Here is a 144,179-nt window from a genome sequence, read left to right as displayed (position 1 = left end):
GGGGGCCCCTTCATAGACCAGGAGGGGTCCACCACGGTATCGTGGCAGACGTCAGCAGGCTGACGTTGAAAACCCTCCCGACGGCGTGATTTTGTACTTGGTTGTTGTGGGGGGCCTCCACAGGGTCGTGAGGGACTGTCCATAGTGCCGTGGTCAGTGAGGTTCTTCCTTTTTCTACTTTTTGGGCCAAAATGGGCTTTTTTGATGTTTGGGGCATGTTAGGGCCCATGGGCCCTGTCTTTTTGGGCCCTGGGGAAGGGAGAGGGGTGCAACATCCATCGTCTGTATCCCGTCATCATCATTGCCAGAGGTGGTGACAAAATTTTAGTGTCTACAGTTTGCCCCTCTTTAGCCGAGGCTTGTGCTTACATTCGAAGGGTAAAGACAAAAGACTAACTGGTTTTGTCACCAAGAGCATGTACTGCTGACGCTTTGCTCAAAGGCGGCAGAGTTGCCAACATAGATGATTAATCACGATGAAATCCTTCGATAAACCTCAAAAGAAAAACTTAGGAAAAGCCAAATCTTGATAACAGAGATTTATTGTGGTTCGGTCTAAGCTTGCCCACGTCCACTCCTCTCACCTTATAGAGAATTTTGCTAAAAACAATCTTGAGAATGAGCAAGAGAACTCATACAAATCTTGATTGAGAGCAAGATGACTCAACTGTTCTTGGTTGGGAGCAAGAGCACTCGACTGATCTTGATTGAGAGCAAGAGGACTCAATTGATCTTGGTGCTAACATCTTGTATGAGGACTTTTCCTCAATATTTTAGGGTTTTTCCCTTTTTCAAGGCCTTTTTTAAAAATATTTTCCTTTTAGGGTTTTTCTTGAAAATATTTTTCCTTGAAAACATTTTTCTTTTTAGGGCCTTTCTTGAAAATATTTTCCTTTCAGGGTCCTTTTTTTTTTTTGGGTGTGTCCACGGCACTGTGGCCATCACCACGGTTCTGTGGGAATCCCCCACGGTGCCGTGGTGGGCCCTCCACAGTGCTGTGGTCACTATCCTGTTTTCTATAAATAGAGGGGGCCTCCCCCTCATTTCTATCCCTTGTTTTTGCTACCAGACTCTATCAGTTTTTCGATTTTTCTTACTTTTTACACCTTTCAAGCAATATGTCTTTGCACAGACAGCCCTGATAGTCTTCTCACAGTCCGTTGCTGGGTACGGGGGGCGAGGACGACCGAGCAGATTGGTACCCGCTTGGGGCGACATTGTGAGACACGTCCCGTCATGCCTGCTGCGCTATCTGGGGAGGACTGCCAGAGGTGAGTGCACTCATTTTATTTATTACCTCATGCTTTAATTGTAGGTTTTAATTATTAACTGCCGTTATGGGCCCTTAAGGTCCGCAAACAAAGGCAAAACCCTGAAACCCTTACTGAGGTGCTTCTAGGCACATATACCGAGACCACTCCCTAAAACACCAAATTAGGCATTTCCAGACACGCAAACCGTGGTAAGGCCATCAGATACCGAATCAGGTGTCCTTTGGCACACAAATCGAGGTGAGGCCCTAAAATATCAACTTAGGTATTTTAGGCATACAAATCGAGATAAGTCCATCGAATATCGAATCAGGTGTCCTTTGGCACACGAATCGAGGTGAAACCTTAAAATACCAACTCAAGCACTTTTTTAGGTACGCAGACCAAGATAAGGCCATTGGATACCGAATTAAGTGTCCTTTGGCACGCAAATTGAGGCGAAACCTTAAAATACCGACTCAGGCATTTTTAGGCACGTAGACTAAGGTAAGGCCTTCAAATACCGAATCAGGTGTCCTTTGGCATGCACATCGAGGCAAAACCTTAAAGTACCGACTCAAGCATTTTTAGGCACGTAGACCGAGGTAAGGCCTTCGAATACCGAATCAGGTGTCCTTTGGCATGCAGATCGAGGTAAAACCTTAAAATACCGACTCAGGCATTTTTAGGCACACAAATCGAGGTAAGACCTTCAGATTCCAAATTAATTATCCTTTGGCACGTAAATTGAGGTAAACCTTAAAATACTGACTGAGACATTTTAGGCACGTAGACCGAGGTAAGGCCTTCGGATATCGAATTAGGTGTTCTTTGGCACATAAATCGACGTGAAACTTTAAAATATTGACTCGAGCATTTTTAGGCACGCAAACCGAGCTAAGGCCTTTGGATACCGAATCAGGTGTCCTTTGGCACGTAAATTTAGGTAAAACCTTAAAAAATTGACTCGTGCATTTCTAGGCACGCGAACCAAGGTAAGGCCTTCGGACACCAAATCAGGTGTCCTTTCCTCTCTCTCTCTCTCTCTCTCTCTCTCTCTCTCTCTCTCTTTTTCTTTATCATGGTTTTCTTTTAATGGAATCTAATCACTATTTTTTTTTGGTTTTTTGCAAAAGAAAGCTCTTCCGATGCCGAAGAAGTATTGCGGCATGGTGAGAGTACAAGAGTGGTACAGTGAGCTCCGCCTGGAGATACAGTCCCAGGTGAGACAGACCGGATTGGGGCATATTGGTACTTGCCCTGTCTGTGAGCTCGACAGCCTGACCGTTCGGGCTTTAGTGGAGAGATGGTCGAGCACCCACACCTTTCATCTCCCATTAAGAGAGGTGACCATCACACCTCTCGACTTTTATATAATTACGGGGCTTCCATTCAGAGGGGCGCCTGTGACACTAGCCCCGGAAGATCGGGTGGATCACTTCACCTACTGGGGGCGTTTGACGGGGCTCACTGTCACCCAGAGAGGGTTTCCTGCTGCTGTTATGAGGTGGCATTGGTCAGAGAAGGGGGTGACAGACCAATCGCCCTCTATGGAGCACGATCAGATGACCAGGTGATTTCTTCTATACCTGTTGGCCGAGGTCGTGTTTAGCGACATGATCGGGACTGTGACCGTCGACCTTGCTTTTTGCCAGTTTCTCAAGGACTTTGACGCGGGGCGGAGCTCGATTGGGGAGGTTCGGCTAATGCTCACCTCCTTTATATGATGGACTTCCTAGTCCTAGGTTCCCAGAGCCTCATCGGGTGCTCTTATGTCATTTGGGTGAACCCCCCTTGCTCTTTCTCTTTTGTTTTTATTATTAAAAACCCTATTACTTCTTAGATCTACTAACTTCATTTGTTCCCTTGGAGACATGGCTATGAGGTCCTGTCCTTTCGAGCTCCCATCTTCAAGGGAGGAGAGGACCCGGGTGCTACGTTCCCTCGAGCCCAGCGATGGTCCAAGGGGACTCTTCTGAAGAGCGGTCATCACAAGGACCTTCCTTCTGTTCAGGGTCTCCTGAACGAGCTGCGGCTCGCGGATGTAAGTCCAAAACCAATCCCTTTTAATATTATTATTATTTTTTTGGTTATCTTGACTTATTGCCTATTATTTTTTTATTATTAACACCTTTTATTTTATTTTTTTTGTTTGGCAGGTCTCCCTTTGCCCATCCTTTTTGGAGTATCTTCCTGAACAGGGCCTGTTTGCTCGGGCAGTCACTCTCTACTCTCGATGTTTGAGGGCCCATGGGGATTCTCCTTTTATTTCGGAGAGTGGGTGTCTTTGTAGTGGTCTGAGGAGAGACTCGTCCCCCATCTCCCTCCAGCTCAGATGCATGCTCCTCGCCTCTTGGAGTCGGAGGAGATCTAGCGTCTGAGGGGAGGTGAGCCTGCGTCGCAGCTGGGCGCCGCTAGAGATTACCCAGCGTTTCTCTACAGAGAGACTGTCTGCATCCCCCTTACCCCAGAGGGTCCTCGGGTAAGTCTTAACTATTTCCATTTGACTTAGGCTAACCGACAGTACCCAGCCCGACCACTCGTCCTTGAGAGCTTTGGTCGTGGGCGGTCCTCACATGCCTCTCGGACTGTAGGGGCCGACTTTGAGGCGGGGACTTCTGGCTGAGTCCCTTTTATGCGGTTGGCAGGTCTAGATGATCACATCCCCTGCTACCGCCCATGGTTCATCAGACCCGACGATCTGAGTATGCCAGATGTCGAGTTGGCACCCCCTAGGGCAGCAGACCGTGTCCTTGGTCTTCCTCTGCCATATGACGGGATAAGTTTGATTATTTATTGTATTTTTATTTGTATATTTATTTTTTAGGCGAAGAAACCTTCAACCCCTTTTGGTTTCTGTAGGTGACTGCAGATCGATACGCTAATATGCGGTGTATGATGTCCAGCCTTGTTGAGGTCATCATCTCTCGAGGGGAGATGATACGCCAACTAGTGAGTTCCCTTGTGCCCACTTCTTCTTCTTTTTTTTTGCTTGCTTTTCATTTATTGTTTGTTTCTTTCCCCTTTTCAGAGAGAGCAGGATGCGCTTCTTTGGGCTGAGTCAGAGAAGCAGCGACTCGAGTTTGAGAGATGTAGAGCTGAGCTGACTCAGGCCAGAGTCGAGATAGAGGCCCTCCGCTTGGACCGAGATATGGCCAGGGATGCGGGGGCGAGCCTCTCGGTGGATGATTATCATCACGAGTGACATGCCGCCCTCCCTCCTTTTTTTTTTGTTATATACATTTTGTTTTTGTTTTTTGTTATGGATGATTGTGACTACTTGTATTATTTGTACATTTCCTTCCTTTTTGTGAATGCACATTTGTATCATAATATCAAAGTAGTCTCTCTTTTCTTTAGAAGCACAAATTCCATTGATAGGTGATTCAAGTATATTGAGAAAGGACAAACTAAACATTGACTTGATATCACTTTTTTACAACATTTTTCCTCCATATCTTTGATAACAGAATCACCACTTCTTGAGTCAAAACCTCTGGAGCTCTGAAGTTCTCCAACTCAAATTGTTTCTGCTTTGGAGACACCAAGGAGGGAACATAAAAACTGGTGTGAGTCAGGCCCATGAATCTCATGTAATTGCATCCAGGCGTCACTGGTACTTCCATCTTGATCTTCATCCAAGGGCAGTCCTATTGGACTCCTTGAACATCCTTTTTATCCAAGTATTCTTTTCAATCTTAGACCTCGTGGAATTCTGATTTTTTTCTTTTCACTTGATAATGCATAGGTCGGAGGCGAGAACATAGAATTGGCTCCACTAATCTTAATTTTTCCATCAGCCACATTTGGAAAATTGCCGGAGATCCATGGAAGAAGTCCGTTCCATATTTTTGGGACCGACACATGATATCAAACCCTTTGAAAGTCTCTGCCAAAACTGTGGGGACAATGTCACATCCTTCTTCCACTTCTTTAACAACTCCTGCAATCATCGGAGACATGGCCTTTCCTGGAGCTGTCAGTAGGTACTTTCCAATCATACAAAAAAGGTACGCTCGCTTTCTGTATTGGATCTGATCTTCTTTTTCAGCCCTGTTGTTACAACCTTTAACGCATCCACCCTATCATAATTGAGAATCTCCTTTATCTCTTTCTTATCCATGATGAAGAATTCTTCCAGAGTTTTGAAAAGTAGTTCTTTCTGTAGGGTTGGGAGGAACAACTTTCCTCGAGGAGGTGCTAACATGCAAGCCCGAAATTCTTCAATAGTTGGGGTCAGCTTGACTTTTCCGAAATGGAAGACATGCAATTAAGGATCCCAACATCTGGAGGCTTCTCTGAGTAAGTCATGGTGGAGCTTGAAACATCGAATTCTCCCAAGTATCGACAAATTGAGGTCGTCCAGCAACGTGGGGCCCTCCATATGCATACGGAGAGTCCATTGACGTAACTGCTCATGTAGCCCTTCTTTCTTTGGTTCTCGCATGATACCTGCATTAAGGATCTCATTAGTTCCCTGGACATTAATAAGTCTTCAGCTAATAGCCAGCCCTTGACAACCGTATGTATACTATAAGTCAAAAGGATGGGTTTTGGTGGCTAAATGGCGGGATTTACCATATTTGCAGGGGAACACCAGTTGGCAGGGTCATGAAATGGACTAACACAATGTCCCTCTCTCTTTTTTTTATTCTTGGCATCATTTTTTTTCTTGTTTTTTGTTTTTGTTTTTGAGACTGCACTCAAGATGCCGAGTTGCCTACGTATCCCTTAAGAGGAATCAGGTCGGACGTAGTTCCAGTTACTTCAGAAACTAAGACAAAGTATTTCTTCAATTGATCCATGTTGACTAATCCCCGAAGATCCTCCCCATCAAGGTCAGCGAGTTGAACTACCTGGCCTGGTAATATGGCTTTGACTCTGTAAGGGCCGCTCCAATTGGGCCGGAACTTTCCTCTCGGATCATGAATCAGGGCCCTTTGCTCTCTTAAGACCAAATCCCCTTCTTCAATGTTTCGAGGGCGTACCCCTTTATTGAATGCCCTGGCCATTCTTTGTTGGTATTTCTTGAGATTATCCATGGCTTTCATCCTTTTTTCATCCAAGAGATTGAGCTCTTCATATCTAGTCCTCACCCATTCTCCTTCTGGCAATTGACTGTCGAGTAAAACTCGAAGGGAGGGGACTTGAATTTCTACGGGCAGTATAGCCTCTACTCCGTATACCTGAGGGTATGGAGTTGCCCCAGTAGAGGTTCGAATTGATGTCCGATAAGCCCATAAGGCCAACGGAAGCTTCTCAGCCTAATCATTATGCGTATCTGCCATTTTCTACAATATGACCTTTATATTTTTATTGGCTGCTTCAACTGCTCCATTAGTTTGAGGTCGGTAAGTTGTGGACTTATGCCTTGCAATGCCAAAGTTGGTATAGAGTTCCTCCACTTTTCCTCAGAAATGTAACCTTTGATCCGAAATCAATTGCTGGGGCACACTATATTTGTAAATGATGTTTTCTTTTATGAACTTTGCCACCTTGGTGGCAGTCAAGACTGCGTAAGATTGAGCCTCCACTCACTTCATGAAATAGTCAATGGCAACCGAACGAATTCATGTCCATTAGAAGCTTTGGAAGTTATTTTTCCAATTACATCAATTCCCCAAGTAGAGAATGGCCAAGGGGCATTCAATGAATGCAACTCTATTGGAGGAATATGGATGATGCTGGCAAATATCTGACATTGATGGCACCTCTTGACAAAGGCAGCGCAATCAACTTCCATTGTTGCCCAATAATACGCCGTCCTGAGGATCTTCTTGGCAAGCATCTTTGCATTCATGTGCGGTCCACATATTCCTTGGTGGATTTCCTTCATGATGGTTTGAGCTTGCTCTTCATCCACACATATCAGTTGGATGTTGTTTGAGTTTAAAATAATACTGCAAGCGTACGGGTCAATCGTAGCTACGGGTCGAACACGAGGAGATATACGCCACCCTATTTTACTCACTTTAAAGTAATGCAAAGTGAACCAAATTAAAGTGTTAAATTAAACTAATTAAACTAACAAAAATTAATGTGTCCTAACTCACAAGCATCTAACGAATTAAATTGGCATGAATTAAATTGACGTCCTAACACATATCCATCTAATCTATCAAACTAACGCGGATTAGAAGGGATAGATTACAGCCACACACCACAACCACATAAAAAAAAACAAAAGAAGAAGAAGGAGAATGAGATAGAAGAAGAGAAAATGAGATAGAAGAGAGGGAGAATGAGATTAAGAGTTTAGAGAGTAAAAATTTGTAGTTGAAGAGCTTGAATACTTGAACAAACCTTGCATGGCTTCCTCTTCTAAATCTCCAAGTCTTGTCATCAACTTAGGAACTTAGACTAGAAAGCTTGAAACTAAACTAGAATTATTACAACCATATTGAAGACATAAAATTAAAGCATTATAACCTTGGAATTGAAAGCATGAAATCAAACTAGAACTTAGAAAGCCAAAAACTAGAAGAAGAGAAGAAGAAATTTCACTAATTAATTTGAACTAAAAACTGAATTGAACTAAAACTAAACTAAAACTAACTGAAAAACTGAACTAGAACTAACTAAAAATTAACTAGTTACAACCCAAAGGGCAAGGGGTATTTATAGGGGGAAGAGAGGAGAAGAGAGGAGAAGAGTGAAGAGGGAAGTGGTAGGAGAAATATTCCCTAAGAAAAGTGAATATTCTCTTCTCCTTCCTCCTTTACAATGCCTTGAATCCCAAGAAAAAAAGAAAAAAAATAGAAAGAGGGAGAGAAAAGAATCTTAGATACATAAACCTTCTATTTATTAAAAAGTAACTTTCTAATTCTAACATGTGCTTCCTTTTCTTTGTAGGTGTCTTCTCCAAGAAATGAGATTAAGGAAGCACATGTTCAAAAGAAATATATCCCAAGTAGAATTCCAAAAGTGCCATTGAAAAGTTGGAGGAGAGAGAGAGCAAGGGTGATGACTAGGGTTCCACTCACAATTAATGAAATGTTAAATCTGTCCTTCAAAAACCGGCTGTAACTTTTAATTCTAACTGCATGGGATTAAGGCTTTTGATAACCTTCATAGATGAGAGAATATCTTTCAAAGAAATCTATCCAAGGCCTCACTATTTGTCAACTCCTTCATTCTTATATGGGCCTTACTATTGTAAAAAAATCACCCAAAATAGACCCAAATTTCGTCCAATTTGGAGTTCGGGAGCCCAAGATATCTCAAGTTGAAGTTGGACTGCTCCAGAGCCTTCCAAATGGAATCTTTTGGTTGACAGAAAGATAACTTCTAATAATTTCTCTAAGACCCCTAGAATCCGAACTTCTGCTTTACTTTGTCCCTGGTCAACAGTCAATAATTATAAATAAACCCTTATCCACAGAAACGGCCGTAACTTCTTCGTTTCAACTCAGAATCAAGTGTCGTTTGAACCGTTGCGAAGCTGACTCGACGGGCTACACATCCATACTATTAACACCTCAAAATTATGCTAAGGGGCCTACTATAATCACATTCAAATTTGACTTATTGGCATGATTCTTTCAGTGCTCAATCCAAACTTGATTTTCTCGACTCCTGGGCGCTTTCGGCTACTGCCAAACACCACTAAACAGCTTAAAAAGGGCTCTTTAGCATCATTTGCTCCATCTTCACAAGAATTCACCTAAAACCTGAAAACACAAACAAAAACCTTGAGTAGCTCCGTTCCAAGTATAAAAATGCATGCTTTATAGCCCTAAGATTTCACACATAAATGTGCTCAACAGATGCCATCATAAGACCTTTTATACAACAGGCTTCATTGGAGGATGAATTGAGTGGCATATTTCCATAGATGTCTCTTCTTTCTTTTCGAGAAATGCTTGGGGTACCTCCTTTCTCTGATGTAATCAACAATTGGGGCATACCAAGGTCTTCCATCCTCAGTGAGCATATTGACTGACTCTCCATATCCCGGGCCAGTCCTTCTTTCTATCAAGAAAGGCCGGATCCTATCCCGAGGATCGCATTCCACCATGGATGCTAAAGTAGCCAAGGCATCCGCAAAGCGATTGCTATCTCTAGGCAGGTATTCAAAAGAGATTTCTTTGAAGCATTTGGCCAGTTGTTCCAAATATACTTGGTAGGGCTTTAACTTTTCGTCCCTAGTCCTCCACTTCCCTTGAGTTTGACAAATCACGACGGATGAATCTCCAAAAACTTTGATCTTTTCCACTCCTACAGATAATGCCATCTCCAAGCCAATGGCACAAGCTTCGTATTCTGCAATGTTTTTGGTGCAACTGAACTCTAGACGGAATGCCATTGGTAAGTAAAAGTCTTCAGGGGTTACAAGTAAAACTCCTGCCCCAAATCCTTTTTGATTCGCGGCTCCATTGAAATACAACTGCCATTCTTGATCTTCTGCCACATGACATAAGTCTTCATTTGGGAAAGAATCCTCTGTCGATCGTGAGGCTGACCTTACAGGATACGCCGCCAAGTGATTCAAGATAGCTCGCCCTTTTATGGACTTTTGGTTGACATATGTTATGTCGAATTCTGACAGCAACAACAACCACCTGGCCATCCTTTCAGTTAGTGCCAGTTTCTCGAAGAGATATTTAATTGGGTCCATTCTTGAAACAAGCTTGACCGGATGTGAGATCATGTAATGCCTTAGTCTCGTAGTTACCCTAACCAAAGAAGTACACGTCTTCTCCGCTGGAGTATAGCGAGTTTCGTACTCTAGCAATTTTCTACTTAAGTAATAAATCGCATGTTCTTCCCCATCTCTCGGATCTATCTGGGCCATCATTGACCCTATTGACGTTTCCTCCACCGATAGGTATTATAGCAATGGCTCACCTAGTATTGGCGGGACAAGTATAGGGGGACAGACCAAATACTCCTTGATTTTCATGAAAGCATCCTGACACTTACCATTCCATTCTTTTGGTTCCTTCTTTCTCAAAAGCTTGAAGATGGGCTCACATGTTGTAGTTAAGTGAGATATGAATCTGCTAATGTATTGGATACGGCCCAGAAATCCTCATTCTTCTTTCTCCATCCTTGGTGGCGGCATTTCTGTGATGGCTTTTATTTTATCAGGATCCACCTCTATTCCTCTTTCACTGACGAGAAATCCCAATAGCTTGCCTGCCCTTGCTCCAAACACATACTTCTTAGGGTTCAATCTCAACTTATATTCTTTTATTCTTTCAAAGAATTTTCTCAATGCTGCAAAATGGCCTTGTCAGTCAGTTGATTTGACTATCATGTCATCAACATATACTTCCACTTCTTTATGTATCATGTCGTGCAGTATGGCCATAGCTGCTATTTGATAAGTTGTCCCAGCATTCTTTAACCCAAAAGGCATTACCTTATAGCAACATGTCCCCCACGATGTGGTGAAAGCCATCTTTTCTCGGCCTTTTGGACACATGCTAATTTGATTATATCCGGAGAATCCATCCATGAATGACAGCAAGGCATGACCGACAGTGTTGTCGACCAATATGTCAATGTGGGGTAATGGGAAATCATCCTTGGGGCTGACCTTATTTAGGTCACAAAAATCAACGCACATTCTGACCTTCCCATTTTTCTTGGGGACCGGAATAATATTGGACAACCATTGAGGGTATTGAGTCACTTGGAGGAATCCCATGTTCCATTGCTTGATGACTTCTTCCCTGATCTTCTCACTCCATTCTGGTCACATCCATCTTGGCTTCTGCTTGATAGGGCGAGCGTCTGGGTGTGTAGGTAGCCTGTGTCATACGATTTTTGGGTCAATGCCAGGCATGTCCTTGTATGACCAAGCAAAGACTTCCTCGAATTCCTTGAGGAGAGAGGTCATTCGGGATACTTCATCACTATTGAGAGAAGAACCAATTTTGATCATTCGAGGGCATTGGTCAGTTCCCAGATTTATAAGATGAGTGTCCTCTCAGACGGGTTGAGCTTTTCTTTACTCCAGTTGTTCCAACAAGTTGTGATGTTCGATGACATCATTGTCCTTAGAAGAATATGAAGACGAAGAAGATAAGTCGTACTAGGAATCATCAATTTCATTCATGATAAAAGGGGGAGCACAGACGGACTCAACAAACTGGAAGTTTCTAACTGCCTTAGGGAAAGTAAATACAGATTCAGAAATAGACTCAAACAGGACTAAACTAGAGCTGGCTACAACTTCAGACTCATTGATATGGAAATTCTCCATCATTCTTGCCCAGTTTGCTATGGATCCTGGAAGAGGTTGTATGAGGAGCTGAGGTGATGGTCCTTCTTCTTCCTCAATGATCGTGGCTATTTCGAATAGTCCGTCAATTTCTTGAACTTTTGGGACTTCATCCTTACTTGTTTGGTCCAGTTCCCTGGCCACCCAGTTTATCTCATCTTTGAAGAATATCTCGAACCCTGGTTGACGCTTGCCCTCCTCTTGATCAAACCATGGCTCATTATTTCCATAGTAAGGGAAGTTCTCTCTCTCTTTCACGAAGTAACCATTCAGGGTCTTGAAGTAGGGAATATTCCCGAAGGTATTCTTCAGATTTCTTCTTGGATCGAAACCCAAGCCGTAACGGTTGGCATTGGCTTATATTTTTGGGAATGTTGGGATTCCTTATTGATTCTTTCCCAATCCTAGCCCTGGAAAATACTTCATTCTCTTCATGATCTTCACAGAGGACTTACTCCATGTCATCAGAAACTTTGTTGGGATTAAGTCTTCTTCATTTGTAGAAGTAATGCAAATGTTGCCGATTTCAAATCCTCCCAATTGCACCTCTAGTGAGGGAAAACGACCCACCTCTATGTTGGCCAGAGTATGTACCATGTTCGGATCCCCAAAAATGGTAATCACCTTTTGGTCATGTATGAATTTCAGCTTTTGATGGAGACTTGATGCTAGGGCTCCTGTTGAATGTAACCATGGTCTCCCGAGCAGCATGCTAAAAGATGCCTGAATGTCGATGACCTAGAAATCTATGGTGAAACAGGCAGGCCCTACCTTGATACTGGTGGTAAGAATCCCGATTACTTCCCTCATGGAATTATCATATGCCCTGATGGTCTGACTGGAAGGCTTCATTTTGTCCAAGGGTAAACCCATGCATCTTGCAGCTTTTAGAGGCATCACATTGAGAGCGGATCCATTATTGACCAGAACTTGAGGGACTTGATTTTTGTTACATTCTACGGTGATGTAAAGTGCCCTGTTATGATTCTTCCCTCTTGGAGGTAAGTCTTCTTCTGAGAAAACGAGTGACTGGATGGCATAGGTAGCCCCTACTATGTGAGATAATTCCTCTGGTCCCATTTCTATGGGCACCTGCACCTTGGTGAGAGCCTTCAAAACAGCTTCTCGGTGAATTGGTGAGGCCATAAAAAATCCCCAGATCGAGATATTGGCTTGGGCTTTCTTCAACTGATTCAACACTTGATTTTTTGGTTTGACACTTAGCTTTGGCTGGCTGGGCTGATACTTCTCTACGATTAACCCTTTGTTCTTAAAATTCTTCCCACTTCTAGTTTCTGTGACTTCTGAGATCCTCTCCTTAATGATTAGTTCGACTGGAAAAAGGCTATCTTCTTCCACATCGCTATCTGTGATGATAATGGGGCCTTTGGAGCGATCCCGCTTTTTTGCTTCTTCATCCTTATCCGCCAGGGCTATGATAGATTTCTGAGCTTGGCCTAGGATTTCAGATAAAGTTTCTTGTTTCTTGGTAATCTACTGGACCATGGAGTGATGATCAGGACTCACTGGTTCTTCAGGCATTAGCTGATCTATGGCTTGAAAGGTCCTTAAAGCCGCTTGGTACATTCTTTTTGCTTCTGCCAAGGACTTGTAAAAGTTGTAGTTCTTTTCTTCTTTTCTTCTTCTCTTCTTCTTGTGAATCAGAACCTTTCAAGCTCTCTTCAGGACTTGAAATGATTGGGTGGATGTTCCCTGTTGGATCACTGATCAATCCTTCTCCATTGACATGACAGAGGATGAAATCATCATGTGCCTTTATCCACTCATAGCGTTCCTTACTTTCGCGATTGGGAGAAGAATGAGGAGTCCCACACAAATCTTGTGCCAAGGTTATAGTCAATCTTACAGAATTCTCTAAATGGCAGACTGCCTGAGGGAGTGACCACTGCTCCTTAATAGGTTCCAATTGTTGGAGTTCCTCCTGGTATTTGTCATCTATGACCACCATTCTTGCGAGCATCTTTTGAATTTTGTCAAAAATCCTATGGATCTTGATCACCTAAAATGGTAAAGCTCATGGCACTAGCCCCCAAATGTTTTCATATTTTTTCGAGACGTGTTACTGGCAAATAAGGCTCTTCCCCTTTACCAGAACTCTCTTCCTCAGTTTCTTCCTCCTGTTTCGGCTCTTCGTCGTCTGACTCTCTAGGCCCAATTTCCTGCTCGTCCTCACTTTCTTCGGGTGAATCTTCTCCTTCTGAATCCTCTTCATCGTCAACCTCCATTAGATGGATGTTGTCAATTGGGTCTATGTGAGATTCTCCCAGATTAATGTCATTGACCCATGCTTCCTATGTTTCACTTCTCCTGGGTGGTTCAGGGTAAGATAAAGTATCTAAATATAGGAGAAGGTCCCCTAGAGGGCCCCCAAACAGATCATGTGCCAGGGCATTGGCCAACCACGCCATGTTTTTCAACTCATAGAGGGTCCGAGCGAGCACATCATTCTCATTTGGCATTACCAGTCTTTCACATCGGGCTGCAAAGTTACTACACATCATATCAGGGAATAGAGAAGTTGCCTTGTAGATGACTTCCTGAGTATTAGTGGAGATGTCTAGTATGTCTGATATCTGATAGAACACGCTCATGCTCCAGCATTCGAAGTCTTCTCTAGACACAGTTCACTCCCCTCTCGGAGCTTCCGGGGATGATATCTCTTCATCATCTCTGCTTTCATCATCACTTAGTAGAATGGGCTGGATGAGATTGGTTGGATCATCACTATTGTCATTCTCGATGTTGTTTACCCAATCCATTGCATAGAATCCCTCTTTGATTATCGTAGGGTCTTGCTCTTCTTTAGCATATTCCATCCACTCTTCATGGACTTCCATGTCATCCGCCTCATCCATACTATTATCAGAGTCCCCCCTATATGGATAAGAGAGATTTCTTCTGACAGAGCTTGACCTATGACCAATGCCGACACTGCTTTGAGAAGCTTGGGCGTGATCCTGGCGAAATCATCCACTTCTACTTCTTCAGGGATCAGGTGGCAAATTTTAAACGGTGAGAAGCCGTACTTGAGTAGAGGTGCCCCTACGTCGAGGCCTTCCAGTCTGAATTCTAAGAAATCCAACTTTCAAAGCCGGTTGTTGGATGCCATGCCCTTGTCGCGATCACACAATTGTCCACCCGTTCAGATATTTCCATCATAGTTCGTCCTTGCACAATGGACGCAACCTTGCATTTTCTCTTCTCGCATCTGGCATGCCTGCTCATCTTTCCCTAAATACCACGAGATAGGCTGGATTAGTGTCGTCGGGTCCCTGATCGGTGTTTCCTCTTGCAACATGTTTACCGACCCTGTGGAAGACTCTGGAGAATAAGTCCCTTTCAGAAGCAACGGTGGTGCTTTCCACGCTGGTATTGGGTATTCCACCCATATAGCACCTGCTGACCTTGGATGGTAGAAAGGGGAATCTGGACGATCCACCTATTGAGAAACTTCCTTCTGAACTAGGTACTCCTTTTCTCCTTTATACCTTTTTACCAAACTTACTCTGTAAGCCAGTGCATTCATCAATTTCTTCTTCTTTCCGATCGGTTGGATCAACGAGGTAGGATCCGCTTACTTGGATTCTTCCTGAAGTATGTTCACCCCATGAGTGGGCAAGGGGTTTGCAGTGACATTTGGCTATTGCTTTGCCTGAAGTTATATTTTGCCTTCATCGATCAAGTCCTGGATTGCGTGCTTGAGGAATACACACCTATCCGTGTGATAACCTTTCTGGTCATGATAATGGCAGTAGAGATTGGACTTGTACCATGCAGGTGGATTATTCAGATCCACTGGCCTAGGGGGAACTGAACTGATCATCCCTTCTTTTTTTAGCTTAGTGAATAACAGCGAGGGTGTCACCCCTCCGAAGTTAAAAGTCCTTTTGGGGGGTTCAGGCTCGGCTTGGATCACGAGGGGTGCGGTCCCAGCGGTTACTATTTGTACTTCTGCTACCTGGTGACTTGCTCCTGTCGCGTTCCCTCCTTTCGTCCTTGAATTTTTCATTCTAGAGTACGTTCCTGTGGTCTCTCGGGTCACACCTTGGGCTTGTTTCTCTTTAAAGATCTTGTCTTCAATCTTCTTTCCAATAGTCATGAGGGCATCAAACATCTTGATGTGCTGATAGTATATCTTTTCGTGATATTCTCCATACAAATTTTCCAACAGAATTTCGACCTGCTCCTCCTCTATAGGGCGGTCCCACATTTTTGCAGCCTTTTCTCTGAACCTCATGATGAAGTTTGAGAATTCTTCATTAGGTTCTTGCCTCAAAGTCTCCAGCGCTCTTCGGGTGATATCCATCTCAAGTATTGTACGAATATTGTTTAGTGAATGCCTTTACCACAGAGGCCCAAGATTGGGTTTGGGTATGATCCAATTGGGTCAACCATCACAACGTTGATCCAGCCAGGGAGTATAGGAACGCTTGCCCCATTTGGTTCTCAGAAAGCCCCCATGACCTAGCAATAGTGGCAAAAATCTTGAGATGAGCCCTAGGGTCGCCTGAGCCGTCGAACTTATCTAGCTTCCACTTGAAATCTTCAGGGATTTTTCCTTCAAAAAAGAATACCAATTCCTCTTCATCTTTCTCTTTGCCCTTGTCCTTCACTGCCACTTCAAGTTCTGCAACTTCCTCTCTCATCTTCTTTTCCCTTTTGGTTTCGGGAGGATCTGAAGATTGACTGTCATTTCCTTCTTCTACTAGTATGGTGATCAGAGCTTTGGGGGTTGCAGAGGCAGTTCTTCTCACTTCTTATTCTGCGGGTCCAGGTATAGATCCTCCTTTAGAAATCTCCTGGACCGAATGCACCAGCTGTGCCATGAGTTGTCGCATTTCCACCATGTCTACTTGCAGTCTCTCCACTTGGTGCTCCATATGACTTTCAGATAAGCGATCTTCCGTCGGATCCATGTTGTTCCCAAGTGATATTTCAGCCGATGAACTGGAGGAATAGGAAGAAGATGGAGAGCTTGAGAAGAATGATGGATCGGCCTGGATCAATCTTCCATCGTGTCAGATCTAGATGAGTAAGATCGGAATTGTGCTTTTACGAGAAAGATGAAGCCTAGTTTAGATACTAAGAGTAAAAAGAGCTCATACAAATAATGTAGGACATTTTTTTTATTCTTTTCTTTTTATATATTTTTGTTTATGTTTATCATTATTTGTATTTTATTTGGCTCAAGTATTTTATTTTTATATTTTATTTTTGTATTTTATTTGGCTCATACTTCATGCCATCATGCCAAACATTTCTTAAAAGGAAAACTTGATCAAACAAAGAAGCCTAGTTTCGTAGGTTCCATTATATCTTCAAATCCATACTTCCCAATTTTTGAGGGACATGTAGGATTCCATTAGACAGGAGTAGACCTCCATCTTTCTCCGAGGGACTATCGCGGGACTATGGAATTCCCTACTCCAGATGGCAGCTCGTATTGAATCCAGATTAATCATCAGGTGACCTTAAACTCGATCCATATCATATATAGTCTATTTTCCTACATGATGCATGCAATGGGTAGGCTAATAGGACAGAAAAGGTCACCCTTGACAGAACCGATATACCTATCGCTCGTGGTCACGAATTGCGGGTACGTGGTTCTTTTAATATACTTGGAGAGTAGGTCACACAATCTCAGAGTAACCGTGCTAGTGCCTTTTTTGAGTGGTTAAAGCACCCCACAGCGCACTAGTGATTACCCTCGCTGGCGATTCTAAACTCGTACAATAAATATCAAAGGCTGTGGCTTCGCTGCGAATTACCCATGACTACTCATGGGGTCCAACGACTAACCACGGGATAAATGTGTTCCCATGGTGTGTGTGTGTGCCCGAAAGTGGTACAGGAAGCGGCTATCATCCGATCTCAGAGTAGTTAGTATGATGTACCTCACCTCCCCGGGGATAAAGGTACGAGAGGGAGTACCCTCGTCGTTTGATTTCACTTCGAGCACTATACATGATGTAGTTAGTACACAGAAAAGTTAGCCACACAGGTTTTCACACAAAATTGGAGAGAATATTCTTGCATTTATTGGTAGCATCTATTTTAGAAAGCTTGACCTCAAGTGGATGTTTATCCACTTAATTCCCCAGTGAAGTCGCCACTGTAAGTACCGCGGTCCCCGGTGACAGCGTTTCCTCAGCCATGTTGGTGACAGACTATCGGGTCTAGTAAAGTGGGGGTATCATTTTGACACATCATCATGGGGTAGGGATCATGCTTCATAAAAGATTAAAATAATAAAATGAGGAGTCGCCACCTAGGGTTAGGGCCTAGGACCCAATAGGTGTAGCCTTATCCGTTATGAACGGAAATGGGCTACAGAGCTCCATATGGTCTGGTCAGAGATTTGGGTAAGGAGTCATGTTACAAGCATGGGAAGGTGTTAGGCACCCATCTTGCCCGACAAAACCAGTTTTTCTATTATAGATGCTAAAAGGGGAAATATTCTCTCTTTATGATGATGAAATTACATAATGTACATTATACATGCATTTACAATATATACACTAGACGATAAAACACGAAGGACTACATTGTAAATGATGGAGATGTAATAAATGTACCTTTACGTGAGTATATCTTGGATCTCAGCAATCCCCTGGCTCAAGAGGAGACGGATGAATGGACCAACACGGGTTTTTTCGAACAGAGTAACGGCTCTTTTGGATGACTTTTCGTCATCTGTAAACGGACAGAATAATGGCTGCGAAAGGGAATTTTAGTTATCCGTACACTAACGGGATAATGAATGAGAGGATAAAATCGCTCCTTACTCGAATGGGTAATCGACGGATCTATCCATACCTTTGGAGTCTCGCTCCAACGGCCACTCAAGAGAGAAGGAATCAGGGAAAATAAGGCTAAAAAACACACTAGGAGGGTCTCCCTGCCCGAAAAAACCTTGCTTTGAAGGGAGGGGGACCCCTTCATGGACCAAGAGGGGTCCACCACGGCGCCGTGGCTGCCGTCAGTAGGCTAACGTTGAAAACCCCCCTGACGGTGTGATTTTGTACTTGGTTGTCGTGGGGGGCCTCCACAGGGCCGTGAGGAACTGTCCACAGTGCCGTGGTCAGTGAGGTTCCTCATTTTTCTACTTTTTGGGCCAAAATGGACTTTTTTGATGTTTGGGGCATGTTAGGGTCCATGGGCCCGGTCTTTTTGGGCCCTGGGGAAGGGAGAGGGGTGCGATGTTCATCGTCCGTATCCCGTCGTCATCATCGCCAGAGGTGGTGACAAAATTTCAGTGTCTATAGTAGAATTTGTAGATAATTTATTTAATTTTTTTGAAAATTAATCACGAGAAACGCGTTTGATCAAAGTTCATGACAAAGTGTAGGTCATTTCATTAGTGAGTCTCTATATGTTGACAAGTAACTTTTCAAAGTCTCCCTCGCCCTCTTATACGCATATCTCCTCCACCAACCTTCACTTCCACTCTCTCTCACACACACCCACACACACCCACACCCATTGAGATTCTTGCCAATATATTCCTAACTATTTATTCTCTGCTACATAATAGTTGCCTACACGTGCATTTGCATGTGCACGTTTACTAGTGTGTGTATATATATAAAATTCAGATTACATATTAATATAATACAATACAACCTTAGTGTATACATTGTAGTTTATATATTAGTCTAGTACATTATTAATACATAATATAGCCATATCATAATGCATTCACTAATCATTTTAGCTCGGGTAATTAATGTAGCCTAAGAGTTAAAAGCTTCTAATCCATTAGATTAATTACGATCTCATAAGATGTTTTAACACATCATATAGGGTTAGCTTAAAGTAAATATAATTAGCAATGTGATTTAATAATTTAAATTAGATCACATAGGCTTTAATAACTCATTCACGTAAGGTAGTTAGATTAGTTTGACTATTTAGGTTCTTTGATTAATTTAACTTTAGATTAATTAAAAGTCTTCCATTAATTAGACTAAATAAGATCCAATAATTCACTTAATCAATCTTTAGGATTAGGATTAATCATTTGTAACTAGTTTAATTACGTTCCATAATTGATTATTTCTTTTGTTAATCCATAATTGGTTAATTAAATCATTAAGTTAAATCTTTAATCAGTTTGTTTAGCATAATGTAATGCACATAAGTTAAATCTTTTGTTAATGCACAATTGGTTAATCAGTTTGTAACATAACTGCAGTATTCACCAAAAAAAAAAAAAAAACTTTAGTGTAAGATAACATATTTACTTGGCTTAGGCTTGCACTTTGTCATATATATTTACCTAGTTTTTAGGGCTTTACCTATTGACCTAGACATAGGACTCGTTAGTAGCATTAGATAGCAACAATGGTCTAGGTAGAAGGAGACCGACCTTGATCGGGCAGACTGGATGCCTAAAACCATCTCAGTCAGTAATTTGAGCTTTACTCAGTGATCTAGGCATACCACAACCATTCCATTGGAGTTATAGTCTCTCCCCCTGACTGGGGGAGACATTTATGGGTTCTAGACCCTTATCTAGGTGGCGACTCCCTCTATATCATTTATCATCTTACGATGTAAGGGGGTACCAGTCTAGTGAACCTTGCGAGACTCGCTTCGCGATCGACTCCATCAGGTCCAATGGATTGTCATCCGTTATACCTACAATGGGATGTGTGAATTCAAATTCAATTTTAAAATTTACACATCAATCTCTAAACAACGCGGTGGGGCTCCCTTTAATTGACACATCCACCAAAAAAAGATAGATTGTCATTTTGTTCATCATCGTTTGTTTCCTGGAACTCTCACTTTTCCCTTACTTCCATTATTGCATCAACCTGCAAGTCTATTACCAAAACGCATCATTCTGACGTTTTCATTCATTCGTATCTAAAAAACGTAGTTGATTGAAACAATATTATGGAGAGAAGAACTAAAAGATTCCAGGAGAGAAGAAAAGAAGAAGGTCACAAGCAATAACCAAAACGGTTTGATTTTCATTAGATAGAAAATATTAAAATAGAACTTGGATACACATGGTAAGGTACAAATAAAGAAAATGATACAATGGAAACAACAAATAATGAAGTTTATCTCTTGCATTATTCTTTACAACATAAGCAAATCAAATTGTATCTCTACCAGACCACACCATCTGAGGAAAAAAAAAAAAAAAAACAGAGAGAAAAGACTCAGCAGAGCTGTAAGGAGTCGGAGATGCATAACTCTAGAGAGGGAAGAGAAGCAATGGGGGATAAAATGTTATTAGATTAGTTGGGAATGTAAATTTCCCTACCTACCATTAGACCTGTTTTGTTGGGACTTCTATTACTTAAGTTCACTTTGAAATTTGATCCAATAAATCACAACACTAACAAGATCCATTCAGGGGGCAAAGGAGAACTGTATTTACCCTAACGTCATAAACCATTGTTGCACAGATAATAACCCATTAAACAATCATGTTATGTAAAATTATATGACCAAGTTTTCCTTCACATATGTGGAAAAGATAATCTCTTAATGCACTGGTTCTGATGGCTGAATAAGACTCCTGAAATAGTGCAAAAGGCATTTCGACAATAGAAGAGATAAAATAATGACACACGAATGACTTGATTCTCTTCACATACAGAGAAGAAAAACTTTCTCCATGATTATAAGAATTTCCTTTTGTCCTTGTAATTACTGTTTTTTATTTTTCTTTTCAAAACCAATTTCATTTTCTTTTCCTTCATCTTACTACCAACTGGAGCCTACGAGTAAGAGAGGCTGGCCACTGGCCTTATTTTACATCATTCCGGACCTGGGTCTGACAGTTGAACCGTTTAAAACACGAACTGAGGGTGTCAATTGTGCATTAGAATAAAAAAACCGGACCAGAACCAAATTGCAAAAACCAAAGCACCCACCCAATAGCTTATTGGGTCAGTTCTGGATGTATCGACAAGTTATTGGTCCAGTTTTGGTCTACCAATTAAGGTATGGTCTCCCAACAGTTCCAGAACCGATAGACCAATTAGGAGCCGTTGGAACCGGAACAAATCTACACCTAACCCTATATATTATATAATTTTTAAGACTTAAAGGTCATGAGAGCTAAGGTCAAACCCTTTATTTTTTTAGTTTTCAATTTTGACGGATCCATCTTGTCTCATATAATATTTTACCAAAGATTTAGATGTTAATTTAAAGGTCCATTTGAGAATCCTAATTTAAGAACATGTTTTAAATAATCATAATTTATGAGGGTGGTGGATTCCTACTTATTAATTTGATTATAAAACAAGACGTACTATGGCCTAGTTTTGTGATTTGAGAAAGGGAAATTATTAATGTAACAAGGGTCTGTTATTTATCCAAACATAACAAGACATCAACTACCCTCTTGAGACTACAGTTAAGGACATTATAGAAAATAATTTTGCAAGGATACTTGAGTAAAATCACATGCACTAGTGAAAATATTAAAAAATTAATAAATATCCAAAACTTTTAAGTAGATTTTTTAACAAAGGGTTAAAACATAATTCAATACAACCCATCTTCCCAAAATCATTTATCCAACATCTCTCATCTCCAACCATGAAACAACCCAACCTCTTTCTCTTTCGGCAAAGCTAAGTGACCGGCGAATTCTAGAAAGAGTGATACGACAGCATTCTAGATTGTTGGCCGGCAAAACATCTCTTTCCTTGATAATTGAAACTTGGACACTTAGGCATTGATCGAGCAGAAAGAGACTGAGAGATACGGAAAAGCAAAGGAACCAGATGAGATTTTTGCTGTCACCGTTTCTGTCCACGAGCCACCAATGGTCGCTGCTCACAGGTAATCTCTGCCTATTTTCCCTTCCCTTCTCTTCTTTACCACCAATTCTCGGTTTTCCTTTTTCCCTCTGTACTGTTTTTTTTTTTAAATTTAATCTCAAACTCCATAAATTTTTTTTCTTCTTTTATAACATGTGTTAAGGATTTTTTATTTTATTTTAATTTTTAATTGTGTTTGGTATGCATTCTTGGAATGCTATCTGGATTAATAATGCAATTTGAGATGATAAAAACAATTATTTATATGATTTTATAATGTATCATCGGCCAAGAATGGATACCAAATGTCATATTAGATTACTTAGAACAGATATAAACCAGGCCCAACCCCCCTCCCCGGAAAATTATCACCTCCAGTTTGCTGACCGGCCCAGTTCCCCAGTTCCTCTAATAGGGGGATGGTGGACCCCACCCGGGCAGGGTGTTTGGGCATGGGTAGAGAGGTCATTTCAGCCCCCTTTGTTAGAGGAACGGGAACGGGCGGTCAAAGCTGGAGGTGATAAAGGTCCCCCTCCCCCCGCCCCGCGCCATTACTTAATGGTTATGGATCTCAAGTTTGAAACTGATTAGTTTATCGGTTCGACATGATCTTAACTCTTTGGGGCTCAACCGTTAGGAAACAGACCAATAGCCCAGAATCGGACCAATCGACACCCTTACATGAACTCATGGGCACGGTTCGGCTCTAAATCCGGTTTTGAAACCGTGTAACAACAAATTACTGCGACTGCCACTTTGCAAGTGTGAGAGAGAAAGAGCGTTCGAATCTAAAACACATGAATCACTTCGAGTTGGAATCTTAATTCCATGGCTGTACACAGGGATTGAGGTTTGAGAATTCTGCCATTATCTGCTCTATCATGTAATCTTTCTTCACAATGACATGCTTGTACTTCTGTAGAAAAAGCTGGTATTATTGTTTGTAGGGTTTGTCATTTTATTTTTCCTGTCAAATTTCAAATGAATTCTCATAAATTTATTGCTCTATACAGACCTCGTCCTTAGAGATTCAATGGGATGTCAGAAACTTTTATTTCAAAGCTGGTATCATTGGAATGCCGATTCTTGTTTTTTTTTATATCTGTAATTCTGTTTGCTTTCTCTAAAATTCGTTTCCTTCTGGTTTACAGAGGAGATCTCTCAGACGAAGAGTTCACTGGTTATCATTGCACGCTTCTACTGAAGAATGTATGTATTTTTTTCCCAGCTATTTTCTCTACTGTTACTGAATAAAAATTTATACCAAGACTTAATGATATAGATGCTTCTCTTCAACCAAAGAAGCCACTCTTGCTGGGCTTCTACGTTGAGAAGAGTACTTCATCACTTATATGCCTTCTATTTTGGATATTCAATATGTCACATCTTCTGCAACATAATAGTTATATAGTGACTTTATCTGACAGAAATGGGATCAGGTCGTTGTTGTGATGTGTACATTAGGTAAGACTCAGAAATTATGATAAACTGCTCATGAACATTATATTATTTTCAATTGCTTATATTGAGCTTTCATGTGCTGAATATGTGCACGAGGAACTAGGTTAATATTTAATACACTTCTATATGTATCGGTGAGTGTTTGTGACTGTGTCATACATTTTACAAACATGTGAGGTTGTCATATCCACCACACAGTAAATTCCAATAAATAAACTCTCTGGACTAGAATGGCAATCTTCAGATGTCCAAGTTGTCAGGTAAATGGTAATATGCATGGAGGGACAGGCCTTGCTAGGATTCATCAGCTGTTATGTCCCATGTTTGAATCAACAGAAATAGTAGTGGGAGAGGCGCTTAACTGCTTAATGCAAAAGTCGACCTCGAACCAGGGAAACCAGCAGGAGATCGATTGCAGCAGGATTGATACAATGAAAGGAACAGCAGCAGGGTTCAAGACTGAGGTCTAGTGGGCTCCTTAGGTGCCTGAAGCAGTCGTCCAAGTATCACTCTGATTGGGAGGAAGAGTGCTGAGATCAAGACCATCGAATCCGCAGCAGTGAATAAGGAACTGATGCACCTGCAAGTGTGGAAAGTGGTATTCTTTGCCTCTGGACAACAACAACAGATTCAGTTGTTGTTTAGGATGGCTCTCTAAGTCTTCACAGATGTAGTAGAAAATAGTAGCTCTTGATTGCAGTCACACAACAGCTGGAACAGTAGGAAATCGAATAAGAAAAGAAGTAGAAGATAGGAGAAAAAGGGGAAAGGGATAAGAAGATTCGGCTCTCTCAGCCCTAGGGATTCGGCTCTCTTAGCCAGACTCTCTCAGCCCTTCATCCTCACAATAGGACAGAATATCTTTGCCAAAGCAATAATCTCAATCTTCATTTATTCATCTACTTGGCTTCTAAAAGCCTTACTTAGAAATAGGTAGCAATGACTTGCTCCTCAAGTTACAAAATTTCGAAAGTTTTAACTTTGACAAGTCCTAAAATTGGAAACTATAAAAATAGAAACAATATAATAACAAGTCTCTTATAATGCTGAGTAATGTAAGACTAAGCCTAGGTCAGATTTAGTCCCAAATAAGCCCACAATAACCAATAAGCAGCCTCAGGAATAGGGTGTTAACCAACACTGGTTCAGCAATATAGGGTGGTGCTGGAACTGAGGTTTCAGCCAATAGAATGGACCAATATCCAGGTCGAGTTCAAGTAGGGACCAGTACAAAATACTCCCAAAGTTTGGGTCAGTTTGGATGACCAGAAACAGTCAAACAGGAAATTCACAAAATTAGAAGGTAAGAGAACTTAGCTATAGAAACCAAACCAACTATGGGATTGCTTCCAAGTTTGGGTCGAGTGGAGATGAGGGTGAAAGGATCCCTTGCTGAAAATATGAACCAGATCTGATGGTTCGGTTGGGAGTTATGAAAGAAGCACCAAAATAGAAGGTTAAGGTGCAGGACAGATCCAGCCAGTGGATTGGAGTGAAAGTGGGATCAAGTGGAGTGGATGGTGGGATGGTTTGGTGCTCAAAAACCCAGCAGGGTTTGGTGGAGGGATATGGAGATATCACACTCAGAAGTTGCAGCAGATTTCCAAGTACACCGCGGTAAGCTCCCGTCCACAAGATAGATCCGATGAAACAGCACTTGACCAGAGAGACTGTCCCAATACGAAACCATAGCTCATCAGCTACTTCCGGCTAGTTAGGTCAAGGGCCAAAGCATCAAGGGCGAGAGGTTTATATACGTTGACTGTCACCACTGGATGTAACTGTTATGATTTTCTCTTGGATAAATCTTTCTCTTAATAGATCTCTTCTTGCTCCTCAATCTTCGGAGAATGCGGCGTTGTATTTTTTTTATTATTGTAAGTTCTCTGTTCCGAACATTTCTTGGAAGTGGACGACAAGTGGCATGGCATATCTCATTTCTTCAGTCTTTTTCGCCACATCGGGGCTATGGGAGTCAAACCCACTTCTTCCACGACCCCCCTCAATAACGACTGAACAAACACGAGCCGGCCTTACATATATACAAGGTTTTATTGAGCTGAGCCAATTAGTCACTTAAAGATCCGCTGTGGCATACTTTTTCAAGTCTAACGTTGGCATGTGACACTCTCCTTCCTTGCTTTTTTATACGCTTGCTGGAGAAGGTCGGTGAAGTGCAGGAATGCTGTATGACCGAACTCGACCTCGCGGAAGTTCGATCATATACGACAATTGTCTCTCTTCTATTTCAGATATGACATCAAGCTCTATATTTAGCTGTTAGCCTTCAGACTAGCACCATTCCATGATGAAGGGAGGAAGAATTACAGCTCAAGAATCAAGCAATATTGGATTTGTTGGAATTGAAAATTGTTGTTTTCAATTTTTGAGGGAGGACTGTGTGAGGAGTCTGAGGACATGGAACTGGTGTTCTTTTACAAGATACTGGACCTTTTCATTTATTGATTTGAAGGCTTTTCTTTCGGAGCATGTGCCTTTTGTCTTAATTTTAGACATTTGGATTGTTTGTCTTTCTTCTTGCTTGAATCTTTTAGGTTGAAATTTGTATCAAATGTGTTGCCTATGGATCTGTATTTTTGTATGTGTGCTCAATGTTTAGCCTGGAGGCTGTAAACAGTAGTTGGAAAAATATCCTCCATCTGTTTGTTCTCTTTTACCAACCCTCCTTTTTTTGAACTTTGGGTATTTTTGGGCTCTTGCAGTTCCACCTTCTGCTTTCAATCTTACTCTCTGATTCATTATTAATATTTTTTTGGGTGAATAAAAGTTCATTACCAAAAAGAAAGAATACAAGGAGCCCCCAGAATACAGGGGGAGAAGGGGGGAGAAGAGAACATCCTACAATACATAGGGCTAACCGACCCCCTAGGGGGAAGGGGAGAGAAGAGAAGAAGGGAGACCCCAGGAAGCAACAATGAGCCTATTCCTTGGAGAAGTAACACAAGAGGAAGAAGGGGAAGAAGAGGAGGATTTGGAGCTGACATCGAAGGAGATGGAATCCTAAATTTGCCTGAAAGACCTAGAGTTGGAAGTCCATCTCCTAAGGTTGCGCTCCATCCAAATATGCGAGATTGTAGCCCCAAAAGCCAACAAACCAATTCTATCACAAATCGAATTGCCCCCAAAAGCTTGGTTGATCCACTTCCACTCACTCTGAAGGGGCAGAATCCTTCTTCTCCTAGGCCAGCATTTGATGAGGATTCCAGAGTCCAGACTATATAGAAGCCGAAAAAGGGCATTCAAAGAACAGATGATCAACCGATTCGGAACCGTTCCAACAGAGACAGCAAGCAGGAGAGACAATAAGATGCCGTCGAATGAGGAAAGCCTGAGTTGGAAGACAGTTTGAAAGCGTGCGCCAAACACAAAAGCTATGTCTTGGGATATGGCCTTTGAACCAAGCAACCTTGTACCAATCAATAGAGGGGCCTCTAGATCTTAAGTGATTCCAAGCCGATTTGGAGCTGAAGATACCTGAGGCTGAAGGAGTCCATAAAATCAGATCTCTAGAATTTGAATTCCTTCCGATCAGAGGAGGGAGAGAGTTCCTAATAAAAGCAAGCTGCGGGGAAGGAGGGGGGGGGCAATTTTCGGAGGAGATGATGTCTGCAACTGTTGAAAGTCTGTGGGGACCAGCCCTGTAAATGTTCCTGGAGCTCACTAAGGGAAGAAGGATGCCCAAGGGATGCCAATGATCAAGCCAGAGTCTTGTGGTGGAGCCATTTGCAATCTTGATAGTAATAGCTCCAAGGGCTAAGCTTCTCCATTTGAGAATGTTTTTCCAAACCCAAGAAGCATTCGGAGAGCTGCTGACAGTCCAGATAGAATCACTTTGAAGGAACCTTGAATAGATCCAATCCACCCAATATTGTTGTGCTTGGCTACAAGCTTCCAAATGAGCTTAAGAATTCCAGCCTTGTTGACCTCTTTAATTCTTTTTAATCCAAGACCCCCTTCTTTCTTAGGCAGACAAACAGAGGACCAACGGATAGGGTGGAGAAATCTAGAAGATTCGATACCTTTCCAGAGATAGCCACACATGAGAGCTTCAATAGCTTTGATGATGGATTGGGGGAGAACAAAAATACCGGACCAATAGATGTAAGATGCTTGCATGACTGATCTGATCAGTGCGAGGCGACCGGCATAGGAGAGAAGTTTTCCTTTCCAAAGCTGGAGCTTTTTCTGAAGAAGCTCAAGGATAGGAGTGCAGTGATGGGCCGAGAGCCTGGCAGGAATAAGGGGGAGACCCAAGTATTTCACAGGAAGATGGCCAAGAGGAAACCCAGTTTTCTCTTGCAAAAGGAGCTTTAGCTGATCATTAATTCCAGCCACAAACAGCAAGGATTTTTGAGGGTTAATCTTGAGACCCGACAAGTTTTCAAAATGAGAGAGGCAGCCCATAGTGGTCTCAATCGAATCCAAATCTGCCTCGGAGAAAATCATGAGATCATCGGCAAAGGCAAGGTGAGATATCTTGAGCCGCTTGCAATTGGACACAGAGAGAATGAGATGTTGATTAGTTTTGCATTGGATCTCTCTTGAAAAGACTTCCAAAGCAAGAGTGAAAATGAAAGGGGACAGCGGGCAGCCTTGTCTGATTCCAACCGAGGAAGAGAAGAATCCTGCCGGGCTGCCATTGACCAACACCGAGAACTGAGGAGTGGAGATACAGTGATAGATCCAATTAACAAACATCGGAGGAAACCCCATCATATTCATAACCTTGATAATCCCAATTTAGAGAGTCAAAGACTTTATGCAGGTCGATCTTCATAAGGGCAGCAGAGGGGTGATTCTTTCTATCAAAACCACGGACAAGCTCATTGCAAAGAAGGATATTGTCCGAGATGCTTCTACCGGCAATAAAAGCTGATTGGTTGGAGCTGACAAGAGAATCAATGACCATCTTTATCTTGTTAGCAAGGACCTTTGCAATAAATTTGTAGAGTAAGCTGCACAAGGCAATGGGCCTAAAATCTAACATGGAGGCAGCCCCTTCTTTCTTAGGAATGAGGCAAAGAAAGGTCTGGTTGATGCCTTTGACTTGTGACGGAAGAAGCTTTGGACAGCTTTAACAAGATCATCTTTGATAATTTCCCAACAAGAGTTGAAGAAATCCATGCTCAAGCCATTAGGACTCGGGGCTTTGTTTTCCTTGTGGGAGCGGACAGCAGTCAAAATCTCTTCTTCTAATGGAATCTTGCGGAGAGCATCAATGCAAGAGGAATCGATAAATTTGTTGAGGAGATCATTAGGGATGGGGACATCAGGAGCAAGGGACTGGGGCCGAAATTGCTGCTTGAAGAATCTGACTGCCTCATTTAATGCCTTCAACTGGAGTAATGGAAGTGCCATCAGGAGATTGGAGCTGCATAATAGCATTAGCATTGTTTCGAGCTTTTAGGGATCTGTGGAAGAATGCAGTGTTGGAATCTCCAAAGTTCAACCATTTTTCTCAAGCTTTTTGCCTAAGGATGCTTTCTTCTTGGGCTATCAAGGAGGAGAGGAGAATGGCTGATTGCTTCTCTTCTTCGGCCAGGGCAATATTGAGAGGATCTGATTGAAGTCTGATTTGGATGTCCGAGAGCTTAGACCTACAATCCAAAACCATAGAGGAAACATTGCCAAAAGAAACTTTATTCCAGGCTTTAAGAGCCTCTTTGACATTCCTTAGCTTTTTAGCAAAGGCTAGGAGGGGGAGAGAGTGGACTGGTTTGTCCCAAGCAGATTGGACAAGGGGGAGGAAAGAGGTGTGGGAGATCCACATGTCAAAAAATTTAAAGGGTTTGGGACCAAAAGAAGTGTGAGGTTGAATAATAACCGAAAAGGAACTGTGGTCGGAGATTCCTTGGGTTTGGAAGATGGCATGCGAAGCAGGGAAGGCAGAGAGCCAGGCTTCATTAATCAAGAATCTATCCAACTTGCAAGTGATCCTAGCTGTCCCACTTCTCCTATTGTGCCAAGTGTAAGTCAGTCCAGACTATCGAAGATCAGCCACACTGATGTCTTCCAAGCAATCATTGAAAGCATCAACTGAAGAATTATCAATCTCATTCCCCCCTTGTTTTTCAAGACTGGAGCGGACATCAAAGTCTCTCCCAATGCCCCAAGGATATGAACCCACCAGATTTGCAAGGAGCTGAAGGTCATTCCTGAGAACAATGCACTTAGAGGTGCAGTTAGAGGCATAAATGGCTGTGAAAAAACAAATTTGGTTACCGAGAAGGTCCGAGAGTTTGAGATGAAGGTATTGAGAGGAGGAGGCAAGGAGATCAGTATGGAAAATGGCAGGATTCCAAAGGAACCAGAGGCGACGATTGACATGATGAAGGTAGTTGGTAAAAATGGACCAGGAGGGGGCTAAGGAGGTAATACGGAGAGAGTTGGGCTCTTTAACTCTAGTTTCAATTAGGCACCAGAAAGAAGCTTTTTGAGACTCGATGGAATTTAACTTCAGAATGTTTGGCCGAGGAATTCAGCCCTCAGGAGTTCCAGAGAAGGCCTTTAATCATTGGAAGGAGAGGGGAGGTGCAACAAAGCCCTAGAGGGGCTGTGAGAGAGAAAATGATGGAACACAGGTTTTGGTCTGGAGGAATTGTGATGCTTGGAGTAGGAATATCGCTAGAGGCGAGAAGCAACAAACTTCGACAGAGGAGACAAGGGGACGGGTGAGGAAGAAGGCGAGAAATGGGTCGGGTTAAGAGAAGAACCCGAGCCCAGAGGGGTTTTAATTGAGTTAAACCCAGGGTAAAGCCCAGACCCAATAAGAAGGGTAGGCCCAGGACCGAAAAGGGAAGGGAGATTAGAAGCGTTTAATGAAGTGGGGGTTAAAGGGATAATGGGACCCACAAGAGAGGAGTGAGAGGATAAAGTGGAGGGCAGGGGGTCAAAAGTCGAGAGCTTCGCAAAGCCAGAAGAGGATATGGCGGAGTTCAACAGAGGGTTTGTCGGGGAAGCCAGGGAGGAAGAAGCTGGAATAGGAAAGGTTGAAGGGTTGGCGGAAGAAGGGGGACAGAAGGGAGTAGCAGAAGGACAAAGGGGGTCAGAAAGAGGTATCGTAGGTGCCAGAGTACCATCGCTAGAGGCCTGTAGCGGAGCGCAGGGGCTTGGACCAGCGGTCAGAAGACTGGAACGAACATACGGGAGGTTGCTAGGTTCCAGGGATCTACCGATCGAAGAATCAGCATAGGGGAGAGTTCGGTATCCACGGCGGCGATGTCGACTTCGAAGCCGAGCACGGCCCCGACTGGGATGACGGGGGAGATGCGAAGGATTTAGTCCCTGCAGCAAAGGAGAAGGAGAAGGCACAGGAAGGATGGAAGGGGTTGAACTTTTAGTAGATGGAGGAACGTTGCACTTGCCAGTGTCGTGACCAAACACCTTGCAGCTCAGGCATTGAGACGACAACCATTCATAGGTGACCTTCTGGTAAAAGGAAAGACCCTAATCATCAGTAATCAGGATGGAGCTTGGAGGGGTTTCCTCGACCGAAATTTCCACACAAATTCTGGCGAAAGCCAGACGGTCTTGTCTTTGGGTTCTTCCATCGGAATAGAGAGGTGTACCCACAACAGAGCCAACGATGTTGAGCCCTTCTTCTCCCCAGAGATGCAAAGGCAGTCTAGGAAGGGTTATCCAAAGAGGAATGGTGTTGAGGTAAACTCTTTGGAGTTGCAGGTGCCTGTCCCATTGGTGCAGAAAGATTGGTTTACGGCCTACTTGCCAAGGACCTCCTTCCAGAATGCATAGCTTGTCATCTTTGTCGGAGAATTTGAAAATGAAGAAGCCGTTATCTAGAAGCTAGGTGTACATAGATCCATTAATATTTCATCGCTTAGTTAGAGACTGCTTAACAATGGCAAAGCGGGGGGGGGCGACTGCCAATAAAATGGCCAACCAAAGCAGAGTGCCATTTCGCAGCTTCCACATCCAGAAGATTGCTTTGGAAGAAAGCATGTTTGACTGAGTTAGAGCAAGCCGGAGGAACAAAATGCAGTGGAAGTCCAACTTGAGAGGGAGGGGATTGCTTGAAAAGGGAGTTCCAGGGTTTGCCGAGGGGTTGGGAGGCAAGAGGGGTGGTGGAGGAGGAGGGTGATGTAGGGGCAGAGGAGGTCATGACCATCGGCCACTACTTGCCTGCGGCAGCAGGAGTAGGAAGCAGAACCGAGAGTCATCACCCTCTTGGGTTCTCCAAAGCCAAACCTATCGAGGTGGCCTGTTAGTCCTCTGTCATTTTCTTGTGATTCATTATTATTAGATTGCCCTTAATGCTTCTTAAGGTGATTTTTTTGGTTGATCCATTCTTTTATTTGTTACTTTGTAAGAGATGTTTGCAATTCCCCCTCCCCCCCTTGTGCATTGAGGTAGAAGGAAATAAATACCATTTGATGCTAACATGGTGCCTTTTTTTTTGGTTTGATAAATATGGATGTAAAAAGGCAAAAACTATCTTTATTTTACCTCTTTTGGAAGATTCAGTTTATTTGGTATTGCTAAACTAAATATCTAAAAATAATTGTTTCTAAACAATCCTTAATTAGTTTGTCTTTGTGCTAATAATCTGTTCTTTCTTTAGGATCAAAATGGATGAACATGAGGAGGCTGATTCATCGGCAGAGAACCCACCAATTGGGAATGAAGAAATTGAGGATGAGCATGCAGAGCTAACTGCCACTCCCCTTAAAAAATATGTTACATTTGTTGTGGATAGGAAGGAGGGGAATTCTTGCAAGTGGACATGTAATTTTGGTTGCAGATTGGAACCATACACTGGGACATATTCTCGTGTTAGAGCACACCTGATTGGGTTATTACCCGGACAAAAATCACAAGGAATAATAATGTGTCCGAAGGTAAAGAAAGAAGAAAGGGAGAAGATGAAAGCAGAAGAAGATGAAGCTAAGCGAGTTTTTGGAAGTAGTTCACGTAGAGTGCCTGTTTCAAGTAGTCCTATTGTTTTTCCAACATGGAAAACTAGTACAAGTGTTGTAGTAGAAAGGGGGAGGACCGCACTTGATGTGTCTAAAACATCTTCAACAGATGATGTTGATAGGGTAATTGCAAGATTTTTCTATGGAAATGGGATACCTTTTGATTTGGCAAAGTCTCCTTTTTGGGTCGATATGGTGAAGGCCATTAATGAGGCACCTAGAGGATACAAGCCACCGTGTGCAGATAAGATAGCGACAACACTTCTTTTGGAGGAAAAAACTAAAGTGGATCAGGCCTTGATGTTTATAAAACAACGATGGCCGACTTACGGGGTTTCAATTGTTTCAGATGGTTGGACAAACCTCAAGAATCAAGCTTTAATGAATTTAATCGCAGTTTCAGATGGTAAGGCAGTTTTTATTAATGTCATTGATTGTTCAGGAGATGAGAAGTCAAGTGAGTTTATAGCTGATTTGCTGCTTGAGGCCATTGAATCTGTGGGAACACAGAATGTATTCCAAGTTCTGACTGATAACTCAGTTATATGTAGAGATGCTGGAAAAATCATTGAAACCAGACACCGTCATATTTTTTGGTCTGGTTCCATGGCTCATTGTTTAAGCCTTTTGATGAAAGATATTGTAAAATCAACGAAACCAAACTTGGCTTTTGTTGGTGAAAACTATGAGAGGGTAAAGAGAATCATTCGATACATAACTAATCATAGTTCAGCTATGTACATTTTTCGAACATTCCCGGCATTAGATGTTATTCGAGTGAGTAAGTCTAGATTTGGGGATCATTTTATTGTATTAGAAAGCATTGTTCGGGTGAAGAATGTTTTAGTCAACTTGGTTTTGAGTGAGGAATGGGAGAAGCTCAAAAGAGGTGGGTCAAAGTTAAATTTGGAGCATGAAGAGGTCAAAAGAACTATTTTAGATGATGATTTCTGGAAGAAGGTAACGACAATATTAGTATTCATGAAGCCAATTTGGGAGATGATTTGCTTCTGTGACTCGGATAAAGCTACCATAGGAGAAGTTTATCCGAGATTGGATGCCATGTTAGGATGCATTAAAGATGCTTTGTTGGATAGTATTGAGGCTTATCAAGTTGTTAGCGATATTTTTATGGCACATTGGAAGCAGATGAACATTCCTTTGTATAGTCTTGCGTATGTTCTTACTCCTTTTTACTATTCAGGGTCTTGGTTAACAGGTTTGGCTCAAGGGGGAGAGAAAAGGAATAAGCCCCATGCAGATCCTGATGTTCATAAGGCTTACTTAGATGCACTGGATCGACTTGTTAGTGATTCAAAGAAAGCAGCCATAGTCCGTCAGCAACTTAGTGATTTTGTCAGTAATAGGGGTGTCTTTGCTCGTCCTCAGGCAATCAAAGATAGAGAAACAATGTCAGCATTATCATGGTGGGACTTATATGGTGTGACTGCACCTGAGCTTTATGGTTTGGCTGTTAGAGTGTTATCACAAAGTGTGAACACCTCTTGTGTGGAGAGGGGTTGGAGCACCTATGAGTATATTCATGATGTCAAAAGAAATAAATTAAACTCTAATATGGCAAAATCGTTAATATATGTTCATTATAACAATCGATTACTCACACGATATAGGGAGGATTATGAGGAGATGTATAAGGATTGGGATGCTATCCTGAGTGATGATGATTTAGATAATGACATGAAAGACATTGAAGATAGAGAGCATTTCTTACTTTATAATGATGAGGAGGAGGTTAGCATTGCAACATCTGGTTTACCTTCTTATGCCCCAAGTCAAGGATCTTCTGCTTTATCACAAGCACATCAACTTCATGAGATTGCACAAGTTAAAAGGCCACGTATGAATTCTTTGCCCAGCTCTTTCCTTTTGAACAGTTAGATTATAAATCATCTTAACTGTAGAGATAACTTCTTTGTTCTTATTATTGTTTTGAACCGGTGACACCTTTTTTCAATGGAATTTGATGCTCCTAATTCCAGTTCTGGGAGCTTGGTTCAATTACTTTTTAATATCAGCTTGATGGTATATCCAGTTTGACTGATTTCCCTCATGTGAGACCCTCACCTGTGTTTCTAAACTTTGCTTCAATCCTTGAAGAACTGATTTTACTAACTTGAACAAATGCAAAGGTAGTTTTTTGTGAAGCATAAGGGCTTTTGACTTTTTTAGTGAGCTTTTGGTCTGATAGGTTGTTTTATGTCCTTAAACTGTACTTCGTGGATGTTTAGGGGTCCTTGCAAAGTTGCAATGCATAATAATCTTCTAAACATCAATAACTACTCTCCAGTACATTTGCCCAAGGTTAAAAGAATGGGATCTTAATGCAGAAGTCGACCTCGAACCAGGGAAACCAGCAGGAGATCGATTGCAGCCAGGATCAACACAATAAGGATGAACAAATTGAATAACTGAAACTTTTATTTATTTATTTATTTATATTATTTTTTTTCACTTTTCCTGTTTACATATGAAAGAAGAACATAGAAAAGGATAAGAAGAAGAAGAAGAGTATATAGAGATGAAGGGGGGATAGGATAGTAGGCTATCTCAGCCTTGGGTCTCTCACCCACAGCTATCTCAGTTGTTGAACACAAGTCTTCTCAGACCAAACACTTGCAATCAAGCAATAGAAATTCCATTAATCAAGTCTGAATTCAAGTACAACTGATGGGGCCTATTTATAGCTTGGTTAAGCTTCACAAAATAGAAAGTCTCAAAATAGAATCCAAACGAAAATAGAAACTAAATCTAACTAAAAGGAAACAAAGGACTGAAATAGAAACTTAAGAAAATAGAGACTTTAAATAAAAGCTAAGCCTACCTTCTAAATCTGAAATTAGAAACTAGTAATAACTTGCTAAAACTGAATTTAGAAACTATCTAATCTCCTATTACAACCAAACTGGAAAATAGAAACAAGGTAAACTAACATAGCTAAACAAAAATAGGAACTGTTAAGAATTAGGAGCATTTTTGTCTTACAACTTTGGTTTTTTGAGTTTTCATGTAATTTCAGTATTTTCTTGTCCTTAGTTGTAAGGGTGGTATGTGTAATAGGTTAGGGGTATTTCTGTAAACCTCTAACTTACTTACACTTAAGTTATATTTGGGAGTATTCTGAAATTCCTATCGCAGGCTGCCTTCTCCTTTCTTTTATCGGCAGTGTGTGCTCTCTCTTCTCTGCTTCTACTTCTTCTTTCTTCTCTTTTCTACTGATTAGTTAGGTTCTGGTTTGTAACAGGAACAGAGCTGTCCATATGTGCCCCCAAATCACTAACTTCTCTTTTAGAATTTTTGTCTTGGTCTCTTCTCTGCTTCATGTTTATCTTTGGGCTGGGGCAGCCTTAGGTGATGCTCCATCGAACCAACAAAACTTGCCACATCATCAGACCAGACTGCCTCTCACAGCACTACAGCAGTCGAATCCCACAACCTTGCTGGGCTGGTTTTGGGACTTGTTCCTGCGGGTACATATGGACTTGTGATCTACATCATATCTTTTCAACTGTTTTTTTCCATTGAGCATTTATTGTTCCAAAGATATTGGGCTATCATTTGTTCCGTCAGTGACAGGGGGATAGTCAGATTTATGATTGCTTGCTTGCGAGTAGCTAATTTTATAATAGTCCTTTGATATTTGATAATTGATAGGATTTGTATTTTGAATAGTACAAAAACTACCTTTCTCTTCCACTGCTGACACAGATGTAGTGACTCTAACTTTTGTTTTATTATACAGTATACTTTCTTTTTCCTTCCCCCACTTCCTTTTTACCATCTTGCAGATGGTGGTTGGAGAAGGTAAGGTGGGTAAACTTTATTTTCTCTCGCATTATGTAATGCCAAGCATAGTTAAAGAGCACAAAAACCCCAAATCACTTGTGTGTCCAACCAGACTTGCTCCTCCCCAGGCTTAGTTCGGTGGAATGGTTTAGTTCTATGTTACTTGAGTTCAAGGGCAAAATTTTGTTTGTTATTGACTGCTTGTTATCGTAAGTATCTATATTGTGCTATTTGTTTTCTTAGTCTGTTCAATCGGTTCATAATCAAGTTTGGCCTGCAGGTAGCTCAAGAGATTGAATTGGAAGCAAAAGTTTCAGAATGAATGTGTAATTTGGTAATGTTCTAAATTTGGTTCTTCCTTGCTTGTTGAAATAAACTATTATATATTTTCCCCCCCCTTCAACTAGTAACATACTTTCTTAGTAAATAGTAAAAACTGTTAATATTTTCTGTTTTGAAAACTTTGGTGGGAAGGAATCATTAATTCATGATGTTCTCATGTTTTGGTTAGAAATTAGGTAAAGTGGTAAACTGAATAATTCATCCTCACCCAGCTCCTCCCTCCTCCCTCCCCCCCCCCAAGAAAAAAAAAGAAGATAAAATAAAGGTATTGATGAGTGTTCAAGCATTTGTTATTGGTCCATTGAGAAAACTAAGATCTGATGGTTGTGCTTCTGAAGTCAAACTGCAATATCTGTTTCGTGCATAATCAACATCTAACCATAGTTGTCAACATAGTAAGTTCGGGTACGGTAAAAAAAGGGGCTATGGATATGTACGGATATTAAACGGACTAGACGGCAATAATGCTTTTTAAAAATCCAGTGCAAACAAGCACGTACGGAAATAATATGGTACATGTTTAATACGGGTCTTATTTAAAAATCCAGGAGAAAAAATATCGGCATATATTCAATATGCAACAGGCATGTACATCATTCAACAAATACAATAATAACATGTAGAACACCCAATATTATACGAATATGGGTATGTGTGTGTGTGTGTATTGCCCTTGGGATCTAGAAGTAAATAGTTTAGAGAGAGGGGGCATATGCTAAAAATAAAAGAAGAAATAAAAAAGAAAGAAAGAAAATGAGAATTTATTTGGTTGGTGGAGGGTTAAGTGTCAAATGAGAAATTTAGAGGGAGTAAGCGGCTTTGTGTCATAGATAATGTTAGAGAGGGCAGGCGAGAAATAGAGAGGAGAGATAGGGTTTGGCTGCAAGAGAGGACTAGATCACATCAGAAGTTCAGAACCAGCCTTCTCAAAATACAAGAGATTCATTGTAAGATGGAGGGGTTGATGCAGAGATTCTAGCAGGTGGAGAGACCATAAAGTCGTGAGGGCTGGTGGATACAATGGAGGGTTTGCATTAGAAGTTCAGATTCAGATTTTTCGTTAGCATTGCACGGACCCAGTGGTAAGCTTGCGACAAGCAGCGTCCACGGAGTTGCGAGTATTGGCAGAAATGATGGAAGGCTTGATGCAGGGGTTCTTGTGGGAGGAGAGGCCATGAGTCATGATTTGTATGGAGCGGATGCAGCAGAGGAGCTTGATGGGATTGGAAGGTATGGAACTTTGGAGAGGTGTAGTTGGGGTTGGGGAAGAAGAGGCAGGTACATTGGTTTTTTGGTGCCAGCGGGTGAGGGCGACTACGGAGGAGATGAAGAATTTCAGGGCTGTGCTGTATCGATTTGTATTAAGTAATTAAATATGCGTTTTTAATCAAAATATATGTATTATACGTACGAGTTCCATACGTCTTCTCATAAAAAACGCGAGTTTTTCCACATCTTCGGAAAAATTTGGAGAAGTATGTTTTTATGATTAATACGTACGGATACATGTATACTAGGAACTTTGTTGGTGTCGCTTTGCGTCTAGGCCCCTCCAATGCCTTGGGTCACCTAGATGCCATCATAGTTCAAGATCTCGTCTCGTCTCGCCATTTCGGGCAGGTCGAGATTTCCGAAAGATCCGAAATTTACCGAAATTTCGCCGAAATATGGTATTTTTTCTGCCATATTTCGGCAGTCCATCTCGGTGGGTTTTTGGCCATATTAAGGTCTGATACTTCATATACACCCTTATTTAAGCTAAATAAACGCATTTAAACCTTCATATTGCAAAAAAATGAATTCAAAGTGGTGTTTTGGGTTTGCACCCTTGATTGACAGTATACAGTCGGACCCTGATGTATGAATAGTTCAATACACATTGTTTAAATAATATACTGAAATTTCATGAAATATACCGAAATTTCACGAAATACAAAATTTTCACGAAATATACTGAAATTTGGACTTTTTTCATTTTGTATGGTCATCTCGTCTCGGTAGTGTCGAGATATCCGAAATATACCAAAATATTGGTGATATATCGCAAGATTTTGAACCATGGATGCCATGACAAATATGCATCTAACTAATTTCTCGAAGGTCAAAGTCATTGAGAAGCATGTGTTTTGGACTTGAGATTTCCTTGTAAAACTCACAGACTAGTTGATCCGTGCTATTCCCAGTGATGATGAATTTGAGTGCTAAGGATTTGGCTTGCATGGATTTGATAATTTTTGGTGAAGTTTATGTTAAAATACTTGCTGTAGGGTTATTATCGAAATTCTGTGTAATATTATCGTGGGGAAATATGTCCGTATGAAAGAGTAAATTTGGTACTATACTTATCTCATATATATTTTCTGGAAAGAGATCGATAGTTCTTTAAAAGATTCTCTCACAGACTCTTCTTTCCTTCCTTCGTTCTTCACTTTTGTTACTTGTTTTCTTGCAACTTGGTATTAGAGCAGGTCGGTTTGAGAGTCGACCAAGAGAATTCCCTTTCTCCTTCAAAATTTTGAAATCCAAAGGAAGAAAGGGTTCCTAATACAGAAACAAAGAAGAAACAATATGTAAGGATCTGAGTGTTAAGATTCATGACCTTCAACAACAACAACAGATAGTAAATTTTGGGGCTGATTAGATCAAATCTGAAGAAGATCAGGGAATCCACAAGTCCCACCAGGTCTGGGATTTAGTTCTTTTTTGTTTTCCTTTCTGGTCTGAACTCTGGTGGGACTTGTGGATTTCCGAAGGAATAAAGGGTTCCAAATACAGCAATAAAGAAGTAAGAATATGTAATGATCTGAGTGTTAAGATTCATGACCTTCATCAACAACAACAAAAAGTATAGTTTGGGGCTGATTGGATCAACTCTGTAGAAGATCAGGGAAATCCGCAAGTCCCACCAGGTCTGGGATTTAGTTCTTTTTTGTTTTCCTTTCTGGTCTGAAGTCTGTTGGAGATGAGACCAGAATCATTAGAGTCGCCTGAGGGTTTTGTTGAGAGATTTAGAATTAGAGAAGGCTTGGATGAATAATGATCATCCCTAGCTTCTTTATTTATATCAATGAGACTAGAGAATAAAAGTACAAACAAGCAATGTGGGACTAAAGCCCACATAATAGAAACATAAAAACATAAGAAAAAGGGGTCTAAAATACCCCTACGGTTCTAACACTCCTCTCAAGTTGGAGCAAATATGTCAATCATGCCCAACTTGACTAGATTAGGATGGAACAATTTTCCAGACAATCCCTTGGTGAAAATATCAGCAACCTGATCAGTAGACTTCACAAAGGGAACACAAATCAATCCGTCTTCCAATTTTTCCTTGATAAAATGTCTGTCCATTTCAACATGCTTGGTGCGATCATGTTGTACTGGATTGTGAGCAATGCTGATTGTAGCTTTGTTGTCATAGTACAACATCATAGGGAGATGAACAGGAACACCAAGGTCTTGTAGCAAGCCTTTCAGCCAAAGTATCTCACAAATGCCCTGTGCCATAGCACGAAACTCTGCTTCAGCACTAGACCGAGCCACCACATTCTGCTTCTTGCTACGCCAAGTGATAAGATTGCCTCCTACTAAAGAACAATACCCAGAGATAGATTTCTGATCAGTAGAACTAGCCTAGTCTGCATCGGTATATGCCTCTATCCGTAGGTGACTATGAGGAGACAGAAGAATGCCTTTTCCAGGAGCTGACTTCAAGTAGTGAAGGATCCGAAGGACAACCTCCATATAAGAAGAATATGGGTCATGCATAAACTGACTCACAGTACTCACAGCAACAGCAATGTCTGGACGTGTGTGTGAGAGATAAATCAGCTTCCCCACCAGTCTTTGGTACCGACCTTTATCAACAGGTTCACCCTTCTTTTCTTTGAGACGAACAGTAGCCTCCATAGGAGTATCTGAAGGGTGACATCCTAACAAACCAGTTTCAGACAACAAGTCTAGGACATACTTCCTTTGGGAGAGAAAGATGCCTTAGAAGACCTGGCAACCTCAATCCCTAGAAAGTACCGTAGCTTCCCTAGATCTTTAATCTCAAACTCCTGCCCAAGAAACTTCTTCAACCGGTTGATCTCATCACCATTGTTGCCAGTAACCACAATGTCATCCACATAGACTATAAGAACAGTGATGGTTTTTCCAACCCTCTTTATAAAGAGAGTGTGATCAACATTACTCTGTTTATATCCTACAGAAATCATGGCCTTGTGAAACCGACCAAACCAAGCTCTAGGTGACTGCTTTAGCTCGTAAAGTGCTCGCTTCAACTTGCACACTTTACCTTGATTACTGTCACAAGAAAAACCTGGTGGAATATCCATGTACACCTCCTCACTAAGTTCTCTATTTAGGAAGACATAATTCACATCCAGCTGTTGTAGATCCCATCCAAGATTGACTGCACAAGATAGCAAAACCTGAACTGTATTCAACTTTACAACAGGAGCAAAAGTCTCCTGGTAGTCAATCCCATATGTTTGAGTAAAGCCTCTTGCAATCAGACGTGCCTTATACCGATCCACAGTGCCATTAACCTCTGTTTGACCACAAACACCCATTTACATCCCACTGGTTTTTTCCATGGAGGAAGATCTACAAGATCCCAAGTATTATTTTTTCTTAAGGCTTTCATTTCTTCCAATACAGTTGCCTTCCATTTTCCATCTACATAAGCTTCCTGCCAATTTTTAGGAACAGAAACAGAAGAAAGAGAAGACACAAATGCACGAAAAGACGGAGAAAGAGAACTATAAGAAACAAAGCGAGAAATGGGATGCAAGGTGCAAGTCCTAGTACCTTTGTGAAGGGCAATAGGTAGTTCGGAAGGAGAAGTCTCACCAGGAGGAGGAGGACGAGGATCTGGATCCTGAGTCGGCAATTGGATAGGTATGGGTGCCACAGTGGATTGATGCTGCCCTCTTTTGGAGCATCTCTTTTGGTAGGTGATAACATTCGAGTTGTCAATTCTCTTCTGAAATTCACTGATGGTCTTCTGGACTGGAGTCAACTCCCCCTGACCAGGAACATGACCATCATTATTTTCTACAAGCTCCCCCTGTGGAAGAAGGGGCAGCAGCCAAAGTAGGCTCCAAAGTAGGCTGGACAACAGCCATAGGAGAAGGGGCAGCAGTCAAAGTAGGCTGGATAGCAGCCATAGGCTCCAAAGTAGGAGGAGACTCAGGAGACTCAAGGGGAGGAAGCACGAACACATCTTCACTAGAACCAGAATTCTCCCCCTGAAGATGTGGAGATGGATAATAGGAAAGACGTTCGTCAAAAACAACATCCGTACTGACCAGAGTACGACGGGAAGGGGGATGGTAACACTTATAACCTTTCTGGGTTGGAGAGTAACCCAAAAAAACACACCACAACCCACAAGGGTCAAGTTTACCATGAGATTTCGTGTCTCTGGCATAGCACACACAACCAAACACCTTGGGAGGAACCACAAAGGTGGAATTCTCATGTAAAAGTTCAGCCGGACTGTGAGAGTCAAGAACACGAGAAGGCAACCGATTAATGAGATAGGTTGCAGTGAGGATAGCATCCCCCCAATATTGGGAGGGGACATGGAGCGAAAACATCAACGCCTTGGTCACTTCCAACAAATGTCGGTTCTTCCTTTCAGCCACACCATTTTGGCCTGGGGTATCAACACAACTAGTCTGGTGAATAATCCCGTTATCAGCCAAATACTTTTGAAATTGGTGTTCCTTATACTCGGTGCCATTATCACTTCTCAAAACCTTGAGATTAGCCTGGAACTGAGTTTGGACCATTCTATGGAAATGTTGAAAACAGGCAAAAACTTAACTCTTAGTGTGTATAAGATAAACCCATGTATGCCTAGAATGACAATCAATAAAAGAAACAAACCAATGATGACCAGAGAAGGAGGTTTTACGACTAGGGCCCCAAACATCAGATTGCACCATCTGAAAAAGTGAAGAACTCCTTTTATTTGAAACCGAATAAGTAGAACGTGTCTATTTGAACACAAGCCTCACAAAAAAATCAGTCTTATCACATGATTTGACCAAATTAGGAAATAAAGATGCTAATATTCCTAATGGAGGGTGACCTAATCTAGAGTGCCACTGGTAAATTTCAGAAGAGACTAAGGAGTTCTGATGTGGAGATGGTAACGGTGGTGGAGTGAGACGACCATCATCAAGCAGGTACAAGCCACCATGCACTTTACCCAATCCAATCGTCTTCCCAAAGGCCAGATCCTGAAACACACAATGGGAAGGAAAAAAAATCACTTTACAGTTAAGATCATGAGTAAGACTACTAATAGAAAGAAGGTTAGTAGTAAAATTAGGAATATGCAAAACTGAAGACAAGGTAGGGGAGGAAGTGCAATTGATGATTCCTTTTCCAAATATGGAGGAAAGGGAACCATCAGCTACTTTGACCTTGTCTTTCCCAGAAGTGGGAGAATACCGATGGAACAGGCTAGAGGAACTGGTCATGTGATCCGTAGCCCCAGAATCTATGATCCAAGGATGAGAAGCTACAGAAGCACAATGACCACCAAATGGAATACCTGACCGGGCAAAGTGTGAACCTGAAGGAGCAGAAGAGGTGGCAGGAGCTGATGTAGTAGAGGCAGTAGCAGCGGAAGACCTTAGCAGTCGTAGGAAAGCCTGCAAATCATCCTGGGATAGGCCAGTGTCAGTAGCTGGGGCTGTAGGAAGTAGGAACAGATTCAGAGTGGTTTGCCTTATTTTTTGTCTTTTTCTTGGCAGCCCGTTTAGCCTCAAAGTCAGCTGACTTCCCGTGAAGTTTCCAGCGCTTCTCTTTGGTGTGGTAAGGCTTGTGACAATGCTCACAAGTAACAGTCACTGTAGTAGAATCACCAAGAGAAACATGTCCGACAGGGGCAGGAGTAGCCTAGGCAGCAGACTGGAGGGCTGATCTGTCAGTAACAGGAGGGTGGAGCATAGCAGCCCGACGGTTCTCTTCAGAGGAAACCAAAGCATAGGATTGTTCAAGTGTGGGAAAAGGGGAATGACCCAATACCTGAACACGAATCTGGTCATACTCCATGTTCAAACCAGCCAAAAAATCATAGACCCTGGTTTTGTCCAGATGTTTCTTATATGCAGTAATATCAGCAGCTGTAGTGGGATGGTAATCAGAAAAATGGTCCAGTTGCTGCCACAGACTACGCAAAGTAACATAGTATTTGGAGACAGATAACTCCCCTTGAGTAGTATTATTGGCCTTCTTCCGGAGCTCATACACCTGTGCATCATTACCGGGCTGTCCATATGTCTCCTTACAAGCAGACCAAATTTGATGGGCTGTATCAAGGAGAAGAAAACCATCGGCAAGGTCTGATTGCATTGATCCAATCAAATAGGACATAAGTACACCATTGTTGGAGATCCACCTGGTCAGAGAAGGGCCAGCTTCAGTTGGCATGACAGTAGTGCCATCAATATGGCCAGTAAGCCCACGATGGCAATGGCAAAGTAGGCAGAGCGAGACCGTATCAGGTAATTGCTCCCATCGAGTTTGATAGGATTAGGGAGAAGATCACGGGTATCATTCCTACTATACCCATTGTCAGTAGAAGTTCCATTAGAAATCTCAGATTCAGCCATTAGTGCAGCAGAACAAATCAAATCACGGAGAGGGCTGTGGTAACAAGAAACACAAGATATCCTCCAAATTAAAGGCTGAAAATTGGAGGATAATCCCCTTTCAATGTCACAAGATGTGTCTCCAAAAATCAGCAGCAGCCGACAAGTGTAGCCCCTATATCGACTTTTTCAGGGTTTTGAAAAAAAACCTGCTAGGCTGAAATCGATATAGGGAAGAATAGGCCCAAAAACTGAATAGTTGAGGCTCAAATTTGGGGCAGATATGTAATTATAAGTGGTGAACCAACCTTCAAAAAATCAGCACCAACAGAGGCTCAAAACACTGAGATCGATTTTTTCAAGGTTTTGAAAAAAACCCTGATTTTGTTGAGATTGATGTAGGGAGAGAAACCTGCAAAAACAGCACTGGATGAGCTGAAACTTGGCTCGAGTGTGGGTCTACAAGAGACTAAGCACCCCGCCAAATATCAGCCCCAACAGAGGACAGCAGCCCCTAGATCGATATTTGTCAGGGTTTTGAAAAAAACCCTGTTTTTGGAGAAATCGATTTAGGGGGTCTTCAAAAAAATCAACAAGGAAACTTGCTGCAGTTCTTGATCTTCAAGAAGGGAGATTGATTCCTTATAGTGGAGGTGGAATCAATCAAATATAGGAAGCTTCAAATATCGTACATACATGGAATGAGATGAGAAAGGGCAGCAGCTGGATCTATGGATCACCTCATCAGTGCTGCCCTATTGAAGAATAGAAAACAAAAGAAGAAAAGAGAGAAGAGAAGAGGAGATCGAGAGAGAGAGAGAGAGAGAAGAGAAAGAAAGAGCTGAAAATAGAAGGTAGAGGACCCTAATTCAAAACCTGCTCTGATGCCATGTTGAGAGATTTAGAATTAGAGTAAGGCTTGGATGAATAATGATCATCCCAAGCATCTTTATTTATATCAGTGAGACTAGAGAAGAAAAGTACAAACAAGCAATGTGGGACTAAAGCCCACATAATAGAAACATAAAAACATAAGAAAAAGGGGTCTAAAATACCCCTACGGTTCTAACAAGTTTTTTCCATGGAAATCCTAGCCACAACTTGTGATATTCAGGTGTAAGTATCAACAAATTCAAACTCTGTATACTATTTTCTTGATGGTTTTGTGGACTCTGTTCACTTCGTGCTTGGAGTAATTATTCTTAGCTGGGTGTTAGTTCCTTTTGATGTGTGATGATGCTTGAAGACTAAAGAGTAGAGAGTGCGTTAGCTTTGATTTCTATTTTCCTGATATCTGGGATAAAATCTCCTGTATTTGGGAAGAAGTATTGGTAGAGTGTGGACTACCCACTTGGTTAGGGTATCCAACCAACTTCCCTAGGATATTTCAGCAAAATGTCTGAGGTCAGTGGACTAGAGTCCCACGTTGGTGGCACAAGTAGTAATAATTATAGTTTTGTTTCTATGGAAAGTAACAATGTCCAGATTTCCAATGTCAAACTAGATAATACCAACTACCTGGACTGGACGCATTCTATAAGATTGTCTTGAGAAGTCGTGAGAAACTAGGATACATAATTGGAGAAATCAGGACTCTGTCCTAGTGATCTCACATTCCAGAAATGGGAGACTGAAAACACCAGTGTGATGACATGGTTGATTTCCTCTATGAAACCTGAACATGGTAGAAGGTTCATATTTAAAGCCACAGCCAAGGAAATTTTGGACGGTGTTACTGTCAATCTGAAAGTATACAACTCACTGATTTTTCTTGGGAAGAATATGACTATTATATAATCTTCACCTATTGAATCCTGAAGTCGAAGCTAAGGTGTACAGATTGTTTGAAAAAGAACATATCTTGAGTCTCCTAGGAGGTTTGAACCCGAATATGAACCCATTAAAGTACAAATCTTGGGGAAAGTTCCTATGCCATCTTTGGATGAAGTATGTGGATGCCTCCAAATTGAAAAGACCATATGAGTGGCTATGAACACAACTCCCTCACTTTAGAAGTCTGCACTTGTCTCTACCTCACAGAGAGGGTGGCATGGTGGAGGAAGTGGGCGTGGAAATGGTCGTGGAGATTACAAGGACAAAATTAAGTGTGAACATAGTGGCAAGCCTCAACACACCAAGGAAACATGTTGGGATCTCCATGATCATCCATCTTGATAGATATCTGGTGGTTCTCAGGGTGGCAGGATAGGGGGAGCCAGAGCTAACACTGTTGCTACTGATGGTGATCCTTCAAACAGTGGTTCCCTCACTAAGGAGGATCTTACAGCTTTTCATGCTGACACAGCACAATTGGACAGCTCGCCATCCATGACCACCTCTTCATTTGCTCAGTCAGGTACCTTGCACAATTGTCATGGCATCTAGGCAACCCAAGGCCTTGGAGGGGGCCTAGACGTGAGGCGTCCAAGGCGCATGGATGCCTAAGCATCGGCTTGACAATTATGGGACCTTGGCTTCCGCATGCATGCATCTACTCCTACTACTTCCCCTTCTTGGGTGATCTAGTCCGTTGCTACAGACTACATGACTGGTATGTCACATTATTCTGTGTGTTTGGGTATAAGGTTAGGATTGCTGAAAGTTCTCTTTCGTCCTCTGGGAAGGGTGATGTACATGTTACATCTTCTATACCTACTGATTCTGTTCTTTATCTCCCACAGTTGGTTATCTTTTCTCTGTTAGTCATATAACCAAATCCTTAAATTGTAGTGTCACTTTCTTTTCCAATTGTTTGTTTCAAGATCTAGTGACAAGGAAGATTATTGGCAATGGGGGTGAGGAGAAAGGGCTGTACCTTCTTGATCTTAAGCCATCTACAGTGAAAAGAGTAGAATCTTATGTTTGTGACAATAGTAGGAATAGTTTAGTCGAGAATGTGATTCTTTGGCATCAACGTTTGGGGCATCCCTCCTTTGTTGTGATAAAAAAACATTTACCTCACTTGTTTTCTTCTTTGTCTAGCTCAAATGTATTTCAATGTCAACCTTGTCAACTTGCTAAAGATTTATGATCTCATAATTTGTATCATGGTATTAGATAATAGTTGTCAAGGCGTAGCCTACGTGACGCCTGGGCATCCAGGTGCCTTCGACGCCTTGGTCACCTTGTTGGTGTCGCTTTGTGTCCAAGCTCCCTCCAATGCCTTGAGTTGCCTAGACACCGTGACGACCATGTAAATGCTCCTTTCCATATTGTTCATTCAGATGTTTGGCGGCCCACCACACCACTTCCTTGTTTATTTACTATTATTTTGTTATTTTTGTTGATCATTATTCTCATATTTCTTGTGTTTAGTTTTCAAAAACATAAAGAGTGTTGAGTATGTTGCTTTTATGACCTTTTATCAAATGGTTTGCACTCAGTTTGAAGTCAAAATCAAGATTGTCAGGTCGGATAGAAGGGGAGAATATATGTTTGGTGACCTTCCAAAATTCTTTAGTGATAATGGGATTCTCCATCAGTTTGCATGTGTTGGTACACCCTGACAGAATGGGGTAGCTGAACGGAAGAATTGTCATTTGCTGGAAATCACTAGGAGTTTGTTATTTGATATGTGCATATCCTTAAAACCTTTTGGTTTGAAGCCCTTCTTGCTGCCATATTTTTAATGAATCGCATACCATCAAATATTTTTGGGTCCAAATCTCCTTTGAAAAATTCTGTCCCCAAGTGCTCATAACTTTCCTTTCTCTCCCAAAGTTGGTTGCATTTGTTATGTCCATATTCATAAATCTGTTAGCTCCAAACTTGATCTTAGAGATCTTAAGTATATCTTTCTTGGATACTCCTACTGAAAAGGACTATTAACTGCTGCCATCCTCCTTATCGGAAACGACTTGTATCCATGGATGCTACCTTCTTTGAGTCTATGCCTTTCTTTTCGTCCGAGGTGCCACCTTTACTGAGGAGAGTAAATGTGAAGAAAAGGTGGTGCAACAACCTGTTGTACCTTTCCTTTTTGATGTGGGAGATATAAAGGAATCAAACACAAGGAAAATTGAAATTGAAGGGGGGGGGGGGATTGTGGGTGTCTAAAACAAGGGAACCTGAGAAAACTATAGCACTCTCTTACTAAAAGAGCTATAAGTGCTACCACCCTCCCTCCCAGAAACGACTTCCAACAATGGATATCACTGTCTTTGAGTCTATGCCTTTCTTTTCGTCCTAGGTGCCACCTTTACTATGGGAGAGTAAATGTGAAGAAGAGGTGGTGCAACAAACTGTTGTACCTTTCCATTTTAATATGGGAGATATAAAAATGTCAAACAGAAGGAAAGTTCAAATCAAAGGGGGAGCAAAAATAGGGGAACTTGAGAAATTTAGAGAATTTGAAAAGACAAAAGGAGATGATTGTGTTCAGAAGAAGGGAGAAGGAGACTTGCCCACAACTCTCCTCTGATCCTCGTCCTTCTGATCTAGGTAACATTCCGTCCTACCCTCAAGAGTTAAATCTTCTTCTTATTGCTATTAGGAAGGGAAAAAGATCATGCACTTATCCTCTAGCTAATTTTGTCTCCAATGATTCTAACTCTATTATAAGCATTACTTATTCAGTTGCCCTATCTTCTACCTCTACTCCCAAGAATGTAGTTGAGGCCATGCCTGATCCATAATGGACGGACGCCATGTGTGAGGAAATGAAGGCACTCGGTAAGAATGGTACCTAAGAGATAGTTGATTTTCCTGAAGGGCATGTTTTTGTTTGGGTGCAGTCGGGTATTCATAGTCAGTACCAGTCTGATGGCACTATCAAAATATACAAGGCTATATTGATGGCTAAAGGATACAGTCAGGTGTATGGAGTTGACTATGAAGAAACATTTGTTCCAATTGCTAAACGGAACTCAGTCAGAGCTCTCTTGTCGTTGGCAGTGAATCTAGGCTATCCATTGTATCAGTTTAATGTGAAAGAATGCTTTCCTTCATGATGAGTTATATGAAGAAATGTATATGCAAGTTTCGCTTGAATTCAAATTTGCCACAGCTGAAGGGAAGGTGTGGAAACTAAAAAAGGTTCTCAATGAGTCAATGTCCTTAAATAGTTTCCAAAGGCTTGGCTTGTGAGATTTAGACAAGCCACAATAAGGAATGAGTATACTCAAAACCAAGCCAACCTTACTATGTTTATTAGACAAGCCAATGGTGAAATCATAGTTTTGATTGTTTATATGGATGACATTGTAGTAACAAGAAATGATCAAGTTGATTTGGAAGCTCGCTTCTAAGAAGAAAAACATTTGGGTGGTCTGGGTTTATGTAGGCCTTCTTCGCTCTGATTCTATCTGGACAGTCTCTGCCTTGTCTGAGGCTTCTTGGGTTTGGCGTAAGATCCTGGCGCTCCGGTCTTCAGTTATTGGAGCTATTCGTTTTGTAATTGATGATGACACCTCTACTTCTCTTTGGCTTGATCACTAGCACCCAATGGGAGTTCTATTTCAGCTGGTCAGTTCTAGAGCGATCTATGATGCTGGTCTCTCTAAGCAGTCCGTAGTTGCTGATATCATTAGGTTTGGAGATTGGGCCCCCTGGCCTCTCTTCACCCGGTGCTTGCAAATGTGTGGAATTCTTTACCCTCTATCTCTAGAAGAGCCTCCGGTAGGGGAGACAATGTTATTTTGTCTCCGGTCAGTTTGGGCCTTTTCAGCTCTAAGGCAGCCTAGGAGTTTATCCGAATCAGAGGCACCTTGGCTCCTTGGCTCCTTAGCGGAAGCTTGTTTCGTTCAAATCCCACATCCCTTGTCATTGCTTCATGGTTTGGCGGGTATTCACAAACTGCCTCCCAACACAGTCTTTCCTTACTCACTGTCAGATTGCTGTCTCCCCATTGTGTTACCTCTGCTGGAATGCTGTGGAAGATATTGACCATCTATTTTTTGCTTGCCCTTTCTCTACCTTTGTTTGGAAAGGGATTTTAGCCAAATGCTGGCCTCGAAGTCGGACAATTCTCCCTTTCAGTAGGGAATGGATTTGGGTAGTTATGTCTTTTGCTGGATCTTCAATCTGTGATACAGTAGGGAAGCTGGCCTTTTTTGCTACTATCAACCAAATCTGGATGGAGCGCAACATCAGGAAATGGACCTCCAACTCTCGGCCTTTTTGTCAGATTTGGGATTCCATTTCTTATGATTTAAAAGAAAGCTTGCGGCTGTTTCCTCCCCTTGTTTGTACTTCCCAAGGAATAAGCATATTATTGTATCCTAGGGCCTCTTCCTCTTCTTCAAGAGGGTTTGGTCTGGCTTTTGTATTTGTGCATTTTCTCTCCCCTCTTTGGGGGGCTGTTGTAGTCCTCTTTCTCTTTGGTAATGAATTTTTTATTCACCCAAAAAAAAAGAAAGAAAGAAATGATCAAGTGGAAAAGAGACTCAAAACTTGGCTCAATAGTTTGAGATTAAAGATCTTGGTTCTTTAAAGTATTTCTTGGGAATTGAAGTGTTTAGATCAAAGAAAGGAGCTCACATTGTCAGAGGAAGTATATTGTTGGACCTCTTGAAAGAGACAAGGATGTTGGGTTGTAAACCTGTTGAGTCTCCTATCGACCAAAATCATAAACTAGGTGATGACAGTGGTCATCCATTAATTGATGTAGGGTGTTATCAAAGACTGGTGGGAAAGATACTCTCTCTCATACTCATCCACACATAGTATATGCCATGGTTTTAAGTTTCGGTCAAAGCTTGAAGTTTCGACCGAGACGTATCAGTTTCGACACTAACCGAAATGAAGCCAAGGGTCGATACTGGTTTGGTCCAAATTTCTACCGAAACATGGTCGAACTATACATATAATTCATTGGTTTCGATCATATTTCAACAAGTTTTGATTAAGACCTCCTTGTTTCGTAGTTTCGACACTGCTCCTTGGGATTTGCCAAAAATTGCAAAATCACTTGATTTCTTCCCACTATTTTGCTTTCTTCTAAAATTTGGATTTATGTGATTGGAGCTTTAAGGTAATGGTTTTTTTTCCCCCAAATCTCATTTTTGAAAGAATTAGTATATAGATAGTGGTTTTGTTTCAATTTTTATGCGTTAGATAAAATGGCTAGATCTACGATTTCATGGAGTTGGGTTCTTTTTTAGGTTAAATTATTTATTGAATTTTCTTGTTAAAAAATATGATTTTCCCGCAACATCATGGTGATAGTGGCTTCGAGAGCGTCGGTTCAGCATCACATGCTAGGTATGGTGGATATGCTAGTGGATCATCCTTCGTGAGCACCGGTTCGACATTTGGAGGGTATGGTGGCTATAGTGGTGGCTATGGTGGATCTTCTACTTCATTCATCAACACTGAGTGTGGGGGGGGGGGGATCAAGTGCTGGGTCATTTTTCGTCCACAACATCTTCTCGAATTCGGCCCAACCATTTGTGCCAGCTCCACCTAGTTTCAGTCTTAGTGAGCCATTCCTTAGGTTGGGATACCTTTGGTATGTTGATGACGAGGCTTATAGGTGGGTTATTTATCAAACAACTGGGCACACAATATTTCATGGGATACGTATGTACTGCATTCGGAGGAGCATCAACAAAATCTTCAGTCATACGCAGCTCATGGATTAGACCTGTCAAGAAACTCCATGTGGTATTGAGTGGTGAGTGTTGTATTGTTGGAACCGCTTCCTCTAAAAGGCCGACCTTTTAGGAAAGGGAGGAAACAATATGTATATCATACAGGAGCTTTAACACGGCGAACTATCCAAAGGGGGACACGGGTGGATAAATAATTTTTTAACACTTGTCTGCTCCCAGGGAGACTTGATACCGTGACCCCTGCCTGCTCTGATACCATGTTGGAACCGCTTCCTCTAAAAGGCCGACCTTTTAGGAAAGGGAGGAAACAATATGTATATCATATAGGAGCTCTAACACGGCGAACTATCCAAAGGGGGACACGGGTGGATAAATAATTTTTTAACATGTATACTTGTATTTCCTAGCCTAATGTATGCTTTAATTGTTTTAATTGCATATTTACATTTCCAGTAGCTAAATTATATGTAGTCAGTGTTTATAATAGGGCTAGTGTACAACAACATTCAGCGTACCCTAGCAAACTTGGGTCAAACCAAAAGTACCATTTTGGGTGTTATTTATTTATTTTCTTTTGTGAAACTAATTCATGGAATAAGTGTAAATTGGTAAAAATAGGTAGCACCAAAAAAAAAAAAAAGAAGGATAAAAACTATTTTCTGGGCCTTGAAACCTAGGTTTCGATTTTGGCCTAGAAAAATTACAGGATTTGACCAGGTTTCAGTTGAAACCTGGAACCTTGGTATAAGCTGTTGGAGTAGTAAACCAATTTTGCATACATCCAGGATTGGTCATATGGAAGTTGTATTCCGCATCCTTAGGTATCTGAAATTGAGCCCAACATTTATTGCAGCATCTATGAATTTTGGAACTGCAGGAAGTGCACAAGAAACTGAAGTTATAGGGCTCCAACAGGGAATTAAAGAAGCACTTTTATTGGGATGCAAAAAAGCAAATTATCTGGACTGACTCAGTGGAACTACTGAATTGGTTAACCGATGCTGATGCCTTTCCTTGGCTGTGGAAGCTATTCCATCTTCTTTTTGACATTAAAACTACTTTTGGTATTTTTCAACATGCATCTATTATTAAACAGCCTAGACATTTTGTTTTACCAGCCCCTAATTTAGCTTGTAGGGCTAGAACTCTTAATATCTGCACGAATTGTATGGATGATGTTGTCGATTATCTTTTTTAGTTTAATACTGTTTGCTACCGTAGTACCGTTTCACCTAAAAGATTGAACTGCTAGGGAAGGGCAACATTAATGTGTACATCAACACTCCCCCGCATGTGCAGGCCAAGATCCCATGGTCCTTGCACGTGGAGCTCATGCGGTACCGAGGGAGAAGAAATGTTGGGAAAACTCTTCCTGCACTTTTAAGGAGTCGAACACTTGACCTCCCTGCTCTGATACCATGTTCGCTACCGTTTCATCTAAAAGCTCAAACTGTTAGGGAAGGGCAGCATTATTGTGTACATCAACAAATACAATGTTTTTTCTCATAAAAATAAATTGAGCCCAGCAGAGGGATTGTTGTATACGAAGCATAACCACTTGAGGGTTGAGGCCTACATTGATGCAGGTTGGGTAGGGTCTATAACAGACAGAAGATCTACATCAAGTTATTGTACTAATGCAAGAGTCGACCTCGAACCAGGGAAACCAGTGGGAGATCGATTGCAGCCAGGATCAACACAATAAGGATGAACAAATTGAATAACTGAAACTTTTATTGCTTTTTTTTTTTTCCTGTTTACATATGAAAGAAGAGCATATTAGAATAGGATAAGAACAAGAAGAAGAGGATATAGAGAAGAAGGGGGGATAGGGATAGTAGGCTATCTCAGCCTTGGGCCTCTCACCCACAGCTATCTCAGTTGTTGAACACAAGTCTTCTCAGACCAAACACTTGCAAGCAAACAATAGAAATTCCATTAATCAAGTCTTAATTCAAGTCACATCGGGTGTGTGAGTGTGGTGTGTGTTGTGTATATCCACCATTCCATGGTCCCAAAAGTCGGTTAACCTTTTGGGATTGGTGTGTGGTTTGTGTGATTACACTTTCATCAAAAAAAGAAAAATATGTGTGGGTTTAGTTCCACATCGGGTGTGTGAGTGTGGTGTGTGTTGTGTATATCCGCCATTCCACGGTCCCAAAAGTCGGTTAGCCTTTTGGGATTGGTGTGTGGTTTGTGTGATTACACTTTCATCAAAAAAAGAAAAAGGTGTGTGGGTTTAGTCCCACATCGGGTGTGTGAGTGTGGTGTGTGTTGTGTATATCTGCCATTCCACAGTCCCAAAAGTCGGTTAACCTTTTGGGATTGGGGTGTGGTTTGTGTGATTACACTTTCATCAAAAAAAAAAAAAGTCTTAATTCAAGTACAAGTGATGGGGCCTATTTATAGCTTGGCCTAAGCTTCACAAAATAGAAAATCTCAAAAATAGAAACCAAACGAAAATAGAAACTAAATGTAACTAAAAGGAAACAAAGGACTAGAATAGAAACTTAACAAAATAGAGACTTTTAAATAAAAGCTAAGCAACTAAAATAGAAACTCTAACTTTGACAAAGTTTCAAAAATATAAACTATAAAATATTCTCAAAAATAGAAACTAGATCCTTGTCAAAAAAAGGAAGCCAACTTGGTCTTCAATCTTCTAGAAGTTGTCCCATCGATCTTGGAGTGTCTTGCTGTCCAAGGCTTCTAGAATATAGGCACACATGATTTAAGCTGGGACCCACAACACTGTTCATGTGAATAGTAACTTTGTTTTTTAAATATGTTCTTCTCCTGTTCTTCATGCTTTGATCTGCATCATGTACCTTTGTGGGAACCTGGTTACTTGGAGAAGTAAGAAACTATCTATTGTTGCTAGATCAAAAGTGCAGAGGCAGAGTTTAGAGCAATGTCACATGGAGTTTGTGAACTCCAATGGATGAAGAAGTTGGTTCAAGAATTGGGATTTGAGATTAATGGCTCTATGAGACTATATTGCAATAATAAGGCTGCTATTAGCATAGCTCATAATCCTGTGCAGTATGTGTTAGAGTTTATGTAATAAGGGTAGTTTGGGCACTAGTTTAGTATCTTATTGTCTTATGTTGTAATTTTACTTTTTCACCTTTTACCTCCCTAGGGAGGTGTATGTAATTCTCACTTCATGTTGGTAAATCAAATAGGGGAGAGGAATCTTCTCTCCCTTACTTTTGGCTGCACATCTTCTCTCTTCTTCTCCTCTCTTCTACTCTTCTCACCTCCTACCTTCTCCTTTCCTCTCTTGAATCGATCCTTACACCATTTGCAACATGGTATCAGAGCAGGTCTTCGGTTTGAGAGTCGTCCTACTGTTACTCTGCTTCCATTTCTCTCTCTTTAGAACCCTAGGTTACAAAGGGGTTCCAAAGGAAGAGACCATTGTGTGAAAAACTCAAAAGAACCATGAGATAAGCTTGGAAGAGGTTCATATGAACATCAAAAGGAGGTATGTGAAGCAATAGGAGCTCAAAACACTATTCACGATACTGTTCACATGAACAGTGATTTTGGTGTTGGAATGGCTCTCTCTCTCTCTCATCCGGCATCTGTTGGAGTTGGGTCTTGGCTCATTGAAGTTTCCCTAGGCTTCTCTTTCAAGCCCCCAAAGGCTTGGTTGCAAAGGAGGGAAGCCCATGGTTTGCAATTCAGTTTTTTCTGCCACTGCTATAGTACCGCCAGTTCTGAAAAAAACTGGCTTGGGTCATTTTTCTCCTTCCTTTGAGATCTGTAGAGGTTGGAATCAGGTTCGTTGGAGTCACCCTAAGGTCTATTTTCAAGCCTATATAGCCTCAGCTGGTAAATACCTAGCCCTCATTCTGTGCAACACCAAACTTTGCTCCTCTGTTTTACCGCTAGGTTTGGACTGTCAGTGTTGTGCTTGAGTTATTCAGTGGTTGTTTGTTGTTGGTTATGATATGTGAAGCTTTCAAGTTAAAATACAATGGATTCCCACTTTGTAATACTCACTTGATTGGAGATTTTTCAAGTTTTTATGAGATATTCGAAGCTTCCAAGGTTGTGAAGGGCCTGAAGGCTATTCGAAGAAGCAGGATATTTGCTTGAAATGCTGTGTATGGTGAGTTTGATTGATATTGGTTGGTGAGTTACATCATTTGAGACTTATATGTTATTATGGAATGAAGTTAAATTGTGAAGGGTGTGTGTGAGTTAATTTTCTTCAACTTTTTTATGGTTTCCCTACTTGCTGGAATTTTTTTCTGCGTATTGAGAAGAATTTTTTGGGTAGAGTATACTCCCCATTTGGTTTGAATATCATCCCCACTATCTACGTGCGTTCCTACATTATGTCAGAGGTTGGAGGAAGAGGCCAAGGGCCACCCCGAGGGAATGAGAGGGATAGATTCAACTGTGATCATTGTGGGAAATCTAGGCACACTAGAGAGAGATGTTTAATGCTTTATGGCTGCCCCCCTAGTATGCATGGCAACAGGAGAGGGGGAGCCATATCACACACTATGATGACTGAGGTTGAACCGATGAGATATCTATTTGGATTACAGACATACACCAGTTCTCTTACTCAGGATGGTATTGCAGCGTTTCACAAAGTTTTTGCATATCTGGATAACTCTTCTACACCTACAGTGCAAGATTCTTCAGCTTCCACCTTACAGACCTCTACATCTACTTCTTCTACTACCTCTTTGTGGGTCATTGACTCTGGAGCCATTGACCATATGACTGCCATATCCCAGTGTTATGACTCCTACTCTATTTGTTCTAGTAAGGAAAAAGTAAGGGTCGCTGATGGTTCCCTTTATTCTGTCTCTGGTAAGGGTAGTGTCCGTGTTACTTCTTCTATTTCCATTGACTCTGTTCTTCATGTTCCTAAGTTTAACACTAACCTCTTATTTGTGAGCCACCTAACCAAATCCTTGAATTGTTGTGGCATTTTTTTTCCATCTCATTGTTTTTTTCAGGATTTGGTGACAAAGAGGATTATTGGCAGTGGACGTAAGGAAAAGGGACTCTACCTTCTTGATCCAGGGACCTCCCCCTTACCTACTGCTCAGTCTTACGCATTTGGGCGTAGTGACAACAATATTGTTGACTCTGTGATGTTGAGGCATCAACGTTTGGGCCACCCTTTTTTTCGGTGTTATGAGCAAAAAATTGCCGCACTTGTTTTCTTCCAATCCTGCTTCCCATGTATTTCAGTGTGAACCCTGTGTGTTCGCCAAACATTGTCATTCTCCTTATACCTATCATGGTAATAGATCCAATGTTCCTTTCCATATTGTGCATTCTGATGTTTGGGAGCCTGCTCCCACTACTTCCTTGTTTGGTTATCGTTATTTTGTTTCCTTTGTTGATGATGACTATTCCCAGTCAACTTGGACTTTTTTGATGAAACAAAAAAGTGATGTCTATGATGCCTAAGGTTTAAAGTATCGGTATCGGGTATCGTATCGGTCGGGCGATTTTAAGAGACGTATCGTATCGTATCAGAGATACGTATCGATCGGTCGGTGTAAAAACGCATGAAAATGATCAAAATACACATGAAAATACACTTTTGGACACAAAAAACAATATAAACAAGCAATATATGTCATATATCATGTATATATACTAAAAATTGTGAATAATGTATAACCAGATAAGTGCGACATTTTGAAATTGTTATAAAAGATGAGATCTCTTACTTGCAGAGCCACTCTATTGCATAAAGAATATCGGGGTGGATCAAACTCATGTTTGTAAGGGTCTTCAAGAATAAGAGCAACTAGGATGATGTAGTGTACTGACCGAACATAAGCATAATATTGACCCTTAAGGAAGCCATTTTCAGTTTTGGGTGAAAAATGATGGATTTGAGTTCAAATCTTTGCAAATGTATACAAAGCATGCATCTAATAGTTAATTGAACCTATTCTCCTTGAATCATAGTAAAAAAAAAAAAAAAGAACTAAAATGCAAGATTTGAAGCAAAAGATCAAGTTTTTTTGAAAAAAAACCTACCTTTCCCTTCAAGTGTTGAGTATGTCTTGTATTCCAAGGATTCGAGTGCGATGTGGATCCGACCCGACCCGACATATTTTGTGGCACGACCCGAAGGGAGAAAAAGTTGGGATTTTGTTCGTGAAGCAGAGGGTTGGGCCGATTTTGGGGGTTCTGGCTCGTGTTTCATAAAATGTGAAAAAGGCATGTGTATCGATACGTATCGATATGTATCGGTACGTATCGATACATTTAAAAACCCAAACAAACGGTAATATTAGTACGGATCGAGTGTATCGATACGTATCAATCGTATCGTAATGTATCGACACGTATCGATCGATACATATCGATACTATACATTTTAAAAAAAAAGAGACATCGGTCAGTATCGTATCGATATTGTATCGGCCGATACGATACGATACGGACCGATACTTTAAACCATGATGATGCCTTTAAAATTTTTTTATCATCTCATTTGTACCTAGTTTCGTACTCGCATTCAAATTGTTCGTTCTGATAAAGGGCGCGAGTATATGTATAGGGGGCTCTAACAACTTTTTACTGACTATGGCGTTATTCATCAGGTTGCTTGTGTTGACACTTGACACTCCTCAACAGAATGGGGTGGCTGAGAGGAAAAATTGCCATTTTTAGAAGTTACTAGGAGTCTCCTATTTGGCATGCATGTTCCCAAGACTTTTTGGTCTAAAGCCCTTCTTACCGCTGCCTTTTTAATCAACCGCATTCCCACTAAACTTCTTGGCTCCAAATCCCCTTTAGACTTGTTGTCTCTTCATACTTCTGCTTTTTCTCTTCCTCCCAAGGTGTTTGGGTGTGTCTGCTATGTCCATGTCAATAAATCTGCTAGGACTAAGCTTGACCCCAAGGTACTCAAATGCCTTTTCCTTGGATATTCTTCCTCTACCCCTCTACCAAGGGGTATAAGTATTACCATCCCTCTTCCTAAAGGCTATTTCTCTCCAAAGATGTCACCTTATTTGAATCGATGCCTTTCTTTACTTCTTTTCAACATCCTCCTCAGGGGGAGATAGTGGGAATGAAGAGGCTGTTGATATCCCTTTCCTCCCATCTTTACCTACTTCTCCATTTCTGTTTGATATTGGGAAACATAAAGAAGGGGTTGTTATTGCTATTGATGATAATTCATGTGGTGGTTCTGGTAATGAGAAGGATTACCACATTGTGTACAAGAGAAAGAAGAACAAGTAAAAGAAGACCTGCCAAGAGTCCTCCTTGGATCCACATCCTGAGATACATCCCCCTCAATCAGGTGACATCCCTCCTCTTCCTTCTAATTTAGACCTTCCTATTGCTGTTAGAAAAGGAAAGAGCTTTCACTAATCTTGTAGCCCAGTTTGTTTCCTATGATGCTCTTTTTCCTGTAGGTGTTGCCTTCACTGCTGCCCTCACTTCTCTTTCCATTCCCGAAATTGTTATTGAAGCTATGTCTGACCCAAAGTGGAAGCAAACCATGTCTAAGGAAATGATGGCTCTTGAGAAGAACTATACTAGAAACTGGTTGATATTCCCAGGGGGAGAGTTCCAATTGGATGCAAATGGGTCTACACAGTCAAGTACCGATCAGATGGTACCATCCTGAGATACAACGCTCGGTTGGTGGCCAAAGGATTCATTCAGGTGTATGGGATTGATTATCAGGAGACATTTACTCCTGTGGCAAAGCACAACTCAATAAGAGTTCTCTTATCTTTGGTGGCTAATAAAGATTGACTATTGTATCAGTTGAATGTGAAGAACGCTTTCCTCCATGGTGATCTAGAAGAGGAAGTATACATGCAGACTCCACCTGGCTTCAAGTTTCCCTCAGCTGAAGGGAAAGTGTGCCAGCTCAAGAAGGCACTATATGGTCTCAAATAGTCCCCGAAGGCTTGGTTTGAGAGGTTTATATAGGCCATTTTGAATAATGGGTATTCCCAGAACCAAGCTGACCACACTTTATTTACCTGGCGAGCTAATGGTACCATCACAACCTTTATTGTCTATGTTGATGATATTGTAGTAACTGGAGATGACAAGGCTGAGATAGCTAGGCTGAAGACCTACTTGGCTCAACAGTTTGGGATTAAAGATTTGGGTCCCTTAAAGTACTTCTTGGGGATTTAAGTGTCAAGGTCTAAGAAGGGAATAAATATATGTCAAAGGAAGTTTGTCCTAGACTTGTTGAAAGAGACAAGGATGTTGGGTTGCAAACCAGCAAACTCTCCTATTGATCAGAATCATAAGTTAAGAGAAGACTATGGACCTTCCTTTGTTGATGCATGGAAATACCAGAGGCTTGTAGGGAAGTTGATTTATCTCTCTTTGACTCACCTAGATATCACCTATGCAGTTGGGTTGGTGAATCAGTTTATGCATGCCCCTATGAGTGGGCACTTAGATGCTATGTATCGTATCCTTAGGTGCTTGAAATCTACCCCAGGAAAAAGGACTATTATATGCTAGGCACAACCATCTGGGGATAGAGGGCTACACTGATGCGGATTGAGCTGGTGGTTCAGTTTCTAATAAATAGTCTACATCAAGATATTGTACATTTATGGGAGGTAACCTGGTTACACGGAGAAGCAAAAAACAACCTATTGTAGCCCGATCCAGTGCAGAGGCAGAGTTTAGGGCTATGGCTCATGGAGTGTGTGAACTCTTATGGTTGAGATGACTAGTCCAAGAGTTGGGATGTGATACTGAGGCACCTATGGGACTCTATTGTGATAACAAGGTTGTCATAAGTATAACACACAACCCTATGCAACATGACAGGACAAAACACATTGAGGTGGACCGACATTTCATCAAGGAGAAGATTGACTCTGGCTACATCTGTACTCCTTTTGTTAAGACAAGCGATCAATTGGCTGATATCTTTACCAAGGGGCTCATCCCTAATTAGTTTAGTGCCCTTTTATGCAAGCTGGGAATGTGTGATATTTATTCTCCAACTTGAGGGGGAGTGTTAGAGTATATGTAATAAAGGTAGTTTGGGCACTAGTTTAGTATCATATTGTCTTATGTTTTAATTTTACTTTTTCATTTTTTACCTCCTTAGGATGTGTATGTAATTCTCACTTCATGTTAGTAAATCAAATAGGGGAGAGGAATCTGCTTTCCCTAACTTTTAGCTGCACATCTTCTCTCTTCTTCTCCTCTCTTCCCTCCTCATGTTCTCTTCTACTTTTCTCACTTCCTACCTTCTCCTCTCCTCTCTTGAATCGATCCTTACACCATTTCCAACTGTATGATCGTACAAATCATATTGAGGTTGATAAGCACTTTATAAAGGAGAAAATTGACTTTGAAAGTATCTACACACCAATGGGCTGGCGATAGATTATCGCACACCCCCTTTTCTCCCATCTCTCAGCTTCTCCATCTTGTTCCTTTTGTGGCAAGTTAAATCATACTATTGATATTTGTAGGGCAAAAATGTGGTAAACCAAATTGGGCTCCACAATCTGCCAATACGGGTTGCATCTGATGGTTACCCGAAGAAGGTATCTTCCTGCGACACCAATATTGCATCCTCATATGGAGCTCCATAATCTGGTTCTGAGCCTCTTGATGATTACAACCAAATTCTTAAGCTTCTCTAAAACCTTCAACCTTCCACTAGTGCTTCCTCATCCATAGCCACCCTAGCTCACACAGGTGCATCTGCTTTGCTTTCTACAATTTCATCCACTCTTTGGATAATTGATTTTGGGGCCTCTACCTAAATGACTTGTAAGTCTCAAGTGGTTTCTTCACCTCAGAAGATTGCACATCCTTCTCGGGTCATACTTGTTAATGGCTTCTCTACTAATGTGACTGCTTCAGGGTCTGTATCTCTACCCTCTTTTCCTTAGTTAACTTTTGTTCTTCATGTTCCTAACTTATCTTTAAATCTTATATAGTTATATTTGTTAGTCAATTGACAAAATCCTTAAATTTTTCAATCACCTTTTATCCTACTTTTTGTAATTTTCATGATCTCTAGACAAGGAAGAGGTGGAGGGCGTAAGAAGGATGACCTCTACTATTTTGATAACTCCACTACTACGGCTGCTTCTGCTACCTCTCCTACTATCCCTCTACTTCATTGTCATTACTGGTTGGGACATCTTTCCCTTTCCAAACTTCAATAGATGGTTCCCAATTGCAAGCAAATATCTCGTCTTGAGTGTGAACCATCAAGCATGTGAGCTTGGAAAGCATCAATATACCTCATTCTCATCTCGTAATGCTCCATGTAGTTTTTCCTTGTTTTCTTTGGTCCACTGCGATGTATGGGGTCCGTGTCGTGTCAAGGTTAGGTTTTGTCTATTTTGTTACCTTAGTTGACGATTACTCTCATATGACATGGTTATATATGTTAAAGGATCGTTCTGAATTTTTATCTACCTTTAGTTTTATTCTGAAACTGTGACCCACTTTGATGTGTTGATTAAAGTTTTTCGTTCAGATAATGCCGTAGAGTATACTCAACTTGAAATATCTGACTTTTGCTCTGTACATGACATGATACATCAAACTAGTTGCTCTTATCCTCCTCAACAGAATGGTGTTATTGAAAGGAAAAATAGGAAATTGCTAGAGATTGCTTGTTCCTTGATGTTTCACATGCATGTTTCCAAATATTTGTTGAGTGATGCGGTTCTTATTGCTTGCTCTTTAATAAATCGTATGCCATCTGTTATTCTTGATTATCAATCTCTGTTCTCTGTTGTTTTCCTTATGTTAAACTTTTTAGTTTGCCCCCACGAATGTTTGGTTGCATTTGCTTTGTTCACAACCTTCGCCCTGAAATTGATAAATTATTCCCTCGTGCTACCAAGTGTGTGTTTCTTGACTATGCTCGCACTCAGAAAGGTTATAAATGTTATGATCCAATTAATCATCAATACTTTGTCAGTGCTGATGTGACCTTTTTTGAATCTACACCGTACTTTTCTGCTGAGTACCGTCAGATGGATGCTGATGTTCTAATGTCTCCAGCAATTCTAGTCCTTGTTCTAGCTAAGCAGTTATAGGTCTACAAGCATCATCCCAAGTCTACTTCCACGAACCAAGCTGCTCCTTTGCCACTACCCTCTACTTTATCCGACTCCTTGCCTTGGGATCTTCCATTTCCCGACTTGCTAGTTTCTCCTTGTAAAGGTACTCAAACTTGTACTAAATAGTCTTAGATTGCTTCTCTTGTATCTCAATTTGCTACTGTTTCTCATCTTCTCCCTTTACTTCGCAATTTTACTTTGTCTTTATCTACTATGTCTGTACCTACTGAGTATCAAGATGCCTTGCTGTACCCTAGTTGGAAACGTGCTATGGATGTTAAGATGGATACTCTATTGGATCGTCAAACTTGAACTCTTACTGACTTACCCTCAGGGAAGAAGCTTGTGAGCTGTCGTTAAGTTGTGCACAGTTAAATATCTTCCCGATGGTTCAATTGAGCGCCTCAAAGCTTGATTTGTTGCAAAAGACTTTATTTAGATTTATGGTGTCGATTATTTTGAGTCATTCTCTCTAGTGGCGCGTCTGAATTTTGTACGAGTTCTTATCTCTTTGGCAGTGAATCTTGATTGGCCTCTGTTTCAACTAGATATCAAACATGCATTTCTTTATGGGTGATCTTGAGGAAGAAGTTTATATGGAGTAACCTCCAGGGCATGTTGCTTAGGGGGAGAATGTGTCCAAGGTATGCCGTCTTTAGAAGGCTATATATATGGGCTAAAGTAGTCTCCACGTGCGTGGTTTGATAAGTTCAGTAAAGTTATTGATGTTGTGGGTTCACTCAATGTTTCTCTAATCACTCTGTCCATACATCATCGGGGGAACAAGGTCGTGATCCTAGTTGTGTACGTTGATGCTATCGTACTTTCATGAAATGATTGGCATCAAAGAGGTCAAGGCATATCTCCACTGGAATTTTCAGATGAAGGATTTATGGGTGCTTAGGTATTTTTTGGGATTAAAGTTGTTCGTTGTAAGAAATGTGTCAGTTTGTCTCAAAAGAAATATGTTGTAGATCTTTTATCTGAGATTGGTATGTTGGGCTATAAGCCGGTTGATAATCCTATGGATTTGAATCTGAAACTTGGGATGTATGTGATGGCAAAGAGTTTGAGGGTAAACATCAGTACAAAAGACTAGTCAGGAAACTTATTTATCTGACTGTCACTCGTTTGGATATTTCCTTTGGTTTGGGAGTCATTATTTAATTTATAAAAAGCGCGTACCCAATGCACGAGGTCCTGCCACTGCGGGGTTTGGGGAGGTTCATAATATACACAGCCTTACCCTTGCTTTCGTAAAGAGGCTGTTTCCAAACTCGAACCTGTGACCAACTTTACCATTGCACTAAGGCTGTTCTCTTATTAGTCAATTTATGGAGCATCTTAAATATTAGTCAATTTATGGAGCATCTTAAATATGTTCATTGGGATGCTGCTTTTTACATTCTGAGATATCTTAAAGGTGCTCCTGGCAAAAGTCTTATTTATCATCATCATGGTCACATTGATATTATGGGTATTTTGATGCTGATTGGGCAGGTGCTGCCAATGATCACAGATCAACAACTGCATATTGTACTTTTGTTGGTGGTAACCTTGTTTCTTGGTGGATTAAGAAGCAGATTACTGTGGCTTGGTGAGTGCAGAGGTTGAGTATAGAGCTATGGATCATAATTCAGCAAAGATGATGTGCTTGAAGTCTTTCTTACAAGAGTTGGGGTTCTCAATTCCTAAACCAATGAAGATGTATTGTGATAATCAAGCTGCAATTTATGTTGCTAGCAATCAAGTTTTTCATGAGAGGACGAAACATATTGAGGTTGATTGTCATTTTGTGAGAAATGCAGTTATGCAAAAGCTTATTTCAACTCCGTTCGTCAACTCCAGCAATCAACTTGGTGATATGTTTACTAAGGCACTGTTTCGACCTGCGTTTCTTGGTGGTTATTTTTAGCTGGGTATGGGAGATACATATACTCCAGCTTGAGGGGGAGTGTTAAGTGTGTGTGTGTGTGTGTATCGGTTGGAGGTCCATGAGCACCCATGGACCTCTGTACTGTGGGATGGTGTGTTTATCTAAGTAGTTTAGAGCTTCCTATTGTAATTAGATTTCAGTTTCCTATTATGATTAGACTTTAGGATTAGCTATCTTTAGAAGTTTATTTCCGTTATTTAAATCAGACAGATTAGTAGAAATATAATTGGCTGGCTATAGATCATTCTAATCTATCCACATCCCATTTTTTCCCATTTCTTAACTTCTCCGTCTTCTTCCTCTCCTCTCTTCTTCTCTGTATTCTGGTTTCTTCAGTTCTAAATCCATTACAGATCTTATAAAGGAATAAGCTGGTCTTATCTATGGTACAAAATCTGCCAGGCAAAGTGAAACAGCGGTGGACTTTCAAGCCCTTTTGTTTCTCTTATTTATGAGCAGAACTTGTTTTAATCTCCTCCTGTTTTCATTTGGTTTCTTTTTCTTCTTGTTATTTTGTTGGGCCATAAAGAAAAGAAAAAAAATTGTTTATGATACTGTCTTTCTCTGGTTTGTATATGAGAAATGGATTTGCTATTGCACCAACATGCAATTTAGTTTTTGATCGTGAAAGCTGTTCCACTCAGCCAGCAAAAATCCCTTCTTTGCAGAGAACATATGTTAATTCACAGATGTTGGGGTTTTCCCTACTTAAGCTATGCTTTCATATAGTTCAATCTGTAGAGCTCAGTCCATAGCATCCTGGAAGTTTTTTTTTTTCAGATTTAAAGGAAAAACATGGTTTTTCTTACAAGCTAAAAATTTCAGGCCTATGCATATTCAGATACTCAGGTTTCAACTTAAATATTTTTGGAACAAATGGTTTCTTAGAGTATGTGTCTAGTTGCACAATTTTTGCAACTTCTATATTTGTTGGAAGTACTGTAGATCTTTAGCATGTTAGGTTTTTAGAACATCCTGTTGGAGGATCTCTTCTTAATGAATGGAGCAAGTCATAATTTCAATTTTCAGGAAGGAAAAACCAAATTTTCTGATTGGGGTGGCTACAAACTTATTAGAAGCTAATCTTGTGAGGTCTCAATGACTGACACTGGAGTTAGAGCTCTCTATACGCAGGTCTATAAATTTGAGTGACCCACAAATTCTACAACTCACAGTACTCTCCCCCCCCCTCCCTTTTCCCCCCAAGGAAGAAGGTGAAATAAAAAAAAAGAAAGAGTTTGGATTAGTAAGTTCTTCCGGAAAAGGCAAAAAGCCAGAAAGGTCTATCATTCCTGGTGATTCAGGAACTACCTCAGCAATCACCCAGGAAGAAGCAGATGCTCAAGCTATCAGTGTCGGACTTGCAGAGCAACCTCACTAACCTGTAGCACTTGGAAGTGTAGGAAGATGGTAAACATTCAAAACTATGCAACGAACATGTAATGTTCAAACCTGCGGTGCTTGGAATATGCAGCTCAAGCTTGAAGATGACACAAGCCACCTGTTAATGGTCATATACCTCATTCCTTGAATAGAGTAGCATATCATGTGCCCTGCTGGACCACGTATGACTTTATGGCATGTCAATTGTCCATTAAATCTGAGCCAGAACTTCATTTTGTATATACTATTTTGCTAAAGAGGGGCCCGTGTGTGTGTGTTTGTTACAGAGGGACATGTCTCAAGGTGTTAAATGGGATCTTGGTACCTTCAGAACCTAGTGGTGTCAATGCTTTTCAAATGGTTCTGCTCCATAATTTGCTCTCATTTTTCTGTGAATACAGTTCCAATCGGCTGTGATTATTATATAGAATAACAGAATTAGGCTGAATATAGCCTTGGGCATTGCCTGCAATAGATGGTGGGTTCTCAATGTGTAGTGGAGCTGTGCATATCTTTTCATTTAAAAAAAAAATGTTCTTCTTTGCTACTTTCTGATAGTCTTTATTTGTTCTGATAAATAACATGAATCTTTGATTAGAAGTCCAAGTTTCACTGGTTATTGTATGTGGATTTCCGAAAGTTGCAATTGAAATTTCAAATTTCTTGGGCTTGTGCAGACGGTTAAAATTTAATTCTGCATAAACCCAATACTTGTTCAAACACCGTATCAAGAGAAAAGTTTTCCCATATAGTCGTCTAGGAAAAAATTCAGGCCTTGTAATTTTGTTCTCATGTGACCCTAGGAATCCAGGAAATACCATATGAAAAATCCTACAATTTGTCTGAAAATCATGAAGGAGATGCATCGACAGGGGATAACATTGCGTATCTAGTTTAAAGCAAGTGTTGAATAGGATGTCATGGGTGAGCACTAACTGGTCAATAAGGAAAGAATGATTGAAATGATCCAATAGAACCATTTAGCAGAAACCAAGATGAGGCTGTATTTGATTGTCAAGAAAAGAATAAAAAAGAAAAGTTTGTTTTTCTTATTGTTTGGTTAACATGGAAAAGAAAAAGAAACAATTGTTGATGCTTTCCTCAGACCGTCATTGACGCTCGTATCCTGCTGCAGATGATGCGCCGTGCCGAGCGAGGAGATGAGCCCGTTGATAATGCCATGCATTGGTTGCTCCTCCATGTCTCTAAACTCTAAACACTTTTAGCGCGCTCTTGCACGGAGCCTTGCGCGGAATGGAATGTCCAGAAGGGACACAGAGAGTTCAGCGACCCCCTTCATGGATCCTAGCTGGTTCTTTTTTCAAAGCTAATTTCAAGAGGTATACAAGCTCAGCCTTGTTTAACAACAAAATTCTACAAATTCAACTTTAAGGCCAGCAATCTACCGAACAGAGCGTTTAAGGATTTTGTCTTCCATTTCAGAGTAAGAGAAGAGCAGCTTGAAGATCTGAAACCCTAGAAGTTTGTCACCGCCATATAGATAACAAGCATGCTAGCTGTTCTTTGTTTTCAGATGGCTTTGATTTGGATAGAAGTGTGTCTCTTGGCTAAATCAGAGTGGGAGCGAGAGTACTAGGCTAGTCCAATCTAGCGCCAATACACTAGAGGGGGGCCCCATTGACACATAATTGACCCCCACACTTTCCCAACTGTCATCCTCGGCAGTTCTCTCTAGGTATCTCTCATTCTGACGGTAGGTAGCTCTTACCAAACGGTTCCACTATGGCTCAAGGTTTCTTGCTGAAAGCAGATAGTCTATTCTTGACGGTTTTCACTCTACTCCAGGTAGCCCTTTCCTAGGTAACCCTTTCTGTGATTCGAACCCGTGACATGGTGACTGACTCTGATACTAAATGTTAGGTACTTGACCGATATGTCAAAAGCTCAAGAGTTGATGGAATACTGTAAGTCAAGCCCTTTAACCTATTCCATACTAGGCTGACCCAATCTAGTTCCCATACACTAGAGTGGCTCCAGTAGGATAACAAAATCATGCAAGTGACCGAAGATGCCATTTTCTCCTCCCAAACTCAACTCCATTGAGTCTTATCTCGGCTAATATGGGGTAGACAACCATTCTCTTTGAGAAAAAAGAGGGAAATGATACCATTTTTTATGAAAAGAAAGAAAGCCATTTTGAAAGAGGAAAAAGAATCGAAGTATCATTGTAGATAATCAAACTTGTATCAAATTTAATTGATATTTATTCTCAGCTCATTGCTTGTAACTTATCGCATATAAGCACTAAATTTAAATGAAAGACCGAAGTTCAAGTTTGAGGGTTGCCACTTTGGGTGAGAAGTAACAAAACGTCTGTGTTGCAAAGTTATGTGGCACAGTCCATTTATATCTGCCACGTGAAAGTTGATCTTGATAGAAGAATTGGAGTAGGAATGAATCTTGTATTTCAGTATATCAATCTTTGTACAAGAGATGACTCATATATAAGTCAAGATAATGTATAATGCAATGTAAATGTGGTAAGTGGTAGATGGTAGGTGGTAGCTCTAACAATGTGTATTCCTTAACATTAACATCCCCCCTCAAGCTCAATGTGGGAAAGTTGATCCCAACTTGAGTTTGGAAACTAGAATACCAAAATGTCCTGAGAGATGAGTTGTGGTAAAGATGTTAGCAGTCTAATCAGAAAATGTAACTGATACGAGACAGAGAATGCCACGAATCGGATGTTGACGCACGAAATGATAGTCATTATCTATACATTTTGTGTGTTAGTGAAAATCATTATTGTGAGCAATATGTATAGCGCTCCTACGATCATAATTAAGAATAGTAGCATTGGAATGTGTCACTCCCATGTCTTCGAGTAGCCAATGTAACCAGAGAAGTTCAAAGGTTGTATCGACAATGGTGCAATACTCTACCTCCATGCTACAACGAGATGTAACAGTTTGCTTCTTACTGCGTCAAGAGATGAGGGAACCTCCCAAGAAGAAGCAATAGCCAATAGTGGATCATCGATCAATGGGGTCTCTAGCCCAATCGACATCATAATAGGTACATAGCTCCAGAGAGGAGTGAGCAGAAAAATGTAAATCATGAAAAAATGTGCCTTTTACATAACATAAAATGTGGAGCACAATATAGTAGACTGAGCGAGAACAACCATAAACTTACTGACGAGATATGCTGCATAATCAATATCAGGATGAGTAACTGTGAGATAGATAAGACTTCCCATTAACTGGCGATTGAGAGTTGAATCCTGAAGAGGAGTGTCATCAGTAGGAGTCAACCAGGAGTTAGTCTTGAGAGGAGTGGGAGCTGTCTTGTTGTCAGGCAATCCGGCACGAGATAACATATCAGAGGCATAATTGGCTTAGGAGAGATAATACCTGTCAGATCCAGAGGAGACCTCGAGACCTAAAAAGTTTCTAAGAGATTCGAGATCTTTCATTTCAAATTGTCGATGGAGAAACTATTTTAGTTTTGAGATGACACAAGATCATCGCCAGTAATAATAATATCATCCACATATAGCAAAAGAAGAATGGTGCATGTACCATATTTTCTAAGAAAAAGGGCATTGTCATTTACACTTGGTGTAAAGGAAAATTCATCAAATTGATGAAGCCATTTAGGTACAACATGATGGGGACACTTTCGAATCAGGTCTTTAAGTCTTTCCCAGGTCTCACGATATTGCTCACCATCAATTTGCGAAAAGCTGGAGATGGCGCGCCTAATATGATTTGTTCTTCCTATGGGGAAATACTTCTTCAAAAACTCTTGTTGCATTTGTGCCCAAGTAGTAATCACTACAGCATCTAAGGAATTGAGCCATTGTTTGGCTTTATCCTTGAGGGAAAATGGGAACAAGGTCAATTTAAGAGCATCTTCAGCAAAATTCTGGATTTTAACAGTTGAGCATATCTCTAAAAAATCATCCAGATGCTTACAAGAGCATCTTCAAATCTAATTATCTTTATTTTACCAGCAATATTATCAATCATAAATTTATCAGCGTTTATTGTTGTATTATCATTATAAAAAATACTAAATGAATGGACATGATATAATTCAAAGGTCTAAAAATGGTAAATATAATGGTTGAATTGCATTATTCCAATTAGAATCTAGTAGAATTTTATGACATTTGATCTTTTAGATCAGATTGTACATTTGTGTTTGTCATGATATAAAATGCTAAGTTATTGTCACGATCCAAATCAAACATATAAATTGTAAAAAAATATGGTTGAATCATATAATAACATGGCAGAGTGAGGCCAGCGAAGGGGAGAGGGAGAAGGAAACTAGATTGCGAAATTACAATGTTAGGCCTTTTACCCTAATGTCATGTCATTATATGATGGAGGGAGAAGGAAACCAGATTGCGGACAAAGTTCGGTTATAAATTCTAATTGTTACAAAAAGATGCACAAATGGGGAAGCTTAACAGTGTTGCAGCTCTGTGAAATATACACAAGCTGATATGAGGTTGTTTGGTTTAATTCGATAGTCGTTACTGACTCGACTATTCCATTCCAAGCTGAGTTGATTCATTGGCATCTCCTCACAATCACACATTCACACTGGATCTTTTAGTCTTTCTCTTTTTTTTTTTCTCGTGAAATATTATGTGATTCCTTGTCTTGTACAATCATAAAATATATAGATTCGTTAGTAACAAAACAAAAATCAAGCAAAAAAAAAACCATATATATCACTGTTTAGTTCGGTTGATAATTTTGAATTACTTGCCTTATCGGCCGCCCTAGTAGCTACAAATGTAATATATGAAACCTTTAAACAAATATTTACATCCATCACAAGAAAGAGAGAAGAAATTTTAAGTAACAACCATCACAGAAAAAAATTGAATGATCCACAAATGGTAATGTTTGGTATTCCAACAGGTCATATAATGAAAATTTCAAGAGACAATAGTAGGGGAAGGTTCATAAATAAAACCAAGATCAGCCACCCATTTATAGATTCTGGAATACACACTTGTTATGGAAAATCCAAAATAAAAATACATAGCTATAGAAGCAAGAAATTATATTCGGGTTTTACAAAATTTAGATAATGTCGGAGAAGAGGCAAACGTTTCAAATAAATCCACATTAGAAGACTGCAGGTACTCAATACTTAATCCCGATGGCACCACCAATCAAAAATATGCATAGAAAAAGAACAAGTTAAGAATAAATTCCATAATGACTTATTCTCAATTTTACAGAATGAAAATGTTGTTTTTATTTGCAAAACTTTAGCAAGTTTATCTTTAGTAACAACACCTCCGATCAAAACTTTCCACATAAATGACCTAAATCTAGGATATATTTTTAAGTCTTTAGATTGTCTTTCAAAGTTTTTTTTTACCATGATAGAACCTATTACATAAATTATTTTGTAGCAAAACACTAACAACCAAATGGGTGGATAAAATCCATTATTGGATAAAGGACAAAACCACTCATTATTAACAGACTTAGTGTCAATCGGTGTTTTAAGAATAGGCTTAGCAATATAAGGAGGGAAGAGAGACCTTACCTTACCAAAGTTACATCAATCACCTATCAACAAATCTCTAACATAAAAAAACACTACTGCCTAGATTATGATGATAGGAAACTCTTATATTCCTTAATATTAAGAACCCACAGATCATCCCAACCAAACAGAATTGTAAGAATCAAAGCCAACCTTGTGAGATACTATTTGTTTAAGTAAAGGAATAACCATGCACAACCCCCCACCCAAATGAGAGATCCTTTTTTACTAATACTTGATTGAATTTTATCTCATGTCTTGAAGATCGGTTAGTAGGCACCAACCTAACTTGATTAAAAGAGTCCTATTATGTAGAAAACTACTCCAAAACCTAGCACCAATGAAATTTAACTTATTACAAAAAAAAAAATTGGATATTGGAAGCATGGCTTCCAATATGTAGGAATTGAATTGAGCACAGACTTGACCAACACAAGCCTACCAACATTGGATAAAAGAGGAGCTTTCCATAACCTTAATTTTGAGGCATTGGCTTCAGACTTTGGGGGGTTCAGTGGAATCCATGCTTCTATCCTCAAAGAAAGATACTTGAATATCCTCAAAAGGCTGTGGAGGTCTCTTAGAAACAAAATTAAAGAAATGGTTGGCTCAAGATGGAGATAAGAACTTACAGTAAGTATTTCCATACTGTCACAAAGTCAAAGGTTAGAAGGAATCATATCTTTATAATCAAGAATAATCCTTTTATTAACCAATGGGTTACTGACCCTAAAGACATCAATAATTACTTCAGAAACCTTTTTTTCTCACCCTCCCCATGTGATCCGTGATGGATTTGGATCCTCTGCAGACAACCCATCATTACTAGAGCTCTACTCGCCTATAAGCTTATATAATGTCATTTACAAACTTATCTCAAAGGATAACACCTTGCTGGATAAGTTATTTCACCTTACAAAAGGGGGGAAAGCTCTCAGTTTCTGGTTCTCCTATAGCTAGATTAACCACACGAATCCTTAGAATGAGATTACAACTTAGCACCTTTTGAGATTTTGAGAAGAGTTGCTCATTGGAGCATAGTACGATGAAAGTTGTAAACTGTGTTTGGGGAGGGGGAGTTTTACCTATCATTGGCCTCTATGGTAGAATCAATCAAGGAGGCCTGAGAACCGGTGGTTTACCTTGTGACAGATGTCAATGGTTCGAGTTCGCTTATCTCCAGCTTGTGAACTTAGCAATACAAAGGTATATGATAGCACCCAATTTTTTTCGATTTGGCAGTTTGATCTTATGATTTAATATAACAAATTGCAAACAACTATATCATTGCTAGGAAGTTATGAACTATATGCGTTGAAAAAAGGACAAACGTGATTTGTGGGTGTTAAGATTCAAATGTGGAAACCTATAATCGAGTTGAATGGATCAATTGCCTTTCACAGCCAGGGGAATGGGTCATCCAGTAGGGCCAATATGGTCAGTTTTTTCAAGTAGGCTATTACTGTTGGGTGATGTGGCCACATTGCCGTTATCCAACGGATCCATAACGTCACATCCTGTAGTTGAAGGGATATGGGGAGAATTTGGGGGGCGATTCCGCATTAAGGAAGCAAGCAATGGCTCTTCTATGGACTCCTATAAATATGGTTTTAAGGAGTTGGAAATATAATGAAGCATAACGCAAGTGGAGCCCCCAATCGTCTGATCACCACTCTGTAATCCTCTTCTTCTAAACAGGTACTGCATTTCATCGAGTAAATCGATTCTCATCTCTCGGCGAAGTCGATCTACAATACTGGTATCAGAGCTAACGAGCCTGTTGCTAAACAGCGGAGACAGACTCCATGAGTTTCTCTCATTGAGGTCGAGACAAAGCACAAGCAGTCCGACCCAGCAACTTGAAAATCTTCAGACCGTTGAGTTCTATTTTCGTTTCAAGATCATGAGAATCAGCGGAGCCAGATTCCAACTCTACACTTCACCGCTGCAATTTTTTTTTAACTTAAATCCATGGCTCTATGCGTTCTCTGGGCAGCCACCGTCTCCTTGTGCTTAGTTTCTTCTTTGGCCAAGCTTCATCGGATTGATCATCCAGTTAACTTCGATTCACTCCAATTCACTCCGGTTGCATTTCAGATGGAAAAAATCGCAGAAAAATTTGACCCGGCTTTCATTATCTCCACTAAAGTTAACTTCTACAGCAATGGATTGACCACTGACAACCCGTAATTTATAGATTTTTCAAAATCTACACTGCTAAAGACCTGCAAAAGCACTGGTACGATGCACCCACTTGCAAGAAAGAGCTTGCGTTTTTATATCTCACAAAACACACTGTTTTGTCACATCAGTACAGGTAATTGCTATATATTTAATGCTTTATATTTTGTATTTGGTGCCCTCTAGCATATTCAATTTTTTATACATTTAATGCTTTGTTTTGAATCACTGTTAAGCATGATTTAAAGTTATTGATTTGGATGCAACATGGTATTCTAAGTTATTGCAAACACCAATGATTTTGTTGCTATTATAATATTATATAATTGTTGTTTTTTGAATTGTTGCTATGCTACATCAAATACAATATATTACTTAATTCACTTGCTCCTAAGTTTGCTGACAATTACTTTGTTGAAGATTTATTTATTTTCATTGTTATTATCACTTACTCCGTCATGCCATATATTTAATACCATTTCGGTATATATGCTGAGTTTGAGTTTTGGCTCACGCATTAAAAATAATTATTCAGAATAATATGCCTTTGGTATTTAAATAATCATTATTAGATTATTTGGTGTCATTATTAATGAGGAAGGTTTTGTTCTCTGCCTATGATTTTAGTTTTGGCGAAAAACATTGTATGAGGTTTAGCCTTGGAATGGTATAATAAATTGTCCACACTTGTTCATATTATGTTGATTCTGCTTATGATTATATACTTAAGACCATGCATGTACTATGAGTATTTGTAATCTATGTTAAGAGATTGATTAAGAACTTGGAATTGCACAGGTTAAGTAACCCAATAATGATTGACATTAGACTGGACTTAATGTCCATTGGAACAATATGATAAGTGGACCAAGTGCTAGAGCATGACCTAAGTATCCAAATGATAATCCATTGATGCAATTGTTTGATAGAATAATTTTTTTTTCTCACATCATTTCAATTGATAAGATGTTCAATGGAATTTTTTTGGAATCTTATGATTATATGGGTACAAATCCCATATGCCATCAATGAATTTTTGGTCCTTGTTTGAGTAGGACAATCACAGTAGTCTAATATATTGGATAATATTAGTCTTCCATCAGTGGAAATATTATGTTATTGATGGTCATGTCATGCATAAATGATCATTGATGACCATGGTATTATTTTTTGCACTGAAAATTCATTTTTAGCACGACAAGCTTAATTCATTTGAACCCAATCGTTGTTCACTTAGTGAATCAATGGAATGTCTGACATGAGACATGTCTCGATGAAATTGGCTAAATTGTTACATCAGAAGTTGATCATAGTCATTGATGGAATGTCCAATGGACTGATTAAAATTTTTATTTTTTAGTGTTCATAATTTAATGATTTTCTGACATCGAATTTAAGTTATTCGACGTGTCAGTGACGTTGCCGGAATTACATTGGACGTCAAATAAAGTATGTTGAGGTTGGTACGATCTTAGCCTTTGTATGTGGGTTTAGTACTTTTGGTCTAGGTACATGGCTATTCAAGCTAAGTGGCATGTGTATTGAATGGTGCCTAATTGATCAAAAATTTATGCCAATTTTATGGATATTTGAAAAAATGTTCAAGATTTATTTTGTGTGCATTTGCATGGAACTATTAGTTGAATTTCTTGTGTTAACCATATATAGTTGTGAAATATGAAATTGATTGTGCAAATATGCTTGATTTATCCATTTGGCATATGGAACTAGAATACCTTGGAATTAAGGAAGTTGATGAAATAATTTAAATTGGGGTTAGTTCCTTAAGTTAATTAAAGTTGAATATCATGCCTATGAACTTTGTTTAACTGGCAAGATGGCCAGGAAGTTTTATCCCAGTGGGAGTGAAAACAAAGGAACTCCTCAGAGTTGTACACTCTGACTTTTGTGGGCCGCTTAATGTGAGTACCCATAGTGGAATAATTTACTTCATCTTGTTTACTAATGTTTTCTTTAATAAGGGTATATTTATTTGATATGTAAGAAATTTGAAACTTTTTGAATGCTTCGGACGTTATAGAACTGAAGTGTAAAATCAGTTAGAAATGAACATTAAGGTTCTAAGAACTGTTCGTAGTGGAAAGTATGATTCCATTGAGTAAGGAATTATATGAGGAACATGAAATTATCATACCGAAAACAATGTTTTTCACACCACAACAGTATTGTGTAATTGAAAGATGGAATGTATCACTACTCAGTGTAGTGTATTGTACGTAATTTTTTTTACTCTCTCTAAGATAACGGGGAGAGGTCATTTGCACAGGAATTGTATTATAAAAAGAATTCTCACTGAGTCTGTTGAGTCTTCACCCTGTGAACTATAGGTAGGAAATCTAACTTAGAAAATCTAAGGAAGTGGGGATCAGTAGCCCACGTACTAATATCTGAGCCATATAGAAACAGTTGGATTCCAGAACTATCAGATGCAAGTTCATAGGATATCCAGAAGGATCAAAAGAGTATAGGTTTCATCATCCCGAAAAAAGGGATTATTAAGAGTCGTAACGCATAATCTCTAGAGAAACTAGAAGAAGAACCGCCGAGGGAGGATCTTGAACCCCTACATGTCATTGAAGATGACTATGATGTTAACTCTCAAGATGGACTTGGAATTTTTTATCAAAGAACTCAAACTCCTGGAGATCAAGTTGATCCTCAAAAACAAAATCCGAAACTTAGGGTAAGTGGGAGTAAAACAACAAGAGCATCCCCAACTTATTTAGATGACTACTACTTTTATCTGCGTGAGCCGTCCTGTCACACAGTTGACACAGATGTGGAAGAGGTAGTTGATCCTGTAACCTATTCTGAAGCGATAAAATCGCGAGAATAAGGTGAATGGTTAAATGCCATGCAGAAGGAAATTGATTCCATCACAGAGAATCAAGCATGGGAACCATGTGTGCTACCAAAGGGTAGGAATGTCATAGATTGCAAATGGGTACTTAAGAAAAAGTACAAAGTAGATGAGTCTGTTGATAAAATCAAGGCCCGTTTAGTCCCAGAAGGAAGGAATAGACTATTAGGAAACTTACTCACCGGTAGCAAAATTTGCCTCTATTGGATTGATATTGGCACTAGTTGCACAATTGGACTTAGAATTATTTCAGATGGACGTGAAAAGCCGCCTTTGTAAATGGCGAATTGGAAGAGATCATATATATGCAACAACCTAAAGTTTTTTAGGGAATGGGACAGGAAGATAAAGTATGTAGACTTAAGAAGTCTATGTACGATTTGAAACAAGTTGGACAATGCGATCCTCATATAAGGTTTTGTGGCTAACGGGTTGGATATTTGTGTATACATCTTGAAGAGTGGGAGTATTTTTACTATTCTCTTCTTGTATGTCGATGACATAATGTTAACTGAAAATAACTTGGAAATGCTAAATAGAACCAAGTATGAATTAACTAACAGATTTGGAATGAAAGATATGAGAAAAACATCCTATATCTTGGGAATTAAAATCTATAGAGATTGAACACAATGTATGTTGTGAAAAAATACTTGAGTTCTGTGATTTAAAAAAAAAATTAAATAAAAAATTTAAAATACAGAATTGCAATTCCTTGTCAATACCAATTGTAATGGGAAACGCTTTGACAAAAAACCACTGTCCTCAAGAAGGATAGGAAAATTTGAATGTACCTTATGCTTGGGCAATAGATAGTTTATTATACGCTGTGTTGTGTACACGATTGGATTTGATCAATCTAGTCAGTTTGGTGAGTAGATACCAAAGTAATCCTGGTTTTATCCATTGAAAAGCAGTGAAAAGGATTGTGATGTACTTCAAAGGAACTAAACACTTCAAATTGTGTTTCCAAACAAAAATCTATAGAGGTTGATGAGGCATAAAACATCCCACCTATCGGTGCCACGTGGCGACCGACTTGAGTTTTGTGATTTAAAAAAAAAAAAAAAATAAAAATCTGAAATTGCAATTCCTTGTCAATACCAATTGTAATGGAAAACGCTTTGACGAAAAACCACTTGTCCTCAAGAAGGACGAGAAAAATTTGAATGTAACCTTATGCTTGGGCAATAGATAGTTTATTATACGTGTGTTGTATACACGATTGGATTTGATCAATCTAGTTGGTTTGGTGAGTAGATACCAAAGTAATCATAGTTTTGTCCATTGAAAAGCAATGAAAATGATTGTGATGTACTTCAAAGGAACTAAACACTTGAAATTGTGTTTCCAAACGAGAAAAGCTTGAGGTCATTGGAAACTCCGATCATCGACTACGGAGGTGATAAGGATGACTAGAAAATCAGAGGTCATTGGAAACTTCGATGACGATTTCAGAGGTGAAAAAGATGACTTTAAGTTCACCTCTGGTCATGTGTTTATATTTGGAGGTGCAACTGTTTCTTGGGGAAGCAAGAAACAAGGGTGTGTTGCAAGACACACACTGGAAGCTGAGTATATTGTTTGTAGTATGACAACTACTCATGCAGTCTTGATAAGACGATTCTTATTGGACTTTGGCTGATCTTGTAAATGGACCAGTGAAAATATTATGTGATAATCAAGTGGCAATAAACTTGATACATAATGGCATAAATAACTCGAAGGAAAAACATATAAAGATACAATATCACTATATACGAGATATAGTAGAAAGGTGAAATTAAAGTAACCTATATACCTATGAGCGATATGGTAGCCGATCCCCTTACAAAGGGAGTTCGTGCGAAAATCCACATTAAACATGTGGATTTAATGGGACTTGGAAGAATCTAAGTCTGAAATTTGAACTGAATGTTTGGAATGTTTAAGGGACTTGGAGCAGTCTAAGTCTGGAATAGGAACTGATTGTTCCTCATCATGATGATGCAAATGTTATGATGGAAATACAAGCTAAAGAAAGTTGTTCCTGGAAGATTGGGAACAATAATGAATTTTTTGGTAGTTCCTGAAAGTGGGAACAGAAATGGAAACATCATGACAGATGTTCATGGAAATGAAAATTTAAATGCAAATGTAATTCCTGAAAAATTAGGAACAATAATGAACTTTTGGTAGTTCATGGAAATGGGAACGGAAAGGAAATTTCATGACAGAAGTTCCTGGGATCTGAAACATGGAGTATGGATTCGGACAATGTGGCCAAGTGGGAGATGTTGGGTGATGTGGCCACATTGCCGTTATCCAACGGATCCATAACATCACACCCCGTAATTGAAGGGATATGGGGAGAATTTGGGGGGTGATTCCGTGTTAAGGAAGCAAGCAACAGCTCTTCTATGGACTCCTATAAATATGGTTTTAAGGAGTTGGAAATATAATGAGGCATAACGCAAGTGGAGCCCCCAATCGTCTGATCGCCATTCTGTAATCTTCTTCTTCTAAACAGGTACTGCATTTCATCGAGTAACTCGATTCTCATCTCTCGGCAAAGTCGATCTACAATAATTACTCCACCTCTTCGTGTTAACTACATGGGTGTGATGGATCTTAATGATCTGAATAGGGGTGGGGTGGACCGAGTAACTTTCCCAGCCAGGACTTCTAAAATTGCTAGTACTAGGTTCTCTAGTGGTGTTGCGAAGGGGGCTGATAGTCCATTACCTGTGATCTCTATTACCAAATCAGTCCCAGGCACTATACCTATAGCTGCTTCGGATGACTTGGATTTGGATTTGGCTATTGAGGATATTGGGAAGGTATGTGATGTTATGGAATCTGTCACTGATGTCAGTATTATTGAACCTGTGTTGGCAACTAACTCTCCAACTGATGAAGTATTTGTCTCTTCTATCCTATCTGATTTTCAACCGGGTATGGATTTCTTTGACATGTTTGAAGCTGATGCAAATATCTTGAGGCCTATTGGATCCGAGACTGTGGTGCCCTCAGTTGATTTGAACCATCTGGACTATGACCCCTCCTTTGGGGTTGCTTCAAATCCTATTGTTCTTGATCATTACAGAAGGATGTCCACCCCGGAGGTCCTGGCGGGAAATCCGCCTTGCTGCCTGATCTCCCAAAAAAGGAAATTCATGTCCCCTTTCCCCCCCTCCCCTGTTCTCTTGAATCTGAAATATCATCTTTCAAGTCCCTGTTTGAGTTTTCTCTTGCTGCTTCACATGATCCTGCTTGTTTTATCTCCCTAGTTAAGGACTATGTCAATGATTTGAAGATGATCCCTATACTGGAGGCTCTGATTTAACCTCTAATGATGGCATCTCACGTGATTCTGTGCCTGGCATATCGGTGGACGTCCATACACATAAGCCCCGATATTTTCTTTCACTCAGTATAAACAGTTTTTTGATTATTTCTCTGTGTTTTTTATTATTCTGTTCAGCTTGTCTATCTATATATTGGATCTTAATAACCGTGCCTTACGTCGTGCTTTTCACCCCTGAAGAGGCTATAGATTCTGTAGGTTCATTTTCTTCTCTGTTTTTCTCCTTTTCGGTGTTGACATCATGCTTATTCTATCATGGAATGTTAGAGGACTTAATAATTATTTCACTAGAAAGTGTTTATCTTTTCATTTGAACAATTATACGCCTGATATTGTTTTCCTTTGTGAGACTAAGTGCGTGGATCATGCATGTTTAAAGCTTAAGCCTCCTATGTTTGATTACAAATCCATTAATTACATTAACAGTAGTGGTTCTAGAGGGGGCAAGGGAGGATTGTGGATTCTTTCTAAACAAAGTATTCAGGTGTTTGACTCCTTCATTTCAAGTAATTTTATTGGAGTTAAAATTGAGAATTTTAGGGGATCTTTTTTTGGTTAATTTGGTTGTATCCTCCACCACATCCAGGTGCCTGTAGTCAATGCTAGATGGACTTATTTGACTTTGTTTCCTCACTGGATTGTATGTTTTGTATCATCGGGGATTTCAATGAAATCCTTAATCCTTCTGAAAAGCTTGGGGGGGGGGGGTGACTCCATTTCAACCTTCCACTGTTAACCAGAAACTTAAGGATCTTATTACCTCTCTCTCTCTTGAGGATGCCTGCTTTCATGGGTCGAGGTTTACTTGGACAAACAAGCAAAAAACCCCTAGACTCATTAAAGAATGTCTTGATAGAGTCCTTGCCTCACCCCAATGGTTTGAGTGTTTTCCCCTATTATCAGTCTCTAAATTATCTCCTAGAGGCTCTGATCATAACCATATTATACTTTCTACCTGTGGTTCTCGTCCCAGTTACAAAAAGGTTTTTCACTTTCAAGAAGCATGAATCTACTACCCTGAATTTTCTTCATTCTGTTCAGAGTCTTGGAACTTGTTGACTGGGGATCTCTTAGCTGAGAAACTTGGTTCTCTCTCTAATAAAATGAGGATTTGGAATCGCAAGGTGTTTGGGCATGTTAATGTTCTTAAGAACCAAATGATAGATAATTTCCTCTCTTGCTCAAATATGATTGAGCCGGATTGCGTATTGATGAATAAAATCCAGGGGCAACTTAAATGGATTTTTTATGCTGCTGAGGTTTTTTGGCTTAAAAAATCAAGGCATCTTTACATTAGAGATGGTGATTGTAACACTAAATTTTACCATTCGATGGCTAGGGCTAATTTGAGGAAAAGAAGAATTGATTACATTTGGGATGAGGATGGCCATAGGATTGATGATCCAAAGAAAATGACCCACATTTTTGCTTTCCATTTAAAAGAAGTATTTACAACTTCTAACCCCTTGGATGCAGGATTTGTGGAATGCTTGTTTTCTCATGTCCTCTCACCTGAGGATGTGGAATTTCTTTGCTCTCCACCTTCCATAGAAGAAATATCAAGAAAGTTATCTTTTCTTTTGGTCCTCTTAAAGCCCCAGGCATTGATGGTTTCCAAGCATGTTTTTTTCCAAAAATTTTGGGAATTGGTAAGTTTTGATTTACTCTCTCTACTAGATTCTTTGCTGAGACTTTGTTACCTTCGGAAGTTAATCATACTCTTATTTGTCTCATCCCAAAAAAGGATTCTACGGTTCGTGTTGGTGATTTCAGACCTATCAATCTGTGCAATGTGTCTTATAAAATCTTGTCCAAGTTAGTGGCAAATAGACTGAAAGGTTTTTAAACTCTATTATATTCCCTTTTCAGTCTGCCTTCATCCCTGGAAGACAGATTATTGATAATATTGTGATGGCACAGGAGATCTTTCATTTCATGAAACACACCAAGGGGAAGATTGGGTATGTTGCTATTAAAATTGATATGTCTAAAGCTTATGATAGAATCAAATGGGGTCTTATCACTTCTTTATTTCGGCTCTTAGGCTTTGGAGATAAATGGTGTGGATTGATTTCATCTTTAATCTCCACTTCTTCCTTTTCTATTAAATTAGACGGTAGTCCTTTTGATTTTTGCAAGGCCACCAGAGGTATTAGACAGGGATGTCCACTTAGTCCTTATCTTTCATTGCAGCCATGGAAGTCATGTCTAGACTTTTTCTGACCTATAGGGAATTGAATTTGTTAAGGGCATTAAGGTCGCAAGAACGGCTCCTGAAATCTCTCATCTTTTGTTTGCTGACGACATTTTTATTTTTCGTCGGGCTTACCGTGATGATCTTTTAACCGTTAAAGTCATTTTAGATCTTTTTTCGGATTTATCGGACTAGGAAATTAATTTTTCTAAGAGTGGTATTCATTTGAGTAAAAACGTGCCAATTGTGGAAAAATCGGCTCTTTGTTCTCTTCTTGGTATTTCGGAAATGGCTAGTGATGCAGTGTATTTGGGAACTAACCTTTTTCATGGCAGACCTAAAATTCATGATTTGAAAAAGGTTGATGAGAAATTGCAGAGGAAATTATGTCTCTGGCAATCCAACTATTTATCGTATGCAGGTAGTAGGGTTTTGCCGTTTTGGTCCAGTCTGTCCTTGCCTCTACCCCTGCATATCTGATTAACTGTTTTCAATTTCCTTTAAAAATCTGTCGCAATATTGACTCCATTTGTCTTAATTTCTGATTGGGGAATTCTGGCAACAAGAAAAAATCTACTCTTATCACCTGGGACAGAATGTGTACCCTGTTATCTCAAGGAGGTTTGGGGTTTCGTAAGGCTACGGTCCACAACAAGGCCTTACTGTTGAAATTAGGATGGAGACTTTTGACTGATACATCCTCTCTCTGGGCGCGAACCCTTGAGGCCAAATACTTTCCTAATTCTTCCCTCTTTGACCCGAAAGTAAGGAGGAAGAAAGGATCTTGGACCTGGAGTAGAATAACCCATGTTATTCCAGCCCTATAGGAGATCTCAATTAAGAAAATTAGAAATGGTAATTCAACCTTTTTCTAGACTGACCCTTGGATTCCTTCCCTTCGGGGATGCCTTTTTCCCTCATTGCAGGATCTTAATACGAGGAATGAGAAGGTTGCTGATTATGTGGTAGATTCTAGATGGAATTCAGACTATATAGATGGTTCTATTCCTTTGCATCTGTCTTCTCACATTTACAAGATCAGTTTATCTTCCATTGAGGACAGCTGGTGGTGTACTCTCGCCAGAAATGGAAATTTTAGTACTAAACTAGCAGCTAAATCTTTGATTTCTTATGATTCCTCTAATACTTCTTTACGATTCACTTGGTGGAAAATTTTTTGGAAATTAAAAATTCACCCTAAATTCAAAATCTTTTTCTAGTGACTGTTAAATGCAGGTCTCCTGGTTAAGGCGGTCATTTCCAAGTGGTTTCAAGTCGATCCAGCTTGTGCTCTTTGTGGAAGTGGTGCCGAATCCTACTGGCACTTATTCCTTTCATGTGATTGGACCAAACACATTTGGGCGGCTGGGCCGTTGGGGCTAAGAACTAAATGCGTATCGCATTCATCATTGGAAAATTTCTACATAGAGACTTTGCTTAATCGTTTTCTAGATAAGAACTCCTTAGATTGTTTTTTCAAGGTGTTTATTCTTAAGTGCTATTTTATTTGGATTGCTAGAAACAAGGTGGTAGTTGGGCTAGAAAGCCTGCTCCCACTTGGGTTCTAAAACAAACTGCCTTTTGGTTATCCAATTTGGAGATTCACCCTCCCCCTGTTGCATCCCAAGTTGCAAGTCCAGGTAGTAATGATGAGGTCGATATATATGTTTTTTCATCTCTTCCCCATTTCAGTTATCCTATCTTAATCTGTGCAAGATACCAGAATTCCGGAGTAATTTTGGTAGGATGGTCTGTTATGTTTTTTGATAGATGGTACGCAGCTTCATTTTGCTTGTGGCAGGGTATATTAAGAACTACAGTGGCATTAATCCGTAGGTGATTAGTATTAGAAATGGGCTTGATCTTTCAAGGGATTTGGGGATGAAGATTAAAGAAGTGTGGTGCTCAAATCAATAGATCGCTGATCTTCTTCCATCTCCGACTTCTAATCGCCTTGGTCTTTACTAAAAGATCTATTGTATATAAACAACCTAGGCCCTGATATTTACTATACTTCTACGGGTGACCTTTTTGTCGTGCTATAGCTAACAACCTTGCTAAGTCAGCTTTTCTAACCAAGTCTTTGTATATGGTTTCTCCTTAATCAGTTAATATATATATTTTTATCTTCTCACCTAAAAAAAGTTTGAATGGGGTTTTATTCGAGCAATTTTGGATTTTTTTGAGGTTCAGTGAAAATTGTATGACTTGGGTTCAGTGATAACTTATCTCCTTCCTCTAGCCTAAGCCCATTATACTGGTTTGTTATGGGGGAAGGTTTCAATTACTTAACAGGAGTTTTACACTTATCTTAACACGTTCCGGAGAAAAAATGCAACAATTCCCTCAAAGCAGGACTAAATGAACAGAGACAAACTATTGGATGTGGATTAGAACTCTTTCAGTTTTCGGTTTTAAAAGTATTATTCCATTTAAAAAAAATAGTGGAACAGTTCCAAGCAACTCGTATAACAAAATTTAACTAGGCAAATCACGTTTGCGAAAGTGAACCATTTAATCAACCCTCAAGCCTCACCCTAAACAGACTATGCCCTTCCAACAGTACACTCCCTGCTTTAACCACTAAGATCTGGGCAAACCCAAAAAAATCATAGACAAGAGATGAGAAAATTACTCAAACCCTGAACCATACATTTTACAGTAGCTTACAAGCACAGCCCAACTCCATCCGCCCCTCTCGGGGGGAAAAAAACCTCCATCAACCCTTGAGAAGTACTTCTATGGCTTCAAAAAACAGTGGCGCCATTTCAGGGTTTGGTGTCTTGATCGCACACTTCACACCAGGGATACCAACAACTGCTGTGAGTTCAATCAGGAATGGAATTCCTTGAGGGATCTTAGCTGAGAGATACAACACCTCTTGGTTTGCATGCCTCCGCTTGGCAATAAAAAACATATTGGATGCAGCCAGGCGGTCAAGAGTGGCCTCCACACTGTTCACCACAACTCCTGGCAGGTCCTTTGTGACCTCATTTGAATCTGGTAGAGACTTCCACGTCTGCAAAGTAGAGATGATGCAAAATGAACAGAAGCCCAAAAATCGCATTCTGAATTGGTCTTGATTCTAAAATAGAACGACACTTTAATGATCTACGAAAATGATGTCAAATTTGCAGCACAAGAAGCAAGCAAGCATATCAATGGATGCTACATCTTATCAATAAGGCCTATCAACATATGGTGCAGTGTTGAAGGCAAGCAATGGAGTTTTTGTAGCAGAGGAAGGGAATCATACAATGGCATCTGCAGCTCTCAGCTCAGTAGACAGGCACATGCACTTATCTATGATCTATGGATGAATTTCACTGTAAATAGTGACATCACTTGCATAGAGGTGAAAGCTGACTGTAAGGAACTAATGGATGCTATTCATACCAAGAAGACTGATGCCTTCAGGGAGATTGATTTAATTATGGTTGACATGGTACAGGTGGCTCATGTAATAGCTTCTAAGGCACCTCTCACAAGTTATATATTGCATTGGACATCCTCCAGGTTGGTTACTACAAAAAACTCTTTAAGAGATCTGGAACCTGGTAAAAGGGAAAGAGAATGCTACCTGGGCATGTGGGGTGCGCTGCCCCTGCACCAGACACAGGGGCAAGTGAAATGACCTGTCGCACCCCCATAAAATTCCACCTTCCATGGGGCTGCCGCGATCATTTCGCTCGCCCGTGTCTGAGCACACCCAGGTAGTGTTCTTTATCCCATATTTTATCACAGATATATGAATCTCTTCTATGTCCTTGAAAAAGAAAAAAGAAAGAGTGCAAAGCAGAAGAAATCTGTCAACTAGAATGACTTGCCTCAAGGAAGTGTGCACGCTCCATCCTCCCATCCTCAGAAAAGAACACTAGCAATGAGATTTTATCATTGAAGTACCACACTGGCTGTTGATTATTTTTCACAGCAACCTGCAAAAGGGTGTTTGGAGGACCAGGAGAGAGATTCTGGAACAATACCATCGGCAGAAGTGTCCTTGCTGATGAGCCAGGTTGCACTTGTGGGACCTAATTAATGGAAAATTGATCAATTAGATGCATACAGTGAGAAAAATACTCAAACAAACACCAATTAATTACCTGCAGAGGTCCAGCAGGTGCAAGACCAAATGTATTCTTGTTGAACTGAATCATGAAACCATCAAGAGTGGTCTGTGAATTGTTCTCAAACAATAAACTGTAAAATATCTGTCCATCACGTCGTGTAAGCTGTCCATTAATCTGCAGACCTTGACCACTTGATGCTGGTAATAGAACAGGTAAAGGAGGGCTGCAAATACAATTTTAAAAGATCATCCAAGTGTTAGTCAGCATAATGTGACCTATATCCAGGGGCAGAGAACGGAAATTATTTTTTCTTTTTTGTAGGGTGGGGTGAAATGTAAATACTGTTGTATCAAACAATTAATGGTATAGTTTTGTACTTTGGAGGTGGTAACATGTTGGAAACAATTCGTTTTTTCTTATACCAAACCCAATCCTTTGGTCTACTCTAATTAGTCAACCTTCCTGAAACATGCAATGTCATTTTGGGGCCCACTGATGTCTACAATGTGTTCCAACAGAACTCCCCACACATCAGACATAATGCATGTGACCAAAGCCCTTTGTTACCAACAGCAGAGGAACCCCAAACCCCATCTCTTATTTGAAACATATTTTAAAATGAAAATAAAAAACAAATGCTACCCACAATGGTCTATAGCGAAGCCTTGGACTGCACTTAAGAAACCAAGAGTGGTAAGCCCCTTAAAATCTTAAATATACTCAAGTCCAGAAGATCATATGATATGAAAGTTGAACACAGAAGGTGGTTTTCCACCAATGTAAATGTTCAAGACCAGAATCCTCACCCAGCAGGTGTTGTAGGCTCATCAACAGGAACAAGTGCATTATCCAGGCCTATTATATCACCAAGTAGGTCTGGCACTGGAGCAGCAGGGGCCGGTGGTGGTACAGGAGCAGGAGCCGGCTGCCTTGTTACAGCATATGGAGTATTACTTGAACTAGTTGCAGGTGAACTTCCACTTTCAACAGCTTGAGCAGGGGTATCAGAATAGCCTGTTTCACTTCCCTCGGGATATTCCTCATCCTCTGGCCTCTGGATTGCAGTTTTAACACGGGTGACAAAGGCCTCCGGAGGCTTATGATAAACTGAAGAAAGAGTTGCAATATTTGCCAGAAGCTCATCAAGAAGTGAAGAATCCAGTTGGTTTGAATCATCACTGATGACAGGCTTTTCAGCTAACACAACATCTTTTGCTGCCTGAAATACATATATTCAGGAGTTTGTCCTGATTGAGTGAATAGAATACAATCTTAGAGGAACACAGAATATTCTAATGGTATACGTTTGTGTAAGCATGAATAAATATACCTCAGGATCAGTTGAAAGAAGGCGCCAATAAATGTAGGCACGATCCCGGAGATCTGGATTGTCTGTCTCTACAGTAGCATTGTTAAGAACAACCTGATAAACAGGATGCAATAAAGGTCAAGTAAGATTCAAGCAGAACAACTAATGATTAACTGCACACAATAAGTCTAGCAAAAGTTTCTACAATATTCTTCCATATAATGAGGAACAGCAGCATCATGACTTATCATTCTCACATCAAGTTCTATAGGTGCTGCCTGCGCTGGTGGCTTGGCAGTGAACTCAAAAAAGTTCTATATTTTTCTATCAGCAAGTGGAGGAATGCAGAAATCCACTATCGAAATTCATACACAAGCTTTATGCCCTTCCAGCTGTACACACCTAGATTTTTTTTTCCCTTTTGGTATGTACACACTACACAGTTTCCTTTTTTTTTGTTGGGGGGGGGGGGCACATTACACTAGAACAGAAAACACTACCATCCACCTGAAACTAGAAAGCTCCACAAACAATCCTATGGGATGTAATCCAAGCAATAACAGTCATTGAATCACCATCCACAAAAATATTAATAAAACCCTTCTTGATGGAGAAAGTCCAAACCCATGGAAATAGCAATTCCACTCTAGTTGAATCCTCCTCTTCCATTGGTCCCGAGTACAGATGCAGTAGCACTAGCCTAACTAGACAAACAAGACCCAGTTTTGAAGTCCAGGCCTAGGACAACCAGACGAAATTTGACCATCAGTTCCAATAGAGGTAGTTAGGGTATTTAACATTTCATTAGGTATTTTTGTAACCAGAAATTAATTTGAGGTGGGGTCTGGTTCCAGTGTTTGAATCGTCATAGGAGACTATATAGAGTTATTGTACATAGTACTCAGTCCAGTTTTGTTTTAATTTTGGTTCAGTTTTAGATTGTTTGTAAGGAGTCCAAGTTTGAGTCAATTTTTTTTTAGCAAATAGATATAAATATGTACCTACCTCCATCCCCCAATCCCCAATCGATTACAGTAGAATGAATAGAGATTTCTGAGTCTATGTGATGCAGATCACAGGTCCATGTGTAGCCACAGGAACAAGCCTCAAAACCAGCCTAGTGTAGTTGTGGTATTCAACTGCTGTGAGAGGCAGCCTGGTCTGATGACGTGGCAGGTTTTTGTTGGTTCAATGGGGCATCTCATAAGGCAGCCCAAGTCCAGATTGCGTGGAGAAACAGGAAGAAGAAAAGACCAAAACACTGTTCACGTGAACAGTGTCACAACCTATATTTGCTCAATTTGGGAATATTTTTTAGTAGATCTTAGTCAGCTGGACGAGATCAGTTTAAAGACTCAATTGCCAATGCGTGGAGGATTCCTACAGCTGTTTTAGATAGATAGGTTTCTAATTAGGATATAATTCTGTTATTTGATGTAATTAGAGTTAGAGTCCTATTTTGAGTCTGTTTCTTCTTTGTTTCTATTTGAATTGATTTCATTGTGTGATCTGCCTGCTATAAGTTCATCAATTGTTGCCAGTTTCTGAAGGCCAAACCAACATTAAATTTTGTTCAAGAAGATCTTGCCTGGGGCTAGGTCCTTCGTGATCCAGCCTTACATTATTATGATTGGTGGCCGATTCTCATTGTAGACCATCTATGCTGGTTTGGTTGATATATTATTCTCTGGTTTGATTTCCTCTTAATCATACTCCATCTCAGATCAGTTCTATTAGTCATTCTCATTATTGGATTCTAGTCTACTTTCTCCAACCTATTCCGTGTTTCTGGAGCTAGGCACATCCCCTGTTTTCTGGTTCAATTTTAACTTGTTGGAATCGAACATATCTCTTCATTCTAGGTCCTTTGTGAGTGACACACCGCTTTGGCACCCGGTTGTGGTGACCAAGGTTAGAGATTTCAGTTTCAACCTTGGTTTTGGTCGAAACCGAAGTATTTCGGGTTTCGACCGATATTCAACCAAAACTCTGAATGTTTCAGCTGGCCATTTCGGTGGTCAAATAGCCATATTTTCACCTGAAACTTCAGGGAAACCATAATTAAGCATTTCTAACCATATTGGACCTTTATATTATTAAAAAAAAAAAAAACTCAAAATGGTAGTTTGATTTCGTACCCTAGGTTGGTAGTGTACTTGTCCTACTGTTTACTTTTTCAAATATAGCCTATTCAACATAATTTAGTACTAGAACACACAAAATTTAATGAAAACAATAAAAATATGGATTAGGAATGAAGAAATATAACACAATGTCAAAGAATTACAAGTATAAGCAAGGGTTTAAGTATCAGAATCGGGTATCATATCGGAGGGGCGATTTTAAGAAAAGTATCATTTCGAAGAGGTATAAGATACGCTAAAGATTCACATGGAGATTGGTCAAGAAATGCATAGATGTGCATATGATACATATAAGTATGTGTCGATGTTGTATGCCCCCCCTCCCTTTACTTCTTTATTTCATTCTATCGACACCCATTTAGTTTGTGTCAATGTTGTATGTCCCCTCCCCCTAACTTGTATGCCGCCTTACTTCTTTTATTATTCTATCGTCTCTTCTAGGATCCATGTAGCCGATCCCATTAAGTTGGGACAAGGTTACGTTGTTGTTGTTATGGTTGGGAGGAAATTCTAATTTTTTTGAAGTGTGGTATCTGGGCTGAACATACTTATTGTATGTCAATGCCGGATAAAGTTTTATCCATGATTGACTATGTGAAGAATACAAGATCAAGGAGGACACTAGTGAACAAAAACAAGGTATTGACAGTTCTAAGCCTCCTGCAATATTGGCTGTTAATGATATTGATGCTGAGAACCTCAAAATTAGCCGAAGTCCTTCTCTTCCTATCAAGCGTCAATTGGGCTATGCTGAGTTGTTTCATCTCCAAAGCGGCAGGTTTTTGCAACAAGTATTGGAGCACCGGCAACATCCGCCTTACCTCAAGAAAGTTCCCTCAAGAATTTGTACAAGATTGAAGATGTTGTCAGACACAACTATGTCATGACTCGAAGCGGTGGTATCTACTACAAGTTCCTTGTTAAGTGGAAAGGCCATCCGACAACAGGTCTCACTTGCATCCCTGCAGTTAAGTTCAAGTGCCTCGATCCAAATCTCTATGAACATTACTTTTCTCTCTCACATTCGTTGGGGATGAATGATTTTAACCCGGGGAGAGTTGATGCAGGGGCATCCGGCTGTTACAGCTACACCAAGAAAAGAAAGAAAAGAAAAAAAGGGGGCTAAGAAGAAGTGCAGCTGCCAGCCCAAGGCCTACTTAGGAAGTGGGGTCCACATGGAAACAACTTCAACAAATTCTGTTATGTCCTTAGAAAGTAGTTATGAAGCCCTTGTTAGATTTCAAAGAGTCTTTTCATATTTCCTAGGACTATTAATTAGTCTTCTAAGCAATAGTCAAAGAGTTTAGTGCTGAGTTTTAATTTTTCTTTGGTCTATTCAATTTGACTTCTTGGGAACAATTTTATGTCTTGGGGCAGATTTCTATGCTAGGATTTGTTATCTATGTAGGGGGAATTCCAAAGAGGCTTTGGAATTCTAAGAGCCTACTTTAATGCTACTTGATGTACTCAAGGCTTTTAAAGCCTCTCCCCCGCCCCTATATAATGCAAACCATGGGCTGCTCTCAAAGGCACCCAACGAATTTTTACAGCAAACTATATGAATATTCCTTGTGTGACTCAAGAGTGCTTAGGTGAGATTCCTACAATGGGCCTAGGTGGGACTCCTATGGCTGGGCAACTAGTGGGACTCTAGCTTGACAAAGTTATCTTACCATCTTCAACATTCAACATCCATCACCATTTGCACCATTACCAAATTCATCATTCAGACACCAACACAGTAGGATCAGAACTAAACCAAATCTGACCCAAACTGTCCAGCACCTCACCCCTCTTCTCTTCCAGATTCAATCTTGGCTTGCTTACCCTCTCGGGTTTGCATAATTTAGGATACCTTATTAGTTAAGGATTGGGTTAGGCCTTTCCTTTTTAATGTTGGAGTCTATTTTTGAGTCTTCTATATAATTTTTTAAGGGCTACAGCCTGGTACACGAATTTGATTAATGAAATTTTGGCTTGAGCCTTTTCTTTTATTCTGTGAGACTCAGACGGTTATGAGATGCAATGGAGCGGGGTGAGATGCCTGTACCTGTGAGTGGGTGAGAGACCCGGGAGAGAGTGGGATACCCGATCCGATTCTATCCTACCTTATTTATTTTTATCTTCTTCTAATTTTTTTTTATTTTCGAATCAATTCTGTGGGAGATCTGTATTCTGAAGTCTACTGCAAACTAAGGCCTAACTGCAGTATTGGAATTCTGTAACTAGTTAATACAAGAAGCCCTATTGAGTTCCAATCCATTGTTGATTGAAGACCCCTCAAAATACGTATGCAGTTCAGTTTTTTTATGGTTTTTTGCTGAAGATCACTGCTACACAGTACATCGATCCTACTGTAGGGTTGGTTCTTAGTTGGACTAGATTCTACATTTCCGAACCCCCACCTCCCCACCCCCCCAAAAAAAAGGGACCCTAATTACAACTGGAGTTCCATTTGATACAAGTATCATTTTGGGGTATGTATTCGGGTTTGGGCTTAAAACACAAAATACAAAGCCAAGAGTATGGCAGATTTGCAGGGTTTTCCAATTCAAAACTTCGTTTGGCCAGCTCTAGATAGCAAATGCAAAACACGCTGAATTGTTGTCCTACTATTGTTGTTTGTGGGGTGGGGGATGGACTTGGTTGTGTTTACAAGTCAGAAGATGCCAGAAATATTGGTATAACAGGTAGCAGGAGGTATCACTAGGAGGAAAACCATGAAAAAAAAATAATAATAAGGTATCTAAAGAAACATTGGTATAGACAATTAGGAGAAATATTGAACAGTTTAAAATTGTTCATGAACTTTCTTTTTTAGGGTAACTGCATTGTTCATGAGATTTATCATGAAATATAAGCCCAACAAAAACAAAATTGGAGGGCGTAAACAGTAGAAACAGTTTACCTGAATCATTTGTTGAGGGCCTTCAGTTGGCTTCTTAAGAAACAGTTTGACAGTTGCAGTGAGCAGTTGCAACTGCACTAGGGCAGGCTCCTCAGGGAATGTCTCCAAGAAGCTTTCAAGGAGTTCATCAGCATTGTCGATTCTTTCTGCATACTCACCAATAATCCAGATCATTGATGCCTGTGACAAAGAAAGTAAATCTTTTATTTCAAACATATATAAAGGGAAGTCATAAGATAAAAGAAGGTATAAAAGCTACCAAATAGAAATTTAAGTACCTTTGCCTCTGGTTCATCTAGAGTGTCTAAGCTCTCACAAAGTGTTGCAATGATGGACTCATAGCTGTAAAGGAAACAAACAATGCCAATAAGCTTGAAATGAAGAGATCAACAAATTTCAGCATACACAATGGTGGGAAGCACCAGAAAGGCTGTGACTCACGTGTTGGGATATCTTCTAAAAATATCTTTGATGACAATAATAGCCTCCTGGACAACATAGTTTACTTTTATTTTGATTAGCTCAAGCAAAACACTTATGCACCGCTCGGCTGCTCTCTCTAATTTTATGGCACAACGGCCAATAGCACGGACGGCCTTTCTAACAAAATCTACATCAACTTCTGTCGCATACTCTTTGAACTCCAACAGAACCTAGAGAAAAGGTGTTGGGGCAGGCGGAAGGTGTACAAAACAATTTATCAGAAAACCAAAAATCCAGAGAAGGTTAAAGATATAATAGTGTTCAAGATACTAGTAGAAATCATGTACCTGGTCTATGTTCCGGTCAGATGCAAGCTTTATCATAATCTCCAATTTCTCCATCTTAACATAAATCGGATCATTATATTTGCAGAAGAAAACCTAGCAACAGAAATTAGGCATATTTTAATCGCTTTATTCCCACAACTGCAACAGCTGAATGATATTGAAAGGAGGGGACACTTCAGATCACCTTGATTTCGTGTGCAAGGATTGTAGGACGCCTTTGAACAATAAGATTGATGTTCCTCAGTGCAACATACTGTATCTCAGGTTCTGCTGAAAGCAGTGTTACAAGAGGAGGAGCCATTTTCTTGCAAAGATTTCGGACCACGTCTGTGCTAGTAATGAGTTCCATTTGTTGAAGGATCATCTATAACAAGCCATTTATGGCATAATCAAATGCACAAAAGCCATGAGAAACAAAGTGAGAGTGTGAGACTCAAATAATCATGTCAACAAACAGGACAGCATTGAACAGAGGTATTGAGAACCTGTTTGGATCCTCAAGAATCCAAGTTGCCATGAAACAACTGAAATTCATTGGATCAAGTGGAACAAATCAGGAGTCAATGAAATTAGTTGTCTAATCACCAAATTAATTCACATGAATAATAGGAATTCAAACCTCCACCTAAAATTGTGGAGCCTGAATTCAAACAAACCATAGGGTTTCCCTCAGAAAATGGAAGGCCAATCCAACAGCTCACGTTTACACTCATCCAAAATTCTTAATTAGTATTCGTGAACTGATGGGAGTTTCCAACTTCCACAGTCCAAACTGTGCACTGGAAGACCAAAACGTGGTTAATTGAAGGATTTACCTTAACAGCCGAAAGTACAACTGCACAATTTGCATGTTGTAGTCTTGGAGTAACTCGCTCCACTATATTTTCGGCTTCACGAGCGTCAGCTGCCTTATACTTGGAAAGAGCATCCAATATGAAAACCTGACCCCATCTACACAACATTCAAACCATCACAGGAAGTCAGTGCTAATGGCTTGAAAAGAACTACCGAAACACACAAAATTGACTCTTTCCCTAATAAATTAAGGAGATAACAGGCTTGCTAAAAAATTCAAGCATTTGGGCAGGAAGCGACTCATAAGAAAGAAGACACTAGCATATGCTTCACATTGGGAAAAAAAAATTCACTCGTCCACACATTCACCTCATGTAAAAATTAAAAAAGAGGGGCATAGCAAGAAAACTTCAGTATCATGTCCTGGATCTTTTGCTGTAAGCTACGTACCAGATGGGGCATCATGGACTCCATGCAGCAATGGAATATGGATTTTGATTGCTAAAATGAGAAGGTATATAATTTTTATTCGTAGCATAACTTTGGGGCCTCTGAAAAGTGAGCAACTAGCGACGACTACAAAGTATTTTGCACAATATGGAGATACAAAGACATGTTTATTATCAGGATTGCCCATTACTCATCATATGGCCTCTACAGATTCTGGAGACTGGTTTTATCACTCCAGTGTAGAGTACTACCTCCTTTCAGCATTTAATCATGCCGATATGATCACCCCATTGCAGAAAACTAAACAAGATGAATCTCAACAGATTATCAATGATCAAAACTCCATCATTGCTATTGAGGATCCTTCAGAGATCACATGGGATCAAAAGTATACTCATTCAGGTACAGATGACGTGGGTGACCCCATATGTGAAGAGATTCCAGTCCTCCCAGAGGGGCTTGTCCATGCCAATTGACTTGGTTGTCATGATTTACTCATGAAGGGGGACCTAGCTAAGTGGTGGGTTGTCTCTTGGAAGACAGACTTGGCCTGCAGAGACTGTCTCATTAGATTAGGCAGATTAGGACTTTTGCCTCTCATTCAAACATCTGGTTCAGGTTGGGGAGCATATATGTTAATTCCATTGCTGATGAATTAGCCACATGAAAGTCGACAGAGCTAGGTTGGTTTCTTGATTATTAGTTTATTGGTCTAGCCCTGGCTTGTCTTTGGCCTCATTATCTACATATAGGAATTGGATTCATCTGGGTGCCTAATCGTAGTAGAGGGACTCAGCAAAGATGGGGATACCAACAAGTTAGGCTAAATTGACATATTATACAATTTCCAAGCAAGCATGCAAATTACTAATAATCTTAAAAAACATCAGTAACTTAAACGGATTCACCTATTGATATCAAAAAATGAAAACACTGGGAACAAAAGTCCACACTATGAACTTGCATCATGAAATTAGTAAACACAAATGTATAGCATGGTAAGTAGCTTTAAATAGGGAATAAGCAGGAAGTCAAGTTAGAGAAGTTAAGGGGGCCAATCAATAGTTAGTAGTAAGTAGCAAGTACAGCGGAACAATGTTGGCAGGGCAAAAGCCGTATGATAAGAAAATGAATAAGGTTAAAACAATAACTTGCATCAAAATCAGTACTTAGTGTATCTAAAGTACATCTGCAAATAATGGGATGTATCTGATTCTGAAAATATCGTAGTTGTTAAAGTGTCGCCTCGGTATCTTGGTGTTTATTCGGGATGCTAGGCAGGCCTCGCTTTATTGGTTGAGCAAAAGCTGCCCGCCTTGGTGTTCTATGTGTCGCCTAGGTGACGCCTTATAAGCTGTGCTTATTTTGCTTATGTGTTGCTTTTTTTTAATTAAATTATTTAGATTCTTTTACTAACTCAGGCATTGGTTTATATATACCTGTTGAATTCCGTGAATACTGGCTTGAGTCAGAGTGACTACAGCCATCTTTATTTATAATAAAGAGAGGAACATTCTGGAATGAGTACAAGAACAGAAAATACCCTTATGACTATTCTACCCCTGAACCCATATTACAACAGTCCCACTCAAGTTGGTGCATACATATCAAACATGCCCAACTTGCTAACAATAGGTAAAAAATAACTTATTGCTAATCCCTTTGGTAAGGATATCAGCCAGCGGTACGATCATGTTGGACCGGGTTGTGAACAATGCTGATTGATGACTTGCTGTCACAGTAGAGCCGCATTGGAAGATTAGCATTCATCCCCAAGTCTTGAAGAAGCCCATTGAGCCAAAGAAGTTCACAAATTCCCTGTGCCATAGCTCAAAATTCAGCTTCAGCACTAGATCGAGCTACAACAGCTTGTTTTTTGCTTCTCCAAGTAGTTAGGTTCCCTCCAACAAATGTGCAATATTCGGATGCGAACTCCCTATCATCAAGACTGTCAACCCAATCTGCATCAATGTATGCTTCTATCCGGAGATGGCTATGTGAAGAATACAAGACTCCCTTTCCAGGAGAGGACTTGAGGTAACGGAGTATTCTGTATGCTGCTTCCAAATGAGAAGAGTGAGGATCATGGATGTATTGACTGACAACACTTATAGCAAATGTGATGTCTGGCCGAGTATGTGAGAGGTATCCTTGTCCACTGGGTCACCTTCCTTATTCTTCAAATGTGTGTTGGGCTCAAGAGGGGTGTCTACTGGTTTACACCCAAGCATCTCTGTTTCACTCAATAGATCCAGGGTATATTTTCTTTGGGAAAGAGATATGCCCTTAGTTGAATAGGCAACCTCAATCCCTAGAAAATATCTCAATCTCCCTAAATCTTTGACTTCAAATTCAGTGCCCAAATATGTCTTCAGCTTCTGGATTTCATGTGCATTACTACCCGTGATCACTATGTCATCAACATAGACAATCAAAATGGTCACTTGCGGTCCCATCCTTTAAACAAACAATGTATGGTCAGCATTGCTCTGCTTATACCCATAAGCAACCATAGCCTTATGGAATCGGCCAAACCAAGCCCTTGGTGATTGCTTCAGACCATAAAGAGCCCTCTTCAATTTACATACCTTTCCCTGAGTCTCTGCAGAGGTGAAGCCAGGAGGTATCTCCATGTAAACATCTTCTTCCAAATCTCCATGTAGGAATGCATTCTTCACATATAGTTGTTGGAGTTCCCATCTTCGATTTACAACACAAGAGATGATAACCCGTACAGTATCATTTTTGCTACAGGAGCAAATGTCTCTTGTGATGCAAATTCATCACCAAATAGGGTTTGTTTCGTTAGGAACAAGTCTAGGGTTGAGTTACATACAAGTTGGGCCTTTGATCCTATGGGTTTCTACTATAATAGGCCACTTTTATGGGCCTAAAATATGGGTATATAGGTTGCATACGGGATTAGCCCAATACTTAGTTTATTTTTATGTTTTTTAATTGAACCGGTTCAAATTGGTTACATCCAATTGGTTCAATTTAAGTGATCATGTGATGTAAACTGGCTGTCTAAAACCAGCCGCAGGTGTAGGGATTCTTCCCTACACCCACCAGCATAATTAGCCATCGGGTAGGTGTAGGGATTCTTCCCTACACCAACAGCAGTCGTGGGGATTTAGATTAGTATTTGTTTTATTTGTTTTTATTATGTTTTATTCTTTATTGAGTTGTAATTCTAATTAGGATTCCTAGTTCAAATCTAAATCCTAATTAGAAGTCCTAGTTTTGAGTCCTAGTCCTAGTTGGCATTCCTATTCCTATTTTGAGTCCTAGTTCTAGTTAGGATTTATATTTCATGTCCAGCCTTGAAGGCTATATAATGTAAGAGCTCCATTGAGCCCCGACGATTTAATGAATAAGCAATTTGCTTTGTTGCATTCCACTGTCCTGAGATAGGCTGTGAAGGTGAGGCTAAGATAGCCTTCACGAGTTCACTGTCTCTCTCATTCGTGTGCATTCGATTTGTTCAAGTTTGCTCTGCTGATTGTTTGAAGGTTCATGGCTCGGCTTATCCAAAATCTGCTACCAGTTCAAGGATCTATCCAATAACTAGTAAGTAAATCTCCATCCCCAAATCCTTCTGTTCCTAACCCTCTAAGCCAAACCCTAATATCCCTCCATCTCCAAACATCACTTCCATAACCTAAAACCTGCCCAGCCTGATTCCACCATTAGAAGCAGCCCAAACTTGGACCGAATCTCCCCCTCACTGTTTGGGAAACTTGATCCAAGCCCCTGGCCATAATACTCATTATAAACCCTAGATCCCTACATTAATCTCCTTCTCAAACCCTAACCCTAACTTCACTATTTATCTAATTCCACCCTAGCCAATCCATTAAACCCTAGTAAATCCTGGTTCTGGTTCTAGTTGGCTTTATCCCCATCTAAGATTACATTATCATGTGACTTGGTTAAGTGGTCATGTGACAACTTAAGTGGTCATGTGATGTAAGTTGGGCTGGATTAGGACTCTATAAGTCCAGCCATGTTTTGAGTCTATTTCCTTTAGTATTCTAGTTTCCTAGTCAGTTTAAGTTACCTAATAAGTTAAGGATAGGGTTAGACCATTCCTTTTTAGTGTCTAAGTCTATTTTTGAGTCTTCTATATAAGTTTGTAAGGGAGGCCAGCATTGAATACGAATTTAATTAATGAAAAAGCTTTTGTTTGCTGCCATAGCTGCTGCTCTGCTCTGTTGAGTGAACCTTGTGAGTAATATCAAGGCTGCCTTGTGGGTAATATCAAGGTGAAGGGATTGGTGGACTCTGATCGACTCCTTGCATCTTGTAGATCGGGAGGTCCTTCTTCTTATTCAATCGAGCTTCTTCAAGCTGCTGATGTTGCTGCCTTTGAAGGAGATCAAACCAGTAAGTAATTTAATTTCTTGCATATATCCTTCCCCTCTTCATCCTCTAACCTAATCCACACCCCCCTCCATCCATCAAACCCTAATTTCCATTAAACCTGCAACTCCTACCTTAACTAGGATTCCCTCATAACTTCAGATCTGTCCATCAGTTTCAAACCAAACTTCCAGCATACAACCCCCACACTTCTCCCTATACTCTATCCAAAATCCAGCTCATAACTCCCACTCTATCCCCTCCATTCCTCCACTCCATTAAAACCCAAAACCTGCAACTCAATTCTGTCCAGAATTGCAGAATTTTAAAATCTTCCCAAATCCTATTATTTATATGCCATAAAAGCACCCTAGACCTGCATATTAAACCTATATAAGACCCATTCTCAAATTCCCATCCTAAACCCTAGAATTAACCTAAAACCTAGTGCTATCCATTCGAATCAGCAACCCCTTTTACTATTGATCCTGTTATCTGGCTCCTAGTAGGTCTCCTACCTATCTAAGACTACATTATCTTGATAGTCAATTCCTTGGGTTTGGGTAAACCCTTTGGCTACGAATCTTGCTTTGTATCTTTCCACTAAGCCATCAGCCTTGTGCTTCACAATAAAGACCCATTTACAACCAACCGGTTTCTTTTCTAGTGGAGGATTTACCAAATCCCAGGTCTGATTCTTCTCAAGGGCAAGCATTTCTTCATTCATCGCATCCTTCCATTTCTGTTCGGCTATTGTTTCCTGCCAATTGTTAGGGATGGAAACAGAGGATAAAGAAGATACGAAAGCATGGAAAGCAGAGTAGAGAGTTGTATGACACAGTTGAAAATAGGATGTTGTCTACAACTCCTTCTGGGATCAAGAGGTAGTTTACCAGAAACATGACTAGGAGCAAGACTTGGAGCAGGAACAGATGCCGATTGTGTAGGGTCGATGATGGAGGTCTCTTTGTACCGAGGGTCATCCAAAGGAAAATCAGTTCCCTGAGTGTAAGTCTGCACTTTATTCTCGCCCTGCACCTATTGTTGTTGCTCAATCTGTCCCACTTCTTGTTCTTGACTTGTAACTTCATCTTCTAGTTCAACAGAGACATCCTCTATAGTAGGTATCTCAATGTCTAAAGGAGCAATCAGCGGGACCTCTTCACCACTTAGAATCTCCCCCTGCAGAGGTACTGACTGTTTAAAGTAAGCCTCAGACTCCCGGAAGGCGACATCCATAATGACAAATACCTTTCCTGTAGGAGGATGATAGCATCTATACCCTTTTTGGATAGCTGAGTAACCCAAAAAAATGCACCGCAGTCCTTTGGGATCAAACTTGCCATGTACATGGTGATTCCTAGAAAACACGACACAACCAAAGACCTTTGGAGGCACAACAAAAGTTGATTTCCCAACCAATATGTCCAAGGGACAGCGGCCACCTAAGACTCGAGCGGGAAGCCGATTGATAAGATAGGTGGCTGTAAGAACAGCATCACCCCAGAAGCGGGGAGGAACAGCCATAGTAAACATAAGAGAACGAGCAACCTCCAAGAGATGTCTGTTCTTGCATTCAGCCACTCCATTTTGAGCAGGAGTGTCAACACAAGAGGTTTGGTGTATGATTCCATGGCTGTCCAAATAGGAGCGGAAGGCACCACCCATATATTCTTTTCCATTATCTGAGCGTAGAATCTTCACCTTGGCATCGAACTGGGTCTGGACCATCTTATGGAATAGAGTGAAACAAGTGAAGACGTCACTTTTACTATGCATCAAATACACCCAAGTTGTCTGCTAAAACAGTCAATGAAAGTGACAAACCATCTAAATCCAGAAATAGAAATACATCGGGCAGGGCCCCACACATCAGAATGTATCAAACCAAAAGGCACATTGCTTTGATTATCAAAAATAGGACAAATACTTTTAGTTTGCTTTGCCAAAGTGCAATCGTCACAAGAAAAATAATGTTTATTACACCGTTTCACCGGACTAGGAAATAAAGTAGATAAAACTCCTTGAGGTGTACATGGAGGATATAGTATTGGAGAGAGGAATGAGGTGGGGATCTCAGTTTTAGATTTTGTTGTGGTTTATGATTTATCCAAAAATTACTTTGAAAAGCGAGAGGATCATCTAGTGACCAACAAAAGTGGGCATCATATCAGCCAAAGAGATTTCTTCCTAACTAGAAGGTCTGATAGATTGTTTTGTACGGACTGTTAGGTCATACCTAGGGAGAGCCTGACTACTCAGCATAGATTGGTGATCATGGTTCATGGATATGTGTCTCATTGGCAAAAGTATAAGATAGGGGAGCCTATTTGTCCTATGATAAGGTGGTGGAGCTTAAGAGGAGATTAAACTACACAATTCAACTCAACCCACAAAGACTCCAACTATTTTTAGGTGCCAATTAACTTATATCAATATGAGAGCTACCTAAAGACCAGGAAGGTACAGAAAATCCAATTAAAATTTACATAACATCTACACCATGGTTACCACCTAAAACAAAGTTAAGCATAATAGTCACATAAATACCGTAAAAAAGAATGGTTTAACAAACATAAACAGAAGACCAAAACGACCCATAAGCTGGTCCACAATGCTTCAATCCTAACACAGTATGCTGAGTTGATGCATGTAAACTGAACCATAATACACTAGCAATAGCGGAGGCGCTTGAAAAGCAGAAAAAATGATAATAATACATAGGAACTTATAAGGATGAAGTAAAATACATGTCCTTACTCCTTACTAGAGAAAGCATATTGCAATGTGAACATAGCTTGTAGCTCCCATAATTACGGAGCTATTTTCAGCCATATGACAATTACCAGCCAGATGCTGTTTTTTTAATCCATATGTACGAGCATGTTCATGCAAAAAAAAAGAAGAGAAACTTACTCAGTGCACTCATTCAGAGCAGTCAAGAGTTTTGCAAGTGTAGCACTTGTGATCTCAAATATTGGTCTACTACTATTCTCTTGGATCTCTGCAAGAGCAGCCACAGCATTTGCCACGACCATTGGGTTATTGTCCGAAATCAAATCCTTGAGAGTATCCAAGAATCCCCTATCTTCCACTAGCTCCGCATTTATATCAAAAAGTTTAGCAACGCAAATGGCAGCTGTCTTTCGGACATAAGGATCATCGTCCTGTCAATAAAAAATAATGAGAAGATTCAACAATAAAATGTCAAAAGTCACTAAAGTCCACTGAAGAAGAAACAAGTTCACATAAGTTTGAATGAGAACAAGGAGAAGAATAGGAATAATAATAATAATAATATTAATTAACAAGCAACACGAATTTTAATGGTACATCAAAAGGTAGGGTTATCACTGTTCAAAATAGATAACCTTGAGACATCTCTGAAGGGGGTCACATAGGTATTCTGTGATTTTATCAACACGGATGCATCCCATTGTCCGTACAGCTAATGCACGAATCAAAGGATTCGGATCCTGTGAATCCTGCAATGATCATCAGAACTTAAATGTTAAAGTATGGATGCACATAAGCATATAATTAGACATCACACTTAATGTAACGCTTGTATTTAGATGTCATCTTGAAGAAATGAAAACATAATTACTCTAAACCTGGAAAGATAAAAGTAAAATATAAATTTCAGAGTGGCATATCATTACACCTCAATAGTAGAGGAAGTGTATATCCCTCGTTAAGATATTTAATTCACGCTACCAGGTTTTCCTAAGTTCAATAAGATAAAAGGGTACATTAATTAGTGTAAGAATTTTCAAGCCCCCATGTAACAAAACACCACTAAAAACCTTGGGCAACAAAATTGAGAATCACAAAGTTCTTGCAATTAATTTCATCCAGGAGTTGGGGAGTATATCATGTATGTTATTAAGAAAAATGGGCGTCCACCATTGAATCTTGAGGTACTCAAAAACATTTAGATTTTCTAAACTCTAACAAAGATGACAACTGCTACCACTCCAAAAGATCATACGCATGTTAGAGATCTTACCTTAACAAAGGTATTTACAGCAAGTATTGCTAGGTCAGGTTGGCTTTTAGCATAATTTATCAGATACAAATAAACTAGTTTCTTCAGCTCAAGATTCTCTGTTTGCATGCAGTTCACAACATCTGTGAACAGTGAAGAAACATCTTTGCCAACCGTCATAGCAGCAATCACCTTCTTTACAGCATCCTTTTTCTTATCCTAAAGGCATATTTAAAAAAGAAAAGGAAAAGTAAGTATTAAATGAAAAAAGAGGGGGGGGGGGGGGCAACATATCTGCACACAACAAATAAAATAAAGCGGTAAAAATATATTTGTAATTAAAATAACATACAGGCATAACAGGGAGTTAGAAGAGCCAAGAAATTTCTACTAGAGTCCAAAACCACACAAGAGGGTACACATTAGTAACTGATTAGCTAATAATTAAAAGTGATAGGCTGGTGAGCCTGAAGGCCTTAGGGGACCTGGATATCTTAATTTACAACAGATAGGCAGGTACTTAGCAACTATCCTATTTGATCAGGGAGATCCAGACACAATTGAAACTAAACCATTCAAATGCCTAGACAGGCAAGCTGCATGATGGATGATTTACTAAACAGGAGCACACCGGACATCAAACTCATAGAAGTTGTTTAGGGGTAGCTACACAAGCTAGCAGCAAAATGAAATTTTTGTTTGGATGAATGACAAACTGAAATTCTATTACAAGATATTAGGAAATTATCAAACTCATTGTGATTGCTTTCCTTTTAAAAAAAAAAAAAAATTGTATTTGCCTCTCTAATTTCATAAGAGAATGTTCTTATTCAAGAAGCCCAATACAACTCCGGGGATATAGTGTGTGAGCAAGGCCACGTGAACAATTTTCCTTCAAGTTTTGCATCATTATGTGGAATACTTTCATCCCCTTTGTTCAAGTCTAATTTCAAATGTCAATTTGTCCTTTAGGATGACTTCGGTGTTACTTGAAAGGCTCATTTAGTTTCATTTCCAACAAGATAAAAGGCTTAGAAATCCAAGTTGTTGGGAAAATTATAGCCAAATCACACATAATACTAGAGCATTGTAACTTACATGAAGATGAGGAGAGTCAGCCAAGGCAGGTAAAAGGTATATTGCTATTGCTTTAGTGAAAATGCAGCAGTTTCTCCCCTTTTCTGATCTTGTGGCTAGTACTTAATTGCACATGACAAGTATCCCATCTAGTTATCTCTCTCCATTAATTTTCTTCATTGTCATCTTCTTATTGTTCTTGGTCTTCTCTTTTGCTTCCATTTTTGTGAAGTCGGATCATATCCTTGTAAAGAATATCCATGATTTAGTAGTTCGTTTCAAAACATGGTTCGGTTTTTGGTGATCGGAAGCATTGTATAATGGGCTATTTCTGTCACTATTCTTTGAGGAAAGTTACAGCATATTTTTATTTTTGAAGGGGATGGAGTAGTAGTCATGGTTAGTGGAATGATTCTCTTCTAAGTGGTTTGACATTAAATCTATGGTTTTATCATTTGTTAGTTTTAATAAACAATGTATAAGCAAATAAGTACCATTTTCACAAGGATTCTTTTTTTTTATATTGGGTAATTAAGGAGGTGGAGTTTGAAAGGAGACTCCCTGAAGCCATTTACTGACAAAGTAGTCAAACAAGAAAAGTGGGACTTTGAAGGAGACACTAATTCGATATGGAACAAGATGTCTACATGTATTAAGAAGATGGCTAAAGAAGTCCTAGGGGAACCAATAGGAAAACGTCATTCCCCTAGGGAGACTTGGTGGTGGGACGACTAGGTCCAAGCAGCCATTAAGACTAAGAAAGCTAGATTTTAGGCTTGGCAAAAGACTAAGGATGTAGAAGATGATCTAAAAAGGTATAAATCTGCCAAAAATGAAGCTAAGATTGTGGGGAATACAAGGGCAAAGAAATAAGATCTCTATAACAATCTAAGCACTAAGGAAGGGGAAAAGGCTATATATAAGATAACTAGAATGAGGGAAAGAATGAGCAGAGATTTCAACTATGTTAGATGTTTTAAAAGTGAAGATGGTAGAGTCCTAGTAAAGGATGAGGACATCGAGGAGAGATGGAAAGGTTACTCCTACAGCCTACTTAATGAAACCATTCCGAGTAATAGTGGTCCGGAAGAAGGCATTACATATCAAGACAGTTGTAGGTATATATGTAAAATTAGGGTTCCTAAAGTAAACGAAGCACTAAGAAAGCCGAATACAGCCAAGGCTCCAGGCCCAGACGGGATACCAATAGAAGTGTGGAAGAGCTTAGGAATCTGTAGCTTATCTTGGCTAACCAAGCTGTTTAATAAGATTATGTGCACTAAGAAAATACAAGATGAAAGGAGGAGAAGCATTGTGGTCCCGATTTACAAAAATAAAGGCGATGTCCAGAGTTGCAATACATATAGAGGTATAAAACTAATGGCATACTATGAAATTATAGGAAGGGTTATTGAAACAAGATAAGATACGAGAAAGTCGTTTGAGGTGGCATGGCCATGTTCAACGGAGGCCTTTGGATGGTCCAGTATGGAGGAGTGATTTGATTCAAATTGAAGGAACTAAAAGAGCCAGGGGCAGACCTAAAATGACCTTAGGAGAAGTGGTAAGGAAAGACATACATAGCTTAAGCCTTGTATCAAGTATGACCTCAAATAGAGATGATTGGACGGCAAGGTTCCATGTAGCTGATCCCATTTAATTGGGATAAGGCGGAGTTGTTGTTGGTAATTGTTACACATCTGAGAAAAGAGACCACTATTTTGGAGAACCAATTTAGTTTTATGCCAGGAAGATCCACAACAAAAGTTATCCACCTACTTAGGAGACTCATGGAGAGATTTAGAGAGAGCAAGAAGGATCTCCATTTGGTCTATATTGACCTAGAAAAAGCTTATGACTGAGTTCCTAGAGATTTAATCTGGCATGTGTTAGGTAAGAGAAGTGTTTCAAGTAAATTTGTGGGCAGAATTAAAGAAATGTGTGATAGTGTGGTGACCAGTGTAAGAACCGTGGGGGGTCGAGAATTCCCAATTACAATTGGGTTACATCAAGGATCAGCTTAAAACCCTTATTTGTTTGCGCTTATCATGGACGAGTTAACTAGGACATCCACGATGAGGTTCCTTGGTGCACGCTTTTTGTTGGCGACATTGTTTTGGTAGATGAAACAAAAACAGGAATTAATGCCAAGCTGGAGTTATGGAGATCGACCTTGGAACGGATAATGAAGGGGTGAAAGTTGATGAGAGAGAATTTCCTCAAAGTAATTAATTTAGGTATCGGGGATCAATCATCAGTAAAGAAGGTGATATAGACGATGATGCTGCACAGAGAATTAAAGTAGGATGGATGAAGTGGAGAGGTGCATCCGGAATGTTGGGTGGTTAAGATGTATAGTGCGGAATGTTGGGCAGTTAAGAAGCATCATATAGATAAGCTAAGTGTAGTGGAGATGAGGATGTTGAGATGGATGTGTGGCAAAGGAAGGACAAAATAAGGAATGATAATATTAGAGCTGATTTGGGAGTTGTCCCGATTCAAGAGAATCTACAAGAAAGTCATCTGAGATGGTATGGCCATGTTCAACGAAGGCCTTCGGATGCTACAGCTTGGAGGAGCGATTTGATTCAGATTGATTATGCTAAAAGAGCTAGGGGGAGGCCTAAAATGACCTAGGAGAAGTGGTCAGGAAAGACATGCATAGCTTAAGTCTTGTTTCAAGTATGACCTTGAATAGAGCTGATTGGAGGGCCAATACCTTTGTAGCCGACCCCATTTAGTTGGAATAATGCTGAGTTGTTGTGTTCTTTATTCTTTTTACTACTTTTATTAATCTTTTGTCTTTGCAAGGATCCATGTAGCCGACCCCATTTGGTTGGGATAAGGCTGAGTTGGAGTTGTTGTTGTTGTTGTTGTATAATTAAAAGTAGTAGTGTTTCGTCAAATTATAAACAAATAACAAGACTCAATAAATGGAGAGATAAAAGGGGGGCATGTGCACCATACATTCATTATATTTTCTTGTCTCATTATTTTCTTGACATTTTGGAATTGCAAAATGTTAAGATAATAATATTGAGTATTTTAATATTCCAAATACTATTAGCAACATAAATATTTGGAGTAAATATCATATACGGATAAAATCAGTGTAGGAAAGAAGTTCCCCACTACTAAGAATAGGTTTCATATGTAGAGAACTGAAAGGAAAAAGAATTTGAAAGAAAGCTGGAATCTAAGTGTTTAATAATATAGAAGATACATACACATCAAACAAAATTAATCAAATCATCAGAGTATACAAACTTCTGACATATGATTATAATGGACTAACAGAGGAAGCAATTAAGAAAAGATCAATATCTCCTCGGTTCTACTTAGTGTGATTGGAAGGATTTAGAATCAGCTCAATAAAACTGAAACCCTAAGAGAGTTCAGTCCAACTGATGCATGGGAAGAGAAATGCGGTTGACTACATGATAACAATGGTAGAATGCAGATTAATGGAATGCTACATATTGACTGAAACTGAAGGAAATAGAAAAAGTAGAAGAGAGAAGAAACTCCAAGAATCCCACCTAGAAAGAGAGAAAATCTACCTCCAGATCATGAACCATACCACTTGACTGTTGCTACAGTTTGACTGAAACCCTTATGTATTCCATTGTTTCACTGCAAACTCTATTAACAATAAAACTCTTTCACTAGGAGGAAACCATTTAAGATTCATTTGCTATTCACAAATGAAAGTTGGAATATAGTAACAACCAAATCCAACACTTTTGAGTCTTGATGTGACAAATTTGACTTGGCTATTAGCTTCTACATAATTCCCTCTAGGCTTATGGATCTAACATCTTTAAGCTCTTCAGTAACTTGCTTTTGGGGAAGCAGACTGATGCAGGTACCATTGGCAGCAGGGTAAATGGAAATGGATACATGGAATCCTCAAAGAACACATGAAGTTAGGGGAAAATGTAATCCACAGTACAGTTCATATCTTCTGAATTTCTGGTGGAGATTAACCTAATATGATTTGGATCAATGGCAAGATACAGAACAAAATAAGATATACTGAAGAGAATGATCCCACATTGATGGTTAATTAAAAAATAATAACCAAAAAATGAAGAATTGGGTTGTCTGCTTCATTTGCTTAAAAAAATTGCAAAAAAGTAATTGAAACCATGGTATAAAATCTCGCAAATATCGGCGATATATCGCGATATTTCGTGAATCTCGACATGACCGAGATACGAAACAAGGTCGAAATAAAAAAGTACAATAACTCGTCGATATATCGAGATATTTCGACGATATATCGTGGAACTCACGATATATCGCGAGATATCACGATATATCGCGAGATATTGTAAAGTGACAATAGTGTCACATTCAAAATCCTTATAAATTGCATATTTCGCAGCTCTTGGTCGATATTTCGACCGAGAGCTGCTGAAAATGAAATTTTCTCTCTTCTTCCTCCCTTCCAAGCCTCATTGAAGCTCCTTGTCGCCGGGAAGACGTCGGAGGGTCATCTAAGCTCATCATCCAAGCCTAATTTCATTATTTAAGGTAAATTATATTTCTCTAAAACAATTTTTTTAAAAAACTTTGTACAAATGTTGTTGGATGTTGATGATATTAATATATGTTAGACACCGGAGGCCGATCTCAACCTCACGGTGTCGAAATTTTTTCCCATATGTATTTTTTTTTTTTTTCTGGTTTTAAAAATTCATTTTCCTACAACTAAAATAGGAAATAATTAGGGGTAATATGACTTAGATGGTAATGAATTAAATATATGTTAGACACCAATGGCCGATCTACGGCTTCACAGTTTCGGATTTATTTTTCTGCTCTTAAATAATTCTTTTAATTTTCGAAAATTAAGAAAAATATATAAAAAATAAAAAAACAGAAATAAATAAGGAAAAATATGAGTTTTAAGTTTAAAAAATAATGAAAAATATGAAAGTTATTTCTATATGTTTTGAGATGCATTACATGTATATTATGTTTACTAATTCATAGTTTTGTTGTGTTAGGTCAATACTTATATTAACATTATATATAAAAAATTGGTTTTAATTTTGTGAAAAATATAAGGGTTAGGGGAAAAATATTAAATAACTATACAAGTGTATTAGTAATCTAAAAGTGTCAATTGAAGTGCATCTACATTAAGTTTTTTAATTATTTGTGTTACTTACATTGCAAGTAAACAAGTATCATTATGGCGGATCGTGATAGACAACGTGCGAGGGGCAAGCAAAAGGTGGGGAAAGTAGTCAACAAAGGGGCGGACGGAACAAAGAGAACAGAGGGAACAAGAGAGACCAACCAGCCAAAGATAGGGTGACATTGCATGGTTACATGGTACTCCCATTGATGGGGATAAGAGAAAATCTATATGTAATTATTGTCACATGCAATTTATGGGAGGTGGGTCCAAGAGACTTAAACAACATCTGATGGAGGATCTAAAGATGTTGTAGGTTGTCATATGGTCCCCTACTGAAGTAGCCAGGAGATTGGTGATAGTTTGAGGGGAAGAAAGAAGAGGAAGGTCGAAGCAAAGGATAAGAGAACAACTTGAGGATACAGTGAGGAGTTCGATGGGAGGAGGAAGACGATACAATGATGATGATGACTCCTCCTCCTCCTCGATGATGACATTGCGATGCACTGATGACATACAAACAACAGAGGAGGCTAGGGATTTTAGGCGGACTGTTTCAAGGAGTAGAGGAAGTTTTCAAGATGATCACAGAGACAAAGAGTAGGGGGTAGTGGAGGAGTGGCGTTGAGGTCCTAAAACTTTGAATCCTTTTAAAAGATCACAAAGTGTGAGGGCAACCCCAACACCTCTACCAAGTACCACCATCAACATCCGATCCTAAATTGCATAAGAAGAAAGGAAGCGATCAACCCGAATCAAAGGAGCATGGAAGGGGATGAAGGGATTGGTTAAAGAATCAATAGCTAAGTGGATGCTATACCATACCATCCCAGAAACACCGCACAAGGCCCCCATTATGATACCATGATAGATACCATTGCGGTAGGCCCCAGGATTCAAGGGCCCCACCCCATCTTTTGTAGATAACATCTTTGCATACCCTAGCGGACCTAGATACCAACCTCACCAAACATACATGCAGCCAATGCCATCGCCTCTTGCGCCGGCGCCAACATCATATCACAAGGATCATCTTCTTCACGGATGGATCGATTGGTAACCCTAGTTTATATCCTAGGATAGGTTACCTACAGGTCGTGATGATTCCATTTACGTGACACTTGTGGATGACTACACTCGCTTTCTTCTCGATTCTATACCGTGGTCCACATATGTCATTCAAACAGAGAGCAATGGACGTCGACTCATGAGGCATGAGTGGGATTGATCCAGGGGAGGCACAAAGAACTACTATTAGCGAGCTTTAGCACTTGTAATTTGTAACTTAAGTTGTGATTTCATTAATCTATGTGTATTTAACTATTTATACATTAAGGTCGGCGACGTATGTCAATCAAGGGTGCAAGCCCAAAACACCAATTTGAATTCACATTTTTACAATTTTATGGTTTAAATGTGTTTATTAAGCTTAAATAAGGCTGTCCATGAAGTTTCGTGCCTAAATATGGCCAAATACCCCGAGATGGACCCCGAAATATTGCGAAAAAAATGCAATATTTCGGGAATATTTCATGATATCTCGGATATTTCGGATATCTCGGTAGGCCCGAGATACCGATATATCGCGAGATATAGTACTATGATTGAAACCCTAGCACAGGAACGGATTACTACATGCCCATACGTTACTTCAAAATGTAAATTTGTGAACATTGCGATCTAAAACTCCAAGACTTCTGTCTAGGCCTCTAAATCTTGTATTTTAGCGTAATGTATCTTTCATTCAGATCAATGACAGTAGTTTTTACTAAATAACTGTCATGTGTGTAATCAGTTACTTTTCTTTTCTGCTACAGAGTAAGGTTGGCAGCAAAGTATCCGCTGTACTTGAAGTTGACTTTAGCTAGATGATACTCAAAGTCAAATCCAAAAATGTGACAAAAAAATGATCAGTTATTCAACATGCACAATGTCTTCACTCAATAGATCTCCTTCCCCCGCCCCTCTTCTTCCTACAGGGATTTTAATACTGGTGAACATCAGCATTTCATCTTATCAGGATGAGATCAAAATATAACAAAAACAAGTTCTGGAGCTTAATTTTGATACCCGTTCTTTATTGAAGGGCTTTTTGGGACTCAAGGCTCTATTATGCGGTCTTGTAGCTCGGTAGTGGGTGTTTACTCAGGCCCAACTGAGGAAGTATATTCTATTCACATTGAATCATTGACTCCAGTGATGGGCTTAGAAATGCAATTCGACGTGTATGAGAGAACGATAATGGAGGCTTATTCCATAAAAGGGGATGCAATTCAGAGGAGCAATGGCAATTCTCATGCCTCATTCATTTCATTCAGCACTTGTATCTAGGCTGAAATGCTAATTTCACTTGGAACCAGAGGAGCACAAATGAAATGGCTGAAGAATTGGCTAATCAAGGGATTGTTCGTTCTAGATTATGATTTGGAGTTTTTTCTTCTTCACAAGATGTGGTCCTTTGTGATTTTGTTCTTCTGTTATTGAAGCATTATTAGTTGTGGATTTTTCTTCCTCCACTTGGAGTGATGATGTATCATTATCCGTTCTATGTTAAATAGTAATTATCTCCTCCCCCCACCCCCAATAAGGAAATCAGAAACCCCCAACAAAGAACCTATAAACCTCAATTACATTTTTCCCCAGAGGAGATAAATGTACAAAACTACAGTCAGAATTATCTGAGGCTCACTATTCTCCAGGTAAATGGCCAAAACTTAAAACCATATAAACTTTGAACTATTCTCCACCAAACGTAACAGAAAGATATACGACTGAATTCAGAAATTAATGTCACATGTTTTCCCCAGAGAAGATAAATTTTAGTTATAAAGATAAAGTAAAAAAGTAAATTAAATTAAATAAAAGTATGATCCGTCATCACACACTTAACCATAACATTTAAATTGAACATTTTTAAATAAGAGGAGTCATAAGCTATCCAATTAAAGTTCCAGTGAATGAATAGAACTCTTTAATTTCCAAATAAGATGAAGAGATAACAATCAATAGAATACCAAAGAGCCAGCAACAATGACAATGTCAATAGGAGCAGAGAGAAACAAATCAAAGATAGAACACATGAGATTTCAAAACTCCCAGAGTAAAATAAAAATACTAAGAACCAAGAAAATGATCTCTAAACAGAGTAAATCAAGATGAAGCTAGATAAATTAGGTGCATCCTGTCAAGGAGTGACATATATGATAAAGAGAAGAGAGATGGAGTACCTTATACTGAGAATTGAGCTCTTCTTTGAGTTCAGGGATTTCACCCTTTTTAGTTGTGGAGAAGTATTTTGAGTCGTGTCCACTCATCTTCTTTTACCAGTGGCAACGCAATTAAACTGAGGTACAATTACCATTACCAAAATAAATAAATAAATAAGTAAATATTCAGAGAGATAGAGAGAGGGACGCCCCATTGGCACATTATGCAGAGAAGTGACGAGCTCGAGAATACTAGAGTCCTAGAAAACTCAACGAAAAACACAGCAGCTTCTAAAATGGCAAAACTATAAGGATTTCAAAATCGAATACATATACTTTCATACGACAGCGAAATCAGCACGTCTAACACCTATGATTGGACCAAATGAAGGGCTAAAGAAAGAAAGGAAAAAACTAAAATATCCTTAAGTGACATTGTAACATTCTTAGGTTAAATCCTAAAATCAATTATGGAAAAACAGAGGTAAGAACGAAATAAAGGAGGGGAACAAAGGAAAAAAGAGCAGATTATGCAGAAATCAATCGTCAGTTAAAATTTGCCATTCCGATCTGCCCAAACAAGTCAACGATAAATGCTTGTTATCGTCGATTCATTAACCAGAACTCGCTATGGTGTTTGTATAAAAAAATGAACACCAGTCCTAACTTTCAGAACTGTTTGCGTCAACAAGGAACAGTAATTTCAAGAGAAAAAACATTCAGTGCTCTTTTTTATCAGTTATTGAGACCAATAACAAGCTGATTCGTTACAAAACCAACGGATCAGGGCATGATCTGATCATTACGATTCAAGGGTATCACAGGTCAATTCAGGAACGAGAGAGAGAGAGAGAGAGAGGTTAATGTTAAAGAAGCAAAAAATGAAGACTTGCCTGAGAAGACGGCAGAGACGCTCGCTGTTGGGCTGTTCCAACTCTTCTTCTCCCTTTCTTCAATGTCCCTTTCTTCCTTTTGTTCTTGCGGATGAAATGAACCTCTAGGGTTTAAGAGCAAGTTGGGGCAAATGAGAAGGAGAAGAGGGAAGAACTGAAGAAGAGATCTATATAGATCTACGAGTTTCGACTTTCGATGTTAAATGGCTTTAGATCACTGAAAGTCTGCCATTTCCTCACGGAGCGAGCTGGTCCAGATGAGAGAGGAGAAGATTGAAACTTTTGTCAATCTGTTCCCAAAACTTAATATTACCCCCAAAAAAATAAAAAACAAAAGGTTTGGTGCATGACCATGTATGGTGAAGAACCGTACGAGCAACCATTGGATGGGATAAAGGGGTGTATTGTATATGATCAGGTTCATCCAACTGTTGAAACCACAACATTGCACAATGCACGAGCATGTACAAAATCTCTCTTCACAAAGTTTCTAAAACTTTTAGGGGCAAGAGATCTCTACTTGGTCGCATGGGCTCTACACAAGCGTCTAGACCAATGGGGGAGCACGCTTGGGTATCTACCCAAGGGCAAAGGCATCATTTCACGGCACTCTGTGAGAGAGCATAGAAAACACCACCAAGCAGAGATGTCTTTTCATATGGGGGAGTGTGGCCTATGCCAGCACTCCCATGTGTCCATCTCTCTCCTCCTCAAAACTAGGGGCAAAGATGTCTTTTCATATGGAGAAGAGAGAGAGGCTCATGGGAGTGCTCGACGTATACCACAATCCCAAACAGAGTTCTTTTTCCCACTTAGTATTTAATATTTACTCAAACTCTCCTACAAAAATACATAGTTTAGCCTAATTGTTATGGGCTCTCTCTCTCTCTCTCTCTCTCTCTCTCTCTCTCAATATATACATATGAGAAAATTATGTCTACCACCCCTAGAGTTTCATATATTTCATAAACCTCCCTTGTATTTTGAAAGATTCTTAAGAACGTACTCCTATCGTGTTCACTGAGAATAGTTAAGTGATGATAGCACCATTTGATAACCTTTCTGTTGTTTTTGTGCTAAGAAACATCAGAAACCATTTTTTACATTTATGTGCTAAGAAACAGTCTTCGTAACGTTTGGTAAAACATGTTCTGAAAATATTTCTAGAATACAATTGGAGCACCAATGGTGTTTGATAAAATCTGTTTCCGGAAAATTCTCTACAAAGACTTAAGCTGGAATCTTTTATTTGATTCAATATTCTTAGGGAAATTATCAACGCCACCCCCTTAGCTATCCCGTTAAATTAATGCAACCCCACTAACCATCAAAATTTCAAGGCCAAATTTCACGGACATCCCCTGTAAGTATATGAAATATCAGGGACATACTAAACTTTGGAAAAATATCATAGACTACCCTTACTTTATGTTTTTATTTCAACTTAGTCCACTGTGCAGTTAAGTTGTTGTTAATTCTTTTATAATGGCAAAGTTACCCTCACCACAGAGTGAACTCCCTATATTACCCTTACTCTCTCCGTGTCTCTTCTGTTGTGTTCTCTTCAATTCCTCTTGCTCTCTTTCGTTCGCTCAGAGACTCACTACCCATTATCCTTACGGTGAACTTACAATAATCACAAACCTCTTACTACTCTTCTTTGGCGTTGCCGCCACCATCTTAAAGTTCCCACTCCCGTCCGCCGCTACCGTCACATCCGCCGTCCACTGCGTTGCACAGCGACCTCCGGTCACCCACCGACAACCACTCCGGAAACTCACTCCCTCTCTCATTGGCTTCAATGTCATCACCCATCATCAACCGCCTCTCCTTCCTCTCCTCAGCGATGTGTATGTTGGTCATGTTCTTGATCATGGCTAATGCGTTACTACACATCTTATAAACGTGAACCTGACCTACCTCTAGCACTGCTTTCACCTCCTTATCCTCTCCATCATGGGAGAACCCATCCAAACACGACTCCCAATTCGTCATTGCAGCACTCACAAGTGTCTTAAGGTCATCAGCGTGTTGGAATATCGTTTTCTTCACATTTCTGTACTGCCTGAGATCTTTATCTGTCTTGAGTAGCTCTGTTGGAATTATGTTTCCATCAAACCCGAATTATTAAATTATTGAATTTAATTTTTACACTTTATTATTTTTGGGCTTATAAGAATGTTCCATAGGTCTTTACCTAAAACTTGTCTGAACTGGGAACGGGACTGGACATCCTGTTTATATGGTTTCCATATCGCATGTCACGAGAAATGGAGATTTTGGTGCATGGATATGGGTACACGTCAAGAACGTGTTTAGATGAGAATCTGGTACGTATATCTTATGTATTGCTACTGGTTGTGTGTGTGATATACTTACCCGCCACTCGATGGCCCTTTGACCTGAGAGATTCCATTTGTTGCAGTGTGGCATTACGGATTTTGGTAAGCCAATGGTTGATGTCCAATCGGACTATAAACCGGTACACTGGATTCGTGATCCCGTATTATAAACAAAGAGGATTCTCAACATGGAATCCACTGCTTGTACGCGGGAAATATCCAAGAGAGAAAGTGATTGGTCGGAACTAAATCTGGATCCAGTGTTTATTCAAAATATTTTATTAATTTATTTTTAATATAAAATTACTATATAAATTATATTGAAAATTGATTTCGAAGTTTTTCGATTGTTCGATCGCAATCACATATTCTCTCGATCTACGTACATGATGAATTGGGGATTAGTAGTATTAAAGTACATACCCTATAATTCATTATGGGATATTAGGAAAGTAGAAGGGTTTATATATAATAAAAGAGTTTATTGGACACATGGCATTGTAGGGGAGAGCAACATATTTATGGTTAAATATCTTTTTATATTATGGCCAGAGATATTATGAGAATATCTCATGAATCATAATTTAGAAAGATTGTATCCCTTTTGAGATTCTATGTCTTCACTTTAGTAACAAATTAGAGTTGCAAAAATTAGTAGATTCACAAAACACCAAAATAGAAGATTGAGCCAAGGCCAAGATGGAAGGAGGTTACTTGAGACCCAAGGATCTCCAAAACTGTAAAAGAGGGAGAGGGAGGAGCCTCCCACGATTTTTGGCAATGCTCTCTCTCCCTCCCACGATTCTCTCTCTCCCCTCTCTTGTAGTGGTGTGTGTGAGGCTTGAGTTAGAGAACTCAAGAGGCTTTGGTGTTTTTTTGTGTTCTTCTAAAAGGTTGCAAGGATTGATCAAGCTTCAAAGTGTTGAACAACTTTTCAATCTCCAAGTTTGCATAAGTTGAAAGACCTATTATCTGTAGGAGGAGTTTCACTTGCGACTCTAAGGTAACCATGAATGTTATTTGAAATTGTTTCTTCCCTACTCTTGACCATGAACTACAAGTATTGACTCGATCCAAATTCCGCTGCGCATCGGGTTTATTCCCAACAATTGGTATTAAAGCGTTACTTGTACGTTCATGGTTGGAGTATGATTTTGATAGAATAGGGTTCTCCATAATCTTAGAATAAAGTTATTATTTTTTCCAATAAGAGGATGCATGTTTTGATTTGATTATATTATGATTGATATGAAAAGGGAAGAAAAATAAATAGTTATTTTTATTGGACTTTTTAATTCAATTTTTGGAATGCACTCACACTTAATGGTTAAGTAGGTGATTTGCATCCACCCAATTTTGCCACATATTGATGTGGGATCACATGTATCATTACCTTATTGGATTAGATCATGGAGAATTTTTATTTTATCTTGGTGGTTATGGGAATGGATTTAATTTGTAAATCTATGTGGATGGTGATATTTAATTGTTTATGTGAAATATGGAATATGATGTGCGTTGTGCTCTCTTTTCCCTCTATCTCTCTTCCCCTTTCTTTTTGATAAAATTATGTACTCCACCCCTTGGGCAATCCAATGGTGGGTTGTGTTTACCAATGGGGTTTCTTCCCCAAGGAAAGTGTATAAAGAACTAAGTTGTAATTTTATATATTTTATGTAAGTTCAACCGATGGAGTTTTTGAAGATCTTAAAGAAAGATGGAGACTAACATACGATGATGGAAGGAGATAGAAAGGAGCATGAAGATACAAAGAATAAAGCATGGAGATGCCAATGGATGGAGCAAGCATTTTGTTATGCATCACTTGATGCATTGGATGCGTAATTCTTTTCACATTAAATTAAATAATTATTGATTTAATGGGAGTAATAATACGTTACTATTCTCACTAAACCTACCATCCCATAATCACAATTTATATATGTGTTACCTTGTGCGTTACATTTTCTATATATGGCGATATATTTTGTGCGCAATCATTTTTCTTCTATTTTTAAAAGCATGTGTGATATGGATAGATCTTAACTGGTTGATTTTTGTTCATGGTCCCCTATTGATGATGGATGTAGAGGTAGGTAATGAGGTCCTCATAATAGAGCCGATAGGACGTTGTGAGGATCTCACTATCATACGGTCTGCACCTTCTCCCATTGGATAGAAAATGGACATGGATAGTGGGAGGGCACTGCATTAGTGGGTCGTCTCTCATGCTGCCATGATTCATTCCAAATCATTAGGAATATGCATAACTTGAGTGTGTGTCAGCCGATAGGATATGGACATGACACTCAAGTGGCCAATTACCGTATGTGGGATGATCTCCGATAGGGTAAGTTTTACATACAAGGATTGGTGAGTTCCAATACATTTTTTTCATTATGAAGGGATATGAAAAAGATGAAGGATCATTGTTTTAATTAGCCCAAAATCAAAATTCAATGGTCACGATATTTATTGTGTTCTTACTTGTACATTTGTAGATCTTTTCGACATGGTTGTCCCAATCAACAACACCCTTATGTCACTTATCACCCAATCAAAATTGACGGGACAAAATTATGAGGATTGGCATCGTAACATTATGCTCCTTCTCAAGGCTGAGGGACTTGACTCTGTCCTAACGGAAGAGTCTCCCACTATACCATCCGCTGACATCGATGGAACTGAGGATATTACTAAATTTACCGCAGAACAACTAAAGGAAATGGTGGACATCTTCAAATCCTACCGTCAAAGGGATTCAAAAATCCAACTGTATATTTTGAATTCCATTGACAAATCGATTATCAAGTCTGTCAAGGGAATATCTTCTATGGGTAACATGATGGCTAAAATCAAGGAGTTGTATAGCCAACAAGATACCCACATAGAGTACGAGTTGGTGGATAAAATCCATAGTCTCAAGCTAGAACCTGGAACTCTGGTCTTGGACCACGTGATGAAAATTTGAAACTTGTTCGAACAATTGGAGGGTTTAGGTTCTGAAAAGTTATCCTTAAAGTATAAGAGGAACATCATTTTTAAATCTCTCCCCGGTTCATTCAGCTCCTTTATTTTCAACTTCAATATGAACAAGTTAGATGTTCAATTGACCGAGCTGGGTAATATGTTACAAGAAGTCGAGAGAGAGATTAAAAAGGAAAAGGCAGAAGTGCACCTCACCGAGGTGAAAGAAAGTTCTTCCAAGAACAAATGAAAGAAAAAGAAGGGTAAGATCCATAAAGAAAAATGCAAAAAAATTCAGAAGAAGAAATCTCCCAAGGAAAGAAAGTGTTTCTTTTGTGGGAAAGAGGGGCATTGGAAACGCAACTGTCGTGCATACCTGGCTTCCTTGAAAAAGAAGTCGGACGACAAGGATACCTCTTTAGAAGGTAATTTAAATGTTTTTATCATTTTCAAAACTAATATGTCAATTGGACCATCTAACTCATGGCTTGTGGATACCGGATCTACGGTCCATGTCTGCAATATGTTGCAGGGGTTCAAAGAGACAAAAAGACTGGACAAGAATGAAGTGTGTCTCAAGATGGGCACTGGAGCAGAGGCCAAGGCGTTGGCAGTTGAAACCTATAGTATTGAATTTGATTCTGCATCTTTAGTTTTAAAGAATTGCTACTATGTTCCTTCTTTTAAAAGGAATATAATTTCCGTTTCAAAGTTAGTTTCAGACGGTTATATATTTACTTTTGGTACTAGACTTTTAATTCGTTATAATAATATTTTTGTTGCTTCTGGATTTTTACAAAAAGGTTTGTATTTTTTAGAACAACCCTTGATAACGAATGATGTTTCAAATATCGATTTGAAACGAAAGAGAGCTCTAGTGAGTCTTACTTACCTATGACATCTTAGATTAGGTCACATCAATGTAGACAGGATTAACAGGCTGGTGAAGGACGGACCGTTAGATAGCTTAAAGGTTGAACCATTCCCAACCTATGAATCATGCCTACAAGGAAAGATGACCAAGAAGCCCTTTCCCAATAAAGGCAGGAGAGCCAACGATTTGTTGGAATTAATACACACCGACGTGTGTGGGCCCATTACCATCCAAGCTAGGTATGGTTATGAGTACTTTGTGACATTCACCGATGACTATTCTAGATATGGTAGTATCTACTTAATGCGTAAGAAGTCAGAGACTTTTGAAAAGTTTAAAGAGTTTCAGGCTGAGGTTGAAAAACAATTAGATAAACGCATCAAGTCCATTCGATCAGATCAAGGAGGGGAATATTTATCAGACGAATTCAAAGCATATCTCACGACCGAGGGGATTGTGTCACAACTGTCAAATCCCGGTACACCTCAACAAAATGGTGTATCTGAGAGATGCAATTGGACTTTGTTAGACATGGTTCGAACCATGCTCACCTTCAGTGAGTTACCCTTATCCTTCTGGGGGTATGCCCTAGAAACTGCGATCTATATATTGAATAGGGTTCCTACCAAAACTGTACCCAAAACCCCATTTGAATTATGGTATGGGCGTAAGCCCAGAGTAAAACATTTCAAGGTTTGGGGTTGTCCTGCGTATATACGCAAGCAACAAACAGATAGTAAGTTGGAGCCACGTTCTTTTAGATGCTTATTCTTGGGATACCCAAAAGGCACAATAGGTTACAATCTATATGACCCCACAAATCAGAAAGTCATTGTTAGTAAGCATGTTACTTTCATTGAAGAAGATTTGATTGCCAGGAGAAGCGACCCTGTTGTTATAGAAGCGATGTCTTCTATACCTGAAATGCCTAATCCATCAATTGAACCAACTATCAACCCCATCGAACCTGATATAGTTCAGGAGCTGCGACGTAGTGGGAGGACCATAAGACCATCCACACGTTATACACTTCTTACTGAAGAAGCTAAGACCATAGAAGAATTCTATATGGTTACCACTGAATCGGATGACGATCCGTATACATATAAATAAGCTCTTCAAGATGTAGATGCATCCAAATGGGAGGAGGCCATGCGCTCTAAAATTGACTCAATGTATTCCAATAATGTCTGGACTCTGGAGGATCCACCAGAAGGCATAAAGCCCATTGAATGTAAGTGGATCTTCAAGAGGAAGAGAGGCGTAGATGGAAAGGTTGAGAGATTCAAGGCAAGATTGGTAGCAAAAGATTATACCCAATAAGAAGGTATAGACTATGAGGAGACCTTTTCGCCAGTAGCTATGATGAAATACATCAAGATTTTGTTGGCAATAGCCGCACACTACAAATATGAAATCTGGCAGATGGATGTGCAAACTGCATTTCTAAATGGATTTCTTGATGAAGAAATCTACATGCAATAGCCAGAGGGGTTCACTTCAAAAGGTGAAGAGAACAAAGTGTGCAAGTTGTTGAGATCCATTTATGGACTCAAGCAAGCTTGTAGGAGTTTGAACATCTGTTTTGATCAAGCAGTCAAATCGTTTGGCTTTGAACAGAACATGGATGAACCTTGCATTTACAAGAAGTGCAATGGGAGTGCGGTTTATTTTCTCGTATTGTACGTAGATGACATTTTACTAATAGGGAACAATGTTGGGTTTCTTTCATCCATAAAGATGTGGTTGTCCATCATTTTTTCGATGAAAGACTTGGGTGAAGCTAGCTATATCCTTGGGATCAAGCTTATTAGAGATCACCAGAAAAGGATTCTAGGCTCATCACAATCCACATACATAGAAAAGATACTGGCAAGGTTTAACATAGAAAATTCCAAGAAAGGAAATGTTCCTTTTCGCCATGGAATTTCACTTTCCAAATCTCAATGCCCCAAGACTCCAGAGGACATTAAAGAGATGAAGAGAGTTCCCTATGCCTCTGCAGTGGGAAGTCTGATGTACGCTATGTTGTGTACAAGGCCAGATATCTGTTATGCTGTAGGGATAGTGAGGCGGTTTCAATCCAATCCAGGAAAAGAACATTGGACTGCGGTAAAAAATATTCTCAAGTATTTGAGAAAGACCAAAGACTATTTTCTGGTGTATAGACCAAAGACTATTTTCTGGTGTATGGACGTGATGAGTTGTCAGTAGTTGGATATACAGATTCGGATTTCCAAACTGACAAGGATGATAGAAAGTCTACATCTGGTATGGTTTACCTTATGGGTGGTGGAGCGATTGTGTGGAGAAGTGCCAAACAGAAATCTACAGCCGATTCTACTACTAAGGTAGAGTACATGGCAGCTGGTGATGCAGCCAAGGAAGGTGTCTGGCTCAAGAAATTTCTTACTGTTGTTCCAGAGTTAGTCAAGAACCCCATACCTTTATTGTGTGATAACACGGGGGCAATTGCACAGTCCAAGGAGCCTAGGGCTCATCAAAGGAACAAACATGTGCAGCGGAAGTATCACCTAATTAGAGAGATAATCCAGCAAGGTGATGTAGCTATTTCCAAAGTTGGCACTGCTGATAATGTGTCACATGCGATGATAAAAGGATTAGCTCCTATAGTGTTTGAAAAACATATTGAGAGCATGGGTGTAACTTTTGTTGGCAATTGGCTTTGATGTACAAGTGGAAGATTGTTGAAATTATGTATCCATCAAACCCGAATTATTAAATTATTGAATTTAATTTTTACACTTTATTATTTTTAGGCTTATAAGAATGTTCCATAGGTCTTTACCTAAAACTTGTCTGAACTAGGAACGGGACTGGACATCCTGTTTATATGGTTTCCATATCGCATGTCACGAGAAATGGAGATTTTGGTGCATGGATATGGGTACACATCGAGAACATGTATAGATGAGAATCTGGTACATATATCTTATGTATTGCTACTGGTTGTGTGTGTGATATACTTACCTGCCACTCGATGGCCCTTTGACCTGAGAGATTCCATTTGTTGCAGTGTGGCATTACGGATTTTGGTAAGCCAATGGTTGATGTCCAATCGAACTATAAACCGTTACACTGGATTCGTGATCCCACATTGTAAACAAAGAGGATTCTTAATATGGAATCCACTGCCCGTATGCGGGGAATATCCAAGAGAGAGAAAGTGATTGGTCGGAACTAAATCTGGATCCAGTGTTTATTCGAAATATTTTATTAATTTATTTTTAATATAAAATTATTATATAAATTATATTAAAAATTGATTTCGAAGTTTTTCGACCATCCGATCACAATCACATATTCTCTCGATCTACGTATATGATGAATTGGGGATTAGTAGCATTAAAGTACATACCCTATAATTCATTATGAGATATTTGGAAAGTGGAAGGGCTTATGTGCAATAAAAGAGTTTATTGGACGCATGGCATTGTAGGGGAGAACAATATATTTATGGTTAAATATCTTTTTATATTATGGTAAGAGATATTATGAGAATATCTCATGAACCATAATTTAGAAAGATTGTATCCCTTTTGAGATTCTATGTCTTCACTTTAGTAGCAAATTGGAGTTGCAAAAATTAGAAGATTCATAAAACACCAAAATGGAAGATTGAGCCAAGGCCAAGATGGAAGGAGGTTACTTGAGACCCAAGGATCTCTAAAACTATAAAAGAGGGAGAGGGAGGAGCCTCCCACGATTTTTGATCGTGCTCTCTCTCTCTCTCCTCTCTTGTAGTGGTGTGTGTGAGGCTTGAGTTAGAGAACTCAAGAGGCTTTGGTGTTTTTTTGTGTTCTTCTAAAAGGTTGCAAGGATTGATCAAGCTTCACAGTGTTGAACAACTTTTCAATCTCCAAGTTTGCACAAGTTGGAAGAACTATTATCTATAGGAGGAGTTTCACTTGCGACTCTAAGGTAACCATGAATGTTATTTGAAATTGTTTCTTCCTTACTCTTGATCATGAATTACAAGTATTGACCCGATCCAAATTCCGCTGTGCATCAGGTTTATTCTCAACAAGCTCATCCAATGTCTCGTCCACCATCTCTAGATAGTCATGTAGAGCTGTTTTCTCTCGTTTCGTTAAGCTTTTCTTCTTAGTGACGATGAGCTTCTTTATGGTGATGTAGTTGTGTTCGACGGCGGTAGTTGTGATGTTCAGAGACATTTTAATCACGTCCTTCTGGCTCAATAATTTGTCCGTGGCACCGGGGACGGTGGCGATTGCCTAGTAGTAAAGGTCTAGATACCGACTAACACTACATGAAGATTTGAGAATGGCATGCGCTGGGGAGTTTTCGTGGCCACCGAAGTTCTTGTGGGAGGCTACGCCAGCGACAATGCCAATTATGGCGGCAAGAAGAAGGATGAATGAAACTGCAGAAATCAAGTAATGGAAAGTTGGGTTGGATTAAAAAATTACAAAGGGGTAAAGGGAGGGGGAGCTGGAGCCAGAGAAGTTGGGGAAGGCCGGAAGGGAGAGGGAGAGTCTGAGCAGAGGAGGGGGAGGGGTATCGGAGACGGAGAAGGAGAGGGATAGGGAGAGGAGAGACGTGAAGAAAAGGTCGGCTAGTTACACTCATGAAGAAGAAGAAGATCTCAGGCAGTACAGAAACGTGAAGAAGAAGAAGAAGCAGAAATGACAGTTTTTTTTTTATTTAAATAACTAAGGGGTAAAATGGATATTTCACCTTTGGGTACTAACTGTGCTGAACGTTAGGGGGAAGGTTGCCATTTTGACCAAGTTTGGTATGTCCGTGATATTTCATATACTTACAGGGGGTGTCTATGAAATTTGCCTAAATTTCAATTATGGCCAAAAAACTAACGGGGTTAGCCTTTTAACTGGTAGTTAGTGATGTCAGCAGGTTAAATTTTTTTAAAAGACTATTTCACCCTTCCCCTTAAAACAACTGAACCTAGTCTTCTTCTTCCTCAATCGTACGAAGAAGACTTCCCATCATCCAACTATGAAACACCTTCATGAGCTCAGAGATGTAGAGAGTTGGGTAGTGGTGTTCTTTGGCAGACCCTTGAAGCGAAATTGAAGTTGAAAACATGTGCAAAACAAACACCAACACATGAGATTGAATACATAAATATCCCTAAAGAACTCTTTGCAACCTTGTTTTCTCTTTTTTTTTTCCCCCTCCATTTCCATTCTATTGATATAACCGGGGGAAAAAAAAACTTCACAAACTAAATAGGATACTCTTAGTTTCCATAGGGTTTTTAGGTCTCAGAAATGATGCCTGCACCAAGGACCAACAAAGATGCTTCAATTTCATCAAGGTCTCAGGTGCACTCGAACTTGCCCCAAATCGTTTAGGGTTTGAAAGTACGATTCAAATATTTATAAACCATTATTTTTGGATTCATTTTTTTTAGACTTCTGATTCTTCCAATGAAGCTCTCATGGTCCAAGACTCTGATTAGGAAATGGTTCAATATCAACAGTAAAGGTGAAGACTTTCAAGCTGATGATATTGTTTACGAAGGTAAGTCCTTGACTCTATTTGTTATTATTTTTTTCAAAAATCTGAATCTCATGCAACTTCAGGATCTTTCCTGAGTTGGGTTCTGTTGGTTGTTGGAAATTATGGTTTCTCCTTATAGAATAAAGTTAGGGTTTTGGGTTGGAATCTTATCCTTAATACTAGAAAGAAAATAGTTTTATCTCGATAGAGTTTTGGGGTCCTTCTTCTCCCTCACTAAATTTCCTTTTTATCTTATTTGTTTTGTTTGCAAATTGAGAGGTATGAAGATGAGTAGGAGTGTTTTTCTTCTTTATTCTTTTGCAAATTGAGAGGTTTAAGGATGAGCAAGATTGCAGTGATTTGAGTCGAGGAAGAAGAAGAGGGAATAACAAACCAGAATCGGAGCTGTGGGTTTTGAATAAAGACCTGTTCTGTTACAAATCTATTTTTCCAATCGAACTATGAGGTTAGTTGCAGGCTTGCAGTAGGTGGGCACAAGGGTGGGTAGGTTGAGATAGAGAGAGAGAGACAAGGAGTAGCGACAAAGGGAGGGAGTTACACTTGCGGATTGATTGAATGGTTGGGATGCCTTCCATTTCATCCAACGGCCTAAAAGATGCTAGTGGGTATAGGGTATTTTAGTCATTTGCATTTCACACAGTTAACCCCGTTAGTTTTTGGGCTAGAATTGAAATTTGGTGGTTAGTGGGGTTGCATTAATTTAAAGGGATAGCTCGGGGGGTGGCGTTGATAATTTCCCATATTTCTATAAGGCCCATTTGTTTAGAGGGATACATGGTGTGGGAGTCTCTGACTTGTGGGACCCAAGTGTTAGTGGTGTAACGACCCTGATCCAAGGACCAGGTGGGGCCCATAACACCAGAGTCCAGTCGGGACCGCACAAAAAAACATTCGATCAAACATTCAATATAATTAAAGTGCATAAAAGTAAAACAACAATAAGCGGAAAACAACTATCTTTAAACTTTAAAACATGGTACTAATGGCTCTAACGTCTACAATCCATACTCTCCAAAGAGAGGAACAAAACTTTAAAATTTTTACAGTTACTCGGGTTCAAGACCCTCCTAAAAAAAATATTTCATATCCTTTACGTCAAAAGAGTTCTATCTATTTCAAAGTAATAGACTCCAAAAATGATCCTCAGATCATCAGTCTTCATCTTGCTCAACAATAGCAATGTCTTTGCCATTATTCATGCCTACCTCATTTGTAAAAAGACAACCATTCGAGGAATGAGCTAACACCCAGTAAGGAATAACATTATAAATCATGCTCACGGTATAACAATCAATATAATTTCATTTTTAATCCATAAGCATGGCATTGTTTCATATCATTTGAGACATAATTAGTCAATCAGTCAATTACTATAATTCAGTCAATCATTTTGTCATTCGGTAGTATTTCATTTAACTATATCATTTCTCCTTTCATTCATTTCATTTCATTTCAGCATTTTCATTTATGTCTTCCATAAGTCTGTAGGCTTTCAATCATCCCACACAGGGTGGCTCCAGTCAAACCACTTGAGTGGTTTCCATCCTACCACCTAAGTGGCTCTAGTTAAACTACTGAAGTAGTATCAGTCATACCACCAAAGTGGCTCTAGTCAAACCACTGGAGTGGTTTTATTCGTTTTTCATTCATTTCCCATCCTTCCTTATTCATTCACAGTCATTATTCGTAGGGTCATGTATCATTTTCATTCCTATTTATAATTACTAAAACATCCATCCATCAAGTGTATAGAAACACAATATGGCAAAATCATGAAATTCTATACTATATATCATTATCAACGTTGCATATACAGTTATACAATCATCTACAGTGATAACCATCGATTAATAATGCTTCCTTACCAACACTTTCGCGTTCCAATCGTCCAATTAAAGTCAACCTTCTGAGGGTCCTTATTCTTCAAAGAATACCTCGAAATTTAGGGTTCTTAACTTGGATTCTCAGACAAACTCGAAATTTCTTCAATCCAAGATAGGTTCTAGTGGAAAGCATCAAATTGTAAAATTCTGTTATGTCACTGTTTCACCTACAGTGATATAAAAATACAAAACAAATACTTACTATGCCTAATATTGAACAAAGTCAGTGGCTACTGAAAGCTAATATCCATGTGTTTATTTCATAATAAGACCATACATTTTGAAACCTCTCATAACATAGAGTTTCAAATGTTTCAAAAACACCATTTTGACTAAGACAGAATTTGAGTCATCAACTTGCAAAAATCATAAATCCATTCTCCCGAATTCAAATAACTTCAATCTTTTTCAATCATTTAATAAGACTCATTAAAGTTCATTCAGTCCAAATATCAGATCAAAATTCAAAGTATAACTCTCTCTGACATATCTCTTATTCTTGGGTACATAAAACTACCTTAACAGTGACCCGTCTATGTGCACGAATTTATAAACATTTCAAATGAGCTTATTTCTTAATGAAATTTTCGGAAGATCATATTAACACATAGATATACTCCTAATAATTATTTAAGACCATGAATCAATCTATAACTATGGTAAAAAACATGGTCAATCTTGGGCTACTGTTCTGTTCAACCCAGAAATTTCAGAAACAAGAAAATTAGTTACTTTCTGTCTCATCACCTCTTGTATCCGAGTTTTCCAAGCTTCTCTACCATGACTTAAATTAGAAAAAACATCAATATAACATGAATAATGTATGCCCTAACCCATATAAAATTCATAATGTATCCTCAAGCATCAAAGCCCAATTTTTCCATCCCCATTTATGAAATTTTCTCTCAAGAGACTAAAAATCAGAATTCAAGAATGATGAGAAACCTACCTTGTTGAAGAATACCAAGTCTTGATCCTAGACTTGGCCCTTTGCTCCATCCTATGCCAAGCTCCAATCTCTAACTCAGCATTGGAAATCTTCTCACAAAACCTTGGAATTTGAACACTCAAACCCCCAAGTTTTCCCTTTTCCCCAAAGGTAAAAACCCTTTCAAGAACATTCTAACAGCCCATGTTTTGCACCTCTTTCTTCTTTAAAAATCCAAACCCCAAACGGACTCACTCTCCCCTTCCACGATTTCCCTTCCCTCTCTTTTCTTTTTCTTTGTTTTTCTTTCTCTTCTCTCTTTGATTTTGTCTCTCTTGAAATCTCCCTTATGCCCCTCCATTATCTCCTTCTTTTCTATTTTATCCTATCTCCCTTAACTTAATGGCCTTAGCCCCTCTTATCAACGGTTTGCACCCCCCACTTAAATTCTTCTTTTCCCTTTGTAACTTTTCCATTAAACCCTTAAAGGACCTAGCCTTGCAACAAAAGGCAAAACAAAGTTTCCTTATTGCTTATTAGGTGATTTGAACCATGGACTTATGACCCATAGGAATTAACTAATGACCACTATGGTATTAATTAAATTTGTAATTTTAGGCTCAAATCTATGTATCCTAATATATACTCCACATTTTTTGTCCAATTTTTAATTGGATTACAATACCCCTTTCTCTTTGGTACTTTCGGACAAAATTGACCCTACCTTCTCAAACAACATATGAAATCAAAGTTTAAAAAGTTGGTATCCCTTCCCTTCGGCAAACTTCGGCAAACTTTCAAATCAAAGCGTATTAAAATACTTCTCTCGCGCACGCAAAAGACGCCTCCCAAACTCAACTCAAAAGACACGTCCATTCTCTGCCTTCTTACTCTTCACAAGGTTGGGAGATACAGGAGGAATACAAGATCCTAATGTGATCCTTATTTCACCTCCACTCTCCCTCCCAGCGCCACCACTATATCTGCTACCTCTTCTGCCAAATCCCTCACCCAATTTGCCTTGTTTTTTGGGCCGCTAGTTTAAGAATATCACAGTTGTCCAGTTGATGTGCAGGGTGCATCATGAAAAAGCCCATTAGCGAAAGTTACTCCATCTTTGAAGCAACATAGAATCTGTTAATGACAACCACGACTAGAACCCTGAATTCTCTCTTGGAGCCCCTTCGTTAAAGATTCACCAGGATTCGACGGGGAATAAATACCTCTGCAGATCTGAAGAGGTTGATAGAGATTTAGGGAAGAAATCTGATGTTGCGCAGGTGTTCGGTAGACTCCTCTGCTTCACTATTTCGTATCTTCCCCACTTTCCAACAGATCAGTTTAAGTGGTTGCGATGATGTTCAACAGAAGCCTCTACTACATTTCTACGCTCATCTCTTATTATCTTTCTACCTATTCCTCCTGCTATGCCTAACGTATCTTGTCAGATTTAATTACTGTACGTGTATGTTCGTAAGAATCCAGCAAATAGATACCAGTAATGAAGATCTATCTCATCGTTCTCGATAATGGTTCACGGGCATGTATTGTCTCTTGATTTGCATTTGTTCAGATTGATTAGTAGTGTTAGTACTCAAGAATGAAGTATCTGAGAAGGAAAAGAGATTGAGAAGAACAAGAGAAAACAGAGACAAGAGACAAGAAGATTGAATTTTCTTATTATTTTCTAATCATCCTTACAAATGGTATTTATAACAGAGAATCCCTAATAACTAGTGTAATCTTGAAACCATTGAGGAGGCTTCCTCCTTCTAACAATTCGTGCAACTTGCTGTCCCACTTGATGATCAACTTGTTCCACTTGGCGATCAACTTGCTCTTCTAGAAACTCCTCCTGCTGCCGAGGAAGGTTAATACTCAACTCAGGGGCTGCAACACTCCCTTCCCTATCAAAAGAGACCTTGTCCTCAAGGTGTAGATGAGGGAATTCGTGTAGGATATCCTGAAAATTTTCCCAGGTGGCATCTTCCAACAGTGAACCTTGCCACTGTACAAGTACTTGAGGAACGAGGCTCTCACCTTGCCAAACCTATCGTTGTCCCACAATGGCCATTGGAAGGACCATTGGTTGGTCAGCTGTATTTATATTGGGTAATGGAAGGAAAATATGGGGAGCGGATGGACCCTTGTATGGTTTCAGTTGAGAAATGTGAAACACATTATGAATTCTGGACTGAGGAGGTAGTTGTAATGTGTAAGCCACAGGGCCTACCGTGTTGATGACCTGAAAAGGACCATAGAATCTCTTGCTCAATTTCTTACGGGGACGAGAGGAAACCGACATTTGTCTATATGGTTGCAATTTAAGCCAAACCCAATCTCCAATGGAGAAATTCAATTCTCTCCTATGCGCATCGGCATATGTCTTCATTCGCTGTTGGGCTTGTAGTAAAATTTTCTTTAATAACTGCAACAACTGAGTCCTATCTCCCAATGCAATGTCCACAGCTTCTACTGAAGAAGTGCCTTCAAGGTAAAAAGGAATGGAAGGGGGAGGTCTTCCATATAGTGCTTGAAATGGAGTCATTTGTATGCAGGAATGATGAGTGGTATTATACCAATACTCAGCTCAAGACAAAAATTTGTTCCAACTCCTAGGGTGATCAGCTGCAAAACACCGAAGATATTGTTCCACGGACCTATTGACTACCTCAGTTTGCCCATCGGTTTGGGGGTGATATGCCGTACTAAACTTTAAGGTGGTTCCACTTAGGGTAAACAATTGCTTCCAAAATTGGCTCAAGAATATGGAGTCCTTATCCGTGATGAAAGTAGAAGAAAAACCATGCAATTTCACCACAATATCAGTGAATACAACAGCAACCTTGGTAGCAAAAAATTGGGGCGGAAGACCAATAAAATGGCCATATTTTGTTAAACGATCTATTACAACCAATATGGTTGTATGATCATGAGACATCGGCAACCCAATAATGAAGTCCATAGTCAAATCATCCCAAACCTGGTGAGGAACATGTAAAGGATGTAACATCCCCGCAGGTTTTTGTGCCAAGTATTTGACCTGTTGACATATTAAACAATGTTGTACAAACTGCTCAACATCACTTCGCATGCGTGGCCAATAAAATTTGGCTGCTAAGGCCATAAAAGCCTTCTTAACTCCTCCATGCCCTCCACGCATTGTATTGTGAAATTCATTTAGTAACTGGTCCTTGAGAGAAGAACGGGATGGTATTCGAAGTCTCTCCTTGTAGTAAAGAATTCCTCCTCTAATTGTGTAAATGGTGGAAGATGAAGGACCCTGTAGAAGCTCCTTGTGAATGGCCACCAATTCAAGGTCAGTGAGATTTTCTTCCCTCAATTGATTAATAAAATCGAATTGGACTGTAGCAAGGACTGATAAGTTTGCTGAACTTTCCAGAGACTGTTCTGCCTCAATTGTTGGGGAATCAAAATAAGGTAATCTGGACAGAGCATCAGCTACCCTGTTTTCACAACCCGGCTTGTATACTATACTGTAAACATACCCCAATAGCTTGCTAAGGTAATGATGTTGTTCCAGGGTCTGGATAACCTGAATCGTCAACTCCTTAAGGCTACGATATGATGGTCTGTCTTGATGATGAAATGACAACCTAGTAGGTAATGTCTCCACTTTTGAACAACTTATGTAATGGCGCATAGCTCCCTAACATAAGTGGAGGCATTTCACAATTGCTTATTCAATTTCTTACTAAAATAGGCAATAGGATGCTCCTCCTACATAAGGACTGCTCCCACACCAATGAGTGAAGCATCAGTCTCTAATGTAAAAAAGAGAGAGCAATCAGGAAGGGCCAATACAGGTAAGGAGACCATAGCTTGCTTGAGTTGTTGAAAAGCCTCTATAGCAGCCTCATTCCATTCAAACAAATCGACTTTTAATAGATCTGTTAGGGGAGCTGCGATCTTGGCATAATGTTGAACAAACTTACGGTAGTACCCTATAAGACCCAAAAAACCCCTCAAGGCCTTGACATTCTTAGGGGTTGGTCATTCCATCATGCAATGTATTTTTTGAGGATCAGGTTCTACTCCCTTGGCTAAAACTATATGACCTAGATAGTCAATAAATGGTTGTCCAAATTTACATTTGGATAACTTGGCATATAGCTGATAAGATGTGAGGCAGTGCATCACCTCCCTCAAATGCGATATGTGATAAGTCAAGGTCCTACTAAAAATAAGAATATCATCGAAAAAGACTACTACGAATTTTCGGAGGAAGAGTTTGAAGATGGAGTTCATTTGAGCTTGGAAAGTGGAAGGGGCATTAGTGAGGCCAAATGGCATCACTAGAAACTCATAGTGACCTTCATGAGTCCTAAATGCTGTCTTATGAATGTCTTTTTCAGCAACTTTGATTTGATGGTAACCAGATCTGAGATCAGTTTTAGAAAAAATAGTAGCTCCATGAAGTTCATCAAGTAATTCATCTATGGTTGGGATAGGGAACTTATCTGTTACACTTGCGCCCGGATTTGCTATTTAATAATGTTTTCTCTCTCGTGTGACATGTAGATTCTGCTGCCGTGTATGCTGACGAGTTGTTTTCACTCGTGGTCAAGCCTAGCCACAAGATCATTGACCAGTTCACGGGTCTGCCTGTGGAGGAGAGGTTCCTTAACCGGCAGTGGGGAAGATTTATCGATGGAGATTTCGTCGATCATCCTCCTAGCACGAGTCCACAAAGTGAAGATTACCGGAAGGCATTCCCTGTATCCCCACAGATAGATACCTCCTTTGGCGATGAGCTTAGTATCGCGATCGAGAAATTATTCGGGATCACGAAGGACACGTCGTGACGACCGAGGGGTAAGATGTTGACCTTATGAATGTTGCTGTACCCTACCCTAGTTGGCCCCGAGGTGTGGGCCGAAGCCTGACCCTTTTCCCTTGAGTCTCTGCCCTTACAGCAGCAATGGACGCACGAGCGGACTCACCAAGACTGGATCCACCCGTTAGTCCGCCTATGCTGTCTCGGGACTTTGTGTGTTTTCCTTGAATGGGACCCACGCCCCATGCCTTGGATACCCTATTTTAGTCTCTTAGACGAGGTTTGCCTCATCCTTGTCTTCCCTTGGTTTGTGGGTTTGCCATTGGGTGGACCCATTGGCTAAATAAGCCTTTTAATGAGTTTTGACTCATTAAGCCCCAATCCAAACAGACCTTAAGGAGGGAGATTAGTCTTAAATCTTAGACTTAACCCTCAAACCTCATTCACTTCTCTACCTACCCAAAACGTTGGAGCAGTGGGAGCATTGAAGGCTCGGAGAAGAGGGCTTTAAGAGGCTGTGGAGGTGGAAAGCATTGGTTGGTCCATCCTTGAGGTAGATACCTTCACCTTCATCCTTTTTTTCCATTTTCGGGTTTGGAGATCCCCTTGGGATTGATTCCAAGCTTGGGGGATTCTCTTGGGAACCCATTGAACTCTATTAATTATTCCCTTGAGACCTATGTTCCCTCCTCTTGATGCATTCATAGCTTTGAATGACTCTATGCTGTTCAAGCATTTAAAACCTAGTTTAGGTTGGGAGAAACCCTGGAGATGGATCCAAATCTCCTAAAACCCCCAAGATTTATGTTGGACTTCATATATTGGACCTCCCACGAAGGTCTGGGTCCACCTCCTCAACCCTAGGACCCTTATGGATCAATGAATGAAGAGCTGGAGGTGGAGATTTTCGCAGCTTTCCTTAGGAAGGGCAGTGAATGAATGACCCGGCTCACTGTCGTGTATCCGCTCGTTAGTCCGTTCAACCTATTATGGCTTTCCTTTTTGGGCGGAGTTACGAGCGGACCCACCTAAGTGAATCCGCCCGAAACCCAGAATCCTTAAGTTGCTCTCGGGCGTGTCTCAGGGTTGGGACGGATCCACGAGCGGACTCACGTTCTGCATCCGCCTGTGAGTCTGTTCCATACATTTTCTGGGTATGGCCTGGGCGGATCAACGACCGGATTCACCTGGCTGACTTCATTCCTTCATCCGTTCCTACTGTCTTAGCCCAAATTTCATTTAATTGTTGGGGTCCTTTGTGGAACCCACCTATGCACTTCTAACATTGTCCCCATGCATTCTCAGACCTTGGAATCTGCATAAAAGTACGTGCACTAGAGCAACCCTTACCAAACACCCCGGAAGACAAACAAACAATCGGTGAGTGGGTTTTGGGTGATGTTTGGGATTGATGTATATAATTATAGAAATGCATTATCTAGATTAACATATTGATTTCTGTGCTTGCATTCATTCTTACTATGTTGCATCTTGCATATGAAACTTGCGAATACAAATTGATGAGATGTAAGTACGATACTTTACATTGTGATATTTGGGTTAAGGTGCCGGGTATGCTGGTGCCGGAACCTCGTAACTATTATTATTATGATATTCACTTGCTTGCCATCCTGGTCTGTATGCGCCGTGTGGTGCTGGTACCCGGGTACTAGATGGAATGAGACGTTGATGCATCCGAAATACCTCTCGGGACGATAGGGTTGCATGTAGTATATCTGTGGTTAGGAATTGTGTTTTCCTATGCTACGACCCTTGCCAACAGGGGTTTAGGTGTTGGATAGCCTGAGCATTTGTGGTCTGTGGAGGTGGGAGAAGCCAGGACAGGGGTAGTGATGGCTATCGGGGTCTACCACTGGGTGGTCATGATGGCTTCTACCGGCGCAGGTCCTATGTGATAATTCAGGTTTCATTGGGGCGATAGGATAAGTGACCCTCAGTGCCTTCCGAGTTATCACAGTAGCATAAACCATGACTTAGATTGCTTGATAGGTGGAAAATATGAATTTAACATTTCATGCATCATGAACTATGTGTGATTGTATGTATGTGCACCCCCCTTTTCCCCTCACTAGCTCAGTGGAGCTAACCCCCTGTGTACACAACTTTTTAGATTATGATGTAGGTGATGCGTACTTGGCCGGCCTGGATGCTCAGTCGGTAGAGTATGATGGTATTGGGACAGAGGAACCTGAGTACGTGTCAGAGGAACATGACGATGGTTGCCCCTGTGATGATTGTGCTTATGGGCACTGACACTTCAGGGAATCCTTCCCTAACTTTTGATTCTTTTGGGGTTTGGTACCCGTTATGAACACCTATGTAGTACTTTATTATTATTTTGAATAGTTACGTCATGGTCAGCCGATGGTAAATATTAACTACTATTGTATCACTTAGCATGATGAACATACTGTAACTGCTTATGTAATTAATGCTTCTGCTCTTTATAACTCTGACGATGATTTGGAATATATTTAAATTCTTTTTTGCTCAAATGTATTTATTTGGGTGGGCCCTTGGTGGTGACTATATGCTGGGACACTGTGTCGTTGATCTTGGTAGGTATTGGAGTGACGTGTGTCATCCTAATCACCCTCTTGACTGTGTTTATGACGTAAGCTTGGGATAAGGGCGTGACAGCGTGGTATCAGAGCGTGATGCTCTGCACTAGCCATGGTTCATCAAAGGCTCTTAATTTACTATACACAATAGGGTCTAAATCAAAAGCTTTAACAGGCGTAATTGGAATGCATACGAAACCTAGGAAGAGGACTAGCTAGGGGACAATCCAGAAATATAGCGAATAATAGGAATAACATAAGAATTAAAGATATATATATATATGTTAAATGAGTTCCCCACACCCCAGCTGTTCTTGCTTTAACCTCCTGAGGAGGCAAACAAACTACACAGGACCCAATAACAAAAAAAAAAAAAAGTTCCAAAATTCCAGCTGGTAGAACCATATTACATAAAAAAAAAAAAGAAGGAGAAAAGCTAAAATAAAAGAAAGGACAAATGAAACCATTGTTCATAAAACTTTCCACAGGACTGCAAAAGAAATTGAAATGAGGAAATTCTTCATATACTCTAGCAAAATCAGGATTTAATCCCCCATCCTGTCATTGTGGTCATCCTCCTTGTCATCACCACCTTCATAGTAGAGGTATGTATTGCTGTCGTGGATGTCCTTCTCTATCCTCTCCAAGTGATGGTTGTATGAAGTGAACTGCCCGTGGACACCTGCAAAACCCTCCAACATGTCTGAATTGAGTCGGGTCAAGTTAAGGTTCATCTAATCAAGGGCACTCAGAATAGCACCCACCTCTGAGGTTCCGGAAACTGGAGGCACCAGCATCATATTGTACTGGCCCATCTCCCTCATCATCCTCACTAGCCTCTACACCTGCATCCCCACCACCTATTGGGACCACTGGTTCCCCATTGCTATTAGTAGTAACGGTAATCCTCATGCGAGCCAGGGAATTCTTTCCAAAAGGTTCCTCAAAGCTTTCGCATGGTGGTTCATCAACCAGGTTGACCAGAAAGTGTTGGAAAATACGGGTTAGAAGCCTCCCATAGGGAAGGGTTTTCTCAATCCTAGATTTGAAGAGTACTTGCTCCATGTGTTTGATGATGACAAAAGGAAGACTTATTTGATGTCCCCAGTAAAGATAATACCCCAAGGTAGCGGACATGAGAGAAGGCTCGGTGCTATGTCCTTTCACTAGCACCAGGTTTGATTTGACTATCATAGTCAGAATCCTTTGGGAATAGCCGAACTTGGTTAGTTTCACCCGACTGTCATGCCTGTCATTGGTCATGGTTTTATACAGGTGCTCATACTCTGCCAAAGACATATAGGACAAGGGATCTCTTGCGGGTGGATGGTATACCTGAGCACCCACAGAACTAATCCCTAAGATAACCCCCAACTCTACCTCGTTGAAGGAAATGTGGACTCCCTTCACAAAAGAATTGATCCTGAGCATTTCCATATTTTCTTACACCACAGTCATAGTGGCATAGAAATGTCCAATTAGCTTGGAGTAGTAGTGTCGGGGTAGAACTAACATGTTGGACCACCCTAGATACTCAAACCTTGGCCCTACCTTAAAGGCCGCTAGTTCTTCAACAATGGCATCCCTCCCTATCTCAATTTGTCGTATTCGCAATGTTTGGGTGTATAAGATTTCAGCCTCTGCAGACACAAATAGGTTGGCATCGAATGGTACGGGGACCGGAACCTGTGCTGGTGCTGCAGCAACGGCGGGAGCCCTATTACTCCTTGTCTTAAGGGCCATGTTCACCTAAATAATTTACACACAAAATGGACAAGTGTAAACAAATGTGAGTGAGGAATCAAGCCAATGTTAATGAAATAGGGGGAATTTAAAGACAATGTATATAACGAGCCCTAAATTAAAAAATCATTAGAGTGGTGATCTCGAAGGAGCTCCTACAAGGTTTGAAATGATAACAAGGAGAAAATCAAGAATAATGTAGGCATCACGCATGTATAATGGATTGAAGCACTGTATACAAATGAATCCAAGATTAAAGATAACTCCTACTCAAAAGACAAGATGGGGAAATCCTCCCTATTTTCATGGAAACAATAACAAAACTTATACAAAAATGATTATTATGCTAACCCTATGTAAGGTGGGGAGAATAAGTGTTAAACCCCATGTCTTAGAACCAAATCATCACAACAAATAGGAGAATTCGGTTTTGGCAAGGGTTTGGCTAACCCTAGTCCAATTCGATGGAGGTGTACATGGCTACACTCATGTTCATAAGTAGATTAAGAGCAAAGAGGACAAGTTTATGATACTTTTACATATTATCAAACAACTAAACCTAATGTGGAAGATTAAGGGAAAAGAACTTGACTAAAAACCCTAGAAGAAGAACTAGAACAATCCCAAGACTCCAAATGGTGGGGAAATCTCATATCTTGAAGTTGGGAGTAGAGATTTGGAGTGGAAGAGCCAAAGTCCATGACTTTTGGGCAAGAAACTGGGGCGGATGAAGCTTGGACACCCTTGCTCTGTCCTCCCGCTCTTAACCAATCCACCAAGAATAAAAAAAAAAATGAATGCGCAGTTACTGTTTTATTAAAATTTGTCGAGCGGATGCACAAATGGACTCACTAGCATGAATCCGCCCGTGAATCCGTTGAGCCTAGAAACTTTGACCTTTCGGCTTCTGAACTGAGCGGACGAACGATTGGAACCACGATATGAGGATTCAGCCGTTAGTTCGTTTGACTCAATTCCTCTCTGCCACTGGGCACCCTGAGAATGGACGAAGGAGCGGACTCACGTTCCGCATCCGCCCATTAGTCCGCCCAAGCCAATTTCGTGAACGGAGCCACGACCAGACTAAATGGAATTGATCCGCCTGTGGATCCGCTCGTGTTCTAAGGGGCTGCTGGCCTATAGTTTTGGCTTAGCCTCCTTCTTAGGGTTCTTGTTGCCTCTGTGTGTTGGGACACACATTTTCTTGTGCAAATTATATGCTCTTTCTCTATGTCATGCTTATCCGTCTCTACCTTGTGCTAACATGTGAGGCATCTTAATTTATCAGGTGCTACAACATGGTCAATACTCGCAATCGGAATCGTTCCCCTCCTAGGGATGACGCCGGTGATGTTTCTGAGGAAGGTTTGCCTACACCTCCGGTGAGCACTAATGCCAATGTCACAGTACTTCTGGGAAATATTCTTCGTGATATGCGGAGAGAACAACAAGATTCCCAAAATGAGCAATGCGCTTTTATGCGTGATGTGACTGGCCAACTTCAAAATACTAGTAGGGAAGGACCAAGAGTACCACCTCAGGTGCACGGAGTCCCAAATCCCTTGGCTAATGTCACTCCCATTATTCCTCCCTTGGGCCGACTGTGAATGAAGTTCCTGCAACACATTTGAATCAAGATCCACCTCCCCCTCCTCCGACTGCCCTACCTGTCAGAAATGTGGTACCAGAATGGGTTGATGCCTCCAAACTCTTTGAGAGATTTCAAAAGCACCATCCTCCCACTTTTTATAAGCTGATCCATGACTCAATGTTCCCGGCTACTTGGCTACTGGATCTCGAGAGAATCTTTGAGGTACTACCGTGCAATGATCTCGAGAAGATCCGGTGTGCTACTTTTCAACTTCGAGGTGACACTGATGTATGGTGGCGTTCCTCAAAAGATCACTTCTGGGCTAAATATCCCAATGCTACTTAGGCTCAATTTAAGGAAGCTTTCCTTGAGAACTACTTTCCAAGAAATTTCCAGGAAAAGAAGGAAATTGAATTCATGAACCTCAGTCAAGGATCCAAATCGGTCCTTGAATACCAACAACTCTTTGAGGAGTATTTCTATTTTTCTCCGACTCACTTGAAGACTGAGGACGTGAAGGCAAGAAGGTTCGAAAGAGGACTTAGAGCCAGTTTGAATACTGCAGTGGTGTTACATAAATACCCCACCTATGCAGAGGTGGTTGAAGTTGCTAAGCTGATAGAAGATCAGCAGAGGGAGAATTATCGGCCTATCCAGGCAGGCAAGAGGCCAATGCCATCTTAAGACTCCAGGGGACCTGACAAGTTCCAGAGGAGAGGGCCTTACGCCAATGCGGCCCCGATCCAATTCCGTAGACCTGATTTGGCTCAAGTGCCTAAATCTGTACCTGCTTCTCATTATGGGGCTCAGACTCTTATATGTTACAACTGTAAGGAGTCTGGTCATATGGCCAAGGATTGTCCACAATCACGACAATCGGGTTCATGACCAGCTGTGACTTCCAAACCACCCCTGGCAAGGACTGTTGTTTGCCCACTTGCTCCTCCTCCAGTAAGCAAGACTCAAGGGCGAGTCTATTCTGTTACTCATGAGGAAGCCCAATCTGACCCCGGTGTTATTACAGGTACTACACTCAATCACCTTAGTGAAATTAATTAAGTTGAGTTTATCATGTTTGGCTATTCGGTGTTTGTCAGGCATGATTTCTGTGTGCTCCTTACCTACTTATGTGTTATTTAATTCGGGGGCGTCACACTCCTTTATATCCCCTTCTTTTGCCGAGAAGTTACCTATTGAACCGGTCATACTGGAGTAAAGGTTGACAGTTAGTACGCCGACTGGAAACAAAGTTGATCTTGACCGATCCTTCCACTCTTGCCCTATTTGAGTAAGCGACCACGGGCTTGAGGCCAGCTTGATCATTTTAGACATGAAAGATTTTGATGTAATTCTGGGAATGGATTGGTTATCCACACACGGAGCTAGTCTGATCTGTGCACAGAGGAAGATACTCTTCCGGACAGGAGAGGATAATGAGTTCGTATTCAAGGGCAACAAAAGTAAGAAGCCCAAGAACCCAATCATATCGGCTCTCTAAGTACAGAGACTCTTAGCACAAGGTTGTTAATGTTACTTAGCCTCTGTAATGGATGCTGAAGCCAAGATTTCACCTATGGAAGAGATAGGTGTGGTGAGAGATTTTCCTGATGTCTTTCCGGAAGACCTTACACGGTTACCACCGGATCGAGAAACAGAATTTATGATTGACCTGATACCCGATGCTGCCCCAGTGTCCAAGGCACCGTACAGAATGGCCCCATCAAAACTGAAAGAACTTCAAGGATAGCTTAATGACCTACTAAAGAAGGGTTTTATCAGGCCAAGTGTTTCCCCATGGGGCGCGCCTATTTTGTTTGTGAAGAAGAAGGACAGTAGTATGCGTTTATGTATTGACTATCGTGAACTCAACAAGCTGACAATCAAGAATCAATACCTGCTGCCTAGGATCAATGATTTATTTGATCAGTTACAAGGTGCTAGGGTGTTCTCTAAAATTGATCTCCGCTTGGGGTATCACCAGCTGAAGATCAGAGGTAGTGACATTCATAAGACCGCGTTCAGATCGCGATATGGACACTATGAGCTCTTGGTTATGTCTTTTGGGGCTAACCAATGCCCCGACAGCTTTCATGGAATTGATGAACAGGGTATTTCATGATGTATTGGATAAATACATTATTGTGTTTATTGATGACATCCTGGTCTATTCTAAGAACGAAGAAGAGCATGCTGACCATCTTCGATTTGTGCTTCAGCGCTTGAGAGAAAAGCAGTTATATGCTAAGTTTAGCAAGTGCAAATTCTGGTTACAACAAGTGGCTTTTCTAGGCCATTTGGTCTCTGCGAAGGGTATCGAAGTTGACCCAGGCAAGGTACAGTCAGTAGTTGACTGGGAGACACCTAAGAATGTAGCAGATATTCGTAGTTTCCTTGGTCTGGCCGGTTACTATAGGAGATTCATCGAAAACTTTTCAAAAATCTATGCTCCTATGACTCAATTGACCCGAAAGGGAGTGAAATTCGAGTGGTCGGACGAATGTGAAAAGAATTTCCAGGACCTGAAGCAACGACTGATTTCGGCTCCGGTGCTTACCATACTAAATGGTACCCGGGGAATGGTAGTCTACAGTGATGCATCAAAGATGGGCCTTGGTTGTGTTTTGATGCAAGGTGATAAAGTAGTAGCCTACGCTTCTCGTCAGTTGAAGGAATATGAGAGAAATTACCCAACTCATGATTTAGAGCTGGCAGCTGTGGTCTTTGCTCTGAAGATCTGGAGGCATTATCTTTATGGAGAGAAAAGTGAGATCTACAGCGACCATAAAAGCCTCAAATATTTCTTCACTCAGAAGGAACTTAATATGAGGCAGAGGCGCTGGTTGGAGCTCATGAAGGACTATGATTGCACCATTCATTACCACCTAGGTAAAGCAAATGTTGTAGCAGATGCCCTTAGTCGAAAATCCTAGACCTTATCTATCGCATCCTTAGCTGTCAATAAGGAGCTTGTAGAAGAAGCTAGAAGGATGGATTTGGAGCTATTAGTAGGGGTGTTACCCTATCTCTAGTAGCTTTGTCGGTGCAATCGAACTTAGTTGAAAAGATTCGGGCAGCTCAAGCTTCAGATGAACACCTTCAGGAGATTATTGAAGCTATCTAGGGTGACACGCAGCGAGATCTGGATTTCACATTGACAGATAGTGGCATTCTCATGTTTAGGGATCGTCTATGTGTTCCCAAGGACGATCAGCTAAGGAAAGAAGTGTTGGCAGAGGCATATGAATCTCCCTACTCGATTCACCCAGGTAGTACTAAAATGTACAAGGACCTGAAAGAACATTATTGGTGGAGCGGAATGAAGAGGGATGTAGCTGAATATGTGGCCCGGTGTCTCACTTGTCAGCAAGTGAAAGCAGATAGACAACGGCCCCATGGCCTGTTACAGTCATTGCGCATGCCAGAATGGAAATGGGAGCATGTTACTATGGACTTCGTCACAGGATTACCCCGTACACCTAGGGGTGTCGATGCTATATGGGTTATTGTGGATAGGTTGACAAAGACGGCTCATTTCATCCCAATCAAAGTCACCTATTCTATAGATAAATTGGCCCGCTGTATATTGATAACGTGGTTCACCTACACGGAGTTCCGGTTAGCTTTATCTCGGATCAGGATCCCAGGTTTACGTCCAAGTTCTGAGGTGGATTCCAGAGAGCTATGGGTACCCTATTGAGCCTTAGCACTGCCTTCCATCCACAGACCGACGGTCAGTCAGAAAGAACAATACAGACTTTGGAAGACATGCTTCGAGCTTGTGCAATTGATATGCAGGAAAATTGGGATGAGCATATTTCGCTTATTGAGTTTGCCTATAACAACAGTTACCAAGCTACTATTGGGATGGCACCCTTTGAAGCACAGTATGGAAAGAAGTGCCGTACTCCATTGTATTGGGACGAAGTAGGTGAGTGGCGCATTCTTGGGCCGAAACTGATCCAAGCAACCTGTGAGAAGGTAGATTTGATTCAAGAGAGAATTAAAGCTACCCAGTCTAGGCAGAAGGGCTATGTAGATCAAAGGTGAAATGATCTAGAATTCCTCATTGGTGACAAGGTATTTCTCAAGGTGTCGCCATCTAAAGGCGTGATGCGGTTCAGCAAGAAGGGTAAGCTAAGCCCGAGATATATTGGACCTTATGAGATTCTTGTGAAAGTTGGGCTGATGGCTTATCGGTTGGCGCTTCCACCATCCTTGGATGGCGTGCACAACGTCTTCCATGTGTCGATGTTGCAGAAGTATGTGCATGACCCCAGTCATATTCTATCTCAGGAACCACCAAAGCTGGCAGCGGATATGTCTTATAAAGAACAGCCTGAGAAGATTTTGGATAGTAAAGTGGTGAATCTCCGCAACCGACCCATTCTTTATGTGAAGGTGAAGTGGTGCAACCACACAGAAGAAGAAGCCTCCTGGGAAGTTGAAGTGGAAATGCGAGCAGAGTATCCGTCCCTTGGATTCCTACAAGCTACGACAATTTTGAGGATGAAATTTTTGTAAGGTGGAGACGATGTTACACCCGCGCCCGGATTTGCTATTTAATAATGTTTTCTCTCTCGTGTGACATGTAGATTCTGCTGTCGTGTATGCTGGTGAGTTATTTTCACTCGTGGTCAAACCTAACCACAAGATTATTGACTAGTTCATGGGACTGCCTGTGGAGGAGAGGTTCCTTAACCAGCAGTGGGGAAGATTTATCGATGGAGATTTCGTCGATCATCCTCCTAGCATGAGTCCACAAAGTGAAGATTACTGGAAGGCGTTCCCTGTATCCCCATAGATAGATACCTCCTTTGGCGATGAGCTTAGTATCGCAATTGGGAAATTATTCGGGATCACGAAGGACACGTCGTGACGGCTGAGGGGTAAGATGCTGACCTTGTGAATGTTGTTGTACCCTACCCTAGTTGGCCCCGAGGTGTGGCCCGAAGCCCGACCCTTTTCCCTTGAGTTTCTGCCCTTATAGCAGCAACGGACCCACGAGCGGACTCACCAAGACTGGATCCACCCGTTAGTCCGCCCGTGCTGTCTCGGGACTTTGTGTATTTTCCTTGCGTGGGACCCACACCCCGTGCCTCGGATACCCTATTTTAGTCTCTTGGACGAGGTTGGCCTCATCCTTGTCTTCCCTTGGTTTGTAGGTTTGCCATTGGGTGGACCCATTGGCTAAATAAGCCTTTTAATGAGTTTTGACTCATTAAGCCCCAATCCAAACAGACTATAAGGAGGGAGATTAGTCTTAAATCTTAG

The 144,179-nt window shown here is 40.2% G+C and overlaps 4 protein-coding genes across 7 annotated transcripts; 2 read left to right on the top strand and 2 right to left on the bottom strand.

The window, feature by feature from the left end:
- Positions 1 to 9,048: 9,048 nt before the first annotated feature.
- On the bottom strand, positions 9,049 to 9,867 carry LOC122643371. Its single transcript, XM_043836996.1, has one exon. It carries the CDS (start codon positions 9,865 to 9,867, stop codon positions 9,049 to 9,051), a length of 819 nt encoding a protein of 272 aa, XP_043692931.1.
- A 13,192-nt stretch (positions 9,868 to 23,059) lies between these two features.
- On the top strand, positions 23,060 to 66,686 carry LOC122642788. Of its 4 annotated transcripts, none has more exons than XM_043836378.1 (5): positions 23,060 to 23,232; positions 32,353 to 34,601; positions 36,792 to 36,837; positions 60,720 to 60,725; positions 66,324 to 66,686. In XM_043836378.1, exons 1-3 carry the CDS (start codon positions 23,192 to 23,194, stop codon positions 36,806 to 36,808), a joined length of 2,307 nt encoding a protein of 768 aa, XP_043692313.1. In that variant the 5' UTR covers positions 23,060 to 23,191; the 3' UTR covers positions 36,809 to 36,837; positions 60,720 to 60,725; positions 66,324 to 66,686. The 4 variants fall into 4 exon arrangements, with proteins under 4 accessions (XP_043692313.1, XP_043692314.1, XP_043692312.1 ...); XM_043836379.1 differs by lacking the exons at positions 60,720 to 60,725; positions 66,324 to 66,686 and adding exons at positions 37,169 to 37,179; positions 47,242 to 47,515 and having other exon boundaries at positions 32,353 to 34,565; positions 36,792 to 36,845; XM_043836377.1 differs by lacking the exons at positions 60,720 to 60,725; positions 66,324 to 66,686 and adding exons at positions 37,169 to 37,179; positions 47,242 to 47,515 and having other exon boundaries at positions 36,792 to 36,845.
- An 18,315-nt stretch (positions 66,687 to 85,001) lies between these two features.
- On the bottom strand, positions 85,002 to 112,918 carry LOC122641974 (beta-adaptin-like protein C). Its single transcript, XM_043835328.1, has 16 exons — positions 112,803 to 112,918; positions 103,374 to 103,571; positions 102,736 to 102,849; positions 102,281 to 102,531; positions 94,573 to 94,708; positions 93,942 to 94,121; positions 93,758 to 93,850; positions 93,429 to 93,640; positions 93,266 to 93,329; positions 92,988 to 93,167; positions 87,957 to 88,049; positions 87,433 to 87,845; positions 86,660 to 86,849; positions 86,384 to 86,587; positions 85,271 to 85,575; positions 85,002 to 85,239 (listed from the first exon to the last, which is right to left on the bottom strand). Exons 1-15 carry the CDS (start codon positions 112,887 to 112,889, stop codon positions 85,276 to 85,278), a joined length of 2,715 nt encoding a protein of 904 aa, XP_043691263.1. The 5' UTR covers positions 112,890 to 112,918; the 3' UTR covers positions 85,002 to 85,239; positions 85,271 to 85,275.
- Positions 112,919 to 143,018: 30,100 nt separating this feature from the next.
- Positions 143,019 to 143,429, top strand: LOC122643370. The gene has a single exon (XM_043836995.1). The coding sequence runs from the start codon at positions 143,019 to 143,021 to the stop codon at positions 143,427 to 143,429; it is 411 nt and encodes a 136-aa protein (XP_043692930.1).
- Positions 143,430 to 144,179: the final 750 nt, after the last annotated feature.

This window comes from Telopea speciosissima, chromosome 10 (assembly GCF_018873765.1).
Source record: "Telopea speciosissima isolate NSW1024214 ecotype Mountain lineage chromosome 10, Tspe_v1, whole genome shotgun sequence".
In the NCBI taxonomy this organism is placed as follows: Eukaryota; Viridiplantae; Streptophyta; class Magnoliopsida; order Proteales; family Proteaceae; genus Telopea; species Telopea speciosissima.
Note: the sequence above shows the minus strand (reverse complement) of the source record. Positions and strands in the feature narration are given on the sequence as shown.

Bases quoted from the DNA above. Each gene is read 5' to 3' on its own strand.
- LOC122643371 (XM_043836996.1), bottom strand. From the start codon at position 9,867: ATGGACCCAATTAAATATCTCTTCGAGAAACTGGCACTAACTGAAAGG.
- LOC122642788 (XM_043836378.1), top strand. From the start codon at position 23,192: ATGACATGCTTGTACTTCTGTAGAAAAAGCTGGTATTATTG. The intron at 23,233-32,352 runs TTTGTAGGGTTT...TTCTTTCTTTAG, and splicing joins AGAAAAAGCTGGTATTATTG to GATCAAAATGGATGAACATG.
- LOC122641974 (XM_043835328.1), bottom strand. From the start codon at position 112,889: ATGAGTGGACACGACTCAAAATACTTCTCCACAACTAAAAAGGGTGAA. The intron at 87,846-87,956 runs GTATATTTATTC...TATGTATTTCAG, and splicing joins TTCTTTCAACTGATCCTGAG to GCAGCAAAAGATGTTGTGTT. The intron at 85,576-86,383 runs GCAAGTCATTCT...TCTACTTTGCAG, and splicing joins AGCGTGCACACTTCCTTGAG to ACGTGGAAGTCTCTACCAGA.
- LOC122643370 (XM_043836995.1), top strand. From the start codon at position 143,019: ATGCGGTTCAGCAAGAAGGGTAAGCTAAGCCCGAGATATATTGGACCT.